This window comes from Vicugna pacos, chromosome 15 (genome assembly GCF_048564905.1).
Source record: "Vicugna pacos chromosome 15, VicPac4, whole genome shotgun sequence".
Taxonomy (NCBI): Eukaryota; Metazoa; Chordata; class Mammalia; order Artiodactyla; family Camelidae; genus Vicugna; species Vicugna pacos.
Window position 1 is genome coordinate 26,466,732 of NC_133001.1, and position 144,179 is coordinate 26,610,910.

A 144,179-nucleotide genomic window follows, 5' to 3' on the forward strand; every position below is an offset into this window, starting at 1 on the left:
TAAAGGTATATTTGTCATAGAAGGTATGTAGAACACATTTATTTAATTATTTAATGTATTCATTTTTAGCTTGATTTATAATTTTTAATGATTTAGACCTAATGTATGTACCCCCCCAGTCCTTCCTGGGTACTAAAAATGTTAGGGGCAAGCATGTTCTCAAAATTTCCATTTCATTCTTAATTTTAACAGCTAAGACTTTTTGGATGGAGATAACTAGAATACTGCCTTTATTCAACTTATAATTGTCCTCCCCATTTATTTTAGAAAAACATTGTACGATTATGCTGGACTTGACAAATAGGGCTCAGATATCTCTGAACATTTTACCCAAGACAGGAACCATGTGTGTTCATGGCTGTGTTGACACTCTGCCCCTCTCCACAGATCAGTGAGCTAAACAGTCATCATCTCTTTAGCAAGAATAGATGAGATCAAGTTACAGTCCTTTCAGGGAAGAACTTAGGGGTGGTCTAAGATAACTGGTCATCCATATCAAGGATATTCTTTAGAGCATTCTGTATATAACCCCAGCCTCTTGTTCAGTACAAATATTAGGCTTTAGAACAATTTGTGTAGAGAGAAAGGTTAAGACTCCCTTCTTATATATGATGGAGACATTCCTATTTCCTTTGCATCTAATCCTCAAACTAGAAAATGTAAAATTATCTGGTCAACAGTTAGTCCATACAACCAACAATTAGTTTGCTTTGTCTAAACTATTCATATACTCCTACCCCCAAAGTCCTTGGTATGCTTGGATTAACTGTGTGATAGCTCCCATCTCCATATGCAGCAGCACTGACTCTCGAAAAAACTTTCTCCAGTAAAGTACACTTACAACACATCTCTCCAAGTCTAAGACACTTTTGCTTGTAGGATTGACCAAAAATGTAGTAACCACTTTTTTAGGAAAAAGAGAAGAAAACTATAAAATTAATTCCAATTTCAGAAATATTGAAATGAGGGAGCATGTCTTAGAATTGAGAATACACTGAAATAGGATTTTTTTAAAGTACACTTTAGAATAAAGAAAGTTATTATGATTCTTATGGGAGGCCGAGGGGAGCAATGGGAGGCTGAGGGGAGTGATGGGAGTCAGAGAAAGGTGTACGCGTGGGTCATTATGTAGAAACAACATGGTGACCCTCAGCTCTGGTCATAAAGGCATAGCATGAGAGCATGAGGACCTAGCAGGAACAACACCAAGAGTGGGGAAAGAGACTTGAGAGCACTCATTGTGGGTCATGGTCATAAAGACACATTACATCAGGAAACTTGCCTATGGCTGGCTCTGCTTCCAAATAATCCTAAATAACCACAAAACAACAGAAAGTTATTAAGGTGAGCCCTCACTTCTGTAACTTCATTCCTTTAGCTTATTGTCAAAATCTAACCACCAGGCAACACACAGGACCTTTCACTTAGCCTTCTTGAGAAACAGGGCTGAATGTTCTACCTCCTGGAACATTTAAAATTATATTTAATCTCATTTTAGTGGAATGTTAAAATATTTTTAAATCTATGTATTAAGAAATGCAAAATGTTTTGAGACTAAATACCAGAGGGTATAGTCATTAGGTGTTACTGTGTTTACCCAATAATTGGCCCCTTTCCTATAATAGATGAATCTCTGTTTCAGAATGGAAAAATAAATTAAACAGAAAACAAATTCCCTACATAAAGGTCATATGAGCTCTTTGTAACCAGAAATGAGGTATTACAGTATGTTTACTGAGCACCTGGTATTTAGTTCAGGTGGCTTACTTCACTCTGTAAATGCCAATAACTAGCGTTTGTAAGTGTGAAATATTATAATGGTCACTTTCATGTAATAATCGCATCCTGATTCTCTAACTGGAAAAACAACATAAAATTGTGAACACTATATGACTAAATAGGGAAAATAAATATTCTTTAACAGTTTGGGACTAGAAACAGTGTTTGAAGATAGAGAAAAGAAAGGGAAAGAGGCATTCTGGACCTTCTAGGCAATTTTGATTCTGTCTTCAGCACCCCCAAAATCTAGGAGAGTACAAACTACTACAAAACATCTTTAACATGTCTCTGTCTTCCTCATTCTCAACTCCTTCTTTCTAGGTAGAGAACATTTTGGTTTTTATATATTCTATTTCTTAAGCCCTGGGTAAGAGGATGTCAGATGGTAACCAAAGGAATTACCTCCTTCATGTATAGAGCTTCTGTTATGTGTCAGGAAAAAGGTGCTGGGTGTCCTGGAACCAAAGACGACTAAGGTAGAGTCCCTGATCTTTAGAAGCTTTCATGTGATGAGGAGGAGAGCAATCAGGGATTGAGACCAGGCAAGTAAACAAATTGTTAGGCTAGTGGGTATTGATTATAGGTAGGGAGTACCAAGCACAATTACTTAAATCAGCCTGTGGTGTGTGTCTTGGGGGTGGGAAGTAGGACAGCATTAGTGTACTGGAATTTAAAGTCTCAGCCAAAGAGCAGGAATTAGCCAGAGGAAGTGCAGCAAAGGAATATGAAAGATCCTTTTTGGTAAAAAGCATAGAAATATAATTGGCAGAAATTGGTAGGTTATTTGATGGGGGTTGGATCAAAAAGAGAAGGAAGAATCTCATGAGGTGGACAGGTAGACACTGCAAAGGTATAGGCACAGCATTCAAAATCGAGTTTCAGCCAGATTTTTCTTCTGTCATCTCTGCTTTGGGTAATACCTCCTTCTCTTGTTAATTGGTCCCTTTGTCATAACCCAGGTCACGGCTTCTAATCTGGCTCCAGTAAAGAAAAGGTCAATAGCTAATGTTACCCTTCTGGCTTTGGCACTTTGGCAAATCACCATCTTTCTAGTTTCTCCCCTGCTCTCCATACCTGACATTTTTTCCCAGGTAAGCCCCTTCATTCACTGCATTTTGCTGTTTGTTTGGCTGGTATTCCAGATGCCTAACACCCTGTTAAATTAAACTTAGTTTTATACGTATTGATCTTCCTTTGCTAGAAAGAATACACTTACTCAAAAGAAGAGTTCTCTTAGTTTTTGCTTTTGCAATGATTTTTAAAGAAATAGCCAAGAGCCAAGGGCTGAGAGCCAAGAAAGCCAATAATAAAGATAATAGCTACAAAAGTGAACTTTTGTTGGTTGTCTGCTCAGTGTCTTAGCCTTGCCTTCTCTCCTCCACAGTACCTTAATTTTCATTTGAGGAATCCACTCATCCCCATGCAGCCCTTGTGCTTCCAGGGAAACTGACCCTTTCCCTGTTTAGTTAGTTCAAGCCAACCATCCCATTCCACCTTGCCATGCACAGCTTTTGGATTTAAGTGGTGAATATAAGCATACTTGCTGGACTGCTGGAAGTCATTCTCTCTAGATATGGATGAGGGAACACGTACTTTGGGGAGCTGTTGGCAGCCATCTTGTGATCATGAGAATTGCTGGTTTTAAGGATAAAGCTGCCATTGCAGAAGACAGAGAAAGATGGAAAGATGGAAAGAATCAGAGCCCTTAGTGATATGCTGAACCTGTTCAACTGAAGACCAAGAGAAATAGTCCTTAGTGACATAAACTAACCCAAACGCCTGCCTTACCTCTGGATTTTCAATTTCACCTTTATTGTTTAAGGCAGTTTGAGTTGTGCTCTTTTTTTTACTTGCAACATAAAATATTCTATGCTATACAGTTATTATTCGTTGAGAGGCCTACTATATACCAGGCACTGAAATGGGGGTTCCACAAAGACTAATTCTTGCAATCATATTTTTTTCTTTCTTAAAAGTTGTGGTAAAATGTACATAACATAAAATTTCCCATTTTAACCATTATTAATTATATAGTTCAGTACAATGTTGTGCAACCATCTCCTCTGTCTACTTCCAATCACAACCATAGTTTGAGGTAAGCATTAATATCCTTATTTTACCAAAAAGGACACTGATCCCCAGAGAGGTGCATTACCCAAATCAGACCACCAGTTAGTGGTTTGGTCAGGATATAAACCCAAGTCTGCCTGACTGCAAAGCCCATGCTTTTTCTACTTCATTACAGTGCCAAAATAAATTATCAAACAAGGAAACAGAAAATTTTGGTCAAATAAGCAGCCCAGGGTCCATCCACAACATAGAGATTAGGATTTTGGGAGAAGCAGATCTAACAAACAGGAAACAAGGTAAGGAACAAAAAGTGATCAGAATTCAAGTCATCAAAGATAGGACACTAGAGGTTGGAGTCAAGGGGAATATGGAAAACTATTTAGGTTCAAGAAGTAGGGTTTGAAAAGGGGTTTATCAGTGGAGACTTCAAGAATATCTGATTGTATTTGTTCACTCTGCCCTGGTTTGTAGGTGAGCAATCCTTGCCCTGCCTACTTCCCAAAAGGATTCTGACCTGAAGACTAATAACAAAATATATTTTAAAATAAAAATACTCTCAATTTTATGTTAAACATTCATTACAATAAGTCACATAATAAAGTTGATTGTATCATGAGAGAGACATATCCTGTGGTGGAGCCTGGCCCTTTAAATGAGGTCTATAATGACTGAAGAGCTCTATTACTTTCTTGTTAGGACAAGATGTATTCCAAGTAGGGTTCCCCCCCTCCAAAAAAAATTATATGCTTCTATACTAAAAGCTATCCACCTTTGATGAGTATCTCTTAATTGTTTACTTTTTAACTAAAGGTTTTTAACTAGGGCTATTAGAACTCTAGAGGGTGTTTAATCTGTTGATCTGTTTGTTTTCAAAAGTCTGACTCCTTTCATTTGTGATCCTAGGTAAGTAGTAGCTTGGAGGGTTTTACTTATACAAAAAGATCAGTTCCCTAATTTTCAGTTTTCATAAGTGTAAATTTCTAGGGTCAGAGGCTGTCTTGCAATGGAGGAGGGGAAGTTATATGAATGGATTGGGTAAGACTCCCCAATGTTTTCATACCCCTCAAACCTGGACTCCACACCAAGGCCCCTTCTCCAGCTGTGTAGTTAACAAAAATAGTATCATTTTCTCAATTATTTTATATAATTCTAAGTACTGACCTTAACAATTCACTGTGCACCGAATAGAAATATGACAGGGGCAGGGGCCCCATGCAGCCAATGTCATTCGACATGTATGAGGCTTATCACCCTTCTCCCTCTAGACCAGCATTTGGGGAGTGAATGTCCATTATATGTGTAGATAGTCTGTTTGGCAATAAAGGTTTTTTTGGGGGGGGGGGAATAAAACATAGAAAACTGAATTTTTTCTCCTTTATAAAAGTTTGCTTTGTGTGTTTTTTCTAGTAGACTTTATGTTCTTTAGAGCAGTTTTGGGTTCACAGCAAAATCGAGCAAGAAATACAGATATTTCCCATTACCCCCTAACTCCACACATTTATAGCCTCCCCCATTATTACCATCCCCTAGCAAAGTGGTACGTTTGTTACAAGTGATGAACCTACACTGACACATCATTATCACTGAAAGTCCATAGTTTACATTAGGGTTTACTCTTGGTGCTGTACATTCTATGTGTTTGGACAAATGTATAATGACATGAATCCACCATTATGGTATCATTCATAGTATCACTGCCTTAAAAGTCCTCTGTGTTCTGCCTGTTCATCCTTTGCTCCTTCCCAACCCCTAACAACCATTGATCTTTTTACCATCTCCATAGTTTTACCTTTTCCAGGATGTTATATAGTTGGAACCATACAGTGTGTAGCCTTTTCATATTGGCTTCTTTCAGTTAGTAATACATACTTAAGTTTCCTCCATGTCTTTTCATATCATAGTTTGATAACTCATTTCTTTTTAGTGCTGAATTATATTCCATTACTTAGATATACCACAGTTTAGCTATGCATTCACCTACTGAACAGTATTTTGGTTGCTTCCAAGTTGTCACAATTATGACTAAAGCTGCAATGAACATCTGTGTGAAATTTTTTGTGTGGACATTAAGTTTTCAGTTCCCTTGGGAAAACACCAAGGAACATAATTGCTGGATCATATGGTAAGAGTATGTTTAGTTTGGTAAAAAACCACCAAAATGTCTTCCAGAGTAGCTGTACCATTTTGCATTCCCACTAGCAATGAATAAGAGTTCCTGTGCTCACTTCGGCAGCACATATACTAAAGTTGGAAAGATACAGAGAAGATTAGCATGGCCCCTGCACAAGGATGACATGCAAATTTTGTGAAGCATTCCATATTTTTAAGGATTTCTAAACAAAATTTTATCCTGTTTGATTTTTTTAACTCTGATCCAATGATAAAATTCCACCAATTTTCATTTTCCAGTATAGTTACTTCTTTTAGTTAAGTAGCTGGTAGTCTTTGGCTTCTACCCATTTAAATATAAATAACATAGCAAGCATTTGATAGGACTAACCTGGAATCAAGTGTGCATGAATTAGAATTAGACTCAGACTATCGAACATATTTTCCTATTCTATTACAGATGGACCTTATATGAATTAAGAAAAACTTTTCTTGTTAATAAAAACTTCCTTTAAAAAAAAAAAGAGTTCCTGTTGCTCCACATCATCACCAGCATTTGGTGTTGGCAGTGTTCTGGATTTTGGCCATTCTAATAGGTGTGTAGTGGGTCTCCTTATCTTTTCAGTTTTTACCCTTGTCCAACCTCTCCTTCCCCATCATTTCTTGCAATAGATTATCTTTTCAGAAGGAGTCATGGAATTTAAGAGCTGGGCAGTAGGTGGCACAAACTTAGCAACATTAGATACATGATGGAGGGAAAGACTGAGAAATGACTGACTCAAGTCATGTGAGAGCCCTGGGAAAGGAGCAATCTGGCACACCTTCAAACCAATTCTATTTAAATAACTGAGGGCAGAGAAAAATTCATTTTCTATTAATATAAAATGTATAGCTCTTTATGATTAAAATTTGAAGAATTTATTACATGCACTGAATATAATATTTCCACTTACCTGGAAGTGTCTTTCATTTAACATGTTTTAAACCACTTATAACTTGAACAGCAATAGTTACTCACCAAACATAGAGGTAAATTACAGCCATAAATTTTTGCTCAAAATATATTTATAACTTCTTTTTTTCCCCCTAGTTTATATGTAACAAAAATAGTTCTAACTTTTCTGAAGTTCTTATCCTTTTTTTATCTTTCTTTTGGGAATTTCTAAGCCAGACAACCTCCTGTAAGATACATTCATAGCTTTAAAATGTAGAAAATAACCCTCTATCCTTAAAAAAATAGTGTTAGAAATTTGGAGATTTCCAACCTCAAATCCTTCCCCCATCTCTTCTTCTGACTGGCTTACCTGAGGGAGTATGCACACTTGTATCTATGTCCCAGTGAGATCCCCAGAACCATTTTATTATTAAGCAGGCAAATGCCCAAATTATAGTGATGCTTGAGTTAAGGCTGAGTGGAAGCCAAGAGATGTGAGGCCTCTTGCTTTTCCAACCCCAAATCTAAGTCCTGTGACCTCCTCAAGTGTGACAGAAGAGAGAAGAGTAAGAGTGAGGATAAGAGACACATGTTCTCAAGTATTAACAGCTGAGCTTAAGTTTACCTACTTGACTAGGTGCTCCAATGAGAGCTGAGAACTGAGAAGGGAAAGTGGGAGGATGGGGCCTCCTTAGCAGAGGTAGCCCATCCTCACTCCCCTACCCCCAATCCACCTCTTGATTTGCTTACTACAGGGAGAGAATATGTGCAAAACAGCCTACTGCTCTTAAGGGTAGGAAATGAAAAAGCGGGCATTAGGGCCCATACAAAAGGAAAGTATCTTTCAGTGTCATGATCCTGACCTCTAGAGAAGTGTCCCCAAAGTCTCTGACCAGACTAGTCACTTCTTCCATATGGAACATCTAATAAGAGGGTAGACAGAAGCAGAAGCTTAGGTGGAAGTTTCCTCCTTCATGACCTCTGGCAGAAATGCAAGGAGAGATGCTGAACAACACCCCATTATTTGTTTCTCTTTAACAGGGCTTAATAATCAAACCTCTGCTCAACCAGGATTGTCCACCTAAAAGAGATTAGCAGCTCCCTCAGTTATTACCACTGTTTCTCACTGTAACTTCCTGGGACCAGTGTGATGCACAGTTAAGCTGGTCCTCCTAAGAGTTTCTGTAATGGGTCATAACAGGACATTAATCAATTTAACTTCAAGGCTGCCCTGCATCCTAGGCTAAATATTCACTCTTTAGTTAATTTCTCGTCTGAAATTATGCCTAATAATATTGCCCAAAACTGGTCAACAGGGATTACTTTTTAAAGTCCAAATAAAGCAAAAAAAAAAAAAGGCTGAAAATGGAACAATGTGAAGCCCTTCCCATTATTAAATTACCAGAGAAATTCAAGTCCAAAATGAATTCCTCTTCCTATTGTAAATTAAACTCCAAAGACCATAAAGTATAATTATTCTTCTCCCTAGTTTCCTGATCTTTTCAGTCTCTGTCAGAAGAGGGTTTGGATTCCTTCAGGAGCCACTGCACCCTGGGCCTTCTTCTATCACCATGGGTGTAGCATTTTTAGCACCATCAAATTTGAAGTAATCCACTCAAATTTCTCGCGTCCTATAAATGTAAAAAGCAAATGTGACTCCTGAAGTAACAGCATTTTGCAAACAAAATGATGTTCCTAGAACCCAGCGTATAGACCTTTGTTGCTGTTGCCTATCAGAGATTGTAGCAGGCTTAGTGTTATCTGGGAAGGGGAATAATGCACAGGGAACAAAAGATGGAGAACACCTGTTTGGTTTCCACCATGCCAGGATGCCTAGTAGAACATGTAAGTTTTCCAACTACTATATGTGAATTTAAATCCAGCTAGGATAAATTTCCCAACAAGAGATTAACTGCGACGTAGAACATAGTTGCTTTTAATAAGAGCATAGTTGACTTTCTACATAACATCTTCCTCTTTCTCCCAAAAAGGGACCCACGTTTCCTCCATCCAGCTGACCGAATCTGAAGCTACAGGGGCAAGTCTGATTAGCCTAAACGTAATCCCCTCATGATTGCCAGAGAGTAAGTCAAGAATGGGCATAGGGCCCAATTAGGTACAAAGAGACATGAAAATGTTTACAGTGGTAGCATCTGAAATGTCTAGATCACATCCAAATCTTCCTGCTTTCTCTTGGTATCCTCATGTTTTGAATACTTCTATGTCCATTTCCCTCTTGAGTTTGGTGTTTCTGGCCTGGAAGCCCAGCATTGAATTGAGCCTGATCTCTGTCAAGTAACATAGCTTCCTTTTCCATGTGTGAACACAGCATGACATATTTATAATAGGCAACTCTGCAGTCCATGCTTATAGCCTTACAGCTGATCTTCTCTGGTTATTTGTCCATCTCCAGTAGGACTCTAAGTCTTTTAAGCTTTATGACACAGCTGCTGCCACTGAATACTGCTCTAGAACCCCTTAGGTCTATTAACCTTGCTTCCAAGATTCTCTTCCCTGAAATGTCTCTTAGCTGGATTATCACTCTCAACAAATTTGTGAATCTGAAGCTTCTGTTGATGCCTGCAGAGGCCATAATCTCAGGATAATACAGGGGTCTAATATGTCCCCTGACATGTGTTCCTCTAAACCCCTCTTCTTTTAGCTTTAACATTCTCTAATCCTTGAGTAACTTGTGCTACTTCATTTATTACTTTCTGCCATTTCTTTCTCCACTCCTGTTCCACTTCTTTCGATAATTCTGTTCTTTTCAAGGAGGCCCAAGTGAGTTTTTAAATTTTAATCTGATTCTTAAATGGGTCCAGTTTTTCCACTAACACAGATAAAATTCCAGCTGCAGTCCTTTTTTTCCTTCCTCCTTTCCTTTCCTCTTTCTTTCTTTCCCTGTGCATTTGTTTCCTGACCAACTCCATAGATTCTCTCTTGAGAGGCTCCCATAGAGCCATTGTCTTGTTATACAAGAGCCATACCTTCTTCCCTACATATAATGTCTTAAAAAATCATCAAGTAAGTCCTGAAATGACACCAATGCCAACACCACCAACAATAATGGCTAATAGTTTACTGAGCCCCTACTATGCACCAGGCACTCTTCTAAGTATTTTATAGGTATTACACTACTTAATCCTCACAACAAGCCCTTGAAATGAGGACTATTATCATGCCCATTTTGCAGATGCAGAAACTGAAGAACAGAGAGGTTAAGTAACTTGCCCAAGGTCAGCCAGCCAGAAAGTGGCAGAGCCCCCTCTTGGCTTTTCACTCTTACATTTGCTCATGCTATGGTCACCTACCAGTCCTTCCATAATATAACACCCTTTTAGTGTTTGGCCTAGTCTTCTCTCAATGCTTTAAAATTGGGTATACTTTTAAAAAGCAAAAATAAAGATTTATAGTGGTCTATCACAGCTCATCCTAAATTTTGAACATAATTTCTTTTAATACAGCTATGTCTCTATTATTCCACAGGGAAGGGTATTAAAGTTAGAGTCTATAATTTTTTAAAGATAACCTCTATTATGAGTATAACTGGATTGCATGCTTACCAGGTTTTTCCACGTATACATTTAATTTAAATCCTTAGTTCCAAGTTAATTTTCACTGCCTAACTAATAAAATATTATCTGAGCATGTACTAAGGAATGAATTTTTGCAGCTTAGTGAGATAAGTCATTCATACTCTAACAAGGATATTTTAAACAGAGCTGATTATTCCTTCAGGAAAACCATATTCAGATCAAACTAATTTCCTAAATGACATAAAAGGAATGAGCAGCTTTGAGGTGTCTTATGTAACTGACTGAGTGCTGACGGCTCGGGACTAAATGATGGAATAACAGAGGAAAGGGAAGCTGAATCTTTGAAATGGTAAAAATGATCATTTAAAAATCACAGTAAATATCACCTGCCAGGTATTAAAATGATTAAAGAGCTTATTTTTTCCACACTCCTATTGTGATAGGTTTAATAAACAAATAATTTTAAGTACCCTAACCTGTTAAGCATCAGTAATTAGTTGAGAAAAACAAACACAAATGTTCTTGAAGGGAGAGCAAACCCTGAGGGAATTTAGTCCTCTGAAATTATGCTAAGTGTATACTGAAATCATTCTGGGAGACTCCTACCCCAAATAAAAATTCCCTTAAAGTTTTTCTCCTGTTTTCTCTCATACATAACTTCCATGACAGCTAATTGACAGGATTATTTGCTAACACAGGTGAACCTGGCAAAGGATAAAAACCACCTGGAATATTTTGGGTTTTCACTGTAAGAATTAAGAGTCTATGATACCTGTGAATAGGAAGGGCACCAGACTGGCAGGTATTAACTTTGCCACTAAGTATTTATGGGATTTGGTTTTGTCGCCTCACCTCTTTGAACTTCAGTTTCCCAATCTGTCAAATACAAAAATGAGAATTAAATGATGTCAAAGGCCCGTTCTAACAACTCCCAAGTTCTACAATTTTAAGTTAACATGGCTTTGAACACTTTTGCACAAAGAAGTCTCTAAAATTTAATCCTGTAAGATAAACTAAAAATATGTAGGAACCAGTGATATGGGGATAGGATATTTTTTAATATCTCCCAGTAGATAGTCCATTATTGTTAAACTAGTTTCTCTCTTGCACTTCATCAGTCACCATGGCTCCAAGAAAAGGAGCAGAGCAGATGTCATTACAAGAATGAAGAGGATATGGTACATAAGGAAATCTACTGTCACACAAGAAAGAGAAAAATCCATCTCTTACATCCCATAAGAGATGAAAGAAGAGAAGGAGACAGGAAGAAGTAATCAGACCCAGTGTGCTTACTTCCTGTGCCTTCTCAGGGTGGAAGCTAGAATTGGAGGTATATAGTTGAAGTATTCACACAGATATGGGGACGTCAAGAAAATGGGTTAGTGGTTTGCTTCCCTGGGCATGTCTGTGAGAACTCTAGGAACTCTGCTTTCAGCTTGATGGCATGTTCAACACGACACAGGCAACACTGGTAGAGGGAGGTAACTTAATAGATGAGCCTGAACCAAGTCTCCTGGCTCATCAAGGCCTACATGGGGTATTCTAGAAATTCAGAAGTTCCCACATGTCTCAATGAGAAGATAGAATGACATCGTGAGAATCAATGGACCTGCAGAGGCCTGAGGTCAGTAAAGAGGTTGCAGTGTATAGGGTAAATGGTTCAGTATGGACTTCAGTAAAGGAAACAGCATGACTTCTGAAAAGGACAGAAATGAGCAGTTTTACTTCTGAGGCTAGCAGTTCTGTTTTCAGACCATACCAGACACTTCATACTAGAAGACAACACAAGGACTGGCATACATGGCTCAGGGCCCTTCCCAGATGCCATGTCAGCCTTTCCATCCCTCAGGGCTGCTACTAGCCACTGTGTGAATTAGAAAAAGGCACTTCCTTTATCAAGACACTTTACTTCAACCTATCAGAAAACTGTCATAATATACTGGTTTTGTTAAAATAAGGCATCTTACTGCCACATGCCTGAGAATTGTCATAATAAACTTAAATCTAGGATGCTGAAGATGTGAAAGACACTCCATCTATGTATACCTTATACAGCAACCCTTTCCTCCCATAAAAATCTTGGAATGAGATGAAGGTGGGAAAATAAAATACGTAAGAGTCAGCATTTACCTATAAAGAAGATAACATGGAGACTAAACTAGAATAAAAATTACACAGGACAAGCTATGCTTTCTTTGTACATGTGAATTAATTGAGTTGTCTGCCATACCAAAATACAAACTCTTTATGCTGAAGGTTTTGTCTTTTCCTTTTTTTGGTATCTCCCGTAACACCTTATAAAGCAATGTACACACAGAAGGAACAAATAAATGCTTGCTAAATAAAAAAGTAAATCTTTAGAAAAATCAGAATTATGGATTCACTTATAATATATATAAAGCATGTAATTTTCCTTTTTCCACCTACAGTTATTTGAACCAAATCTACAATTTGACCCATTTGCACCTTGCTAACAACCAGAAAAATCTGCAGTTCTTTCATTGTTTTGTCTCCTTCCTCAAATTTCTTCTTGAAAAGGAAACTTATATCTGAGTTTCTCCATTCTCAGGACCAAACAGAGATCATCTCAAAATTACAGAATTTTTAAAAATTGAAAACAGTTTGTACCTCTTGGAGAGTGATGGAAATGTTAGCTATCTTGACTGTGGTGGTGGTTTCATTGGTGTATACATCTACCAAAAAATCATCAAATTGAACATCTGACATATGTGTAGTTTACTGTACAGAAGTCATACCACAATAAAGGTGTTTTTAAAAACTGAAAACAGGATTATGTAATCCAAACCAAATCCTTATTAAAAGGTGAGGAGACCCTGATACCTAGAAACGTAAAGTATTTTGGCTAGAGGCACATATCAAGTCAGGGACTCAAACACCCTACACAATCTGGTTCTGCCCCCCCACCTCCCGTCTCCCAAAATACACTTTCCCCCTCTAACCTCTACTTCCCTTATCATACTTTGTAACCATTTAATCATCTGTCTCAAACCTAAGACAGCAAGTGATCTAACTCAAAAGAGAAAGCAATCACCCAAAAATTTGAAAATCAGAGAATCTGTAAACTGCCAGTTTTACCATATCCATAAAATGATAAACAAAAGAGAGCGGAGAGACTTGAGAAAGGGTACTTTTTCAGCCATCACAACAACAGCTAGGGAATAAAAACCCGTTCTCCTTGGGGAGAGATTATGCTGAAGGGACCAGATATAGATACAGAAGATAATTCCCCTTGAAGTTTTTTCTTTTCCTTTGAGTTTGTGAGATCTAAAAAAAAATTTTTTTTATCGCATAAACAATCACAACCTCAATACACTTACGTCTCTCTTTTTCTCACATACTATTCCCCCAAACATTATATAGCCCACATCTTCAAAGAGTAAACTGACCAAAGGCCTGTTACATATTAACCAAAACCTTTTCAAGATTTAGATGATTCCTCTTAGACCATAATTAGGAACCGACTTCAAACTTCCGTTACCAAGCTCAAAGCTCGGTAAAGTGGATCTCCAAGGTGTGCAAATACCCTCAGTTTGACTAAAGGGCACAGAATCTCTAGCGCTCCCTGCAGCTCAGACTTTGAACCTACCTACCACACACACACACACACACACACACACACACACACACACACAAAACCCGAGTTATCGAAGATTGGCTACCTCACTCCACTTTTTTTTTCCGCTTAAAAAATCGGGTAAAGAGGGGGAAGGCTGAAACGGCGAACCGAAGGATTAAACACTACTCCCCATTACATCAGCAGCCCCCGCCCTTTCCTCCCAGCACCCCCTCTCCTAGAATCGTCGCTACGCACTAGCGCTCTCTTCGCCCACCCCCTGCTCTATTATATGCCCTGATACCTCCCCATTATCACCGGCCCTACCACACTCCCCTATCCTCCTTCCCCCTCCTTGGCGGGGGAGGGAGGAAACCCGAGAGAGGAAACAGGGCGTTGAAGGAAGGGACTTCGCGATAAGACCGGAGGCCCCATTGGCCCGGAGGTTGTATGAGCACCTCCCATTGGCTGCTTGACCTAAATCCCCGCCTCTCTTCTTCCCCGCCCATTCGCCCCTCCCCCCGCCGCCCCGCGGCCCTCCCCCGCGCCCCTGGCCAGCCCCGCGGCGGGGAGGGACCGACTGGGCGAGTGGTGGCTCCGGTGGTGTCAATGGCTCCTCCTGCCACGGAGCAGCAGCCGAAGCAGCGGCGACGGGGCTGAGGAGGAGGAGGAAAGGCTCCTTTAAGGAGGAGGAACGACGACGCCTCGTTTTCCCCCTATCTCCTCCCTTCACACTCATTTCCCCTTCGCCGAGGAGAGAAGGGGGGAGGAGAGAGAAGAGGCCGAAGAAAGAGAAAAAATTCCTCTCAGAAATCTCTTTCAGGGAGTGTGGGGGGGAGGAAGAGGGAAAAAAAGAGCCGGGCGCCCCCTGCTCCCTCCCTCCCTGCTCTCCCTCTCTTCTCCTCCTTCTCCCTTCCTCACCCGCCCGCCCACTCCCCCCGCCGCCGGAGACGCCGCTCGGGAGTCGGCGGGACCGGGGTCTGTCTCCTCAGCCGCCGACGCCGCGCTTCGCCTCGGGATCCCCAGGCGGGCGGACGCCCTTTCTTTCTTTCTCTTCGCCTTGCCCGTCTTTCTGTCTCCGTCCCCCGCGGCCGCCCCGCCCGGCGGCCTCGGCCTTCCCCGTGCGTCAGGCCCGCCCGCCTGGCCTCGCTCGGTGTCTGTCTCCGCGGGCCTTTCTCTTGACTGGGGGTCTCGCTTGCCCCTCCGCCCTTACCATCTCCCCTTCCCCTCGCCCCCTTTCTTTCCTCCCCCCTCTCCCCACCCCCTTCTCCTGCCCCGGAGCTCGCGGTGCGTGTGTGTGTGTGTCCCTCCGCCAACGCCGCCACCTCAGCCCGGCAAATGAACTCCGTCCGAGCCGCCAACCGGAGACCCAGGCGAGTGTCGCGGCCGCGCCCGGTGCAGCAACAGCAGCAGCAGCCCCCGCAGCAGCCGCCGCCGCAGCCGCCCCAGCAGCAGCCGCCGCAGCAGCAGCCTCCGCCGCCGCCGCAGCAGCAGCAGCCTCCGCCGCCACCACCGCCGCCTCCGCCGCTGCCCCAGGAGCGGAACAACGCCGGCGAGCGGGGTAAGGCCGCGCTCCGTCCCCGCCGCCCGCCGGGCTGGCCGGGACCCGCGGGGAGGGAGGCCGGGACGGGCGGGGGGCGTCCTGTGCGCCCGGGGGTGGGAGACGGAGGCTGAGCGGAGGCGGGTCCTCCGGTGCCGCAGTGTCAGCCCGGCCCGGGCCCCGACCGGCAGGAAAAGCCCCGGCTTCCCCACTCGCCCGGGCTCTCGCTCAGGCCGCGCTTTGTTTGGCTTCGGGGGCTCGGCACCCTCTCCCCACACCCAACCCTCTGGCTTCTTGGCTCGCTCGGGGACCCCGCAGGAGTCTGTTGGTGGGTAGAGGGAAAGCGAAGGGTGGGATTTCCCCCTTTTCGGCTCCCTTCCACGGTTTGGTCTCCCGTTTCCAATAGAAGGTGGGGGGAACGACTGGGAGTTATTGGGTGGTGGGGCTGGCTGGGGAACTTGTTTTCCCCCTTTTCTCTGTTAGCCTCCCCCTTCCTGTGGAGGAGGGGAGAGGGGGAATCGGAGTGGTCGGTGGTGTTGGCCGGGGAACTTGTTTCCCCCGCCTCCCCTCCCTAGTCACGGGGTAGGGGGAGCAGCGACTCCTCTCCCAACCCCACAATGTTTGCTGCGCAGTTTGGCTTTAGTTACAGAACCCCTGGGAAGTACCCGTTAAATCAAGACCTTGAAATAAATAAATATCGAATCCATCGGCCATTTCCAGCCCCCTCCCTCGCGTGCGGTGCAGTTACCCTTCCGCTCTATCGACACCCCTTCTCGCCTGTCCTCCCCTAGCATACCCCAACGCCACCGGGCTACCCTCCATCTCCTAGTGGGGTTTGAACGCTCCTTCCTTAGAATTGGCCCCTTGGGTGAGAGTGTGTGCGTGTGTGTGTGTTGTGTCCAAGGCCTAGTGAAATGTGTCAGTTGGACCCAACTGTGCAGCTCTGTCTGGTAACCACCATTGTCTAAGGGCTGAGGCTCCCGAGGGTTGGATTCTTGCTTTAGCAGAAATAATGTTCAGTTCTACTTTGACGATGTGGTTATTTTGGGAGGTTTAGGAGGTGGGGTGTTGCACCTCGGTCTCCAAACCTGACTATTCTCTTTATTAATTAGCTGCTCTCAGTGGTGGTGTAGGTCAGTACCATATTTATGTGTACGACTGTTGTTTTAAGGAGGAAGGGAATTGTTAGGAGACATTTTGCGTATTTTCGTTGGCAGATTAAGGTTAATTTTACGTGCGTTCGTTGTCACACCTCCTTTAATTAAGGGAATCAAGATTAAATGCCTTTTTAAAATTATACATTCTTTCCTTTAAAACTGTTTCATTGTTGAACAAAATACTTAAATGAAAGAGGGAGATGGTAATCTGAAAAATAGTTTAAAGGGTTTTCACTAGTTACTGTTACAGATAGTCCTTGTGAAAGCAGTTTGCTATATGTTGCTAGAAAGAATGTGATGTTTCAAGCCAGAGGTCTTGTGCAACATTATTGGTAAATGTGTTTTAATGGTTGTTTGCTACATTTACCAATTTTTTTGTAAATTAAAAATATTTGTAATTCCATCATTTCCTTTTACATGTGTATATCAGGGTTCACCTGTGTTCCATTCAAATAATATTCAGATCTCCTTTCAGAACTGGCACTATATATAATGGAGTTGACAGTTTTTTTAAAGAGAAAACAATGACACTGGATTGAAATCCTAGCATAATAAGAATTCTATTGCTAGAAGAGAGCTTTTTCAAGATGTACTCATTTGTTAATTACATTAACAGTGAATCAGATCCTTTCAGCCAAACTTATTTTAGTTTCATTTTTAAGTGTTTATTCTGAATCTCCTTTTCACTATTTATATGTAATTTCAAACTTAGTTGAAGTACTTATATCTTGGTCACTTTTCTTCATTTTCTTCATTTGTTTGAAATTATTAGCTAGTAAAGTCTATTTCCTTTTGCAGTAAAGTGGCTTAGCTGTTGGCAGTCACATGCCAGAGTGTCATTTTTCTTTTCATTGATATCCATAAACTGACTAAGATGTTCATGAATCAGAATTTCAGTATGTACCCAACCAAATGGTAAATCGAGTTCACTGTAGAATTGTTGCTTTGCTGCTGCTAGTAGAAACTGTTCTGGAGATTCTGTGTTGGCACAGAGGGGAAAAGAGCTTGCTGATTAGCCTTCAGGGAAAATGCTATGGGTCTTTTAGAGGGCAAATAAATGGCCTCAAAATGAATAAAACATTAAGATGAATTGAAAGGCTAAAATAAAGATTTTGCTAGCTTTATGTTTAAAAATGTCATTTTTTGAGAATTGGCGTTTTGATTACATTTTAAAATGTACAGTTCACGTAATGATTCAGAAGTTAACTAAGAAGAGTACTTTTTATTTTAAAGGTTTTGTGGAGTATGCAAAGTGTCACTATTTCTGGCTTGAATAGGGAAGGTTTTGTTGTTTGTTTGAAAATATGCTGCGTTTTATCATTCTGACAAGGTAATTAAGGAACTACAGCTAACGTGTGCGCACGTGTTTTACTTTTCACTAACTCTTAATGGATAGGTAACTCTTGCGTTAGTCTTGGATAGAGTTACATAATACTGGATCAGAAAACTTTCCAAGTAAGGAATTGAAGTGAGACTCACTGTTTTAAGACAATTTAAGTAAATTCATATAAAATTACTTATTCATTTCATATAAAGTTGGACTTTTGGCTTTTTAGTGGTAATAAAATAGTTACAGGATACTATTTTTTTCTAAGTAGAAATTCTGTCAGAACTGGTTTTTTGTAGCTGCTTTGCCCACAGGTTAGTCTAAAAACTTCCTTGACACCTCTTTTAAAAAAATGTTTGAATGTTTGTAATGGTCAATGTTTGAAGAAAAAAACCCAACCTTATAGAATGAAATCTTAGGACTTTTCAATGCCTTTCTTAGGGGAGACATTTTCTTAGACCCCACATTGGGAAATTATCAGCCTGGGTAGTTCGTGGAATGCTGTCTTCCCTCCTGTTATCTGAAAAGATCCACTGTCTAAAGATGGAATACAAATCATTAGCCTCTTTAGGTTTTTAACATAAATTCCTGAGTTTAGGATATCACATACCACTTTAAGCTAGTAAGAAATAATTTGTGTTCCACATAGGGACACTTTGATAATATATTCTAGAGTCGATGAAATTGAAAGTAGTGTGAGGTGGGATTTTTTAAATAATGTTTATGTTTTCTTTTAAAATCATAAAAGTTTAGCATTTGCAACTTGTTCTGCTGAACTTATCTTGAAATCTATTTGGTAGTCTTTTTCTAGAAGTATGTATGAGGAAATCTTACAAGTCTGCAGAAGTACTATGTATTCTGATCATTTTTAAGTTTTTAGTTGTTAAAAGTGATTACTTTGAATAGGTATTAAATGCACGTGACTTAAAATGCAAGTCCCTTTCCTACACCTGCCCTCAGCTACCAAATTCTCCTACCTGGAGTCAATCTATTGATTGATTATTATATCTATTATTAGTTTCTCATTTATTATGTTTTAATAAAAGAGGAAGCTTGAGTTCTGAAAACAGCCTTGAAATGGAAGTTCTGAAAAATAGGTGTAATATTCAAGTTATTGGAAAACATAAGATTGAAGTTCTGAAATTTTAACTGTGATTATAGTTCAAGAAATTTAATGAATAAAATACAGTAATGAATTTTGATGTTAATTTCTAATCTGAAATAATCGTATAGAGATCATATAGAATAAAAGTGTAATCAGTCTCTTTAATCCCATATTTTGGGATTAAAATCTCACCTATGATCCTGGAATTACAGGGGATTTTGTTTTTTGAGTGAACTTGTTAAAAAGAATTCAGTACATACAGAATTACATAAAATATTTTTAATGGAGGTACATATTTATTACATGCAGCAACCAGGAAACTCTTTAGTGTTCTAGTTATGCATGCTAATTACACTTTCTGTAGGGTTTTTCTAGCCCATAATACTTTACCTTCAAGTTCTTCTTACTGTTTACAGAATAAGGAACTTCTGCAGCCTTTCTAGATAGAAGAGTTCTGGGTAAGGAACATGATTTTTCCTCTTTTAGTAATTAAGTAATGTGGGTCAGTACTCTCCCATCTTGTGACTAAACCTTAAAAATATTTACATCCCATGAGAAGAGAGATGCCACTCAACTAACTGTGTGTGTGTGTGTAGCCTGTTTTCTCAATGCTTAGGAATTATTTGAGGGATAGAAATGGGATAGTGACAATGCTGATGTTAGAGTTCTGCTGATGAGACCTGAGGGTTGTCCCTATACTGCTTGTCTCTTTCTTTACTGAAAATTCTGGCAAACCCAAGGAAAGGTCAGACAGCTTGGAGACCTACCAGGTAAGGCAAAAACCACCAGTAGATCCTGACCTGTTAGTGAGGATCCCCGAATTTAAATTTGGCAGAATTCAAGGCTAGTGAGTATTTTCTTAGTTTTTTTTGTATTTTTTTAACTTTGAAAATAAACTATAGTAATGAGTTATTTCAACTTGTAGTCTCTTATTGTTCCCCCCCCCCTTATTCCTAACAAGTTACTCTTATTTTGTGTCTATCTTGTCCCACTGATCTCTGAAGGGTTGTCTGTTTTAGACTTTCCATTTTTCAAATTTATCATCCCTTAGACTTTCATTCTTGTCTTCCAGAGAACTCTGGTTAGTATGTAAGATTGTTAGCAAGGCACCCCCAAATTGCAGTTGTCACTCTCTGAAAATAAAATTACGAAGAAGCAGGTCACTCTCTCTCGCCTTCTGAGACAGCCTCCACTCTGTCTATGGAGTGTACATCTCTCTAAATAAATCTGCTTTTACTTAAAAAAAATTGTGAAGAACCAAAATATAAGGGGTGAGACAGCTGGGAGTAGTGTGATGGTAAGAGCTCAGTTAGAGCTGGCTAGACCTGGGTTGTAGTCCAAGCTACACCCCTAACAAGCTGTTTTGACATGGGGCAAGTAGTGTAACCTCTTCAAGCCTTACTTTATTATCTTTAAATTGAGAGTGGTTAACACTTGCCTTATAATAATTGTAAAGAGATAGTAAAATATCTAGCATATGGTAGATGCTCATTAAATATCAGTTCTTCTAAATATTGAAAAAAATAGTATGGAATGGAATCAGCCATTTATAAAACTAAACCTAAGAGATAAAATATGTATGAGTCGTTAAAGAGTTCCTGGTATACCCCAAAATGCAGTCTAGATGACATGGTGTAACCTCAGAGAAACTGATTTGTGGTTATAAATCACTAATCTTATACTTAATGAATTATAATATTCTTTGAAAAGAGAATAAGAAAACAGAAGAAATGGGTATTTGGAATAACAGTAAACATTGACTCTGTTTCTTCTTATGTACTAGAGCCTGTGCCAGGCACTTTTTTATATATACTATTCCTCTTAGCAGTTCTGTATGGTGGCCATTACACAGCAGTGAATATGCATAGTAAATAGCAGAGAAGAATTTCAGAATTGATTTATGTCACCTAGCCTTTCTATAAACAAGGGGAGATACTGAAATACATTTGGCACGGTATCTCCATCACTTTCAAAGAAAGGAATAACCTAGGCCGTGCAGCACATCTGTCCCCTGTCCTATCCCATCTATCCTGTTGGAGGCTGACACAGTAGTCTGATGCCAATGATTGTTAAATTATTTAGTTTCACATTTTCTAAGTAACTTTTTGATCATAATTTCACCTCATATAGATTTGTCTCCAAATGAGATTGCACTGATTGGCCTGCATGTTTTTCCAGCTTGTTGATGAGATCACTAAGCACTCATTGTACAAAGAAGGGTAGATTTCCCTTGAATTACTCATAAGTTATGAATAAAGGGTGTTAAGTCATTTTTTAGCTCATCATTATAGACTGGACTATTTCAAGAAAGAAAAAATGTGAGTTAAATTAGACTTCAGTGGTAATTTTGACAGGTTTGTAGACTATCTTTTTTTCACCCTAGCTTGGTTTCTACATGCATGGGGTTTTTATGTATGTTTGGTTGACATAAGAAATGTGCTTAAACTTAATCCTTAGAAAATAGGGAAATGAAACTAGCTAACTTCCTTTGCATAATTTATCTTAGTTGAAGGCAGATCTCGAAAATATTTACTTTACTTTGAAAATGAATGCATTGTGTATCTCTTTTATCTTAAAACACCCCAAATAAGATAGCATAATTAAAAGCAAATGTAAGTTGTATATGTTAGTTGCTTGTTCTCTCAATTTTAGAAAATCCAATTGTCAAATGTTCTGCCCTTCTAACACATGGAAAATTGTATGATTATGTTCAAAAAAGAAAAAATTATTAAGTCCTGTTCTTTCAACTGGTGGCTTATAAAAACAAGGTATACTTTCACATCTCATTAGAGATGAGGTAGCATTCATCTTTTTTATGAAGACAGCCTATTTCTCTATTTTCTCAAAGCTTAGAAATTATTTGAGTGATAGACATGGAGAAGAACATGTGCTTTTAAATCATTTTTCTGGTAACAGTGATAATCTTAGTTTCATTTTTTTCCCCTAGTGTACATTCAACACAGTGTACAGTGCTGAGTTGTGTCAGAATCTTTGCTGAAAGTTTGTGTGGAATTAACTGGCTACTTACATGAGTTCAGCTTTTGACATTAGTTTCTTTAGTACCATGTATCGATTACTGACCTGAATCAGTTTAGCTTTTGCTGGTTTGCTGACTCTACTTGGGTTTAGATAATGAGAATTCTTTTTGCACTCAAGTATTGATTTTGTGCCTTGCATTCATAATATGTAACCTTGTGTGTGTGTGTGTGTGTGTATAAGAACACAAGGCTCTGTGAGACTCTCCAATACTTAGGAGGTAGGGAGTGGGGAAAAGGAAAGGCCTATTTACCTGTTGTATTTTGAGGGTTTATATATATATGTATATATATGTATGTTATTTTATTGATCATACCTTTTTGGAAAAAGAAAACATACCAGGCTTTAAGGAAAACTAGAAGTGAGTAGAATTTAACCACGAAAGGTAGGAGTCATTCAAGTTTGTATCATGGCACAGAAGATCAAAAAAGACTTGTTTGAGAGAAATGGGGTTGGATGAAGACACTATTTTGAAATCTAATATTTTTGGCAAATTGATCATATGGTAAAGGAAATTGTGGAATCACTCATTTTCCTTCTTTATATAGAAGAAATTGCTTTACAGCTATATATTAAAAGTAGACACAGAACTGTGAATCACTATGTTGTACACCTGAAACATATAATATTGTACATCAGCTATACCTCAGTTTAAAAAAAGTAGACACAGAACTAATTTACAGTTGTTTGCGAATGACTGATAATCCTTTGAAATGCATTTGCAGTTTTAAGAAACTGATTATCAAATTTTGGTGTTTTAGGCCCAGTAAAGGCGATAGAGAAGTAAGCAATTTGGGTAGGGGGTGCTCCCTCAGAGGTAAAATGAGCACATCAGAGGAGGGAAAGAATGGAAGATTTTTGCAGGAATCACTTACCTTAGATATTTGTTTTTCATAGTCTTCTGAACATAAAATTTTTCTTAAAGTTTTACTTTTTTTCTCCCCCAAAAGAATAATTTTGAGTTGAAGATGGGTTTGGAGAGAAGGAAAAGAACTTAAACAGGTACATGTGGCAGTGTGCATGGGTCATTTAAATTAGCAATGGTCCACAGGGAACTACATTCAATATCTTGTAATAGCCTTTAATGAAAAAGAATATGAAAATGAATATGCATGACTAGGACATTGTGCTGTACACCAGAATTTGACACATTGTAACTGCCTATACTTCAATTTAAAAAAGTTGTTGGGCAATAAACAAGAGAAAAGATTCTCAACATTAAAAAAAATTAGCAATAGTCATTTGAATTCTAAACAATCTATATATAACTGTTTATATGTGTATGTACTATATATATACATACTGTTTGAATTGTAGAAATTTTTATTAGTTATTTTTAACTTAAGATTTTGGTGGAAGTATACAAGTATATAAATCATTGATAACACAGCTTGATGACTTTTCACAAAGTGAACATTATCTAGGGAATCAGTAATAGCTAGATCAAGAAAAAAAAATGCTACCAACATCTCAGAAGTACCTCCTGCCCCCCACCAGTGCCTTCCTAGTCACTACACCCAACCCTTTCTTCCTAACTGCTTGGATTAGTTTTACCTGTTTTTGAACTTTATGTAAATGTAGTCATCCAGTATGTATTCCTATGTGTCTCACTTAGTTTGCTTAATATTTGTATGTGAGTTTCATCCATGTTGTTGCTTGTAGCAATAGTTTGTTCATACTTGTTGCTGTATGATATTACATTGTATGAATAGAGTTGCTTTTGTATTTGGCGCCCAGGAATAGTGCTTCTGTGAACATTTTATATTTATCTTTATGAACACATGTACATCTTCCCTATAACATATACCTCAACATATACCATTGCTTATCTTTTAAAGGCAAAACTTCCATTTACTTTACAAGAAATGGAAGATAAAGCAGCTTTGAGACAGGTATGAATATGGCTTCCTATATGTTGTTAAAACAATTGATGATTTTATTTCAGATGTTAGTGTTTTCCTTAAGTCCTTTGGTACATCTGCTCTTGTTTGTATCCTTTAACAGTCTAGTTTTAGTCAGAAAGTTTGCCCATCAACTTAATATTCTTTTATTTTCCTCGAAGATCATAGGTTGAGTTATTTTGAGGAGAGGGGGAAATATTTTTTATATTTAGGAATTAAAAAAAAAAACTACTGTGGACCTTAATGTGTGATTCTGAGTCTTCATTCTAAAAACTTGTTTCTTTTTGCTACTGCGTAAATATTTTTGTCTCTTCATTTCAGTTTGGAACCTGTTTCTTACTACTTTTATGCTTACCCTTTTAACTCCTGTGAAAATATTTTGCTGTTATTTGGTCGGTTGTTTCATTTTGTTTCTTGTTTTTCTGCATAGCTTGATTATCCTCTATTTTTCTTTCGGCTTATTTCTAAATTATAAAACTTTCACAGAAAAATTGGGGCCCATTTTGCTCTCAGTTGTTTTTTGCAGTCCTTGACCAGACCTGTTTGTTCCTGACATTTAGGAAGAATGTGTAAAAGTGCTTCTGCCAGCATCATTGATAAGTTTTTCCTGAGGTGAAAGCTCATGCTCAAGTGCTAGTGATTTATAAGCTTGTACTCCCTATGATACAAGTATCCCCTGAGAATGACAGATGGGCTCTGTTCTTAAGGAACTGCTTGCTTGAAACTGATGATATAGTAGCCTTAGATACCAAAGGAGTAAGATTTCATTATTTCATGTCTGCTCTTTCAGCACTTACCAGCCCAGTGTTAGTGCTAACAGTTGTTCTTTCTTGTCTAAAATAAGCAGTGTGGAAAGGACTGTCATCTTCCTTTCCATTTTATTTTATTTTATTTTATTTAAAAAAAGTTTTTTTACACATAGCCACATTTAGTAAATGTTACTCATTAGGTTTAGGAATAAGGAACCTGATTTTTCAAAGTGACTTTTTTCTTTTTTTCTGGAGTGGTTTCTTAATCTCATTTCTAAATTGGGAGATTTTAAATAAGGTAACTTCTGAGGTGCTCTAAAACTTCCTGTATCTTTTGAGTTACCAGTATAAATCAGTGAGGTCTGAATTAGGATACAGTTCTTGCCTTGATGGAACTAATAGTTGAGCTAGAGACTAAATTTAAATAACATCTGAGATCAAGATGACTTGCAAATAAGCATGTTGGTATTGTTTTCATTGTCTTCTGGTGTATATTTTTAAGAATAAATATGTATATATATTTCTGAAGTTTTGTTTGTAATCTTAGACTGTTTGCAAGACCATAGACTCTCAGAGTTTTCTATGAAAGTGCTATTAAGATGAAGATTTCTTATAACCCCCCTACTCTCTGATAAATGTTCTACCCTTTAATCATTCACTAAATTACCTTTATGCCACACTTAGTAGTTGCAGCCCAAATATTAAACTAAGTTATAGCATTTTTATGTAAATGATTAAGAAGGAAACATGTGCCTGGTGAAGAAAATTCCCCTAGAGTTGGGGTCATTCATCTTGTTTTTGTTATTTGTCTTTCTTCCTTATAGTCATTGTTTTGCCCTTATATCCAGAGACTGAGGGTAGGTTAAAGTTAGATTATATGTTGGTAGAATTTAAGCTCAATTGCGAAAGTAAAAGAACACTTTCAGGTTCTTCGTAGTATCTGTAATCCCACATACCTAGTAGTTGTAATTTTCAGGGTACCATTATGGAATTTTCTGATTCTGACTTAGTATCTTTACTAAGGAACCTGTTCTCTATTTCTGAGTCATTTGATTTGAGAACCTCTTAGCTGAAATCTATAACACTGAAAAACTGAGCTGGGAGATCTGAATGTAGTGAGTTGTCCAGGGTCTGTAAAGTTAAGTCTGGTTTTAGAGGACTAGAAAAATGTCACAAACACACAACATATACACAGTGAAACTGGGAATATGGACTCTTGATTTTGTGAAATATCTAAAAATTTTTGGTAAAATATTAGCAGTAGTGTATTAGGATGGTGGAGATGAGATGATTTTTTAAATTCTTATTTCTTTGTCAAAAACAATATATGGAATCTGAAAGGAGGGAGATTTGTATTTTTTAAAAGAATTTAATAGTTGTGATTGTGGTGTGAACTCATTCTACTTGGTTTGATGACATAGTCCCACATGGGTCATTTTACATGTGAATAAAAGCTTAAAATTTTACATTTTTCAATGCTGTAAGTGTATTTTAAGTGCTTATTAATTTACGGACATTTTTAGTTTTTGTATTCACTCTAACTTTAAGGTAATAATTGGCTATATATATTGTTCATAGGAAATGAGGATAACTGATGATTGGAAAGTCAGAATTCAGAATTAAAAACAAAATTTGATAATTGGGGCTTTGAGTGAGTGATTCTGTCTTCCCAGGATAAGTTTGTGACTGTAGATTTTGATAGTAAATACATAGAGATAATATTTTAATTACATGCCTGGCTAAATGATAGAACATGGAAATTTAGTGTGTAAACAAACTGGATAAGTAGAAAAAGAAGATTTATTATTGGTCACAATAGGTGGCTACTTCTGTACCCTAGTGGTATGAATTCATGTCTATTGGCTAATTTAAAAAAATTTTTTTTAATGGAGGTACTGGGGATTGATGGAACCCAGGACCCTGTACGTGCTACCACTGAGCTATATACGTCACCCCCTCTTGGCCAGTTTTATACAGGGAATATTTTTTTTTTTTCATGAAACTGGAGCTGGTGTTAGTTCTGAAGAAATTAATGGCTATCAATTTATTAAGTTTAAACAGATTGCTAAGGGAAATTGTTTCATCATTATCATTTCAAAAAAACCAAAAAACAAGGCCACATGCCTCCCTTTCAAAGATACTATATTCTAAGAAGTTTTGGATTGTGGAACCTAATGTGTTTTGGGGTAAGTTAGAACCTGGCAGTGACTTTCAAAATATATGGGCCTTTGAAGGTTAAATTTAGTTATTAGGTTTGAAATTAATTCATCCGACATTCACCTGACTAGTCTTCTGATTATCTTACAGACTCTTTATACACCTAAATGAGGAGAAAACAAGCATTTTCTTCTGTCAAAATATCCTAAACCTTCTTTGAAAGACTTCATTGAGCTGTTTGGTGTTTTGTTATGTTTTAAAAGCTGGGGCTACTAGGTTTTCCCTTCTGAGTGAGACCGCAGTGTCTGTGGAGTGTGTCTCCAAGTAAACGTGCTTTCACTTTAAAAAAAAAAAAAAAAAAGTAGGGGCTGCTAATATGGTTTAGGGCAAATCAGTCATTAAATGTAGATTATAGATAATAAACAAACATAGTATGAAGAGCTGATTACAAATGTATTTAAAGTTTTTTCCTGAAATAGTGACTTTTGGTAGCTGAGGAGGAAACAAGAGGGACAGAGCCAGATTAATTAAATAAATCTTTTTATTTTATGAAGCAGTCATACTGATGCTGTGACAGTTGGGGGAACTTTTTTTAAGTTTATTGTATGGAAGCTACAACTTATAAAAATAGTGCTAAATACTTGCAAATAGATACTTAAATGGTTATTTCTGTTTCCCTTCACTTTCCTTTGCTGGGCTCAAATTTCTTCATATAATCATTAATTTAAGTGACAGAGCATATTAACTTTATAGGTAATTTTTGAAAAATGGGATGGTGTTAAGTATTTGAAAAACCAAAAATAGAAATCAAATTACTTTGAATAATCTGTTAAAGAAAAACAAACAAATGAGCTTTAATCTTTGTAGGAATAACAACCGAAAAATGAGCAGTAGCTGAGAAATGTCTAGCCAGAACTAAGTATAGCAGAAAATGATTTGGCCTATAGTTGAATGAATCATCCTAAAGTATGTGTGCGCACAGGGGCGCACATGTGAACACGTGATATTTTATCATAACAATAAGACTTGTAAAATGTTGGAATGGTTGAGAAAGTATCTAGAAAAACTTAAGTATTATTCTAAAGAGGGACAAGCCAAAAGGTGGATTGAGAATTACTTTCACATGGTTGAAAGTAATTCTTAAAAATGTTGCTCAGTTATTTTTCTGTATGTTCAGAAGATAGCTAGACTTTAATTTAAATTAGACTAATGATCTATACTGGTATAAATAACATCTTACTAAAGGAGATTATATACTTTCCTTTTTTGGTGGCAGCTATTAGATATTTTTGTTATTTTAGAGATGATAAAGTAGAAATTATAGAATGTTGGAAATAGAACCATAGTCCCAATTCTTGAGGTTTATTCACTTTTCCAAGTTGGAATTGTAACCCAAGTTTCCTGACTCCCAGTCAATGATAATGGTGTCATCTGTTCTTGTTTGGGAATTTTATTATCATTCTGTTCATTTTTCAGTCTAGTCATTTGTTGAACCTATTGATCTGATAAATGTCTTTGTAATTCCTTAGTTGAACTAAACAAAATTAAATTTTTTAGAATACTTCTCTTATTCAGTAACTTAAAAAGAATGTGTAAATAAAATTATAGTTTGTTTCTTATTGATTAACTTTTTTGGTTTTGTTTTAGCTGTGACTGGTTGGGAAAAACAATTATATTATTCAGTGTGAGGTAGACCATGGTTGATGATAGAGTCATGTGATGATTCCTAGTGTAACTGATTTCACATTTGTAAAAACTGGTTAATGCTTTTGAAGAGGTAGAGCAGTTTTTTTCCCACTGTGCATTCAAGTGACCCATTTATGATACTGGTGGTATTTCAGATCAATAAGAAAATGACTTACTATTTAATAAATGATACTGAGACTATTGATTATTCATTTTGAAAAACATTCATTTAATTTTTTACTTTGTTCAATAATAAAAAGTATGCTCCAAATGATTAAAGAGCTCAACATTTTAAAAAAATTTTATATTTTTTTATTTTAGTAAGAACATCTGAGATGAGACCTCCTCTTTTCACAAATTTTAAGTGTACAAAACAGTGTAATTAACTATGGACAAGATGTTATACATCAGATCTCAAAAACTTATTCATCTTTTGTAACTGAGACTTTATATCCGTTGAATAGCGACTCCGGTTCCCCTTCCCCTAACCCTCACCCTTGGCAGCCACTATTTTACTTTCTCCTGTGCGTTTGACTATGTTAGATACTTTATATGAGTGGAATCATGTAGTATTTGTCCTTCTGTGATAGGCTTATTTCACTTAGCATAATGTCCTTCAAGTAAGAAGAGCTCAGTGTTTTTTAAGTCATAAAAGAATAAGAAGAAAATACTTTTTTCGTAAACAAGGCCAACAAAATCTGAAAGTCATTGAAGAAACATCAAGAAATTGACTATACAAAGTAAATTGAAAGTTCTATGCAAGAAAGGTGCTAAAAACAAAATTAGGGCAAATGAAAGACTGGAAGAAAAAATTTACACCTTTTCTAACATGCAAATAATTATTACATGTCTTCATGAAAAAATTTCTGGAGATCAAAAAATACCTTCCATCCCATTCCCCTCCTTCCTTTCAGTCTTCTCAGAAACAGCCACTATCATTAATATGGTACAAATCTGTTCATTTCTTTTTGTTGTTGTTAGCAAAGATGGTTTTATTTTTTGTGTTTTTTTTATTTTTCAGTTTTATTAGGTAGAATTGTTAGTTTGCACATATACAATATACTGCACATATTTTTTAAAATTTACATATATGTACTGTTCATTGTTTCTAAGAACAGTTTAGAGCTCTAGCTTTTTAACCTTATGTAGTTATCAAAGGAATAAAGCCAGCCACAAAGTAAGAATCAACAGAATGCAGTAATCCAGTCATAAAGAACAGTCAAATATGCTTACACATATTCAAGAAAAAAGTCATCTCAGTTATAAATAATAAGTAGTTCATTTGTGTCTTTTTTTTTTTTAAGATCCCACATGTAAGTGATATCAAATGGCAGTTTTCTTTCTCTTTCTGGCCCATTTCACTTAGAATGACGATCTCTAGGTCCATCCATGTTGCTGCAAATGGCATTGTTTTATTTTTTATGGCTGAGTAGTATTCCACTGTATGTATATATATATATATATACACCACATCTTCTTTATCCAGTCATCTGTTGATGGATATTTCGGTTGTTTCCATGTCTTGGCTACTGTAAATAGTGTTGCTATGAATATTGGGGTACATGTGTCTTTTTGAATTATATTTTTCTCCAGGTATATGCCCAGGAGTGGGATTATTGGATCACATGTTTAAGTCCATAGTGGCTGCACCAATTTATATTCCCACCAACAGTGTAGTAGGGTTCCCCTTTCTCCACACCCTCTTCAGCATTTATCATTTGTAGACTTTTTAAAATTCATTGTTTTAATAGAAATGCCAATTTCTATTCTACTTCTTTTATAAAAGTAAAAAAGTGTAACAAAATGATGGAGGGAACATACCAAGATAAAATTATTAAATTGCAAGATGTAATTACCGGTTTAAATCTGAGACCTTCAATCTTGGTAATTAAAAAAGAAGAAGAAATCCTTGTTTTGTAAACCTGTGTCTATCTGTTGTGGTTACTTTGAGTAAAGATAGGTAAAATTCAAAAAGTAAGGAAATCACAATATAGCTGTTAGCCTTCTTAAATTTTTGGTAGATGCTTCATAAAAAAGTATTTTTTTCCCTCACATGATTAGGAAGACTCTGTTGGATTGTAAGGTCCTCATACTCCCAACTACTAGGGTTTTTGGAAAGTTCTTTTTTGGAATCTAATACTGTGTTTTAGATATCTTAATACATGTCTAATAAATTATAGCATTACATGTAATGCTGTAATTTTTTCTTTTTTGCACATACACATTATATTATATGTAAATACATATATACAGTATACTGTACCTAATTTTTAGTTTACATACATGTACCAATTATTGTTTCTAAGAACAGATTAGATCTTTAGCTTTTTATTTATTTTTTTTTAACTTTTTTTTGAGGGGGTGGGGAGGGGAGTTAATTAGGTTTGTTTATTTATTTATTCATTCATTCATTCATTTATATGGAGGCACTGGGGAATGAACCCAGGACCTTGTACGTGCTAAGCATGGCACTCTACTACTGAGCTATTCCCTCACCCCAGATCTTTAGCTTTTTAAACTTACATAGTTATCAAAGGAATAAAGCCAACTACAAAGTAAGAATCAACAGAAGTGGTAATACAATCATAAAGGACAGTCAGATGTGCTTACACGTATTCAAGAAATCAAAATAATAATTAATTTGTGTCATTATTATTATTTTTTAGATTCCTCATATAAATGATGTCATATGGCATTCTTCTTTCTCTTTCCAGCCCACTTCACTTAGAATGACAATCTTCATTCAGTTCCATATGTATTGCTGCAAAATGGCATTATTTTATTTTTTTAATGGCTGAGTAGTGTTCCATTGTATATATGTACCACATCTTTGTTATCCAGTCTTCTGTTGATGGGCAGTTGGGTTGTTTCTATGTCTTAGCTATCATAAATAGTGCTGCTGTGAACACTGGGGTGTGTGTGTCTTTTTGAATTTTATTTTTCTCTGGATATATGCCCAGGAGTGGGATTGCTGGATCACATGGTATCATTTGTAGACTTTTTAATCATAGCCATTCTGACTGGTGTGAGATGATATCTCATTGTAGTTTTGATTTGCATTTCTCTGATAATTAGCGAAATTGAGCATTTTTCATGTGCCTATTGGCCATTTGTATGTCTTCATTGGAGAATTGCTTGTTTAGGTCTCCTGCCCATTTTTGGATTGAGTTGGGTTTTTTTGATATTAAGGTAAATGAGCTGTTTGTGTATTTTGGAAATTAGTCCTTTGTTGGTCGTATCTTTTGCAAATATTTTCTCCTATTCTGTAGGTTGTCTTTTCATTTTATTGATGGTATCCTTAGCTGTGCAAAAGCTTTTATGTTCATTCCTCTTTAAAAATACTTTTTACATATATGTGTGCATCTATAAACTTTCAGTTTGTGAGGTGTTACATTTGTTGCTGTGGGAAAGTAAGCTTGTTTGCAAGATATTTATGGGTCAGTAGGGTAAACAGAAACATGAAATATTCTCTCAAAAGATACTTAATGTGTAAATGCCAAATGGAATGGTATCCATCATGAGTGCCTGGAATTCTAGATATTTTTAAATAATTGCTAAGTGAATTAATAAATACAGAAGTATATGAATCTTAAATGGAAAGTCAGTTCTTTTTTCTTCCCCTCTCCTTCTACTCCCCAGAGGTGAATTTTAATTGTGTGTGTGTTTGTGTTTACTTTTGAATTTATTCAATGCATGTGTATATAAATACGCATACTTTTTGACTTAAAAGAAACCACACTGTGTATTAATTTGTAAAGTAAGTTTTTTTTTTTTTACTTAAATATATCCAGGGCATTTTTTAAAATAACAATATAAAATGTTATTTCATTCTTTCATAGTTGAATAGTTCATTATATGAATGTACCACAATTTGCATTAAATGTACCTCTGTTAATTAATATTTAGGTTCTTTTTTTTTTTTTTTACTATTGTAGGATTGCCGTGAACATCTTTATACAATTGTCTTTCCATATATGTCACAATTCCAGTAGTTTCATAAAAGTGAGTTGTGAGTCAAAGGGTTATTTGCATTTTTTCTTGCAGTTTTATTGAGATAATTGATATATAGCACTGTACACATTTTTTTAGCACTTCTTCAGAATGATTGTATTACTCATTTGCATTGACAAAGGAAATTGAAAAGAAGCCACATTCTTTATATAATATAAATCCTTTGCCCTAAATATTCTATTGCTTTCAATTGTCTTCGTACATAATTATTCAAAATGAATCTTCTTGTGAGATACATTCCTTTATTGGTTTGATATGTTCTTCCTTTAATACCCCTGATTCATCATAGTTATTTTCCTTTTTTTTAAATTTTTATTAACATTTTTTATTGATTTATAATCATTTTACAATGTTGTGTCAGATTCCAGTGTTCAGCACAATTTTTCAGTCATTCATGGACATATACACACTCATTGTCACATTTTTTTCTCTGTGAGTTATCATAACATTTTGTGTATATTTCCCTGTGAGCACTGTATACATTTAAGATGTAAAGCATAAAGATTTGACTTACGTACACCATGAAATGATTATCACAGTAAGTTTAGTGAACATCCATCATCTCATATAGATACAAAATTAAAGAAATAGGAAAAAAATAGTTTTCCTTGTGATGAGAACTCTTAGGATTTACTCTTAATAACTTTCATATGTAACATACAGCAGTTACATTTATCAAGTTGTACATTACTTCCCAAGTGCTTGTTTATTTTATAACTGAAAGTTTGTACCTTTTGACTGCCTTCATCCAGCCCCACACCTCCCACCTCTGGTAACCCCAAGTCTGATCTCTTTTTCTATGAGTTTGTTTGCTTGTTTCTTGTTTTTGAGATATAATTGACCTACAACATTGTGTAGTTTCTGTTACCGAATTTGTTTTTAAAAAGAAATCCCATCATTAACATATGAGATTAAATGTTACTGAATGAATGAATACATGAAATACTTAAGAGTAGAACGGAAGCTAGTCTGAGGGCTAAAATGGTTTGGAAATAATTCTCAGAGAAAGTGGATACTTTAACTAGATCTTGAAAAGTGAGTATGTCACAGAGGAAAGGGGCCAAAGTATTCTTAGTAAGAGGAAGTGGGCCAGACAAGGGGCATGGAAGAGTTACCAGGACAGAAATTTTTACTCTGTCATTGTACTCTGTTCATCTCAGTTCAGTTTATGTTGGTGCTTCTTTTCCAGAAAGGAAATTAAAGTGGAGTTAGGCAGTCTCCTGTCCTCAAGGCTTTACTATACCACCTGTGGATTAATCTAAATCCTCTAGCCTAGAATTCAAAGTCTTTGAAACTTTGACTGCCTGTTTTTCTTTTATATGGTTCTTTATTTGGCAGATTCATCTACATATTGTTCTTTTTTATTATTATTATTGAATTATGGTCAATTGACAGTGTTAATTTCTGGTGTACAGCACAGTGATTCATTTATACATATATATATCCCTTTTCATATTCTTTTTCATGATAGGCCATTACAAGGTATTGAATATAATTCCCTATGCTATGCAGTAGGACTTTGTTGTTTATTTTATATACAGTAGTTAGTACCTACAAATTTGGAACTCCCAATTTATCCCTCCCTACCCTCTTTCTTCCCTGGTAGCCATAAGTTTGTTTTCTATGTTTGTGAGTCTGTCTCTGTTTTGTAAGTAAGTTTATATGTGTCCTTTTTTTTGTTTGTTTCCACATGTAAGTGATATCATATGATATTTTTCTCTTTCTGGCTTAACTTAACTTAGTATGACAATCTCCATGTCCATCCATGTTGCTGCGAATGGCATTGTTTTATTCTTTTTTAATGGTTTATTAATTTTTCATTCTCTTTTAGTGGTATTCCATTGTGAGAGAGAGAGAGGGTGAGTGTGTGTGTGTGTATACACACACCACAATTTCTTTATCCAGTCTTCTATTACTTTAGATTTAGGTTGCTTCATGTCTTGGCTATTGTAAATATTGGTGCTGCCATGAGCATTAGGGTACATGTATCTTTTCAAATTAAAGTTTCCTCCAGGTATATGCCCAGGAGTGGGATTGGTAGATCATGGGGTAAGTCTATTTTTAGTTTTTTAAGGAATATCCTTACTATTTTCCGTAATGGCTGCACCAAACTACATTCCTACCAACAGTGTAGGAGGGTTCCCTTTTCTCCACACCCTCTCCAGCATTTATCATTCATGGACTTTTGAATGATGGCCAGTCTGACTAGTGTTAGGTGGTACCTCATTGTAGTTTTGATTTGCATTTCTCTGATAATTAGCAAAATTGAGCATTGTTTTATGTGCCAATTGGCCATTTGTATGTCTTCATTGGAGAAATGTTTGTTTAGGTCTTCTGCCCATTTTTGGATTGGATTGTTTTTTTTTGTTGTTGTTATTGAGTTGTATGAGCTGTCTGTATATTCTGGAAATTAAGCCCTTATCAGTCTCATTGTTTGCAAATATTTTCTCCCATTCCATAGTTTGTTTTTTTGTTTTATTTATGGTGTTACATACTGTTCTTGAATGAACCATACACACTGCTAATCCATACGCGCGCACACACAGAGTTATAAAATTTTGATCTCAGTGGTTGCTTGACCTAAGTGATCACTTCCTTCTGTGCCCTTATGCCTTTTTGGTAGCTACTCATATCCCAATGTCAGGTGCTTGCTGTCATTTACAGTTGTTGGTAGGTCTATTTATGCTTAATTTGTGAAAGATTATCAGTAAATATTTGATAATATTTTATGTAGTGATCTTATCTTGTTCGACGCCCTGAATGTTTTGTTTATAATACTGTTTGGCAACAAAGTTTCTGAAAACTCACAAGAATGTATTTTTCTTATTAATAGATATATCAGTGAATGGACTTGTAATAAACAATAGAAATTATGTATAATTTATATATTAAGCCTGTAAAAAGAAAAAATTTTTTAAAGTACTTAAGTGCCAATTAGCTATCTTGATATCCATGGGAAAACAACACAAGGAAATTTTATAATAATTATTATAATCACTATTTAGTTGTTTTAATATTAATAGCCATCAGTGATCACTCTGTTCTAGATAGACAGTAAATACTGGCTTTATTCTTACAATAACTCCCATCATGGATAATGTACCCATTTTACATACAAGGAAACAAGTTTAGGGAATTTAACTCACAAGAGCTAGTAAATGGCAACCACAGGATTAGAAACCATGTGTTTCTGCTTAAAACAGCTAGAATTAAGTTTGAATTACTATATTATGCTATGTCAATAATTATTATCTCCAATGTATAACTTAAAAAAATACGTATTTCTAGGAAATATTTGTTATATGAAAATGATCACTAATTGCACTGTAGTTATCTGCTTTTTAGCAAGCAGGAAGTAATGACTAGTCAATTATGCATTTCTGAAGAAAATTCTGGAAATTCAGAAAAGCATAGTGAAAAATTGAAAACTAGCAACAAACTAGAGAAAACTTAATACATTTATTTCATTTGGTATAAATACAACAGAAATATATGTAATATATGTAAATATATGTAACATGTAAAATATACATAATATTTTCATTGGAATTATACTCTCTATATAATTTTGTATTCTCCCTAACATATCATTGTTTTCCGGCTGTAACTATATATATACATATGTGTATATATTCTTTGAAAATGTCTCTCAGTGGCTGCATAATATATTTTATGTATGTAGTTAAGTTTATTTTATCATTCTCTTGTTAGGCAGGTTAACTCTAACTTTTCTCTATTATAAGTTATACTGTAAGGAGAAATTATCAGGATGGATCCTGTAAGTTCCAGTATTGAAACTCCCCATAAATCTATCTATTTAATGATAGATTAAATATGGACACACAGTTAATACTCAGACTTTTGGCATGATTATAGCTGCATAACTTTGGATCTTTCTTATCTAGAAGTTATAAAAAATCAAAAGTAAGCAGGGAAAAATAAGAAAAATGCCTCAACTTCCACTTTCAGTGAAATGAAAGACATAACATGTAGACTCCAGATTATATTTAAAGGCTGTCAAAAGCATCTGACAAGGGGCAGAAGCTGTGAGCTTAGATATACTTATTGAAGGTTGAGTTTCACATTGAAGTTTAAAAGCTAATTCTCTTGTTTGTAATGACAAGGTTGGTGACAGAAATACCTGGTTTGATTTAGAAAAGAAGAAAAGGTAGGGATACATTCCCACAGAGCCATATGTACGGGAACCAGCTTTTGTCTCTATTCTCTCAAACATCAAAAGAGGGAGAGTCTTTGGACTGTGAAGTCTGTCCTTCCTTCACTCCACACTTCCTCTCCCCACCCCCACCTCTGGAACCTATATAAATAACTGGTTTAGGAAAAATTCAACTTATTTTATGATGAAAAATATGAAGGAGACTGACACAGTGGCAGAACTTTCCAAGACACAAAGGACACTCATTAGAAAAATGTTGATGCAATGCAGATGAAAATTGTTGTCCACCATTTTACTGCTTCTTAAGAGTTGGAAAAACTTTAAAAAACTCTCCTACAAAAGAACATGAAGCAGAAATGCAGAAACCCGGAAAAGACAAGTCAACAGGACTTGATTAAATGTGAGATAAGCTTTTAGAAAATGACAGAAAAGGAAATAGATCTAACACACTTAAAATTGAAACCCCTATATAAGAAAACCAAAACAGTGCAACAGAACAAATTGCTGTAGGTACAATTAAAACCTAACTAAACTGAAATTTACTTGTTGAAAGGGCACCTGTGCCAGGGAAAACTGACCAGAATGGTCATAAAGATGAACAGATTCCTTTGGGCAGCCAACCACCCTCCTTATCCCCCCTATGAAGTTGTTTATAAGGGGTTGATATTAGACTGGCTTCAGATTTGTCTACAACATTCAGTACCAAAAGATGGTACGGCAACGTTTACAAGATAAGGAAGTAAAGCAGGAACCAAAGATTTCATATCCAGTCATGCCATTCTTCAAGTATAAAAGGTACAAACAGAACTCAGGGAATACTGTTTACATGAGCCCTTCTTGAAGAAACTGCTGAAGCAATAAACTTTAGCCAACCAAGAGACATCTGAGGAAAGGATTGGTTGTAACCATTGAATATATACATGGATTTTATAACCCTAAAGAGTAAAACAAATGTGGAGATCATGACAATACATAATGTTACATACCATGATGGTATAAAAATGATAAAAACTAATAAAATTTGAGAGAAGGAAGCTTATAGGTTACCTCATTGTAATTACTGGTAGTTAAAAAGATTTTTAAAGATCAGAAAGCAAGTAATAGAAGTATAAACATAATTAACACTTCAAAGGGAGCCCTAAGTATATACTATTGATCGAATTAGGTAAGGGGAAGAAGAGAGAACATGTTCATTTTAGCATTGTTCATATTAAGGAACTAATAGGTATTACCTTGAAAAAAAAAAATAGAAATCTAGTGGCATTCTAAGTCATAATTCTATGAGTTACCACTAGAGCAAAAATATAAACTTTATGAAATATTGAAAGAATACAAATCTATCCAAAAGAAAACATCATTTGTTGAAAGAATATTCATATACAAACACATGTAACAAAACATGGCAGTACTAAGACCAAACATATCTTTCATATAAAAAAAAATAGGTAGACTTACCTTTAAAAGAAAAAGATTTTCAAATTAAATTCAAGACAGAATGAATTCTGTGGCTTATACAAGGTATATAGCTACAAGAAAATGATTGTGAACGCTTAACATTTTAAAAGATGGGCATAATGAGAAGAATTTAGGGGAGTCATGGTCTTAAGATACAAGGTGGATTTCATACTAAAAAGCAATAGGTTAAGAGTACGAGTTCTTAAAGAGTTCAGTGAAAGTTTAGTAGCTGCGAATATGTGTATATCAACTAAAATAGCAACCTAAGTTAAGCAGAAATTACAAAAAAAAATGAGGAAGAGTAGAAAGTCAGTAGTGGGAAATATTTACTTGAAAGACACAAAACAAGCCTTGAACAAATGAAAAGACACACCCTGTTTTCCAGTGGAAGAATAAGATGGTAGTAATTCTCACTGAGGTAATTTAAAAATTAATTTTTAAAACTAGACATGCAGATTCCAAAGTTAATAAGGAAAATTAAGCAAGAATAGTCAGGAAAACTGAAAAAAATAAAGAGGGCTGAGGGAGAACTCACCTTTACGAAAATTAAGATACAAAGATAAAGTAAGCAAAACATCATCGTACCAGCCAACAAACACACATGAGTCAGTGGAACAGAATAGGAAATCCAGAAATAGTTTCAAATGCATGTAATAATATAATAAAGGTAGCATCTCAGGTCCGTGGAGAAAGGTCAGCTGCTCAGTTAACTGGAAACAGCTGGATAGCCTTATGAAAGACGTTGGATCTGTGTTTCAGACTTACACGAAATGGATCAGTGAAAAATAAAGCCATGAAAGTAACAGAAGAGAACATTAAAGAAGTCTTTTTATAATTTTGATGTGGGGAAGAAGACCTTTTAAATTGACCCCAGAACTCATAAAATAATGGATAAGTTTTACTGCATTGAAAAAGTAGCCTCTGAATGGATAAAGCAAATATAATATATACATACAATGGAATACTATTCGGCCTTGGGGGAAATAAAGGGAATCCTGTCATATGCTACAATACGGATAAACCTTGAAGACATTATGCTAGGTGAAATAAGCCAGTCACAAAAAGACAAAAAATGCATAATTCTACTTACATGAGGTATCTAAAGTAGTCAAACTCTTAGAAAGGAGAATAGTGATTCCAGGGCCTAGGGGGAGAAGGAAAAGGAGAGTTGTTCAGTGAGCATAGAGTTTAAGTTTTGCAAGATGAAGAGTTCTAGGGATCTGTTGCACAACAGTGTGCATACAATTAACACTCTTATACTATACATTTTAAAAGCCATATATATATGGCTTTGTGAACACTGCTTAGGGGTAGGGCTTGTATACATTGCACATCCACAGTGGTGGAAGGAAACAATGAAAGCCTCCTAGATCTGGGCCAACTTGCCCATGATTTAGTGACTGGATCTCCAGAAAGAGCCATCTGCAGCAATTAACAAACCTCATTCTGGGGTAGGAGGCTTGGGTGAGAGGTGACAGCAAATGAAAAATTGTTAAAGTGAGGTAAGCGCAATTAAACTTCAGTTCCTTTCCTACATCTTGTATAGCTAGGTATTTGCCTCTTCATCATGAAGGCAAAAACCTGTTAATGGGAAAAAAAAATACACCAGATACAGATAAAAGTGGGGCCTTCAAATCTGAAATGGTGATTAAATGAAAAGTCTGCATATGAAAAGTTGAAAATCTCTGTCTCAGTGCTCATTGACTCCTTGATTTATAGATTTATGCCCTTCTGAGAAGAGGTTAGAAGAGTGCTCTCTGGGAAAACTAAACTGTGTAAAACTATAGACTTAACCAGTACTGACACTGAAACTTATGTTCCTGCTTTATTACTCTGCAGCAGTGGTTCTTAGGTTTTTTGGTTTGAGGACTCCCCAAAAGTCTTTTTCAGATGTGGAGTATAGCTATTTACTGTATTATAAATTAAAACAAAAATTTAAGATAATTCTTTTAAAAGCAATAATAAACCCATTATATGTTATCATAATATACTTGTATGAAAAGTAACTATTTTCCAAAATATAGTAACATAGCATTTTCACATTTTTGCAAATCTGATGTCCAGCTCAATAAAAAATCAGCTGGATTTTAATATCTGCTTCTGCATTTGATCAGATGTGATGCCCCATGTCAGGTGTGTAGCCTCTGCAGAACACTGTGTACTTGTGAGAAAATGGGAGTGAAAAAGGCATATAATGTCTTAATATTAATAATGAAGATAGTTTTTGACTTTTAAGACCCCCTGAAAGTCATTGCTTGATGACTCTCAAGAATTCTTAGACCACACTTTGAGAACAGCTGCTTTACACTGAACTCACCAGTCATAACTCCACACAGAATTTCTCAACAGCATTTGATGCCTTACTCTGATACATGAATAGACAGCTGGAGATTACCAAACAATTGAGGAAAACCTGTAACATGAAAGATGGAAGCCAAAGCAGAAAGTTGGAAACAAGTGACTTTGACTTGGAAGAAGAAAAAATGGTACAGGGAAGAAGAAAAGTTGAAAGACAGTTTAAAGCTTAAGAAGGCTAAAAGAAGCTATTCTATTTGTGAAACCAGAGCTAGAAGTTATAAATAAGGAACATCATAGAGCAAAAATGAGCTCTAAATTTAAAATATCAGAGCAGATAGGAAATGTGAAAGATGTAATTATAAAATAATAGAAGGAAATGTTGACAGATTTTGTTTGTAACAGGATTAGGGAAGGACTTTGTGTACAAAATTTTAAAAGCACATTGCATTAGTCAAAAAGTGGAGTGAATTCGTTTACATTAAGGTTAAAGAGTTCTGTATATTGAAGGGACGTTTATGATAGGATGGGAGAAGATATTTGTAAAATATAAAACTAGCAAGGATCTCACAGCTAGAAGATTAAAGGAACTCCTAAAAATCAAAAGGAAAAAGACATCCACCCTAATACAAAAGTACACTTTCTAGCCTCTCTCGCTCCCTCGTCTTCAGAGACAGCCTGCACTCTCTCTATGGAATGTGTATCTACTTTTACTTTAACCTGAGCACTCAACCCCCATACCTCGTGGCCTTTCTCTTGCCTTCTGAAACAGCCTGCACTCTATGTAGTATATATCTCTCTAGGTAAATCTACCGTTACTCAAAAAAAAAAAAAAAAAGCACATTCTAAAGAGGCAACTTATAGAAGGAGGAACCCCAAAGCTTATAAACCTATAAAGAGATAATCAAAATCTTTAGTTGTCAGAAAATGTAAATTAAAACAAATGAGATATGACTTTATACCTATTAATTTGAACAAAACAAAAAAATAGTGCATTAGTTGATCTATTTCTTCGTAATAGATTATCCTCCAAATTTAGCACCTTAAAAACAACAAACATTAGCTCACAGATGCTGAGGATCAGGGATCTGGTAGCAGCAAAGCTGAGTGGTTCTAGCTCGACATCTCTTGTAAGGCTGCAGCCAGAGCTGCAGTCATTTGAAAATTTGACTGGGGCTGGAATATCTGCTTCCAAGATGGAACAGTCACACAGCTGTTGATAGGAAGACTCATTTCCTTACTAGTTGTTGGCAGAAGGTCTTAGTTCTCCACTATATGGACCTATCCACAGGGCCGCTTGAGTGGATCCATAAGACTCCTTGGTCTTAGTGACATGGTGTTATGGACTGAATGTTGTGTTCCCTCTCCTACCCAAAGTTTATATGTTGAAAGTTTATGTGTTCAAATCTAGTCCCCAGTGTGATGGTATTTGGAGGTAGAGCCTTTTTGGGAGATGGTTAGCTAACAAGAGTGGAACCCTCATAAATGGGATTTTAGTGCACTTATAAAAGGCCAGAGAGTTCACTTTTTCCACTGTGTAAGAATATGATGAGAAAGTCAGTAATCTACAACCCAAAAATGTCCTCACCAGAGCCCAAACGTGCTGATATTATGATCTTGGACTCCCAGCCTACAGAACTGTGAAAAATAAATTTGTTGTTAATAAGGTGCTCGGTTTATAGTATTTTGTTATAGCACCGTGAGCTAAGACACATGGCATCTGGCCTTCCCCAGAGCAAGTGATCCAAGAGGGAGCAAACAGGAAGCCACTCTGCCTTTTATGATCTATCCTCCCAAATTACATACTTTCTATTCATTAGAGGCAAGTCACTTAGTCCAGCTACACTTAGGAGGAGGAGAAAAGTTTCACTCATGAAAGAAGAAATTTATAAACTTTCTAAAACTATTACACTGGATAATGACAAGTGTCTTAATAAGAGTGTAGACTTTGCAGCCATTCTGGAGCTCAGTCTTTCAGTACTTAGATTAAAAATATGAATGCCTTATGACCCAGTAATTTTGCTTCTAAACATATATCTAAAGGTATTTGTAAGAGCTTCATAGGGGATATGTACATGGATGTTGATTGCAACATTATTTGTAGCAGCAGGAATTAGAGTCTATCTAGGTATCTCACATTACCATCTAAGTATAGATAAGTAAAATTTGTGAATACACATTGTATTAGGTTCCTAGGACTGCCATAACCAAGTACTCAGTACTACAAACTGGGTGGCTTAAAACAATAAATTCATTCTGTCATAGTTCTGGAGGCCAGAAGTCCAAAATCAAGATGTAAACAGGGCCATGCTCTCTCTCAAACTTTGGGTAGAATCCTTCCTTGCCCATTCGTAGATTATGGTGGTGGCTCTTAATTCTTGGCACTCCTTGGCTTGCAGGTACATCACTCCAGTCTTTGCCTCTCTTATCACATGGCATTCTCCCTGTATGTCTTCACATGGTATTTTCCTCTTCTTATAAGGACACCAGTCATACTGGATTAGGGCCTATCCTATTGACCTCATCTTGACTTGATTATATCTACAAAGACTCTATTTCCAAATATGGTCACATTTACAGGTACCAGAGGTTAGAACTTTAACATATCTTTAAAGGATACAGTTCAACCCATACATGCACTATTATATAGCAGTCAGTAGCAATTGATTAAATGTACACATGCACATGGAAAATATAAGAAACAGAATGAGGAGATAGAAACAATAACATTTACATAAATGAAAAGAGTCTTATGTGTGTTCATCAGTGCTCTGCAGAGAAATAAAACCAATAGGGTGGAGAGAGAGATTTAAAGACTTCAAGGAATAGTCTTACATGATTATGGAAATCAAAATCTGCAAGGTCATCTGGCAAGGTAGAGATCAAGGAGAGCTAATGGTACAGTTCCAGTCTGAAGCCCAGCAGCCAGATGTAGGAGAGCAGATGGTGTAGATGAAGTCCAGAGACAGTGTGCTGGAGGATTCCCTCTTACTTGGGGATGCTGTTCTTTTTGTTCTAATCAAACCTTCAGTTGATTGGATGAAGCCCACCTACTTTATGGAGGACAGTCTGCTTACTCAGAGTTAGTGATTTAATGTTAATGTTGTCCGAAACACTCTCCAAGTTGACACTTAAAATTAACCTTTACAAGTCCCTCTCTTGTCAAACTGACTCCTATAGACATCTCCTTAAACCAGATTGTCTCCAAGTAAAGACAATAACAAGGTCATACTTCCACCTCACATAATACAGCTATTTTGTGTACAACCAAAAACACACTAACCCTTTCCCCAGAAGAGGATGCAGATGCTTTGGATTATGTTTACTCTTTCTCCTTAATATCCCATAACTGAAATACTGTGATGTTATTTTTATATATACTGTATATAATAAAGTTATTAGTCTTATATTAAATGATAAAGGGATAAGAGGAAATATGTTCACTTTATATACACACACAAGTATATTCATAAAAAATAAGGAAGAAATGCTCATTACAGTTACAGGCCTCATTTCTGCAACTGGTCGTATGGTCATAGCTGGTATTCATAACTACGTTTGTCCTATTGTGTATTACCTTTGCCTTCAGCAAGAAACTCAGCTAGCCATAGTTGTTTACCTGGTGTGGTGACCCAAAACCTTCATTCCTGAAGGATCTGGGCCAGTAGTAGTCCTGCTTGAATTGGATTGTTGTAGTTTTCCATTGATTTTAATGACAGGGTATAGTAATGCTAAGAGTGCCCCTGGGGATCTCTTGTATTCCAGACATACTCTTCTTTACCTCCATTGTGGAGTAGCTGTCTAGTCTCTCCTTGATCCAATCATCATAATATAACATAACTCCCTTCTTGGCCTGTTAGTTCAGAACTATGAAGAGTCCAAAATGTCCAGGTGGCAGTTTTAACATCCAATTCAGTGGAATCATTGTTATGTCTCCTTATGGAAGCATTTCTTCCTTTGGAACTAAGATCTCTAGGGCAGTAAGAGCATGAGGTCATGGGGGAAAGGAAGCAAAAATTTTCCTAGTGGGTCACTAGGGATAATAGTGGGTGTTGCTGCTTCTATTTCTACACCTTGATTCCTGGATCTTTGAATCCTAGTTATGGAAGAAATTCCACTTTATATTGGATGCCGATTCAGAGCATATTATAGAGCTTTCTGGAGAACCTTGCCCAAACCATGCAAGGTAACCTCTTGGAGAGTGATGGAAATGTTAGTTATCTTGATTGTGGTAGTGGTTTCATTGGTGTATACATCCATCAAAATTCATCAAAGTGTACATCTGAAATATGTATAGTTTACAGAAACCATACCATAATAAAGTTGTTGTGTTTTTTTTTTTTAAGGAAGGTATTGCCACCTAAGCTGGTGCTATAGTTGAGTATTCAAATGGGCCCTTTTATCATTCTGTCAAGCCAGCTACTTCAGGATCATAGGGCACTTGGTAAGATCAGTGAATTCCATGAGCATGGGCCCATTGCTGCATTTCATTTTTGTTAAGTAAATTCCCTTGATCAGAAGCAATGCTGTGTGCCATACCACGAGGGTGGATAAGGCATACTGTAAGTCCATAGATGGTAGTTTTAGCAGAAGCATTGCATCCAATGAAGGCAAATCCATATCCAGAGTAAGTATATTCTAGTAAGAACAAATGCTGCCCTTCCGTGATAAAAGTGGGTCCTATAGAATCAACCTGCAACCAGGCTGATCACCCTAGGAAGCAGTGCCATCTAGGACACTCAGTGTTTGTCTTTGCTGCTGGCAGTTTGAGCGCTTAGCATGCCTATAGCCAGGCTGACCTTGTGAGTAGAAGTCCATGTTGCTGAGCCCATGCATAACCTCCATCCTTGCCACCGAGATCACTTTGTTCATGAGCCCACTGGACTGAGACATTGGTGGCTGGGAAAAGAGTCTAATATCCACAGAATGGGTCATCCTATCCACTTCATTACTCAAATCCAACTCTGTGTAGGGCCACCCTTTGGTAGGCATTGCCATAGGACACATATATCTTTACATTTTTCACTCATTCAGAGAGGCCTATCCACATACCTCTTTCCCAGTCTTCCCTGTCACCATCTTTCCAACTGTGATCTTTCCAAGTCCTTGAACATCTAGTCAAACAATTGACCACAGCCTACAAATTGGTTTATAATCACATGTCTGGCAATTTCTTCTTCCAAGCGAAATTAACAGCCTGGTACACTGCTTGAAGTTCTGCCCACGGGGAGGATTTCTCTTCACCACTTCCCTTTAGGAATATCCCAGAAAGAGGCTGAAGTGCTACAGCTGACCCCTTTTCAGGTGGTGCCTATATATCATGCAGAACCATCTGTAAGCCAGGCCTGAGTTTTCTCTTCCTCTATAGCTGATTGTAGGGACTCTGAATGAGGCTGTACAGGTACAGTCTGAGAGAGAGGATAGTGTGGCAGGGGTAGGGGCCATGGACATTTGGGCCACATCCTCATGTAACTTACTTGTACCTTCAGGACATTCTTGGGACCCTCTTTTTTGTACCACTTCCATTTGTTGATGGAGTGCTGCCATGCGCACCCAACTTTACGGCTTGGTGGGTCAGATAACACCTAGTTTATGATGAGCAGCAGCTTAGGTTGCATGGTAACCGGATGACCCATGGTTGAGCATGTAGTCTCTGCTAAAGCCCAGCAGCAGGCCAAGAGCTATTTTCTTAAAAGGAGAATAGTTAGGTGCAGAGGATGACTGGGCTTCGCTCCGAATCCTAAGAGCCTGTGGTGCAGTTCCAAACAGCATCCCTGTCTGCCACTGATATGGCCCATGTCAGAGCAACTTACAAGGCAGCTTGGATCTATTGCAGAGCCTTCTCTTGTTCTGGGCCCCACTGAAAGTTAGCAGCTTTTTGGGTCACTCAGTAAATGGGCGAGAATAACACACCCAAGTGAGGAATATGTTGCCTCCAAAATCCAGAGAGGCGCACCAGGTATTGTGTCTCTAGGCACTGGGCTTTTTTGGTTTCTGATTGTTTTAACTGTAGGATGGACCAGATGCAACCAGTTATCTTTCGCCTTAGAAGGCATATCTCAACATGCCCCACATCACAACCTGTAGAAATTTCACTGATGTTAAATTCCCCTGAATTCCTGTTTGATTTATTTTTCCACTTCCTGGTACATAAATGTCTTACCAATAAGTCTAAAGTAGTTGTTTCTTCCTGCTCACTAGATCCAGTTAGTGTAATATCACCAGTGTAGTGGATCAATGTGATATCTTGTGGAAGGGAAAAATGATCAAGATCCCTCATCACACCATGTATACAAACTAATCCTTGTTTTGCAGTAGAGATTGATTGTTAAACATTTTAGAATAGTTGCCTTTGTATAAGAAGAGGAATGAAAATAGATAATAAGGATAAAATAAGTACAAAAAGAACTTAAAATATGCAAATAACATTGTTAAAGTCAATGAAGTCTCAGAAACTAGAATCAAAAGATCAAAAATATGCAATATGGGTAAGAAAAGAAGAGAACTGTCAGTCTGGGAAACCCAACTCAAATACCAGGAGTTTCAGGGGAAAAAAAATTTGAGAGGAAGTAATTCAAGGAAATATTTCAAGAAAATTTCTCAAAAATAACAAGAATTTGCAGGTGGAAAGGGCCCACCATGCATTCATGACAATGAATGATAAAAGGCCCACATTAGGTATTTCACAGTGAAATTTCAGGACATCCAGAGATAAAGGGAAAAATCTAAAAGCGTCTGAAGAGAGGAGAGAGTCACATACCAAAGATCTTGAGTCAGAATATCATTGAACTCAGAAACAAATCTGAAAGACACCTGAGCATCATGTTTTCACATTTATGATGAAAAATGATGTCTACTTTAGAATTCATTAGTTAGGCATACTATCAGTCAATTGTGAAGTAGAATAAAGTAATACCCTTGAAATGTATGAAGAAAAATATAAAGCCTAAATGTATAGAAAAATGAAAAAGTTCACAGTCAAAAATAACCATGCTTCACAAACTTAGTAAGGATATAGAAGATTAAACAGTACAGTTGACAAGCTTGATTTAAAAGTTATATAACCCTGTATACATATATAAACATACACACACATGTAGAGCATATACATTATTTTTAAGCATAAAGATTTCAGTGACAAAAGCTGAATTTGTATTACATCACAGTGGAAATTTCATCAGACTTCATGAAATGAATGTTATTTAGAACATACTCTTGGACTTCAGTTTAATTGAGAAGTCAGCAACAGTAATGAGTTTAAAATTATATTTAAACAACTTTTGAACAGCAACAATAATAAATTTTAAAAATTACGTTTGAAAGTTGAATTAGCTTATGAGATAAGAGAAAATCACATTAGAAATTACAAAATATTTAGAACTCTGACAGAGAAATACCACATGTCAGAACTTGTAGGTTGCAACTAATGTGAATGGACATTCCTTTGCTTAAATTTTTTAAGACTGAATATGAAGTAGAAATTAATGAAAAGGCAAATAATGAGATCAATATATATAGACCAATAGACAAACTTCTAACATGAAGAATTAAAGGAAAAAGATACAAATAAGCAATATTAAGACAAAAAAGAATATGACCACAGATGGAATAAGAATTTTAAGAATCCTTAGTAGTAACATAATACCTTTGTATGGTGACAGACAGTAACTAGACTTATCATTGTGATCATTTTGTTATGTATAGAAATATTGAATCACTGTGTTGCACAGCAGGAACTAACATATTGTTGTAGGTTAGTTATACTTAAAAACTTACAGAAAAAGAGATCAAATTTATGATTACAAGAGGCAGGGGTTGGGGAAGGGGGAAATTGAATGAAGGTGTTCACAAGGTACAAACTTCTAATTATAAGGTAAATAAATACTAGGGATGTAGTGTACAACTTGATTAATGTGATTAAAACTGCTGTATGTTATATATGAAATTTGTTAAGAGAATAAATCCTAAAAAAAAATTATCAAGAATCTCATAAGGAAAAAAAATTTCCTTTTATTTTGTATCTGTGTGAGATGTTGGATGCTCACTAAACTTATTGGGGTGATCATTTCATAATATATGTAAGTCAGATCATTATGCTCTACACCTTAAATCTATACAGTACTGTGTATCAATTATATCTCAATTTTAAAAAAGAATTTTAAGAATCATAAGATAATTGATTGCTTTATTCATGAGTGCTTTATGTAAAACTTGAATCTTAGATGACAGTTTTAGAAAAATATAATTTGCCAAAATTAACCTTAGAAAAAAACTAACACTAATAAATTAATCACCAATAAATGCTAAATAGGAAACCACAAATACCCTTTTACCAACTCCTCCACCATAAAGTACACTGAACCCCCAAATTTTATAGTTACAGAGAAGAGAAAAAGAAGACTTTTCCATTTTACAAGACTGTCATTCAACAAATATTTCCAGAGCATCTGTGCTATATACAAAAATATTTGATACCCAAAGCAACTTATGACAGTACAAGAAAAAGTATTACTTAATCTTATAAATAGGAATGCAAAAATCTTAAAACATTAGCAAATTAAACCCAACTTAGTATTAACAGAAGAATACATCACAGTCAAGTGGGGTTAATCCCAGAAATCCAAAGTTAGTTTATTAGCAGAAAACCTTATAATGTAACCTGTCACTTCTAACAAATTAGAAGAGAAAAAAATATTTAATATATTCATTGATCAGATGTTGAGCATCCACCACCTACCAGGAACTAGGCATTATTAATGGTGTGTATCAGTGTACAAACCAGAGTCCTGTTTTCATGGGGTTTACAGTCTAGTGTAAGGCAAATGATAAATAATATTAGATTATGTAATAAGTGCTATGAAGAAATATAAGTATCAGATAAATCGGGGAAATACCAGATAAATAGTGATAATTTTTACTAATAATCATTCACACATTAAACGTAAACCAAGTCTCCTCTTTCCATCTCTGTTCTACTTCAATCTCTTTGGCATTTACTTTTCCCTAAGCACAATTTGAAGACCTCTACTGTAAAATAATTAGATAATTAAGTAAATACTCCTGTACAGAAAATATGGTGACAGCTGCTGAAAATGACTTATTGGCCAGCAAGGTCTATCTTATAATAACTCTCTCTTTATTAGTTGAAGTTTCTAAGTTTGAAATTCCTGTCTAGGGAATGATATACATGTATGGAATATAAACATATTTACATTTTAATATATATTTATAATCTAATAAACTATATAATTATACATGTAATGTAATTATACGTTTTATGTTTCTTAATAAAAACTTGACAAAGACCGTCCATATATATATAATTTTTTTCACATAGAACAGTTTTACTTTTATCTCTCATAGGATTAAAGGGAAAAAATAAGCTATTTCCCTAGCTTATTAATTAAGTATTATAGCACAGTGTCTTTAGCATAGTTTTAAAGTTGTGTTAAGCATAAGTCTGGGAGTTAAGTTTAATTTGAACATAGTGCTAAATGAAGCAGAAGTCATATAAATTAATTTCACAGAAAGACCTACTCTTAATCTCAGATAAGCAGTCTCACAAATGCCTCCCTATCAGTCTTTATTAGATGAACTGTAGAAAATCTCTAGCTTTATAAAAATGTTTTATATACTCCCAAAACAACCCTAAGGTATATTAGAGTTCTATAATTTAGCACTGTATTTGAAGGACAACAGTTATTTCAGAAAAATCTGAACTATTTAATTGGACTTTGGGAGATCTTCTTGGATATGTCTGTTGGTTTTCTTTGTTTAATCCCTACAAAAGAACTAAACTCTCATGCCTTGACTTCATTAAAATACTACTTTAACTGAGCTTCTGCTAAAAGTGCTTCTTAAAGTAACTTTTATATTTATGTATTTTAAAAACTTAAAAAGCAGAATTATATAAAGTATTTTAGGTCTCTTCTGTCAGACCCCTAGTTTACCTCAAGATCCCCCCTCCCACTATAAATGTATTTATTTATTTTAAGTTGCCTAAGACAACAATCAAGAATTGGGTAGCTTCCAAAAAGATGTGTGCACAAAAGGTCTTTCACTTTGCCTAGCCCAAAGGTTTCAGACTTGCAGCCAGCAGACTGATCTGGTCAATAGAATGTCTTATTTGTTCTGCACAGTGTTCCTAAAAAATAAATTCAGTTGGTTTCCAACATTTTAAATGTGAGATTTCACATAGTCTTGATTCCTGGGTCTGTTAACATTTCAAATCATCTGATACCACTTGGCATGAATTCCAGCATGGCAACAGTTGGTCAGGGTTTAGCACTGGGTAAGAATTGCATGAGTCATAAACTCTCCAGTTCCCTGTATCCCACACCATTTAGTTTTACTTCAGTCACTTTCTTAATTGTAACCTTTGTGAGCATTTAAGTATATGACCATTGCTACCTTATTGATTCCTTGCAGTCTTTTTAAAATTTTTGTTTCTAATTGTAGCATGGGAAAGTAATTAAGCTAAATTTAAAAAAAATTTTTTTAAAACTTGAATTTGGGCTAGCATTGCCATCTCTTTCCTGAAACTGTACTATATATCATCAGGAGAATATGTGTATGTGTATATCTGTATCTGTCTGTAGAGGTACATATGCATAGATAATACATATTTATTCTTCATTAACTTTCTCAAAGCATTTTTGATGTTGATTGTCCTGGAGTCTGTTTCTATAGGAAGAATGTTGGTGAATTCAGTGACGTTTGTTTAAGGTCCTAATTTTTTTAAGTGATGATATAACTATTAGAATTAATGGTTTCTCAACTCTCTATCACTAAAAAAAACCCATTTTTTAACCTTTTTCTGTGTCATTAAGCTAGGCACTTGGGATAGTCATTTATACTGCTTACTAGATATTTTTGGCTTTGTGCCATCTGGCATTTTCTGATCCCTCTGTCACTAAGCCTTGTGAACAATTCTAGCCAAAGAATTGTGATTGGAAATGAGTATGTCACTTTCAGACAAATCATTTGTCAATATGAGACCTTCCAGAGCTCTTTCTTTCTCCTGCTGCTACTAGCAGAGAATGACTGTTCCATAAGTCTGAGTTCCAGAGGAGAACAATTAATACAGAGCAGAGCTCTTCACCAACCAGTGATAGACATGTAAAGTGAGTGAGAAATAAATTGTTGCTGTTTTAAGCTAGAGATTTTTGGAGTTGTTCATTACTGCAGGTTTTAACCAAGCTTATCTGATACTACACTAACAATAAAGTGAAGAAAGACTGATGTAATTAACTGATCAGTTAAAGCAGTTAATTAAAGGCAGCTATATTAAACAAAATCTGCATCATGCAAGCTATTAGAAGATTATTCTTAATCTTTACGATAATTTTTTATTTATAAATTGTGTCATCAAAGACCTTAATTCTTAGAAATTACAACTCTGAGAGTACACACAAAAGCTATGTCAGAGATCATAGAACATTTTGCAGAGTGAATACCATGTTTTATACATAAAAATAGAAGATGGTCATTAAGGCTTATCGTAGAGAATCCTGCTTTCTATCAGTGGTGTGTGTGTGTTTTCTCAAGAGTAGTATGGACCTGAAAGTTTTTAAACAACCTTACTAGATAGATTATAGATATTTGTGACGTAACATAATTTTGTGAAGTAATTTTAGAGCTGGAAGAACCCTTAGATATCATGTATTACAACACCCTTATTTTATAGATGTTTATGTTATGAAAGATGAAATAAAGAACATGATTGAATAACCTACTTTGTACATTATTTTTGGTTTTAAAATAGCAATTTGATTTCCCTTTCCCAGCTAATAATTTTCTTAGCTCTTTTTGCTGACATTTGTTTTTCTCTTGCTTCCTCATTTTCCCCCTTCTTCATTATATTTAATCCCCACAATAATTCTAAGAAGTAGATATTTTTCTCCTATTTTACAGTTGTGGAGACAGGCTTAGTGAGGCAAAGTAATCTGCCCAAGACCTTATAGCTAAATAACAGAGCTAAGATTTGAACAAATTCTGTTGATTCTGATTGCCCATGTTGTTTCCACCTGTGTCTTCTATGTCTTTAAGATTCTTACACAAATGTAGAGAATGTTTTTACTTTGTGTGATTATTAAAATTAGATCTGTCAGAATGACAGGAAGCCCAAAGCAATAGTTGTTTTAAAAAGATAGAAGTTTATTCCTCTCTGTTGTGATAATAGTCTAGAGGTATGCATCTAAGATTGGTATGAAGTCTCCACCATGACATTAGGGACCTGGGCTCCTACTTTATTACTCCACTATCCTTAAACACATGAGTTTATGGTTCAAAATATCTGCTTATGTTACAACATTCTACCTAGCAGTAAACAGAAAGAATAAAGAATGACCCTCTTCCTTTCCTTTAGAACCTATCCCTGAAGTCATATATGCCACTTCTCCTGTTATCCCATTGGCCAAAACCTAGTCAGTTGGTCAGCTCAGGGAGGCTGAGAAATGTGGGCTGTATTCTAGATGGTCATGTGCTCAGACAGAAATCTGGGGTCTGTCACAGAAGAAATAAATAGATTTGGAGTAATAGCAATTTCTGTCACTGTGATGTAATCAGTTTTGTTTGAAATTGTTTATTTGTAGGTACTTATTGAACACTTATGTACCATGTACTGTGGCGTATAAATATATACAATAGAAAATTGTATTAATTCTTGTGTTCATTTATAGGTTAGAAAAATTTTACTCTAAATTGGTTAAAATAAAGAGTACCCAGGTGTTCTGTTTGTATGTACGAAAGAAAAGTCTGAAAGCATTTGCTTAATATTTTACTTTAAAATATTATTGGCATAATAAATGAGAAAAGAGCATCTTTGTCTCATGTACCAGAGTATGATTAATAATGTATATGGATTCATTTAGGGATGTAAAAAGCAGAATTAAATTTCAAGGCTTTGCCTCTTTTATTTTTCACTTCCACTATTTGTTGGTCAAAATACCTACTTGATATACATGTCATTTCCCTAATGAATATGAGTTAGTGATTTACCTAACTTCTTATAAGAACTTTTTACTCATCTTGACTGAAGACCCTACTGCTTATATATAACATAATTTATTAAATCTAGGTACTTACTGAATATTTATGTTACTACTGACTTTATGAATTGTTCAAAGATAGTTTCTATCTCTGTCATTATCTTTGTGTGATTTCTCATGAAGTAACATCAGTACCTAAAATTTTTTTTTATATTTAATGAATAGGTACATTTATTGAAGTTGGATTTGACTTAGCTATCCTAGTTATAGTAGTGGTCTTATAAACTGAAGATCAGCACAGCCTTTGTAAACACAACCAAATTACCAACTTTTAAATTTAAGTAAATGTAAAATTCTAGCAAATATGCTGTAAATTGGTTACCATTTGTTCAAAATAGCAAGTAAAACCGTGAATCCAGCTTTTCATTTATCTTTATGCTCTAGTGAAAGATGCTGTATTTCTTCAAAGTCAACCAATACCTTTGAACATATTTGTACCACAACCCCAAAATACTAGGTCTAAAGAAAACTGTGTGAAACTTGAAATAATGTTATAACTTTTACTTAGCTACTTCATTAATTAGGATCTGTTTATAGACCATTTGTTTTAAACAGTTTATTAAACTAATGCCATTATGATTTGATTATAGGCTTCACTTAAGTTTTCTGTAACTGGATTATTTCAGAGATGTGTAAATGAATTCTGTTCTCTATTAGCCTTATAGCAGAACACTTCTATAAGGTCAACTATGTAGTGATTATTCTTGACAAACATATTTGAATAAAATTATTTGATAATAGCTCAGTAGCTTTCCTATGATACCAACAGATCTATAGCATTTTAACTTGAGACAGTTTCATTTTGAGATAATTTAACAACAGTATTTTGGTTTTATTTTTCTGTACTGAAACAGGTTTGGAGGCAAGAGTGAAAACGTAAAGCTAATGTAAGTCTTTGGACTGATTATTTTAGATTTGTTATAATTATTAAACAGAATTGATATGCTTGGTGCTATGATCATCTCTGTTGAAGGAGGATCTAAAGAAATAATTATACATACGTGCATATTTTGAGATTTGTACATAATTTTTATGATGAAGTTTACCCCATAGATTAGGTTTTTATTCTTATTTTTCCCTTTTCTTCCCAGTTCTTCACACCACTGTACTTTAATTCCTTTTGAATTTCAGATGGTTACTTCTCTAGTCCAATGGCACTAACAGTGGAGCTTTTTCAAAATTCAAGGTACTTTTGGATGTGAGTAACTTAAATCTGACTCAAACTGTCTTAAATAATAAGAAAACTTATCTTACATGACAGGAAGTTTTGTTTCAAGTTAGTTTCCCTCAAGACCTAGGGTGGCTGCCTACCACAATAATGCCACAACATTTATCCTTGTTAGTAACTACTAGGAGAAAAGAAAGAAGGACCTCTTTTACTCAGAAGTCAAAAAAGCAAACTGTTTCTAGTGTCTCACTGGGCCAAATTAACTCAGGCCTGTACTCATCCTTGAAGAGAATGAAATTACCATAAATAGCTATATTCTTGTGTGGTGGAATAGATATTATGAAGTCAATCGCAGTGTCTCCCTCGTAAGTAAAGTGTGAATATATACATTTTTGCAAGTTCTACAGATGATTCAGTGCACAGCTAAGTTTGAGCACTGCTGTACTTTCCAGTTCAAAAAATAATAGAAAAGGGGGATAAAAGCTTGTTTTCCCCATTTTTCGTGGAGCAAAGGACGGTTTGGTAACTTCTTGATTTCTGCTGAAGAGGCTTAAGTTTTGGTTAGCCTTGGCTAAGGCTCAAAGGTAAAATAATTGTTAAAGATAAGGATTGAAAATTATATTCATAATTGTCATTTAAATGTATTAATCAATCAAGTAAAATATAGCCAGTTTCTAACACAGTGGCTGTTAGAGATCTTATTGCTGTGTACTGTCTGGCAAAGGAGTTAGCCACTCAGAACACAATGATAAAAAGAAGCATTTTAACTATTTGAAGTAAAGCTATCCAGCAATCTCATTTATCTCAGACAACACTAAAAAGCAGAAGCAATAAAGACTTCTGAGTAGCATAACATAGTTATAAAGCTCATGGACTTTGTTCTTGGATAAGTCTCCTAAACTCCTATAATAGTGTCTGTTTACCCTTTTTAAAAATAGGTATGTTTAGCAAGCTACTTCTTTGGTCTATCAGAGAAAAGAGGAGTCTGTAGTTAGTCTCAGGAACACCTAAAAGAAATAACATCTAACATGACAGAAAGGGAGAAAAAAATCTATAAACTGCAGGAGTAACACAAGAAACCCAACAGTTTAGGACACCTTATTTTAAAAATAGCTTTGTGGTGATCATTTTGTAATATATAGAAGTACTGAATCACTATGTTGTGCGTCAAGAACTAACATAGTGTTGTAGGTCAATTATACGTCAACAAACAAACTCATAGAAAAAGAGATCACATTTGTGGTTTTCAGAGGCAGGGGTTAGGGGTAGAGGGACTAGATGAAGGTGGTCAAAAGGTACAAATTTCCAGTTGTAAGATAAATAAGTATTAGGGATATAATGTACAATATGATTAATATAATTAACACTGCTTCGCATTATATATGAAACCTGTTAAGAGTAAATCCTAAGAGTTCTCATCACAAGGAAGAAATTTTTTTCTTTTTCTTTTATTTTGTATCTGTGTGAGATGATGGATATTCACTAAACTTATTGGAGTGGTCATTTCATGGTTATGTAAGTCAAATCATTATGCTTTACACCTTAAACATATACTGTGCTATATGTTAATTATAATTCAGTAAAACTGAAAGAAAAGAAATGCATTGTACTGGTGGGTGGGTCTTCCAGGGTCTCATCATATTACAAAGTGGTAGACTTATTTCGTGATCCTAATGATTATCTTATAAAAATCAAATTGTTATATTATTGTAAGATACTATTTAAAGGTAAAATAAGGTAATTTACTTTAGAAATATTTTCAGTCAAAATGATTGAAATTAAAATTCTGTTTTGGTACTTGAAGGGTTTTTAAGCCCTCCAGACATTCTTAAAAAGTAGCTATAGATAAGAAAGAGGAAAACAAAGCTTTAGCTATTTGTACACAAGAGATTGGTCCAGAATCTCTCTTGGAGGTCTTATATATTTATGAATTTGTGAAAATATACTATTTTTCTCTGTGAATCATTCAGCGACTATTACTTTTAAGTCTTGCCAAGATGTCCTCCCTCTCCCTTCACCCTAGTCAGTACAAACACCCCCAAAGACTAAACTAGTTTAGTCTTAATGTAACCCAGACGTCATAAAAGTGAACTATTGATGATGACAGTTGTTCCCCAAATCGTCCATTTATTTTTTATTTTTTACATTTAAATATTTTGAACTCTGGGTGATCTTGAGATCAGTGGATATATTTTATTCTGGTCATGCTCCCCCTTATACGTCTTAGAATCAGAAAGGAAATACATTTCTGTGAAGAGTAGCCTTAAATTACTTATATTGTTGATCAGTTCTGTTAATGCCATTAATTAAGAGTTTATTATGGAAATTTTTCTATGACTCTCTTTAGTTTTGTAGATATTAGTATTTTTTCTGGACTAGTAACTCCTTTGTAAGAAAAAAAGCTGTATTGTGTCAGGTTTTTGCCTTTGATGCAACCTTGTGTTTTTCCATATGTATTCATGCTCTAGGACATTGTTATTAACATCAATCTGTGGCCATATCACATGAAAACCTGGATGATTTGTAATTTTTTTTAACTCTTCAGTTCTAAATGAAGAGTTTTTAATCATTTATGTGATTAAAGGAAGGCCCCAAGGAAGGCAGTTGTGGAAAAAAATAATATTTTGGCGCCATCTGCTGTTCTTTAGTGTGATATTTCATCTTCTTCAGTAAAACTTGTAGATAGATTCGAATATATGTATTTTTTCTAGTTGCCCACAAAAAGCACAAAAATAATGGAGATTTTTCTTTTAATCTGCTAGAGCTGCCTATATTTCCAGCTGCCAAGACTGTCTTATAATTTTGGTGTTAAGAAATAGACTTGTCTTAAAAATGTTCCTGTACTCTTACCTCTGCCACTTTTGCATATTCGTTCAGTGCCTCTGGAGTACCTGAAGATTTCGTTCTCTAGCACCCTATGTCTTCCCATTGAAAGCTCCTGAGTAACACAGGTTTACTGGTCTCCTTACTTACCTTTGCTTTTTTTATATATCCCTTTTCCTTTCTGAACATCTTGTTTTTCAAGTTTAGTTGTCTGCCCATGTCTTATCCTCAAGCCTGATCTCTGTTCATTCTGTGAAATCTTCCTCCTGAGTAACACAGGTTTACTGGTCTCCTTACTTACCTTTGCTTTTTTTATATATCCCTTTTCCTTTCTGAACATCTTGTTTTTCAAGTTTAGTTGTCTGCCCATGTCTTATCCTCAAGCCTGATCTCTGTTCATTCTGTGAAATCTTCCCCTATGATTCTGAACTACATTTACTTTTATTTTTATTGCTTGTCTATAGTTTGTTTTATGAAAATCATTTGCACTACAGAGATAACATTTTATATTCATAGTCTCTAATTGCCTCATGTGATATGGTGGTGTTCTGGTGCAGCAAGTACACACACACACACACACACACGCACACACAGAATTTTGCTCATTGATTGCCACGTGTCTTTTCTCTCTAAACAAATGGCATGTTCTTTGTTGACTGGGACAATTTATATGCTGATTTTGTAATCTTTAGATAACAAATCTGCCTGCACAATTAGGTATGAAGACTTGGAAATGTGATGCCTTAATTAAGAAAATTGTGTACAGAGTAAAGATAGATGGATCCTAAGCAGTGAACTTTGAGTAAAGTAGATGAATTTTTGTGCATGAATAGCATAAGATCTTTTTTGGCTGCTCAAAGCTTATCCTGCTTTGTCGCTATCAGATTTAAACATTGCCTCTTGATTTCTGCTGTGATGGTTTACTTACACATTCCCTCCACTCACCTCATCAATGTAACTTATTTTTCCCTTAATTTTTTCCTATCAGAGGCACTGGGGATTAAGCCTAGGGCCTTGTGCACACCAAGCATGTGCTCTACCACTGAGCTATAACCCTAACCATCCTCCCACTATATAACTTTAAACAACATACTTTAAGCTTAATTTTATTTTTCCTCAATTATGAATAATATCGGTAGACTCCCTCCTTTGTAAGATGAAAATACTCATGGCTCTACATTTTCATTATCAAGGTTGATAATGTATTTATCATATTGTTAATGAAGTATTTTTGTTAATTTGTATGTAGGTTGATTCTAGACGTTGAAAAGTAGTAACAGTGGTCATCTTATTATACTTATGGAGATGTTTTTCCTGTAGAGCCAGGTATATGCTAGATTCCATTTCTTTCTCCACTACCTGAAATATTTCTGAGCCACTCAAAAGAATCATTCTTAACTGTTCTGATGGATTCTTTTTTATATTTCACCTGTTGCCTTTATCATGTCCAGGTTTTTCTCAGTTCCCCACTATCTAACCTATTATTTCCCCCTTTTTCCAGGAAATTTCATTTCTGTAACCCTTCAGAGCCCTGGTCCAATCTATACTAGTTTCTTTGGGCGTTCTTCACACTCTTTGTCTTGAAATATCTTCCGCTTGTTGCTTTTCTGTGATGACTTCATTAATTACTGCATCCCAAGTTTTCCCCTTTGTGGGTTTACTCCCTAGTTTTGTTAAAATATGTCCTCAAGTAACTTCTTAAGAAAGGTTACATAGGAGAAAAACTTTAAGTCTCTGCATGTCTGGAAATTTCTTTATTCTACCTTCAGTCTTACTTGGTAGCTTGAGAAGAAGACTTGATTTCGTTTTATTGATCTGCAATAAATGCCATTGTTTTCAGATCCACATATCATTATCACTGTTGTCCTTTGTTTTCTACTTGCATTTTCAGAGTTCAAGACTTCTCTGAGGTTTTGAGAGAACTTGACATCTCTCTCTTCTGTTGTAGCCTCTCACATGCTTTAGAGGCAGTAGCTTCCTCTACTTTGCTTCACTAGTCAACACTCCTCTATTTTTGTGTCTTCTGGTAATCCATTGAAATCTCTTGTGTACAGATCACTTCATCTGGTTCTCTTTGTTGTAAGGATTTATATCTTTTTTTATTTCCTTACTAATAATGTTAAGGAGTCTTGGCGATAAAATGAATCTACCTATTCTGTCATTTTCCCATAGGTTTTTTTTTTAAGTTTAAATTTGAAATATACTTAGGGATCTAATGTTTTAAGTTACTTTCTAATAATTATAGTGACTTCACTGTACCAAAAAGTGATCCCTGATTTTATGTTGTTTTATGGGTAGCAGTAGTATGTATATTTGTAGCTTTCCAGTAGATAATGGCAAAAACATTAGTGGGAAAGAGTGACTGAGCCCATAATAATGTTTTGAGACTTTTTTGGTTTTTTGTAGTCTTAACTACCACCACCCTAATCTAGGGCTTCCTGGTTTGTTGCCATTATTGAAGCAATCTTTTTATTGTGCTTTATTGCTATTTAATCCACCTCTTAACAAAAGGTTTAAAATTCTACAACACTAGTTGAAAATTTTCCATGTTTTTTCTTAACAAAATAAAGACCAAACCCTTTACTTTGGCCTTCAAGGACTTTTCTTTGTTTGGCCCCAGTAGTTCTCAAATTATGATCTCTTGCCCAGCAGCAGCATTCCTGGGAGCTTGTTAGCAATGTAAATTATTACTCCCCTGCCTGCTTTATGATTCAGAGACCCTGGGGGTAGAGTTCAGCAAGGTGTTTTAATAAAAGACCACCACATGATTCTGATGCTAAAGTTTGAGGACTGCTGGTCTAGTTAATCTCTCTCATTCTGCATGCAAAAAAATTGAGACAGAAAGGTTAATTGGCTTGTCCAAACTCATTCAACTAGGTAGAGTTCTGTTTCTAATACTCTGTTCTTTATTTGACTTTACAAATTTTGACTTTGCAAAGTTCCAGTCAGAAAGCAATCCAAGATGGGAAAGTTTAGAAAGGCTTTATAGAGAATGTGGGACTTGACAGAACACTGAACTATAAACTATGTAAACAGAGAGAAAAGAGATGGATATTGTGAGCAAGAAGACTATGGTGTAATACGACATTATACCTTCCAAGTCCATCCATGTTGTTGCAAATGGCAGGATTTCATTCTTTTTTATAACTGTGTAGTATTCCATAGTGTGTGTCTCATGTCTTTTTTATCCATTCATCTGTTGATGGACACTTAGGTTGCTTCCATATCTTGGCAGTTGTGAACATTTTTATAATTAGAAAAAATGTGACACATACTTTGAATTGTTTAACCTCTCTGTGTCTAGTCTTCTCATCTATTAAATGGGAATAATAATATGTTCCTCTTAGAGTTTATGTAAGGATTCAATGAGTTAATACATATATAAAGCACTGAAAACAGTAGTGCCTGTACATGGAATTTTTCAGTGTTAGATACATGAGTTAGTAGTAGTACTGTTATTTACTGTCCATTCACTATCATCATCATCATCGTCATCATCATCATCTGTATGTAATTTGGATGTCCAAATTACTTTTTGTGAAAATAAATTAAAACATTGTGCTTGGAGTCCATTGGGCTAAAAAAAAAAAAAAACTATTTTGCCACCACTTACTAACTTTCTAGCTTTCAACATTTCACTGAACCTTAATGGGCCTCAGGTGCCCCATCAGTAAAACAGGCCAATAATGTCTTTCTTTTCAGCTAATCTCTTGATCTGTAAAACATTACTGAAAATTATGCAGTCCCAGAAATTCTGGTATAACTATGGAACTGTGAAAGAAAGAAAACTGATGACACTCAGCCTCTTGGTCCATTTTCCTTCTTTCAGTAAAGTGGTTTGCTGTGTGAATTTATGACAAAGGTTGAGCATTTAATACTTGTAAGAATACTTGTAAGCATTTAATACTTGTAAGAAACTTGTAAGACTTATTCTTGTTTTGATCTTCCTACTTCACTCTCCTGGTCTTGACTAGTCCTTCTCTAGAAAACTAAACTAAAGGCATTTCTAAAATTTTGTAAATTTCATGTGAAAATAAAACGCAGGACAGGCTAAATTGTTTCCTTTCAAGCTGTGTGCATGTGGTAATTTGTGTGTCCTATGTTACATTTTACTAACACCTCATGTATATTTGTAGCAACACTTACTATATTGCTTCAGTTATTTGTTTACATATCTAGCTTTCCTAATAGTTCAAGTCCCTCAGTGGTTGATTTTTATATTCATAGTGACTAGCAAATAGAGGAAAATTAACAACTTTTAATCAGTGACTTACATGAATCTTAGGTTAGCCTAGAATTAGGTTTTTCTTAATTGTCGATTTGAGACCATGGTCATTCTGATCTTGAATTAATGATGCTTGTAATACTCTGGTCATATCAGCTTCTACTTTGTATATAATGCCACCTTTGAACCACATTTTCCAATTGAACTTAAAATACTTCTTTTATGAAAGTTATTAACTTAAAAATAATTTTTCTTGTTTGATAAAATAGAAAAGAATGGTTCTATTTTACAAATTTTGACACTTTAGGAAATATTGGAAATTCAGAACTAGAGATATAAAATATGAGAATAGAAGAAAGAATTTTAAAATGTTCCATTTTGTGGTGAGGCTATTCTATACCCCTTTCCCTGAAAGCAGTGGGAGAAATGTCTTAGGAGAACAGAATGTGATATGTTACAGGGAAGAATGAAAATAAAGCTAATAAGCTCTTCCTAAAGGATGTTAGTCCTTGAAGTTACTAGTTATCAGTTGATTTTCTTTTATTTTTTATCAAGCTGGAGTTATGAATTCTCATCAATACTGGGACCCATAAATACTGTTATGTATAGTATTGATAATTTTGAAATTAATAGATGATGATCCACTTTACATTATATGGCTGTTTCTCAAGAGTTGGATGACATACCTGCCATGAAACATCAGTACTGTACCATAAGTAAATACTGATAGATAATTTATACTTTCCAACTCTCCACTCCTACCTACTATAGTTTATTTTCAGAGTGACAAAATTCTCTAATTCTCTATCTCCAACCCAAATCACTCACCAGAGCCTGAGATCAATATATTTAGTTTTGTTGAGTCTCCACTTATGTGTCCCACAGATATCTCAAAACTAAAAATCCAAACCTGAACTCACCTTTTCCTTTTTACTCTGCATCCCTGTCTCACCTAAAAAAGTCCCTGTCTTATTAAATGTACATGGTACCAGCATCCATTCAGTTGCCCAAATCATTATTATTCCTGGCACCATCCTCTTCTACACCCCACCAATTCAGTCACCAAGCTTTATGAATTTACCTTGTGAATATATCTAAAATCTATTCAGGTCTTTTATGTTTGTTACCATAGTTCAAGCCATGTTCATCTCTCAGTTATATTACTCCATAATTCCCTGATTGGTCTCTTCCATCCAGTGCCATCCATTTCCAATAGTTTATACATTGTTCAGGTAATCTGCCTAAACAGATCAGAGCATGTCACTGTTCTGTTTAAAACCCTTCAGTGGCTATCCTTGGCCATCAAGATAAAATCTAAATTCTTTAAAGTGTTTGTAGCATCCTTCATAATCTGGTCCCTGCTACATGATACAGCCAATATGGAGCAACTTGCAGTTCCTTGAGACTGCTGGAGGGTGAGCACTTTCAGGTCTTTGCACACACTATTCCCTTCTGCTTAACTAACCGCCATTAGTTATCGTCTCAGCTTGGACAGTCTGCAAGAAACCTTCACTAATAACCCCATCATCTAAAATTGGATTTGATATTTGTGTGTGTTCCCATAGTACCTTGTGCTTATCCCTGTTACAGCATATGACACACTGTATTATCATTGCCTGTCTAGTTATTAGTTATGTCTCTAAGCTCCTGGAGGGCAAATGTAGTACTGTTTGGTTGTTCTGCTTCACGTGTACCTCACACAGTACGTGACACATTCATTTCAGCAAATACATGTGAAACATACTTTATGTCAGGCAGTTTAGAATGAAGTGGTCTAAATTTCTTCTGTTGAAATGAAGCCTTGTTTGAGTTTTCAGTAATTCTTTATAATATCAAAGATGTAGCTTCTAAAGATTATTACTCAGTGGTCAAATATATTTTCTTTGACTAGTCATATGTAATCTCTACAGTTCATGTTATGGTGAAAATTTAGAATTATGTATGTGTGTGTGGATGTGTGTATAAGTAATAACTGAATATATAAATAGAAGTATAGAACAGTATCCTGAATAGTTAAATTATTTAGTTTGTAACTGTATATAAAATGCAATTAGAAATATCTGATAATAGCAAGCCAAACTTTTAAAGAGCAGTTTTTTATAATTTTACTTCTGGACTCCCTACCTTTAAATTTTTGAGTAAATTTTTTAGGTAAAATATTTAAGTTTTAAGTATTTAAATGAAAATGTATTTAAAATGAATTTTGTCTTGATTTCAGCTTATTCACAGATTTTTTTTTTAGTAGTTGGAAAAAAGCTGTGGTAGTTCCCAACTGTGTTAGAAACAGTTGTCAAGTGTGGTTCTTTACACTGTGAGACTAGGAGCTGTTTCTAAACACACAGTTACTAGCGCAGATTTGCCTAAGTTTCCAGTCTGATCTGTGGCTATGGGTAAGTAACGTGAAACACATACAATATTTGTGGGGGAAAACTTCTGGAAATTAAATTCCATCAACTACCATTTAACTTTAGGTTAGTTTTTAAACCTAAAGTGTATAGACTTTAAACCCCAGCCAATCAATAGTACAGTTTTTTGTAAATCTTTAAGATAGTTATAAAGGTATGTAAAAAAAATCAAAATATTCTGCTGAAGGTATATAGACTTAAGCCTCTTTATGTTGACATTAATTCTAATATAAACTCTTAGTGCTGTTTAATATCAAAGATTTCAAAGATGATTTTTTAGTTAAAAAGCATGCTTCTTCTCTAGAAGTCTTTACTTCTCCCCGTGGGTCCTTTTGATGGTGGAAGCTCTGGAGACTCTAGTATATGTACACAGGATTTGTAGTAAAATCTAAGGATTACAGAATCAGTTTTGATGTTATATTCGTGTGTGTATAGCATCCCTTTAAATTGCATAATACTTTTTTAAGAGGACTGATAAGAACTTAATAAAGATGTGTATATGTATGTGTGTACTGTCCAATTAGGGTAGCCACTTGTCATACAACTGTTGAGCATTTGACGTATGACTTGTCTGAATTTGAGGCATGCTGTGTTAAAAATGAAAGGCTTTAATATGAGAAAAAAGAATGTAAAATATTTTATATTTTATAATACAATCATTTTATATTGATTACATGTTGAGATGAAAATTTTAGATTAAAATTGTATTAAGGTTAATTTTGCTGATACTTTTTAATATAGCTGCTAGAAAATTTATGGTTACATATATGGATGACAGTCTGTTTCTATTGAACATTTCTAGTCAATAACATTTTTTTCTAACTGGAAATTAATTTTCTATGTTATTGTTGAAATTGAACATTTTTGGTATTGAGTTATTTTATTATTATTCTTAGATTACAGCTTGACATCTGAATATTGGTAGTCTAATATTAGATGTAAAAGTTATAAAGTTAAGTTTTTAACAAAATATTATTTTGAGACTTTGTTGTTAGAACAGTACCATAACTAGTCCTTCCTGATTTCTTGGTTCTTGGATTGGAGGCAGTTTGGCAGCCTCCAAATCCCATTCACTTTATTCATTGTTTCATTTATTTAACAAACTTTTTTTGTTTGCTTCATATGTGCCAAATATGTCTTGTGGACTAGATCATAATGTCAGGAGGAAACAAAAAATAATGAATGTGCATGTAAGTGAGTTCACAGAGTTGGAGGTAGGAAGAAGGGAAGCAGTTCCTTTTTGGATTTTTTTTTTTTTTTTCTGTATAGTGGTATGTGAGGTCATCTTAGCCCACCACTAGCGGTGGTTTCTGGGAAAAATTCCTTGACTGAGTAAAATTAAAGAGTTCTCCATAGATGAATATCAGCATTTATTTAGTAGTTGTTGGGCACTGAGCTGAACATGGAGGGAAATATAACAAAGGAGCCTTGCTTTCAGAGCTTATAATTTTGTTAGGAAAATATGGCATACAACAAAAAGTAAATACAAATAAGACAGCTATGATATGGTAAAGAATATAGTACTACAGGGGTACACTATATGAAATATAGAATATATGGTATATATTACAGTACATATGGTAGACTATATGGTATATATTACAATACTATAGCGGTACCTCTTCAAAAGATGAAGAGAATACTAGTGACTAGAGATTTTTCTTGTCTCTTGGTTGGTTGGTTGAAGCTTTTCTCCTTTTGCTTCTTATTTACAATAATGGCCAAGTGATCTTTTTAGAATGACCTCTTTGTAAAATACTTTCTTGCACCATACGTGATTCTCAGAACAGTCAGTGGTAATTTATGAGAGCTGTATAGAAAGTTAGCACAGCACAAGTAAGAGTTCAGCACAGTTATTTTAGAACTGAGCTTTGCTTTAAAACAGGACAGTGTTTATGAATGGAAAGTTGGGGTTATTATGGTATTACATAATTGAAATCATGTAGCTTCATGTATATATTTGTTGTGAACTTCAGGTTGCAGCTGACTTAACCAGCACCTGTTGTTTCCTGTTACTACCTCTGAATTCCTTACTTTTCATTCCTTAATATTTGCTGTGTTGATGGTGGTGAGAAGGAAAGATGGATTCCAGGGTGGTGTCTGGGTGGGTATCTATAATAATAAGGTCTATAGATATTAAAGAGGAGTGGGGTGGGAGAGGGGTTGTATAGGTTGGAAAGTTTGAGAATGTCCTTTTGAGTATAGTAGAAACTGACTACTAACTACGTGATAAACCAAGCTGATAGAGATATTACCCCACACAACAAACATATAGAAATGTAACACAAACCAAGAGCAAAACTGTAAATGCATAGCTAAACTCGAAGGAAGGAAAAAAAGAGAAGGAAATTCGCAGGTGCCAGGTATGAGAGAAATCAAATCAAAACCTTATGTGGGAACTGATGTTGCTGGGTGTAATAGCACAGGGGTTTTTTTGGTCCTGGATGTATGTCCTAAGAGATCTGTGGTGGAATTTTAGTGTGCATATGAGGAATGGAGGTGTTGCCTCAGCCTTTTCAAAATACAGCTAGCACTGAGACCCACACATGCAGCCTAGAACCTGAAACACCTTCCCTAATTGTACATAGATTTCTTAAAGTGCCCAATGATAGAACAGTTTAAACAGGAATATAAAATGTGTGTGAAATGATCAAAGGGATTAAAAAAAAAAAGAAAATGAAGGATGATGAAGTAACAGGCCAATATGAAAAAGAAACAATAAGACTCAAAAAAGAAAACTAAATCACCTTTCAGAAATTAAAAATATAGTCATGGAAATTGGCTTTAGGTGGGTTAAATAGCACATTAGACATACTCTTGCTTTGCCTGAAAAGGAAAGAAAATACAACAAATGGTTAAGAAGAACTAAATCTAAAATATAGATAGTGACCCAAGAGCAAAAAGTTGAACAATGCTAGGCTGATAAAAGAAAAAACAAAAAGCTCTTAGGAAAAATATCAGGCAAAAATAGATTTTAAGGGCAATAACATTATTAAGGATAAAGAGAGCCATTGCATAATGATGGAAAAGGAATAATTCATTAGTAAGAAATAATAATCTTGAGCCTTTGTGTCCAAATAACATCTCAAAGTATTTAAAGCAAAAATTTACATACTAAAAATGGACTACCTACAGACAGTGGGAAATTTTAGCACATTTCCTTCAAAAGCCGGTAAGTCATACCACTGCTACTACTACCCCCAGCAAAACATAAAGGCATAGAATATTTGAACAACACAATTAAAACAATTGGTGTTTTAGATGTTTAAACTTTACTCTCAAAAAATAGAATGTAGATGTTCCTTTCAAGCATACATGAAACATTTATAGAAATTAATCACATATTAAACTATGATGGATGGCTCCATAAATACCCAGGCTGTATTTTCTGATTACAGTGTTGTATATAGAAAACCTACTGGACTTTCCAAGTTTCATTTGAAAGTGATGTTAATGGAATAATATTTAAATGAAATAATAATAGGTAAAACATTTATTGAACACAGTGTGAGCCAAGCTTATTGCTGATCGTTGTGAATGTTTTTTTGTTTCTTTCAGCAGCCTAGTGAATTATAAGATAACATTACCATCTTTAATAGATGAGAAAATTTAGTCTTAAAAATGTTAATGTGCCTACGATCTGCAGTTGGAAAAAAACCATGTTTTTAGTGTTATACCTCTCCACCTTTTAAACAATCTCCCACCTTTTAAAAACACCTTTATTATCACAAAATTTAACCAGATAAACTCACATAAAACAAATATTTAGTTTATTGAATTATTATTAAAGTTGATATTGTAATACCAAATAGGTCAAGAAGCAGAACTTTGCCAGCCACTACAAAAGCCTTTTATGGCCGCATTCTGATCATAGCCCTCTTCCTTCCCCAGAAAATGATAATCGTTTTCTGGCTTTTTTCTTTAAAAATTTAATACTGTAGTGTACATTCTTAAACAGTATGCTTTAGTTTTGCTAATTTTTTCCCCCACTTTTCCTTGTGCAATGTATCTGTTGAAGAAAGTTGTATAGTTTGATCTTTTAGAGTTTCTAATAATTTTAATCAAATTGAGATTTGATGGTTTTGGCAAACTTTTGTAGGTAGGGTTGTGTTCTTTAATCAGGAGGTATGTAATATCTGGTGGTCTTTCTTTTTGTGGTATTAGAACTATTAATACTCAATGGTCAAATTCATTAACTCTTCAGAGATTGCAAATTTTTATTATTTCTAATATTATTATTTTTTCATTTATTGCTGGAATGTTTCTGTAAAGAAGCTTCCCCTCATATAATACTTGGTTACCTGGTGGTTCAGTTTATATAAGAGAGGAAGAGTAAATGTTTTATTTCCTGTTACATACCAGTTTTCAAAATGATTGGTTAATTTTCACTAGCATCTTTCACTAGTAACCTTTCCCCTCCCTTTTTAAAAGTATCATTATAAACTCACAAATTGAAATATATTTCTCTCAGTTCATTTTAGTTATTCTTACTGATATTCAAATTGTCCCATCTTTGGCCAGTGGGAGCTTCTTCACATTGGCTTCCTTCATCATGGAGTTTATATTTTAGTAAATAATATGCATATAGAAGTGTGTGGATATATATATACATCCTTAAAACACACACATATACCAAACACGTTCTGTATATTTTGGGTTTTGTACTTACTGTATATTGGAGATAGTTCCTTATCTGTTCTATATAGAACTGCTTTATATTTTGGAATGCCCACATCAATAGTATAGCTATACCATAGTTCATTTAACAAATCCTTATTGATGAACATTTTGATTGTTACCCAGCTGTATTATAAACAGTACTGGAATGAATATCTTGGACTTAGTGTTTTGCCAGTGTTTGTGAATAGCTGCAGAATCAGTTCCCAGCAATGGAATCACTATGTAATGATAGCTATTGCCAGATTGCTCTCCGTAGAGCAATTAAGAACTGTTGTTTTTTTTTCCCTCATGTTATCCTTTGGTATATAATACTAGTATGTGATAAAACTTTTTGATGTTGGATAATCTGCTACATTAAAAAACTCATTATAGTTTTTATTAGCATTTCATTTGTAGTTCCTAAATTCTGTTTGTGTCCTTGGCCCAATTTTCTATTGAATGATTAGTCTTTTCCATACTAATTTATGGCATTCGGATAAGGAAGATAAGGAAGCTTGAACAGTCCAAACTTAGGAAAGTTTAGAAGTACTGTACAAAGAATGGTTTTTCCCCCCTAAACCCTTCAAGAATAAGTTCCTAGCCTTTGTCCTGTCACCTCCTTATACTTTAGTGTGTATTTCCTGCAAACTAAGATGTTCTCCTAAATAACCACACTACACCTATTAAAATCAAAAAGTTAACGTTGAAACATTAATGTCTTCTAATCTTTAAACGACTCCCACCCATTTAAGTTTCACTACTTGTTGTAGTAGCAACATTGTAGCAAAAGGATCCAGTTCAGAACCACACATTGCATTTAGCTGCCCTGTCTTTTCAGTATCCTTCAATCCCAGTGTCCTGCAGTCTGGAACAGTTCCTCAGGCTTTCCTTGATTTTCATGACTTTCACAATTTGAAGATTATTCAGAACAAATGATAATAAATTCAGATTTGTTCTGATGTTTCCTCATATAGTTTTAAGTTATGTATCTTTGTCAGGAATATCATAGAAGTGATGCTGTGATCCTATATGCTATCAGGTGGCATACAGTTTCAGTTTGTCCTATTTATGATGATGTTCACTTTGATACTTGATAAGACAGTGTCTGATTGGCAGCTCTGTTATAGAGTTACTGTTTTTCCCTGTCTACTTAATAAGTATTTGAGGGGGAGAGTATTTTAAACATCCCATTTATTATCATACTTTCAATTTATTTATTCATTTATATATAGTAGTATGAATTTATGGGTTGTTGTCTATTCAGTGGGTTATAATCCCTGTACTGTGGTTATAAATTTTAATGCTTCAACATAATTTTGCTAGTGGGTGACCATTCAGGCTGACTTTGATGTTCTTTTGACATGTCCTCATCATTTTTTAAGCACTTCCTTGTTTCTGCTGCAAGATAATTCCAGACTCATCTTGTATTTCCTCCAACCTGGAATCAGCCATTTCTCCAAGGAGCCCTTATTCCTTTTATAGAAAATTATTCAGAAGCCAAGATCTGAATGCTAGTCATGCTCATTGCTATTGGAGTGGCATTGCTTCCAGGCTCTTGTCAGTGAGCAGAGCTGGGGAGTATATGCATGTACATCCACACGTTTCCAAACATTTACATCTGTATTTATTTCTCAATCTGTCTGTCTATTAAAAACAATGAGTTCACGTTGATCCTTCCAATTCCAGTCTAACACCATGTTCTAGCTTTCTCTTTATATTTCAACTCTCTTCTCTGACAGAAACCTGGCTTCCATTACTTATTTAATTATTTGATCAATTCCTCTTTTGTTTGTTACCATGCTTCCAGTTCCACCATCCTGTCTCCTTTACAGTGCCCTTCTCTCCCTTCTCTGGCTCTGACTTTCCATTCCAAGCCACCCTTCCCCCAAGTGGGCTTCCTTCTTACCCTCCTTGAGCTCCAGTACCCTGTGCCAGACCACCCTCTGCATGGATGCCCTTTTTATCCTACTTAGTATCTGATACCCTGTACTGAACTGTCCCTCTCCATTGACACCCTTCTCACCTCACCTGGTTTCTAACCATGTGCTACTCACTTGTACTCACTCATCAAGTGAACATCCTCCTCACTTTTAAAAAAATACCTTCCAAGTTTTGTGTCATACTTTAAAAGAGCTTCTCCACTTTAACATTATAAAAAATAGCTTTCTTTTTCTTCTACTGATTTTATGTATTTATTTTGTATTTAAATATATGGTCTATTTTGGAATTCATTTTGAAGTAAGTGAAGTAGAAATCCAGTACTTCTTTCAAATGATTATCCAGTTGGATAGAATTTTACATAAAAACTATTATCTCTACCCCCCCCCCCAGATTTTTTTTATAAAGTTTTTTAAAAGTTTACTGCGTCCATAGAGCCTTTTCTTAAAAATGGGTGTCATTTTTGTATTGTTTTTGTTTATAACAGATGATGATGTACCTGCAGATATGGTTGCAGAAGAATCAGGTCCTGGTGCACAAAATAGTCCATACCAACTTCGCAGAAAAACTCTTCTGCCGAAAAGAACAGCGTGTCCTACAAAGAGCAGCATGGAGGTAAGTTAAATACACATAAGTTAAGTTAAATATAAGTAAGTTTATTTTTGATGTGTATTGAAGGAATTGTTAGGAAACAAAAAGGGAACTGTCATCATTTTTTAAAAGTAATGATTATGATAAAAATATTTATTACTTAACTAGTTATCATTTTATTTTTGAAGGGTGCTTCAACTTCAACTACAGAAAACTTTTTTGGTCATCGTGCAAAACGTGCAAGAGTCTCTGGAAAATCACAAGATCTATCAGGTATTTCTATGGGAAAACTAAGGAATGGGCAAATAATTTTTTTTTAATTTTGTTTGATACTGAAAAATTAAATGTAGTTTTATGTGTACATTTGAGATTAAGAAAGTAATTATTACAGAATAAACATGAGAACCCTGACCTCCTCCCTCTTTGACTTCAATTGTTTAATAAAAATCTTTTTTGTATACTTATATAATCAGTTTCTGAAATGGTACATACTCGCTAAAATAAAGAATGCTGTTAAGTCAAGATAAAAGAAGATAAATGTGTGTTATCTATGAAAGCAAAATGCTTATAAAATGATTATCATCAAAAAATAAAAGCTACTCATTAGATAAAGTGAAACTTGTACTGTTTAAATAATGAGAAAGCCTTTACTAGCCTGAAAAAATAGGTTGTTTATATTCTGTTAATTTCTTTATAGCAGCACCTGCTGAACAGTATCTTCAGGAGAAACTGCCAGATGAAGTGGTTCTAAAAATCTTCTCCTACTTGCTGGAACAGGATCTTTGTAGAGCAGCTTGTGTATGTAAACGCTTCAGTGAGCTTGCTAATGATCCAATTTTATGGTAAGTGAAACTTTATTTCTTATATTGAGATATATTACTTGCTGCCCAAAATGCTAAAGATGATAGGAAAGTTGGAGTGTGAGTTGGTGGTTACAATTGAATAGTCAGAACAAAATTAGAATGTTTAAATTCTGAGTTACCTGTTTATCACAAATGTGGGTTGTTGGTCTAAGCAATATTTATAAAACAAGGACGTAATTTTTCTGCTATGTGTCAGTTAAAAGCAACTTAGCAGTTACAAGAAATGTTTTTCATTAGATTGCTTTTTAGAAACAGAACTAAGTCTAATTTAAAATAGCTAACTAATTAAATCTGATAGTTTAGTAAGAATGTATATTTTGTATATCGCTTTCAGAAAATAGTTTTGACAGTTGTATTCATGAGCCTTAAAATATGCATGCCCTTTGACCCAGCAGTTCCACTGCTGAAAAACTGTTTACCCTATGTACAAATTTTTCATACTAGCATTGTTAATAGTGGGGGGAAATTAGAAATAATCTAAATTCTAGCAATAAGGGAATGAACTAAAAGTAAATAATGTAATGTTTACCTAGAAAGTTGTGATATAGTCATTAACAGTGACTTCTACAGTGTTTTTAATAACAAGGAAAAAAGCTATGTTATAAAAAGTTAAAAAGAGCAGAAAACAAAATTTTATATGTTATATAACCACAACTGTATCAATGAAACTGTACATAAAAAAGAGTGGAAAGGAAATACAATAAACTGTTAATAGTGAATATATATTGAAAGTGTAGGTTAAATCTCTTTATACTTTTCTGTATTTTACAGCAGCTATATGTGTCACTTCTATGATGCTAAAAATAAGGTACACTTAAGGAAAATTATATCTGTGCTAGAAAGGAAAAAGAATGAAGAGCAGAAGAAACATTTTGCTTTGTATAGGAAGTGATAATAGTTACTACCACTTCATTTCTAAGATTTGATGGTTCTTACTAGGATGTAAATGAAACATCATTATTTTGCATCAGTACTGAAAATAATCCTTTTAAATTATAAATATATGAGGCTTTTACAGTAAGGATGGCTTTTTTCCCACTCCTGACTAGTCAGTCAGATTTTATAGAATTCATACTTCTTATTCTTTAGGGTGGAGTATATTTTATATGTAGTCACATTGTTTTAGCCAAAAATTATATTTTTACACATAAAATTCTGCTTTTTTATATTTTTATAAGTTTTTGAGGCCTCAAATAATTCTTATAGTGGTTTAAAGGACATTTCATGAAGAAATCTTTAATTCCTTTTCCTTTCAGGAAACGATTATACATGGAAGTATTTGAATATACCCGCCCTATGATGCATCCTGAACCTGGCAAATTCTACCAGATTAATCCAGAAGAATATGAACATCCAAATCCCTGGAAAGAGAGTTTCCAGCAGTTGGTATGAAGTATAAATGGAAAATATTGATTTATATTACTTATATTTAAAATAAAAGTTAATTTTTAAAAATCTTATTTAAACTCAAGAATAGGTTTCAAACCGATGGACATTTATCAAAAGATTAAACAATTCTTTTCACTACTGACATACTGATTAATAGTTTAAACAGTGGCAGTAAGTATCAGTAGCCTATGAGTAGTTATTTAAAGTTTCACATTTGGCTTCAGTTTCATATGTTCCTTTACAAGTGGTTCCCAACTTGGGGGTGATTTTGCTCCACGGCGGATGTTTGGCAATGTCTGGAGGCATTTTTCATTATCACAGCTAGAGAAGAAACTGCTACTGGTACTTAATGGGTAGAGACCAGGGATTCTGCTGAACACCCTACAATGCACAGAGTAGCCCCAACAACAAATAATTGTCTGTCCCCAAATCTCAGTAGTACTCAGATTAAGAAACCTTGTTCTTCCACTTAACTGGATATTACTGAGTCATAAGCTGTTCTAGATTTACATTACAGAGTACAACAGAAAATTAGACTAACTGATACTTGTTTTTGATTATTAATAAAAATATTCATACAGTACTAGTTTAATTTAGACTATAGTGTTTATATTAGTAGTCAATATTTGTTGTTGGTTTTTTGTTTTTTTGTTTTTGATATTTTAGTATAAAGGTGCACATGTAAAGCCAGGATTTGCTGAACATTTCTACAGTAACCCTGCAAGATATAAAGGAAGAGAAAATATGCTGGTATGTTTGATTTGTATTTTTTTAAGATTTAAAATGATGATCTTTCAGTTCTGTACTGACTTCTTGTTGTTGTTTGTTTTAGTATTATGATACAATTGAAGATGCCCTTGGTGGGGTACAAGAAGCTCATTTTGATGGACTTATCTTTGTTCATTCTGGAATATATACTGATGAATGGATATATATTGAATCTCCAATCACCATGATTGGTGCAGGTATTTTGAAATGTATTGTCATTAGAATTTTAACATTTTACTTACATGATGGATTTTTTAAACGCTGTTGACTTAAAATCCAGAGGAACCTTGTAATACCTTAATTGTAGGGGAAAAAATAGTAAATAAATATGTATATTTTGTATGATGGAAATGAAAACTTTAGAGTTCAGAAATTATAAATGTACCTATTTCTTTTTCTGGACGTGTGTATTTCTTGATGTCAGTACTTTGTTCAGCTGCTTAATCTGTTCATTAAGGAGAACATACTTGTTCAGTTTATCTTTTATTGGAAAATACAGATGCTAATATTTTTATTGGTTTTTATTGAAACAGATGTACCTTTTAAATACTTCTTTGTACTGTTTCAAAGCTATTTTTATGGTCAAGTTTCTGAGAATAAATGTAATGAAATATCTGTTGAGTACTAATCAGTTATTTTAAGATTTATGCTACCCCTGATTTTTTAAGAATACAGTAGTACACAGACCATTTTAAGATAGCTAATAATTGTTACTTGTTAATGAAATGCGCATTTACTGCCCTTTCTGCTTCCCTCTCCCATTTCCACCTTAAAGAATAAAGTGGAGGAGAGTATAGAAAAATTTTGCCTAATGATTTTCATTACTTTCCAAATCAAGACCAGTACTGGAAATAAATTTAAATAAAGAAGTTTATCTCTTTCTCTCCCTACTCATCTCTTCCTTCTTTCTTCTCCCTGACCCTCATTTTCTGGTGCTACTGGTGGTGATTTGGTTTCCGTAAGAAACCCATTTCTTACTATGCCATTGCATTTGATACTAAATACTATTTGTAGTTCAGTCTTTTTAGGAGTATTTTTATATGTGGATTTGAGTATAATAGTACTCAAATAATACCATGTTAAACATGACTGCCTATAGTAAAGGCCAATAAAAAACATAGTTATCTATCTGATAAAATGAATATTAGTATTGTCTACTCAGTGCTAATGTTCTTTAAAATTTCCCTCTCCAAAAAAATACTCAACTTAAAAACAATAAAAAGGGTTCTGCTGAGTTACTAGTTTTATGCCAGAGTATTTTTACTGATTCAAAAAGTAATTTTTTTGTTTCCATTTTATCTGTCTGATAAAGGTAATATACTTTAAAATATTTTCTTCACAGCACCTGGAAAAGTAGCAGACAAAGTTATAATTGAAAACACTAGAGATTCAACCTTTGTTTTTATGGAAGGTTCCGAGGATGCTTATGTTGGATATATGACGATAAGGGTAGGAAATTTTTAATTTTTATGTATGTATGTCAAAATTAAGAAGGAAGTGGTTGTTTATTTTAAACAAAATTTCCACTTTTTAGTTTAACCCTGATGACAAGTCTGCTCAACACCACAATGCACACCACTGCTTAGAGATTACAGTAAATTGTAGCCCTATTATTGATCACTGTATCATCCGAAGTACATGTACAGGTTAGTGTTTCCTTTATGTTTTATTATAAAATGTGTGACTGTGTTGCCCAATAGGTTTTTAAATAAATTATTCTTCTTACAGTTGGCTCTGCAGTATGTGTTAGTGGTCAGGGAGCATGTCCCACTATCAAGCACTGTAACATCAGTGACTGTGAAAATGTTGGACTTTATATAACAGATCATGCACAGGTATTTTTTAATTTTGTGGGGTTTTTTTCTTTTCTTTTCTTTCCTTTTAGCTCTACTAATGTTTACTTCTGGTTAATTGTTGTAGGGAATATATGAAGATAATGAAATTTCCAATAATGCTTTAGCTGGGATTTGGGTTAAAAATCATGGAAATCCAATTATTAGACGGAATCATATTCATCATGGACGTGACGTTGGTGTGTTCACATTTGATCATGGCATGGTAAGAACATTTATTCTTAAAGAAAAACTGACCTCAAATCAGTTAAATTTCAAATAGGTTTCAGCATTTTTTTTATCACCAGACTATCTGAATTGAAGAGTGTAAGTTTAAAAGAAGATTTCAGCATATTTTAAAATCAATATGCAATGTTAATTCTATAAATTCATGAACCTAACATTTAAAATATACATGTAGAAAAGATAGAGTCCTTAGGGAATTGATGTGATCTTTGAGGGGAGTAAGGTCTAATCCAGTAGTTCTCAAATGTAAGTGTTCATAGAAATCACCCCGAACAATAAATTAGAATTTTTAAGGATGGGGCCTAGGACATGCATTTTTGATAAGCACCATAAATGAGTTTAATGCAGGTTTTTTTGGAGACTACACTTTGAGAAATATTTTCATCATTATTTGACTTCCATTTTATTCCTTTTGAAATTTTTTTTAACAGGCAGAACTTGAATAAGAAATACAGTGTGATGATAATATGTCAGTTTTAAAACTGTTTTGCAGCAATTAATTAAGCATCTTTATGGATGATATGTTTCAGATACTACTGTATCATTTTATACAGTTTCTAGAGACATGACTTTTTGAGCTCTTAGACCACTATTTCAAAATAATGTTCTTGGGTGCCTTGAATATTCTTTTCATTTAATATCTAATTTTCATTGAAGTAATTTTTAAGTCCTAGTACAGTATTGGCAACAGTTTTTTTTTTTTTTGAAAATGGGAGATGAGGTGTTGTCATGGTGACAAATAAGGGTATGGTGAAGTTTTGTTGCTATTATGTGGTATTAATCAAGCAACTTACAAATGCAATTAGTGAAGGAAATTTTTTACTTTCTTTGTGCCTAAAACCCTAATGCCAGACTCTTTTAAAACTGAACCTAGACCATGAGGAGTACCCTTTTATGAACTTCTGATTATACCTAAATAGTTTCAGAACATCTAGTTTGTTATATTCCTGGGGTAGCTGTAACCTGAGAAAAGCACTTCACTTATAACTTAGGCTTTAGTTTGGGCTTGTAGATAAGAAAGCACAGTGGAGATGACCAGTTACTTTTCTCCAGCTAGAATAAAGAAATTGGTATTTCTTTGCAAATTGTGGCTTTTTTCCCAAGGAGTGAGAAGAGGGTGGTAGGGTATGGGAATTCGGGAGTCCAGGCAAACGTATGGAGGTTGTAAAAACCTTGAGAATCTGCTCTTCCTTAGAGGCCTGTACTGGCTATAAATCTTAAATGGAACTCTAAATGGTACTTTTATAAAGGAAGTATACTATGCTAGTATTTCTTTTTCTGTGCTGCCTTTAGACTTTGCCCCACAGTTTCATACAATTCAGGTATCATATTTATGCCTGCCTCTAGTTTCATTCATAAATGAGGTACCAAAATTATTTTAACCTGAGTAAGTTTTCTCATTTTTAAAAGGCCTAATGCTGATGGTCACTTGCTAAAATTCATCATTATAATTTACTCATCACACAGCCCTGATAATTTATTTTTTATAGATTTGGGTTTATAAATTTTATAACTTTTTAAAAACAAATCTTAGGCAATCCTATGGCTAGATATTCTATTAAGGATTAAAGAGATTTGTAAGGTGTTATAAATATATAAGGGAAGAATGAAAATAAAGCATATCTTGGGCCTGTCATCTGTTTTAATATTATGATACAATCCTTTAAAATCCTTTGGTTGAATATTCTTCCATTCCAAGTATTCTTTGTGTTGCCAGCCCATGATTGGTAGGATGATATCACTAAGGTTAAACTTTTAAAAATTTTGACTTTGTTTTTAATAAAACTTCAGAGAACATCAGAATAAACATTTAAACTAGTTTCTGTACTCTTCTGTCTTTAAATATATTCTCATTTATTGTTGGTTCTCTGAAATTGTCTTACCTTTACCTTACTGTGACATAGTTAGAATTTAAACTAATTCCTATATTTGTAAGCATGAAATCATAAAAAATTTTTTTTCTAAGAAATTAATGTTTTTGTAAAAATACTACATGCCCAGTACAAAAGAACACCTCTGAGGATTTCAAAGGGTATGATTCTAGAGTTTGTCATTGTTAACTGCATGTTTAAACTTTAGAATACAGAATGAATTCCCCCAGTGAAAAATGAGGAAATAAACATACTTTATATTTCAACCCATCTCTGCTCCATTATTTGTATTCTTATTTTTCTTTTGTAAAGGTTTGTAACATTTACATTCCTATAGTTATTGATCTGTATTTATATGTATTTACCTTCAGTCTTTTTATCACAGTTTCTCCATTTCTGAATTTTTTAAATTTTGATTCATTCTTGGCATGGCTTGAGTTTTGTCATCTAGCCATTTTGTATTAGTTTGTTTTTAAAAGAAAGGTTTACAGGTATTGTAGCTTGAATTTTTGCCACTCAAGAATGCCTACCCATTTACCTTTTAACTTGGCTGAGTATATAATATTTGTAGAATTGAATGTGTCTCAGAAGTCTGGGATCATTCTGGTTTTTTGGTTTTTTGTTGTTTTTTTTTTTCTTTTCTGGTGGAGATTTGCTTCTCTACTCTAGTACCCATTTGTGGGTTTTTGTTGTTGTGTTGTTTTACCACTTTTCTGTTTCATATGTTCTTCAGAAACTTGGCTGTCTTCTCAATTACTTTTATTGCTGTGTATTGGTTTGTTCTTTTCCTTTAAATTTTGTGTGATTTCCTCAAATCTGTGTCTTTATACTATGTCTTCATAGTTTTGTCTCTTTTTCTGTTTTATTTCCAGTGTGGTTTTTATCTCTGATTTTTTAAATGTATTTTTGTTTTATGGAATCCATCTTACATACATAAACTTACAGAGAATATAGTATAATGCATTCCCATGCACCCATTCTCCACCTTCACAGACTTTCAATTCAGGGCCAGTTTTATTTTGTCTCTACCCCCTCATGCACTGCTTATTCTTTTTACTCTCAATTATTCTGAAGCAAATCCCAGACATCATCATGATCTTACCTGTAAGTATTTCAACACGTAACTTTCTTTAAAAGATGGGATTCCTTCTTTTTCTTTTACATAACCACAATACCAATCTCACTCCTAAAAATAATTTTTCTATCAGTGTTTACAATTCCCCAGTTGTTTGTTTTTTGGTTTTTTTAATATTCAATCTATTACAGGGTATTATTTTCATAAAATAATAGTAAAGTATCATAACAATGCTATGTTGTTTCGAAGTTTTTGAGATATTTATTCTAAGTTTATGAATTCAACTCGTGATAGATTGCAAATGACAGCTTCTCTATGTTGAAATATGACTGTCTTCTTTCATTTCACTTTACTTTGGATAGTCTCCCTTAAATAGGAATTAAAAGTTCTGGATGCTAGAAATTGCACATTAGTGTGTTTTCTTCTTCAGATTTACTTCTCGTGCCTAAGTTATTTCTACAAAAATATTACTGTGGGGGTTTTTCCTTCCTCTCCTGTGTTCCATTCATGACGATAGATCTCATCACTTTAGGAGAAGATAATTGGCTAGGCTTATTAGAGCAGTTACTTGGGGAAGCGTACCTTGCTGAAGATGTAAGTTACCATTTGGTAGTTCTCAGCACCTTATTCTTTCTTATCCAGATATCGTAGTATTTGGCAAGTGTTTGGTAGGTTATAGTTCAGAGTTGTAGAAGTTTATTTCATTGAAGGTAGCATATTTTTTTTCTCTCTACTTTTCATTTTTTTAAAAATTATGTGGGGAGTTTTAAGAGAAACTCTTGAATCCCTTTTACTCTGTTGAATGTAATAAAGACTGTTTCACTTCAAAAAAATTTTAAATGAAAAAACAACTTCATTTTTTATTTTATTTTTGTTTTTAACTTGATAAAATGATAATTTTCAAGGATTTTTAGTAATGTTTATGGCACAGATTTAGAAATACTTACGCTGAGAAGTTAACAAGCTCTTATTTTAAAACATAGAAGAAGCTCTTAGCAATGTGGTATCTTCTGGTAGGGAAATAAATCATTTTGTAATATGGGATAATCCAGTAAAATGTTTGTGCCTTTGGAATCATATGTATGTTGGAGCTTTCATGGTTTGCATCTTAAATTGAGGCAAAGTAGGATTCTGTATTAGACCGTTTTTCATTAAAGGTATTTCTTAACAAAACAGATGCATTTCATTAAAATGTATTTTAAAGCAAAATTACAGTAACTGAATCCTTTAATACATAATAATAGATAGGTTTTCTTGTGATATTATAAAACTAAGTCAATCAATGGTTGCCCTTTCTGAATGTAATCGCAATTGTAGCAATGTAAGAGGCTTCTGGTTTTAAGAGCATGAAGAAAAAAATTTTCTTTTCAAAAAAATGTTGCTACCTTCTTTTCTTGAAAGTTGCCTTAAAACAAAAAATACAGATTACAACTCCCATCTTTGATGGAACTAGGGGACCATCTTTAATCTAAATTATAGTATAGTAAATGACCATGTGTCAGTGACCATGGCAACCAGTCCAGATTAAGGCAGGTTATAAAACCTGTTTATATTCAGGATGATCAATTGGTAAACTTGATGTGAATTTAAATATATTAAGAAGTGATTTAAACAAATGGTAGCAAGTTTAGGATAGAATTATCATTAGAGATCTAAGCAAAGGAGAAAAACAAGATAATTAGTATAACTTCAGGGAAAATTAAAACTTGTACAGCAAAGAATGTGTAGTCATACTTCATGGCTGAGCTCTAAATAGCACACTAACCAAAACTGTGATGTAACTACATTGGAAGGATACAATGTGTTTATGTATGATGGAGGATCAAAAGATAGGAGAGCTAAAGCTCATGTTCCATAATAGGAAGTTAGGAGATTATACCTAAAACTGAAAACTCGGGATAAAGCTGTACATGTTTTTACTTAAAAATATGGAGGTAAGTCAAAACAATTAGCTAAATAATTGAAAATGGGGGCCTCTGGATAAGGAAGAATGAAAAGAAAGGGGCTGTTTGCCTTCATAAACTTGTGGATCTAGTTAACTCTCTTAACTATGCAAAATCAAAACCTAAAGAAGAACAGAGAAAAAGCATCCCTACATTTGAAAAATGTTTAGTCAATATACTGTAGCAAAGTATACTTGCAATACTATAGGTTTAACTAGTACAGCCAGGACATCACAGTGGCGTGTTTTTGGAATCTTCATGGAAGCCCAATAAATAGCACACCTTTTCCTGTCATATTCTGAACAAATTAAGAAATAAAATCTATGCCATGAAATAACATGAAGAGGCTGAAGTATCAGCTTCAATACTCTTAAAGATTAAGTTGGAAGATACAGCTTAGGATGAGAACCAAATGGATCTGTTCAACTGAACAGCGCAAATTAGATAGGATTACCCACTTAGTCAAGGCAGTGTTCATGGAGTTGTAACAGAAGACATGCTCCACAAGGGCAGCTCATTTCCACGAGGAGAAGGGTGAAGCTGAATTGAGCATACTCAATTTATTTCCCAAGTTTACCATTCAGATGTGTCATTCAACTCCTGGCAGAGAGAAACTAATTGAGATCCCTGCTCAGTGATGGAAACATCAGAAATGTTGAACTGTTACAATCTGATGTTAAGTTCTTTTAGTCTAGCCTCTTGTAAAATTTTTGTTTCTTTGATGCTCAGTTTTGCCTTAATAGTCTGTATGTACACCTGTTGTACATCCATTTTTATTTAGTATAAAATCAAAGAAGAAAAGACTTTTTAATATTTTAAGATACTGTTTTTGATGCAACCCCTCAATTTCTTTTTTAAAGAATTAGATTGTAATCTGTATGTTAACAGGTAAATTGTAGGTGATTTGCACTTTATTTGTGGGAAATGAAACCTGAAAACTACTTCTAAGTGTTGTTCTCAGATCCATTTTCTTTAAAGAGTTAAATATGTAGTGTATTAGAATACTCAGAATTACATCATTTATCAAATCCTGCTTGATTGCTTGCCATGTATAAAGTCTCCTACAGATGCTCCAGAAGTTAGTATAGTCCTATCTCTGCAGGAGCTTATGATCAGGTAAAAATGGGTATGACAAATACAGTACGAGTCAGTAGATGAAGTAGCATAAGAAAATATTTAGTGCTAAAAGGAATTTAAAGAGAGGAGAACACATTCAGTTTTTGAAGGGAGATGGACAAGGAGGGTGAAATAGCTTTTAGAAATGCCATCTTATAAATATCTCATTTTTCAAAATACTCAGTCTGATTGAGTCTTAGGACTTAGGATTTCAGTATTACAGTAATTTTTATTCTCATAGAAAATAAGTAAAATACATGCATTATAGAAATTTAAGAAATTTAGAGAAGTATAAAGGATACAGTAAGCATCCATAATACCATACTAGTCAGTTAATCACACCCTCATATTATTTGATCCTTCAAGTTGTTTTTTTCCCCAGGTAAAATTAAGATCATACTGAATGTATACTATCTTGAAGTACATACTATTCTTTTCATTTAACATGATAGCATGTATAACATGAACGGAAGTCTTCAACAACACTTTATTTAGTTAGTTCCCTATTTGGAGTTAAGATGAATTATTTTGAATTATTTTAAATGTCTTTTTCTGTATATGTCCTTAAGTCAACTTTTTAGAAGTTGATTTCTTGGAACATTTTTAAGGCTATGAGGGTTTCTTTTCTTTGGTACTTAAATAAATCTTTTGCTCAAAGGAGATACACACAGACACACACACACACTGGATAATGGTATTTGTTTGCATTTATTGAATAGATCTTGCCCTAGTTTTCATTCCTGGCTTGAATATACTCACACTATTTAGAGGATTTGTAGTCCTATTTCACTAAAACATTTAATCGTTTGAAATTTAGTGTATGTCTATTTTTCATTTTTAACTCTTGAACCTTTCTAATACTTAATTTTGAGATAGACATTAAAAAGACTGTAACGTCATTTCTTTTTGCAAAATGGCCTTACCTACAGGTTTAATTTTTGTATTTCCCAGGGTTACTTTGAAAGTTGCAACATACACAGAAACAGGATAGCAGGCTTTGAAGTAAAAGCCTACGCTAACCCCACAGTGGTTCGATGTGAAATTCATCATGGACAGACTGGAGGAATATATGTTCATGAAAAAGGAAGAGGACAATTCATAGAGAATAAAATCTATGCAAACAACTTTGCAGGTGTATGGATTACCTCAAATAGTGACCCAACAATAAGGTATTTGTATATAAATTATGGATGGAAATTAATTTTTCTGTTTTTTGTTATAAGAAAAGTTAAGATACTTAGCTTTAACTCAGTATTTTTCCTAGACAACAGAGTACTATAAAATAGATTTTCCTAGCAAAGTCTATGCATCTGAATGAGCCTGGCTATTGCATTTACTTTGGGGTGTTCTATTTGTTTATTAGTGATCTAAGCCATGCAAGGTATTTTTTATGAGAAATTGCAAATACTCTGATTTTTCATTTTAAATTCATCAAACTGCATTATAGATGAGTAAGTAGGTCTGCAATCTTCTCTTGAAATCTGAATGACCTTGTCTTTTCATTTTTTTCCTGAGAGTCAGCAGATAGAGTAACTCAGGAGACTAATTATCTCAAAGATTATTGGACAGAGAGAACAAGAATAACAAAAAGTCAAAACTTTAAGCTGTCACTTTTCTTTAACAGTTCCTACCATTCCCTTTAGCCACAGTAAGGAAACAAACAGACCCAGTCTCAAAGGCATTGGCTGAGACTGTCCATCAGAGCTATTATAGTTTAATCAAAGACCCTGAATTATTTTTGTCAAATTTTTTTTCACTGGCTTTATGAAAGTAGATTATGTGATTTCCATCTTATTAGTATGAAACAAATGTTTATAATTCAGCTTAAAAAAAGTTATTTTAAATGTGTTAGCTCTTTTGAGGGAAATTTTTAAGAACGCTATTTTGTTTCAAATACTACGTGGCTTTTCCAAAGCTTTAGGTTTTAGTAAGAACTGGAAGGAAAATAATCTAGTCTGAGTCCCTCATTTCATAGATTAGGAAACTGAGGTCCATTGAAGTCAAATAATTTGCTAATGTCACATAAACATGAGTGGTCTTACAATTAATTATATAAAACAAGCAAGCTTTTCTGAATATATGATTTTTTGTTTTCTTTACATAATTATAGGGGGAATTCTATATTTAATGGAAATCAAGGAGGAGTTTACATCTTTGGTGATGGACGAGGCCTTATTGAAGGAAATGACATTTATGGTAAGCATGTGGTTTTGTTCTATCAAATTTTAGAGCTTGATCTGTCTTCCTGACATTAGCAAATGGATTTTTAAATTATCCGAGTAGGAGGAATTGATCTAGTTTCTTTAAATTCTCAATAAAGATTATTCTGTGATACTTATTCACATAACAAACATTTACTGAGTACCTACTATGTACTAGGCACCATGGTACATACCAGAGATGAAAATAAAACTAAGACCTCAGTCTCAGGAAATATCAACAGTTCCCTTAGATTCACTCCATTGTTTACCAATTAATAAATTATTTCTGTGGTAGTTTAATATACTTTAGTACTAACTAGAAAGGGAAAATAATTATTCCTCATTAAAACTTTTGAGGTATTAATCAAGCAAACAATTATCAGGTGTCTGTGTGCTAGACTGATATGTCCCCACGCTTCCTCTTTTGCTAACACTTACCTGGATAATATTTAAAGCTTAGTGCCAGGCACGGTTCTGAGCACCTTACCTGAGTTAAGTCATATAATGTTTGTAGCAACGCTGTGAAGTAGACACTATTAAATATCCCCACTTACTGATCAGGAAACAAAGGTACAAAGAGGTTAAGTAACTTACTCAAAGTCACACAGAAAGTAAGTAGAATTCCTGGGATTCAGAACTTGACAGCCCGGCTCCAGAGTCTCTGCTCGTAACCGCTGTGCCTATACTGCCTACAATCCTTCTGCGTCTTTTTACACTCCTGGTTCCCTTAGTTTTGTCTTGTAATGCTCATGAACCATAAGTATCTTTCTGAATATGATGTACTTCACAGAATTGTACTCTTACTATGGTTCAGTTAGGCTCTGTATGTTGATGTTATAACTTTTATTTTTAAATAGGCAATGCATTAGCAGGAATTCAGATTAGGACAAACAGTTGTCCAATTGTTCGACATAACAAAATTCATGATGGCCAGCATGGTGGGATTTATGTGGTAAGTTAATGAATACAGTTCTAGAATCTCATGCATCAAAATCAGGGGAGAAAACTGGGAGAGGGCAGAATTATGTCTGCCTTTAGATAGACCATATTCGTAAGCATCTTACAAAATTTAAAAACCTATGTATTAGTCCTGTGTCTTCTGTCACCATGGTATCTGAAACTGTTACACAAGTAAGAAAATGTAGGAAATTTCAGAAAGGTCCTTGTGCAGTCAATGCCAAATGTGACTCTAATTTTTAGTCATAGTTCTAGAAATGTTCATGTCTTAAATCTTCTAAAAATAAAAATTTTAGTAACTTGAACCTCATTTTGAAGTGATTTCACCAGTGATAAGTTGAAATAACTATTAACTTACTAAATGAGATCTTTCAGTTATATGTCTTAGAATGAAGTAAGGTTTTTTGTTAAAGAAAATTGAATGTTAACTACCCTTAAGTATAACAGATTTAAAAGTACAAAACCACATAAAGAATGTTATCATTACCTCCTTATCCAGATAAAAAAATGAAAATTGAGGGGTTTTTGTTATAACTGTCTTAAAAGGGGGAAACACACTATAAACTACTTGGCTTATACCAGATACATATTGTAATCAGTGTAACTTTTATTTAGCATGAGAAAGGACAAGGCGTAATAGAAGAGAATGAAGTTTATAGTAATACTCTGGCTGGGGTCTGGGTGACAACTGGCAGCACTCCAGTTCTGAGAAGAAACAGGATACACAGTGGCAAGCAGGTAAGATTATGTTGGACTCATACTTGTATGGGAAATACATTGTTTTACAGTTTTTTTAATTTGAAAAAAATTTTTTTTAATTTTAGGTTGGTGTTTATTTTTATGACAATGGACATGGAGTGCTAGAGGACAATGATATCTATAATCATATGTATTCAGGGGTTCAGATAAGGTAAATGTTTTCATGTTTGGCTTTCTTTGAGGGGTTGTGAGTATGTGGGGTAAATGGAAAAAATTTCCTGGTTATTTAATGCTCAATCTTTATTCTTCCTTTTGTATATATATTCACACTCTGTCACATTCTTGGCTTAAATTATCAGAATATAACTTTTCTTAGACTGAGGACAGCAGCCAGTGGCACATATGCCGTAAGAGCTCATTTCCATTTTTCTGTCATCCACAATGACAGGCATAACAGCTGTCAGTGTATGCCATCATACTTGGACAGTGGAAGGCTGTATAAAAATATTTGTGAGCTATACCTGGCTTATTAAATGGGAGCTGTTTTTATGCTTCTTTATGCTATTTCTGCAAAATTAACAGTTTTTACACCCTTTTTTCCTGTATTTTAACAGTTTTTGGAACTGTAGTAGCTCCTGATTCAACCTTTTATTTTAAATGAGGGGAGTATATAATATAATGAGTTATTTTACCTAACCCCCTCAATTTACTTTACATATTAGTAGACTCTGTAGTAATAATATAATCTATAGCTAAGTATGTTCTGGGGGAAATAGAATTAAGCAAAATTAAACGAATTTCTTTATTGACAGACTTCTCAGAGCATCTTGAAGTGCTCTTATATAGTTAATTCTTACTGTGATTAATGTGGATTTTTCCACTATTACCTAACATGGGATATGGGTGTAGAAGCAACTGAAGTGGCATTATTTTCTATTTTACCTATAGGACTGGAAGCAACCCCAAAATTAGACGCAATAAAATCTGGGGAGGACAGAATGGTGGAATTCTAGTTTATAATTCTGGTATGTTTAATCTTTCATTTTTTTCTTAGTGCTAGTAGTATTTAGAAATATACTTTCTAAATAACATAACCTAAATTTTTGCATTTACAGGTCTAGGCTGTATAGAAGACAATGAAATATTTGACAATGCAATGGCTGGAGTCTGGATTAAGACAGATAGTAATCCTACACTAAGAAGAAATAAAATCCATGATGGACGAGATGGTGGCATCTGTATATTTAATGGGGGTCGAGGTATTGTTAATTTTGCATTAGTAAAAAAACCTCAGTTTTCCATTATCCTTCCGTATCTTTAATGATCAGTGACATTGCCAATTAATGGAAGTTATAAATGAGAGAATCTCAGCCTTTTTCGTTATCAAATCTTGAGATGGTTTAGGAGATTAGTGCCTAGAATTCAAGGAGACAGATGTTTATGGAATTTTACTTTTCCTTTTGTAGCCACCTTGAGTGTGCCACTTGTTAGTAGGCTTTTTTTAAGGTAGCAGAATTTGTTTGCACTCTCTCTCTAGACCTTTTATTAATTCAGAAAACTGACATGATTATAATAAACTTCAAAGTCAAGATATAAAGCTAGGTGTGAAAAATTAATTGGTCTTTAAATATATAAAAAAGGCCAGAGTAAACAGGCATTGCTTTGTACCTGTTTACAACTGTGTATTTTGGAGAGTGGAGAATGGAATTAATGAAGCCAGAATGTGCTGTTTGGTATCCATAAAGGTCAGATAACTTTGCATTGAGGCAAAACTTCATAGTCCCTGCTCCTTGCAAATGCATATTATTCATCGAGAGAGACTGGGAGAGAATGTCAAATGCATATTATCACCATTCCTGAAATATCAGTAATCCAACATTGTACATATCTTATATAGATTAGCTAGTTGTCACTCTAACATACCAAGATTTAATCAACAAAATTTACTGTTGCCACCAGGCAGTAATGATTCCATTAATGACATAGACTCTCAAGGAGTTTCTAATCTAAAATTGAGTGACATGTCTCTGATAGGATTCTTTATAAGATATAATGAAGAAATACAGTACAGAATGGCTTTATTTATAAGATGTTGGGAAAGGTTCATGGAGTAAGATCACTCTTGAACTGTCTTGAAAAATGAGTATTTACTGGTAAATTGGAGTAGCAGGGGTCATAGGCCATTCCAGATGTAGAAAGTATAGTGATTTCACTCTTTCATTTGTACGTACTTACTAATTTGAACACTTCTGACCAACCACTATGATACAGATGGTAAAGATAAGCTGGTGAATAAAATATAAACATCCAGAAAGTTTACAGTCTAATGGAGTAGCACATTGTAAGCAAAAGATCTCAAGGAAACAGAAACTGGAAGTGATTTAGTATAAAGGAAGAGGACAGAAAGTTGAGGCCAGAAAGGGGACAAGACCCAAATCATAAGAGGCTGTTTGTATATGCAGTATAATGAAAAGGTTTCGTATATATGCAGTACAGTTTAGACAGATGTTAGCAATAGAACTTGAGGTTATAATGGACATATGCAAGATTAGAGACAGGGACTTGGAATAGTCTTTTTCTAGGGGAAAAGGAATTTAGAGGTCAGTACTGTGAAATACTACAGATGGGTCAAATGTCTACAGAAATAAAAATGTTTCATGTCTTCAGGTAGCAGAGAAACACTAGTACACAACTAATTGTAATTCACTGTACATAAGTAGGTTTTATAGGAGTAATATTAGCTAATACTTATTTAGCACTGTGTACTTTTATGTGTATTAACTCATCTAATCTTCATAATAACCCTGTGTGGTAGCTGCTATAATGCCCATTTTACAGATAAAGAAACTGATACAAAGAGAAGGTAAGTAATTTGCCCAGAGTTTCTAAGTGGTGGAGTCAGTATTTGAAGGCCTTAAGTTTGATTCCTTAACCCACTCTTAAGAGAAAATTAATAATTAATTTGATGGAGGGAAACTGAAAACCTCCCAGAGGCAGTGACATTAAGAAGAAAGTGTGCAGGACTTATGCAAAGAAGAAATAATATAAACCAAAGGCATCAGGGATAAAAATGTGTAGCATATTCAGAGCATAGATAATGTAGTGAGACAAAGGAGTAGAGTGGGGGAGTATTTTGAAAGGCTGTAAATAGCAATTTTAAACTTTATTCTGAAAGTACTTTCCACACATCCAGATAAGGGATATTACAGAGTTGTAGGAAACTGGGGAAAATAACAGCAGCAGAATAGGGACTGGAGTTAAGGAAATTGATCAGTAAATGCTGGCAATAGCCAGAAATAATCAGGGCTTGAACTTAAAACATGGAGAGCTTTAATGGTCCTAAAAATATTTCCAAGGAATTAATTCACCAGTGTTCAGTGAGAATCAACTTTGGGCCAGGGAATGCAATGGTGAGTAAACTAGACATGGTCTGTGCAACCATGGAACTTCTACTTTATTGGTTAGAATGGTTACCTGCCATTTTTAGCAACTTCTGGTTAAATCCTACTTTAAGTATTTGTGAATTACTAATAAACTTTCTTTTCATTTGAGAAATTAATCCTGTGAATTTTACAATGCAGTTAATAAGAAACTAAAAGAAAATCTAAATACCACCAAAAAGACTTTAAAAATGTTCTGTGCATTAGCCTTAATCTGGGGAAATATTTTATTTTATAGGTCTCCTTGAAGAAAATGATATTTTCAGGAATGCTCAAGCAGGTGTTCTCATCAGCACTAATAGTCATCCAGTCTTGAGGAAAAACAGAATATTCGATGGATTTGCTGCAGGTGTGTATTTTATTTTGCTACCTGTAGCCTGTTTTCTGTACATTAAGTTGTTTGACTCTTGGTGTTAGTTCTTTTGCTTAATGGCTAAAGGTGTACAAAATGTGCTGCAAAAGTGGTTGAATGCCTGTTAACAGTCACTTAAGAAAACACCTAATCCAAGTTCTGGATTCTTCCACTCTAAGCTAAACTTACATTGTTCTTGCAGATCAGTACTAATTCTCATCCTTAGTTGGATAGAATAAATACAGGCTAGTACTGCCACTAGGAATAAATTCAGATAAACCTAAGACCTCTGGTCTCAGAGAATTTTTTTTTTTTTAAGATCTTGGTAAGTGAAATCCCAGTATTGTGCATATTTCAACTTTTTGCCAGTGAAGACGACTACTTTTAATTATTCCAGATAATCATCTAGCTCCTATCTAAACATTTTTCTGAGCCGTCTTCTATTTGGTTCGCAAAGAAATCTTAAAATAATGTCAGTACTAAATTAAAAGTAAATTGTGAACTGTATCATTCCTTCCTTTAGCAAGAATAATGGATTATCAACGGTGGAAGTTAATGTTACTGTAAATGATTCAAATAAACATTTGCATTTTATTCTTTCAATGTTAGTTAATATATTTCTTATATAAAAGAACTAGTTTACTACATTTGTTGTATTTCAGGTTTCTTTTAAGAAACTATAAAGTGATGCATTTGCTGTTTGTAAATTTTGCTTCAGGTATTGAAATTACAAATCATGCAACTGCAACACTAGAAGGCAATCAGATTTTTAACAACCGGTTTGGAGGCTTATTTTTAGCATCTGGTGTTAATGTGACAATGAAAGGTACGTTGGAGTCTGTTCTGCCTATAAACACACTATGCCATGAAAAGATGATAATCAGAAGCCATTGTTACTAACTGAATTCTGTCACTCAGTAACAGCCAACAACTCGAGAACTGTTTTGAAAGAGTTTCCACTTCTTCTGAATAGTTGGGAGTATCTTGCACAAGGGAAAAACCTATCTTTATTCTAAGCTTCATTGGTTAGCCTTTTTAAAAGCTCTTAAAAAGTAACTCTTCTGTTAGAATAATCACTCTGTTTGGTATTTTGTCTTTACACTTAGAATTTTACTTTTCTTGTTACAGATAACAAAATAATGAACAATCAAGATGCCATAGAAAAGGCTGTTAGTAGAGGCCAGTGTTTATATAAAATATCAAGTTACACCAGCTATCCCATGCATGATTTCTACAGGTATTATTTCTAAATTATTTGAGTCTTGAAAAGGGGGAGATGGTGATTTCTAAACTGACAAGACCTCATTTTTAGATTCCTTTAAATGAATGAGCTAAGACAGTAAATTGGGTATTTGCTAGTGGAAAGTGAAAATAAATGAAAATTTTATTAATTGCCCACTTTGAGTACTGTTACCAGTCTACTTTTGAGGATGCTGTTTGGGACCACGAAATACGAGACAGTGTAATACTGTAGTAGCTACTTACATTGCTGAAAATGTGGAACATTTATATTGTTCTAAGAGCTTCAAAGTAAAGCTATTATTAAAGTGTTCATTTATCCCAGTCACCGTGAGTGGGTTTTGACTCCCCTCTCCCCCATATTGATTCAGTGAAGACTCGACAGGTGCTTGTTTTCCTTGGAAGACAAAAATAGAAAATTTGCATATTCCATTAAAGTACCTTTTCAGAATTAATCTGGAGTAGAACCACAAAAATTTGGGTTTTGGTCCTTTCCTTGTAAGCCAAAGGTCATAGGGTAATATATAAACAAACTGTAATATTTAGTAAGTAGCATGTTTGAGGAAAGTAATGTAAGCTTTTGCTTTTTTAGATGTCACACTTGTAACACCACAGATCGAAATGCCATATGTGTGAACTGCATTAAGAAGTGCCATCAGGGACATGATGTAGAATTTATTAGACATGATAGGTATGTATGTAGCACACTTGCTTGCTGTATTACCCAACTATTTTCCCCTCACTTTCCTAATTTTTGGGTTTTCATTTCGCTTTAGGTTTTTCTGTGACTGTGGTGCTGGAACACTGTCTAATCCTTGTACATTAGCTGGTGAGCCTACACATGATACAGATACACTATATGACTCTGCTCCACCTATAGAATCTAATACATTGCAGCACAACTGAATTCCTTCCCTAAAGAAAAAGTCCTGCCATTCTAACATCATAACTTAAAACATTTTTTTTGGAAGATTTAAATATGTGCCCATGCTACAGGAAGAGACTGTATTAAAAATGGATACACAAGGTCAGTTGACACTATGAAGCTCAAGCTACCAAAAAGAAAGTGGCAATATATTGACTCAGGATCTCAAAGCTGGGTGTTTTAGCATTACTGTGTAAAAGACTTTTGAAGGGACAGAAGCGAAGAAAATAAGCTGCAATTTTGTACAGATACCAACTTCTGAAAAAAAGCTGGTGTTTTTACAGCTAGCATTGAATGCAGGCCGGCTTGCAGCAGTACTCTTCAACAGACAAGCAGCTTTGTTGCTGCCTTTATGGACGTGGGTACCAATTGCTTTTGTAATATGGTAAAAATGTGAGCTAGCACTTCTGCGTTTCTTTTGATTTTTTTTAACATGTATTCAGATTGAGAAATATGATTTTAATGCTTTAATCTCATGTAGTTTGTTTTTAATTTCAAGCAAAATCTTATTGTACTTGAATGTGCCCTGTTTTGTTAGCACACCTAGACTTGCTGTAACTGTACTCATGTCCCAGTATGTACGTTCTTTCTATGAAAGAGAAAACACTAATCTTAAATTATATCCAGCAATGTTTCTGGTATCCTTTAAGAAAAGTTAAGACTATTATTTCCTTCCCTTCCCTGTGCAGCATTCAAAACCACCCCTAGAAAAGTGAGTGTTTTAATGAGACTTCCTAGGAAGGGATGCACTGTAAAACAAAAGTATTCTTGTAACTCAGTTTTGTGAAAGGTAAAAAACTACTATGTTTTAAAAGTACTTTAGAAAGTCTCTTCAAAACAGTCCTGTATTTGACCTCTGTTCATAGTTTTTTTTTGAACAGTTTAGACAAACTGCTGGAAATTAACACAATTTCCTGCATTAAGCTGAGACAAGTATATATACAGCCCTATACAGTTTCATAGCTCCCCCCCATTTATGTGTATTGGTGACAGTGGGTATAAACAGCCTGAAAGTGTATGCATGTACCATAACATCTAGACTTAATATATTGTGGAGTATTCAATAACCATTATGTAGAAGGTAGGTAAGAATTAAAAGGGTTTAATTTCCTAGAAAGAAAATGGAAAAATGGTCATTTTTAAAAAATAAAGTTTATTAGATCATAATGTTGTGTGAATTTACCACCTTTGTCAAAAGTCAACTCAAAAGCTTCCAATGTAGTCTCTCTATAAGTCCTCAATCAAAGTCAGCAACTTACGGACAGTTCCAGCAGCTACAGTCGACCTTTCACTACTAGCCAGACAAACTTCCCTTAAAAATTAAAAAAAAAAAAAAAAAGTTTTAGTTTACATTTTCCACATCGCGTTACCCAGCTCCCTTTACTGTTTTAGCAAGGTCAGCTAAATGGTAAAATCATATGCAATTATAATTACCGAAATAATCGCAGTGACTGAGTCATCTTCTCAAATTCTCTTGCTTTTCTATGTCCCTTTCGAATAACCTCCTCTGGAAGGTTAGCAAGCCTTGCTGCATTAAAGCCGTAGCTTTTAGGACAAGCTCCTTTAATGAATTTATAGAGAAAGGTAATAGTTTCCTGGCTGGGATCTTCACATTCATTTTCTACCATGCATGCCTACAAAAGAAAAAAATAATTACATTCACATACTAGCAATGGCAGACCCATTCAAAAACCTATTCAACTTTTGAATAAACAATTTGCACATACCATGTGTCCTAGGCGCACTGCAACATTTTGAGAATAGTCTTCAACTAATGAATGGTAGTGGGTAGAAAACAGTGTACGACACTTTATATTCTCAGCAAGTTCCTTAACAACTGCATTCGCTATGGCTGTCCCATCAAATGTTGCAGTACCTCTTCCTAGGACAGTAAAATATACGTAAACTATGTATTAGACAATCTGCCTTATTACATTCCAAGAAGGATGTGCCTCACAAAGGAATGGAAAAAAAAAAACCACTAACATTAGTTTGTACATCCAAAAGCATTCTGTAAGCAGGCCCTATTTAGCTAAAACAGTGCCTAGCAGCCCTTGGAGTTTTAAAGAATATGATCCAAGTACCACTGCGCTTCAGAAACTTTCACTGTGCTTCAGAAACTTCCTTTTAGTTCTCTTTAAATAGCCTCATTATCCAATAAATATTTTCATTATCCCTACATTGTAACATTTTCCCCTACATTATAACATTTTCATAGGATTAATTTCTTAATTTTCTCCAACTATGGGGTCTATAGACAAAGGTGAGTATATTCATGTTCTTAAGAGATGTCCCTCAGACCATTTTCCAGAAAAATAATTGTGTGTTTTAATTTTAATGTCTTACCTAATTCATCCACAAGCACCAGAGAATGTGCTGTTGCATGTGTAAGTATACTGGCAGTTTCACTCAATTCAACAAAAAATGTACTTTCACCTTAAAAAAAAAAATCACAAATGAGTGGTCATTTTAAGAACCCTATTATAACAGTATATTCACCTTTCAGGTCATATCATTTGATTCTATTATGAACTACCCAGTGGTATGAAAGATACTAAAGGTACTAATCTCATTAAGAGATTATTACTTCAGTATGTTAATAATTGCATAATGCTTTTAAATGCCTGAAAGCATTCTGCTTTGCGTAACACCAGAGGGAGAGAAATGAAACATCAAATTTAAAGGCACTTAAATTTAGAAATGAAATTTAGAAAATGACTTAAAATATAGAAATGAATTGTCAAATAATAAAGCCTTAGGTGGGGGGAAAAAAACACCTCACCTGACATTATTCTGTCTGAGGCACCGAGTCTAGTAAACACTCTATCGATTGGTGTGAGCCTACAAACTTCAGCTGGTACATAACAACCCATCTGGGCCATTACAGCTAACAGGCCAGCCTGTGAATGAGGGAGGAAAAGGTCTTTTATGACTGGTATTAAAGAACAGAGAGATCCAGAAGACAGATAGTAAGTCAAGCTAATAAATACTAACTAGGAGAAGTCCAAGCACTCTGAAAAAAAATCTTCACAACCTACATAGGAAAAGGCCTAACTGACCTTAAAACCTTAGTGCTAACCCACTACTCTACAGGGCTGAATCTCAACCCTGGCTATACAGTACAATCACTTGGGATTTGCCTTAAAACTACTGATGCCTCCAGAACAAGCTAATTGATTTCAGAGGATGAACACACCCCCACCCCAATTCACAGGCACTTTTTTGTTGCACTCTCTAGATGATTTTGCTTTTAAAATGAAAAGGAGGCTGAAAACCACCTCACTACACTATTGCCTCCCTCTAGTTAGCAAATTTGTACAGAAGTATATAATACAGTGCAGTAGAGCCAAGGGGATCAGCAGACATCTTCTGTCAAGAGCCCAATGTCTGTCAACACATTTTTTCCCCTACAACCCTCTAAAAATCATGTTTAGTTCAGTAGCTGGCCAACCTCTGGCATAAAGGTTAGACAAATATATTTATCTTCCTTAAAAAGAGTTCCTAGCAGTTAACTAGGCCATAAATTGTATTTACTTTCTTATCTGAGTAAGTCTGCAGTGGTTCATGTAGGTCTTCCTAGAAATGGATCTTAATTAAGGACAAACATAGTATTTGCATAATCTTCATTCATTATGAATACATCTAACCTTCAGAGGAGATGAATTCAAAGTCAAAGAGCTCTTAAAATATCATGGCCCAAAACCACCTTCACCTTCCTAATGTATACTTCCCTTAACATCAAATATTTGACCAGTGAGATGAATACAATTCTCAGTTCTGTAACTCCAGGAGTTTCCCTTTGCTTCCGAAGAGATCAGTGACTGAATTCTATCATGTGCTACTTGGAAAAGGATGGCTTACAAACGTAATTCACTCAAAGTGTTACAGATGACTTGGTGTAACAAAACTTTTAAGTTTACTTTACCTGTCTCATGAGTGTAGACTTGCCCCCCATATTTGGTCCAGTAACAAGCACACAATAAGCTTGGCCATTTTCCTCCTCTTCTTCCTTACAGCCTATTAGAATGTCATTAGGAATAAAGTCATCACCAAAAAAAGTCTTTGTAATGCAGGGATGACGTGATCCTTTAAGGTCTAGGAAGGGAGGAGTATCTTCTTCTGGCAGCAGAATTACTGGACGACACATAGGACCATCACCCCCTTGACTGTAGTTAGCCAGGCACAGTAAGACATCTGTTAAAGAAAGGGAAAAAGTGAGGAGTCATCATTTTTGAGGTTTCTTTGTTAAGCACAAAGACCCAACTTTTATAAAGTCTTCCAAAAATGCAGTGGAGGTGATTGTATTCTACCTTCTTGCTCTTTAGACATGGCAGCTTTTTTCTAACAGTAGGCGCTCTGGTAACATTGTTCTAACAAAATGCTTTGTTAATGGATTCATTAGCTGAAAATGAGTCACCAGCTTACATGTTTTACATGTCTTCATTATAGTATTTGCACTGAAATGAGGCATAGCTTTCAATTTCAGCCCAAGAATCCCCTCAAAGTAGGTTTCAGTCCCCTAACATGTGGACCAGAGGAAGGCCAAAGGGAAGCCAAAAGATCCAACAGAGATGCAAACCTACTGATCTTTCTTGATATAGTCCTGGAGCGAACAGAAACTAAGCTTCTATTCTTAGAAGCAGAATGTTCTGACAACAGGCACAATCTCAAAAGGAAAATATATTCAACTTTGAACACCTATACTTAGAGAAGATTTTAAGTTTATCCACCCAATTATTTGAAGCTATATTGGCCTCAGGAATAAATGGGGCACACTCAAACACAGAACAGGATGCCATTCTATTCCGGAGAGTTATGTGGAGGCTAAAATAGTTTTGTCATAAATTTGGGTAAACTATGGTTGCTATATTCTTAAAACACAAAACAACCCAAAACTGTAAAACAAGCAAAAGCTCCAAATTAGCTGGCCAGGAAGTTTTTTTTCCCCCCCAAGGAATTTAAAGCTGAAAAGGTTACCTAATTACAAATACATAAATCAGGACTCTTAGAAATCAACTGCAGAAAAGAAAATGTGACAACTTTGGCTAAGAGAAAAAAGGAAGAGTAAAATCTTTTGAAATATGCATGTAGAGAGAGTCACTGAAATAAAAAATGCAAAGATATATGTAAGTAAAAACTATAAGTGTTAAGTCAAGGGATAGCTTTAAATTAGTGTAACAAAAAATAGAAGCTCAAAAACAGCATTTATCGAACACTAAAAATTCAACTGAAATTTGACCAAAATATATACCTGTTACTTGAGTTTAGAGATACGTCAGTGTGAACTCTCCAATGGACTTAAGTCTCAATATGCAATTAGGAAACAGAACATTACTAACCAAAGCTTTAGGGACAAGCCTGTCAAGGATGCCTTACCCAACACTGCGATGCACTCTACAGCAGCCTGCCAGTCCTTGTAGTTTTTATCAAAGTTATAGAATAGTCGCCGCATGCAGTCCTTCAAAGATACGTCTCTCCGTTCTTCAGCATTTATCAGACTAGCCAACTTCTTCTCAATTGTTTTGGTCCAGTATCGTTTACAGCCCTTCTTTGTGGATTTCAACTCATATTCTTCTGGCAAATTACGGGTGATGAAATTCTCTGGAATTTCCAACTGGTAACGATTCCTACCAATTCCCCAGTAGACTATGGTTCTACAGCCAATTCGACTGCGCTGTTTCTCCAAGTATTCCAAGAGGCTCTGTTCATTTTCTCTTATGTCAGCAAGAGCTTGGTCGTAATCTGGGTCAAATCCTGCTTTGGGAGTAATCAATCCAGTCTTTCGAGCCTTTTCATGGTCAAAGGCTGTATCCCATCGGTTCAGTTCTACAGTCAAATCAGGAAAGCGGCCTTCAGGAGTTTTTGTCTGCAGAGTGATGATCTGCTTGAGGATTTTAGACTTAAAGTCATCAACAACTTCTTCCATAATCTCCACAATTTTACATATTACTTTGAATCCTTCCAGAGCAGAAAGAAAATCAATAATCTTTTTTTTACTGTATGTGGTTTCTTCATACATTATAGCCCTGCTATCAGGGTGGTTCTGGCTCTTCAGGGGAGACCCAACATTATGAATTTTACTCAGTAGTCTCTCAAGGTCTGGAAGCTTCTTTAGAAGGTCTGCAACCTCAGAGGTTTTGTCAGGCACTATCATTAGGTCTTCTATGGCATCTAGACGATCATTGATAGCGTAAGGGTTACAGAGTGGGGCACAAAGCCATTGTTTTAGGAGCCGCTTACCAAAAGGAGTATGGCAAGTATCAATCTTCTCTAGTAGGGTCCCTTCAGTAGAACCATTTGTTCCGTTCAGAAAAATCTCCAAGTTGTTTAATGTCACAGCATCTAGCACCATACGTTGATTGGCTTTAGCAAAGAAAGCACCAGGTCTTGTAGCACTGACCATGTCAGAATCCAAGGGGACATATTCTTCAAAATTAGCCATTGATAAAAGCTCCTGATCAATAAGGCATTTTTTGAGGTAGAAGACACAGCCACCGAGAGCAGAGAGGGCCAATTCACTCTTCTCTCCTGGTGTCAACCCAATAGAATCAGACTCTGAGGTCATGGCTTTAAGCACCTGGGGTAACATGACCCCACTGCCCTCATTTAAGTTGTCTGTAAAATACCCTTCTTCAACGAGAGTTCTCAAAGTTTTGGCTGCATCCCAAAACTGGGAGCCTGGCATCAGACTTTCCTGAAGAGAAGAAGATAACGAACCTTTCAGAATCATCTTAGTTTCCGTTGAGAGATTTCCTTTCTCAAACAAGACTTGTACTGGTGGATAGTGTGCTACGAGAGTCCTAAACCTGGAACAATGGCGGTCATCTGAAAACTGACCTATGAAGAACTTTCCAAGTGAAGTATCAACAAAGCATACACCATACACTCTCGTGTGGCCAGAAGAATCCTCCTCTTTTTCTTTGAGGCTAAGAAGATACTTACTGTAGTTCTCAGAGGGGTCACCTTCTAGCACACTGTAAGTCTGTGTACCCTTGGTAATGACCCTACAGATCTCTCTCCTCACCACTCTATCATACTTAGATATATGTGCCATCTTTCGGCATCGTGCCTCCATCATTTCTGGGGTCTCAGTCTGTTCCACTCGTGCTACTTTATAGCCCTTCTGGACCAGGGAATCTGAGTATCGGCCAAATGCAATTTCAGGGAAACCAGAATGGGCCCAGTTGCCTTTCATGAATACCAGCCCCAATTCATTGACTCCAGTAAGGGCATCCATGTGGTACAGCTCATAAAACTTCCCCACCTTATAAAATATGACAAGATCAAAGTTCTGGGACTTAATCTGCCACCATTTCCTCATCCCAGGAGTACAGGAATTAAGGAAATCCTCAGGCACATAGAGTGTGGATGCATCAAAATCAGGGTGATCAGGTCGCCTCCTGTGCACATCTCTCCTCTTTTCCTCCTTAAGCCACTCTAAAGTTTCATGATACCAGACAGTGGGGCGACTACTGTCATCACATCCTCCACTAATGTGGGTTTGGGATTCAGAATTCTGAGGGGCAGAGAAAGCACTCAAAGTACTCTTGGTTTCTGAGGAAATACCAGTTGCTCGTTTGGTGGCTGAGGGCATTTCTTTCCTTGAAGTTTTCCTTTTGAGGGAGCCATTTCCAGTTATCATTCTCTTCCGCTTTGGAGCAACTTTGACAGGGCTGTCCAAGCCTTCACTGTCACTATCCCCCACTCCACTGCTGATTTCATCACTGCTTCCTTCCTCCTTAGCATCCGGCTTGAATTCCACGTCAGAGCCACCAATGTCACTCTCGGAGTCTGATATGACCCTTCGTTTTTTTATCTGGCGGCTACTTCGCCTGGATCCTTGCACCTTAGGCTGCACTTCCTCTTCACTCTCAATTTCATTTTCTTCTTCGCTCTTATCTGATGCGTAAGTTGCACCTGCCTGGCAGGCAAAGAAACAGTATTTAAAAGCAAAGCAAAATGTGGAAAATGACAATATTGCTGTGGAATGTCTCTCAGTATGCTGCAACTTCATATACCAAAAGAACCTACCTCCAGAAATTAGAAACTATTCAATTTGTTTCATGTAACATTAAAACAAGCATCACACTACAGGAGTAAGTGATTCTGTCATGGGAGTTCTATCCTATAAAATACTGAGCACATCATCAGCATGACCCATACATCACAAGCACCCATACATGATGTCCTCATCAAGAGTCGTAACTGGAAATAAACAACTTTCAATCTTCTATTATCTTTCTTCCAGGGCCACCTCTCCTCTTAGTTGATCACGTTATGAAGTTTACCATTTTATAAATTCTTTAGTGTAAGAAAGCAGTAAGCAATCTATACTGGTTCTAGTCCTTGCTCTTCCCACAAACCAGTTGAATCTTCCTGGGAAAGGCATATGCACTTATCATGGACCTCCCTCATATGTAAAACAGTATGGGGCTAAGTGATTTCTGTAGTTACTATCCAGGTCTAAACCACTGATTAATATTATCATTTCTGGTCTCAATCTCAAAAATAAGGTTAAAAACTTTCATTTCTCTTAAAATACTCATTATATTAACTTGCTTATTGCCTAACTTATCTATAATAGAATAAAACATAAAAATCAATCTTAGTTATAGATGAATCTCTTCTAAGCATATATCTATCATTAAATTAGAGAATGATTTTTTTTTGTATTTTTTTTTATTGAAGTACAGCCAGTTTATAATGTTGTGTACATTTCTGATAGATTTTTCTTTTTAATTTTTTGGGGGGAGCGGTATTTATCTGTGTATTTATTACTTTTGGTGGAGGTACTGGGGACTGAACCCAGGACCTCGTGTATGCCAGACATGCACTCTACCACTGAGCTAAACCCTCACCAGTGTGTGTTTTAAAATGTATCATTTATTTGTTCATTTCCTTAACAGGATTTAATTAACTCAAATAGTGACCATTAATATTTGAAACCAATGCTGTATGTCAAGGTTATTCAACCTCTATTCTTACCAATCCAAAATACAACAAAAAGCATTAGAGCATAAAACTGGATAAATTTCCTGACCACACCGTCATATAGAAAGAAGCTTACTATCAGACACCATGACCAATTTTATCACCATGTCCTTACTGTCCCTAGCTCTCTATGCTGGTTACCAAAATGGTACTACCTCTTTTAGCATGTGTCTTCCAATAGGCTTGAGAACTTAAGTAAAAAGGGGTGCTAGATTACTTAGAATCTCAGCTGTCTAACTTGACCTACAGTCCAGGGGTGTACAGAAGTATGTGTGTTGTAAGTACTAAATATATATACATGTAAATATATATAAAACAAGAAAATACCACTAATACACCCCTCCCCCTTTTCCATCACTCTCCTAACAGAAGTTAACAGTTGTATGCAATGTCCCACCTCCATCTCTTCTTCCTCCTCTGGTTCTGAGGGCTCATCACAGACTGCCAATTCAAGCCTCTTAATCTTGTCTTTATTCAAGGCTTCATCTGCACGTTGCATTGCTCTGAGTATTTCAGGCTTTGCACTGTAAAAATGACCTCCTTTCTGGGCTTCCTTTGACTTTGAACCTAAAACATATATATATATTTATTTATTTGTAAATAAGAACTCTTGGCTGGATATTTGGCTCAATGTACAATACTTGCCCTTGTTCTTTAGAATGACAACAATCAGGTATTAATTTTTAACGTCCCAATATTTTTGATTGATATAGACAGATCAATTAGTCTCATGATGACCTGGGACTACGGACCCTAAATACCTAGGCATACCTATTTAGGTAAGACATGAAATGTAAGGGGGAGTCTGAGACCCTTTAAAAAAAAAAATTACTTCAGGAAGACAAAGACTACACTGTCAGTTAAATGAAGCAATATTAAAGTTTGTTCCCTAGGCAGTTAGATATGATATATTTAAAAAACAAAACAAACAAAAAAACCCACCCTACTGTAAGGAACCCTATATTCTGGGAGGTTAACCCAGTTCAGACTTTATTTAATGAGTTAAATTTTTTCAAAACAGTTGCATCAAAATGTCTTGCTCTGCTTCAAAGTAAAACTCTTCCTTTATTCATTTCATTCCAAATAGCTAGACAACTCTATCCACTGAGCAAAAGGTTAGATGTAGAAGATCTAATGTAGAACAAGTCTAATGGTACAGAATTGTTTTAGTTCTTTTCCAAGACGCATAACTAGGAATGTCTATTTTCTTCTGCCTGAATTTAACTGTAATTGGAAAACAAATATAATTTGTCTAAATTTAAAAGATCCAAACATTACATTGCTTCCTTCTTTCTGTATACTAAAGCTGATGAGACACTCTAAATTTCCATAGGATTAGAAATTTTCATGGGATGAATAAAACAAAGCTATAACTTCTCATTTCTCTAAAGAGCTGCACCAAAGCTACAAACTGCAATAATCAAAATCATTGAGGATAGCTCTAAAATTTTCCCAAAGTATCTGTTGCAGCTGTACCACCCCTCCTCACCCCACCTGTCTACTATCATTCCCCAAAACCTCTGATGCAAACTAACTCTAAACCAGGCCCCTCCAAAGGCCTACTGTTTTTTCATCCATGCCTCTTTGCTGATTTATTCACATATATGTATTACAACAATTTGGAAGTTTAAAGGGCAAAGGACAGTACAATATGCACAGGGGTTAGTTCCTAAAATAATTACAACAAATATGTAAACTTTTCTGATCTCTTTTTAAGGTCATCTTGCCACAGGTTTGTTTAGGATCTCAAAATTAGTCCTGGAAAAAGATTCCATCATCTGGTCCAACTCTCTCACTTTATATATATGCAAGCAAAATCAGAAAACAAATTACTTTGTTTATCCAAGGTTATACAGCATATTAGTGACGAAGACAGAACCAAATTTCCTTATTCTCTTTCCATCCTGCATGTCAGATTTCCACGTAGACTTAACTTTTCTTCAGTGTACCCTCCCTGCCCTGCAGGATGAGGAGCAACATGATTCCCAGAGGTTTCTGGGAAACTGACCGCTATTCTGATCTCAAAATACTGAGTTCAACAATATCCTAGCCTGCGGAGTCTGAAGATAATGGAGAAAGACTTGCACATGCTCAAGGTTACAGGCACTGCAGACTGCAATCACACTGTGCGTGCACTGTACAATTCAAGGGACTGACAGGGTGCACCCAGTCCAAGTGAAGCTATATATGCAGGACCGCTAATGTCTATGATAAATAAAGCTGAGCCTGGGAAGAGAAAGTTAAGTTTCCACAAGTCTGATGTGAAACTCAACTCAGATGTACTCATAGGTGAGGATTTTGAAGGTAGCATGCACCTCTATCTGTCCCACAGAGTATCACTGATCAGTATATGCTATGCATCCTGACTGCACTGTCTTTCTGTTGGATCCTTTAAGATGCTGTTCAATTTATTCATGTCTGAATTTAGCACTTTGGTCCAAATCACAAGATTAAATCATTAGGTCATCCCCCCCCCTTAAGGCTATGATATTGCTGTAAGTCACTCAAAGAAAAGAAATAAAAATTCCACTTCACACAACAAACTGGCTGAAAACCAACTGCATCTTATTCTTTCCCCATGCTAGAAGCTTCCACTACACCACTCCTGCAATTTATTGGAATGAAATACACTTAATTTCACTGTATGGGAGACACTAATACTTGTACTAATGTGTATGTGTGTGCTCACTCACATATACAATCTGCAGAGTGGCTCTCTTACCTGTATATGGCCTTAATAATCTTCTGCTAACCCAGCCCCTCGTTGGGCTGTCATCAAAAAACTGTACATGAATGCGGGCGGACTTTCCTTTCTCACGGATGAATGTTCCATCAAAAGGGTGGTTGTAAACCAGGCAAGGCCACCAGGGGTAACCCTCCATCTTGGCCCAAACCAAATCACCTGGTGAGAAGTCACAAGAACTGCTGCCAAAAAGAAATACATAATTTGGTTAATATTTGGTTAAGCTACATTAAAGGCAATTACCTACAAATCAGCAATTCTAAAGAAGGTATCTTTAAGATTACTTTGAAGCTTTCTGGCACTTATATTCAGGCACAGAAACTCTAGAATTAATGATTTTTTAAAACCAGATTTTCAAGTCATTTTTAAAGACAAGCAAATACCACAACGCTTATTAAGACAAACACAAATATAATGAATCCTGGTATTAACGTTGGAAACTATCTCAGAATCAAGCAAAGTTTAAAAACTGGCAGAATTCTGACAGAATACTGACAACAGGAAAAAGGCATACTCATTGTACATGCACTCCAAATTACAAGTAACACCTGTCCTACAATATGGTGTATATACATGAGAAACAGGATCTGACCCAAAGCATTAATAAAATACCAAGCATACCAACTATGTAAATTTGCTGATTACCTCATTAGACTTTGCTTGGAATCGGTTTCCAGTTAAGCTCCAATGTATTCCAAATATTCCAAAAGCTAACTAGCCCATTATTACTCTCAACTTGTCCCTAAAAATCCAGTTTTATGGAAAAACTTAAGTCAAGAGATAATTGCCTAAAATGACCAAAATAGTGAGTACATCATGCCTACAGAATCAACAGGAGATTCAATCTCCACAAAAACAGATTTAGCCCTGACAGTTTCCTGAGAAAGGGAGAGAAAGGGGAGGGCGGAGGAGTATCCAGCTAGCAGACTAGAAGAGTCCCTCAGCAATGATAAGGCCACAACTGATAAACCCTGCTCAAGCACTGTACAGCAAGGTTTTCTAAGCCTGCGTAAGTTTTCACTGAATACCTGCAAAAGTAAAATAAGTACATTACAAAAAAGGAGTATTTTAGACACTTTGGAATAGTCGATTGAGGCCACTTTCATCAGACCTAATCATAAAATTAAAGTATTCCTTTCTTCAAAATGTGAGTATCAGGGAAATAATTGTGAACATGGGAACTCCTATGCCAGAAAGAATAGGAGCAAGACTTCAGCTGGTGCTTATGTCAAAGGACTTTATGGTACGTACATTTTTCTTTCAATTTACAAGGTCTATCATGACCTGCACAACTTTATTATTGCCGTCAAACTCACCACAAGGGTCATCTTCAAACAGGAAGTTGGGTCTGCACAATTCAGACTTATCATTAAGTGCTTCCTCCTCACTAACATATCCATTAACAGGAGACATCCTTATCTCTGTGTGGAATTGTCAAGCAGGCCTTCCCTTAACTTAGCCAGGCAGCCACTTAACCACAAAGTCTCTCACACTGGTATCAGAAAAATCACATGATTTCTTTGTACCTAAGTACCTGAGAGTACCCTAAAGCTGTACCCTTTTCTTTTGCTAAATGAGGGAAATAACCTTCGTCTACATTGAGACACTTTCAGTTCTGAGTCTGAACTCTGACAGTAACTTTTAGAAGATTGGCCAGGGAGCAAATAACATGTTATGTCAATGAACATGTTACCCCATAGGAAGCATATTTCTGGCTGTAGAGTCTTCAGACATCAGGCTACAAACTGTGTGTTGAACAAGGCACATTTTTCTGAAGGGGAAACAAGTAGGGATACCCATCAGTCAAGACTGGCTGCCCTTCATCCCTTAAGAGATGGATTTTGGTGTGTACATAGTGAAGCCTTAACCCATCACTGGCTAGTTTGAGGCAGTTCCTCCCCAAGATGAGCCCTGAAACTGACCAATATGGAGTGAGGGTTACAAAGTGTTCTTGGTTTGTGAAAGTGAAGATGACTTTCTTGCCTGTGTGAACTAAGGGTAAGGACAAAAATGGCTAAACTCAACACTAGCTATTTCATTATATAGACGTCTACAAAGGCTACAAATTCTCTAGAATGAAGTTAGTGCATCAGAGGCTTTGACAAATGAACATCTTGGTGGTAACATCTGAAGTTCAAGGGAGCAGGATGCCTTGAACATAATGGAATTCTATTTTGCCTGGTATGAAGCAACAAAGCACTTGCGGGTATCTCAGTTGTCTTGGGGGCTGCCAGAGAAACTAAACACCTAGATCAAAATTCCAATCAAAATTCCTGAGCAAAAAATGTGATAGCCACACCTGCCTCCTGAAAGTTCCTTTCTATCCTAAAGAATAACTCAGGTTTCCAAATGAGACCCAAGACATGTGGGGGAAAAAATGTACTATGTAATGGTACTATTTTAACAAGTAAGTTAATCATCCTAGTTTTTATCCCAAAGGAAATAACTTGAGCTTTCTAAGATTACTGTTACTTTAAAACTGTCATTGGTACAAATGTAGTACAAATTGTAGAACACTGTAAAATGGTGTTCAAAGGTCTCAAAATGATTAGAATAGATTCCTTTCCAAACAACCAATTTAAAAATTTAATGTCTTTATATTTATTTGAAAAACAAATGTACATCCTCACTAGAGAAATATATAAAAAGCTAATTACAATCACTATCAGTTTTGAAATACACTCCTTATCTGTAAAGCTAAAATGTTATTATAAACTGAATTGTTTAAAAAATTTTGCTTCCTCCAAAAGTAAAAGGCTTTAAAAAAGTTTAAAACCTTTTAAAGTTAACTTTAAAAATTATGGCCCAGGGGAACTTTATTCAACACCTTGTAACAGCCTAATGAAAAAGACTATGAAAACGAATATATATTATTTACATACATATAAATGAATGAATCATACGCTGTACACTAGAAATTAACACAACATTGTAAACCAACTATACTTAAAAAAAAGAAAAGAAAAGGAAAGGACAACACAACTAGTTCCCACAGAGAGGATTGTTTTGTCTCACATCTCAGCCAAAAAAGCCCTGTGACTTGAATGGTCCTAAATGTGGAAGTTACAGAAGAACTGATCTGTCCTTTCAAACATAGGTGCCTTGAAGCTGTTTCTTCACAGAGCAAGAGGGAGGGCAGAACATTCTTAAAGACTTAAGCAAAGACAATGCTGGCCCTTCTATGACCTAGAAACTGTGACAACCAAGGACCTGGATTGAGAGGACAGCAATGAATAACAAAGTTGTTCTACTCAAAAAAAAAAAAAAAAGGAAAGGAAAAGAGAAGAAAAATTCTGGCCCAGGAAATAGTGATTTCCAGTCAAAAAGAGAATTAAACAGGTAATAAAATGTATGGTGTAATAAAACTAAACATTTTAAACATTTCTCACTTAAAATTTTTCTTCACTTAATGCTAACAAAAAATTTAAGAAACTTCGTGTGCAAACTAATTCTTACCGGTAATTTAAAATTTGTATCTCTGGTAATTGTGCAGTTTCCACAGAATGCCAAAATAAAAGGAACATATATTTTAATCCATGCAAATATTCAGATTTTTACCAACCTTAAATACTGTATTAAAGATATGTAACTGTAATGTAAGCATGGGCTCACAGCTGGAATGTGCTGTAATTCGAATATCTGCAATCTTTTATACACTGGTCCTTGTAAGAACCAGGAGATCTTACAAAATCACATAGATGCATACAACTGGCTCTACTTAAAACTTTATTTAAACAGTCGGATACTAATTTTACTGCATATTAATATTTGGCTGCATTTTCTGATAACTTTAACATCTTCCTCTTCTACCTAGGACCGTGTTTTAAGTATTAACGAGGATCATCGAGCCCTATGCAATGTAAATCCAATTTGAAAATACCTGGGCCAAAAAGTTACTTTACTTCTAGGTTATTTGCAACGTAAAATCCATTGGGTCCTCCGAAAGCCCAAGCTGAAATGCCAAAATATTGGAATTATCTTATGATATACTGTATAAATAAGATTCAACTATGGTCTTACAAGTGTTCTTAAAACAGTATCTTCAGTGTTTTATATTCCTGGGATTTTAAAGACAATGAGAAAAGAAAGGAAAAGCTGATGGTTCCGAAAAACAAATATAAAAAATGAGTTAATAAAGCTAAATGTGTATTTGATATATTGATAACTTTTCCTTTAAAAATCACATTATTTTGCTCTTTCTTAAGCCCATAACCTTGATGTCAATTACTGGTTGTGCCTCAGATATTTATAAGCAACATTTTTGGCTGTATACTTTTTAAGAAAGAATCAGTAGATACCAAAGTACTGCTAGAATCTGCTTCCATAAACAATAAAAGATACTGGATTTATCTAACAAAAACTTGTTTATATAAACATTGAGTCCTCCCAAATGTGAAAATGCTCTCAAACTAAGTTTAGAAACCAAACTATCAGTGTTTGTACCTACGTCTCAAGGTAAATGATTAGAGAAGAATTTCCCTACTTTCAAATAACTAAATACAGTACTGAGAAAAGAGAAGTAATCAGAGCAATTAATTCCAAGGGCTCCCATCATACCTACCCAGCTACCTGTACCTCTGCCCATATGCCTGGCTTTCTTTCCTTCAGCTTAGGTAACTATGGCACCCATCACTTATGCACTAAGTCTAAGGTGACCATATAAATTATCATCCAAACTGGCCTCTAATAATATTTCCTAAATATTATTAGAAAAGTCTGTAAGAAACTTAAAAAAAAAGACAAAACAGTGTTCTTTGGAGACCAGCTTAAGAAGCAGGGAGAATTGACAGTGGTCCTCAGAACAGAAGAATTTTCAAAATTTCTGAGGTAATGTTAAAAAGTCATAAAAGAGGGGGAGGGTATAGCTCAGTGGTAGAGCGAGTGTTTAGCATGCATAATAAGGTCCTGGGTTCAATCCCCAGTACCTCCATTAAAAATAAACAAACAAACCTAATCACCACCACCACCACACACATACAAAGAAAAAAAGTCATAAAAGCCAGCTTAAAAAAGGCTCCCAGTGACCAAATTATGACATGTTCAGCCTCATTTAATACCAGTTTTAATTATACTGATTAAATCAACTTAGGTCTGTAGCTCCACGGTACTTGTTAAAAGCTTGAATTCTTTTCTTACAATAACTATATTAGCTGTGATATTTAGAGAAATATATTACTATAGATTTAACTGTATAAAAAATATCAGGAAAGGCACCTACAGCTAGGGCAGACAGTTACTTTTAACTAAAGGCTCTTAGGGAAAAAAAACCCATCAAGGTCTGAAATACTGCTCCTTGTCTGCAAATGAGTATAAGGCACATACTTAAAAATTTTTACTGTCCTCATTTCTCATAATCAACAATTATCATTGAAATGAGATTGTGAAAAATAAAAAAGCTAAGATTTGCTTTGAAAAGCCAGATTTAAGTGTTCAGAAGCCTTGCTCACAGCTCTTTCCATCATGAGGCCATAATTATTAAGACTAATAAACTACAAAAAAAATTAAGTATTGAGAAGGCCCAGGGCACACAGACATACATCTCATAGCCATTTACTCAAACTGACATCACCTCAACTCCTTCCTCTCTCTCATCAACCCAGGTAGAAAAAGACTTGCATCCCACCTAACTGACAAAGAACTGGGGTGGGGGGGAGGCAAAAAATACTTTAACACTTGAGCACAAGAGGAGACTAAAGGACAAATGAACATTAAAAGATGCTCAACTTCTTTTAAAGCTTTCAACTGACCCTCAGAAAAGATCCAAGTATCTTTTCTACGGACAATTTGTAGGACCTTTCTCTTCCTGAACCAGCTTCCTAAAACACCCTCACCTCCACGTTAGCCTAACTCCTATCTGTTCTCTAGTCTCAGCCTAGAGAGCTGAAAGCCCACCCCAATCCATACAGACTCCTTCCTCCCCACAAAGCACACGGAGCTCATCCACTCTGCTCTTGCTCTAAAACTGCCTTTTCACTTGTCTTGTTCACTATTACATCCAGGATCCACAATGCCTAATACTGCGACTGCCAGAGTAGGTACAGTAACATTAGCTGAATGAAGACCAAATCTATATACTGGATGAAGTTTGTTTATAAGTCTAGTCTCAAATGCCCATCTTTCTTAAACACTGTAAACAGTCTCCATAGCAGGAGGTCAAGTGTAAAAAATGTTATGGTTTTACAAGTCTCCTAAATTCAGACCTCAAAAGACAATAGCAATATGCTATTCAATACATAAAGCACAACCATACAATGAATACTTCTGTCTATTTAGAATGGATACAGGAATAATCAAATTCATGTTCAAGTAAACATAACACATCGTGCATCTCACCATGAAAAACAGTCTGTTACGGAGGATGCACAAGTACGAAAGGAAAAATATTTTTCCCTCTACCCTTCTGAGTTTTTGGCTGAGAGCCCCTGTAATAAAAGACAGATTAACAAGAGAAAGATAAATAAAAGTTTATTAACATATATACCTCCCGTACACAAGGGAAATACCAAGGAAAACTGAGTAACCGCCAGAGATGGCCCAAGTAGCCACCTTAAATATGGTCTGCAGCTAAAGACAAAAGAAAGATGGGGGAGGAGGCAAGGACAGATAAGGGAGGCTACCAGGAAAACAAAAAACAAGTGTAAGGTTGTTATGCAGATTTAAGTCAGTGCCGTCTCCATTATTAAAGTTTCTCCTGATTTAGTCATCCTTCTCTTCCTAGTACAGAGACACCCTTACAAATGGAGATTTCCTTTTTAAATTTAAATTACCCTTAGAGAAGAACTACGTCTACAGTTTTCAGAGCTTCTCCTGCGTCCGCTGTTCTCAAAAATAATCAGCTCTAAATAATCTATATGCCAGAAGCAAATTCTGGGGTGCCATATCCTGCTACTTTTCACACAACTACATCGTTAGACTGCCTGAAAGAGTCGCTTAAAGGAGGGTAACACTAATTACACTTGGACTTTGAAAAATCCGTAGGACACGCAAAACGCTGGACGTTCGAGATCAACTACTCAGAACCAAGAACCAACTCTCCGATCTTGAACAAGTTCTTCAGTTTTTCGGCAACTATTTCTTCATCCTTTCAGATGACTACCATTACACTTTATGCCTAATACAACACTTGGGATACAGTGAGTGCGAGCTTTTCAAAATGTCGCCCGCTGCTCCGACAAAGGGCAGCTAAGCCCTGGAACAGCACCGAACAGTCGAGAAAGCGAGGAGGGCACCTCCGGACAGGCTGCCCCATAATCGTGTCCATACACCCCGCCCAGAGTCAGATCAAGTCCTTTAGATGCCCACTCTCAATCCCAAAAAACTACGGTACCCCATTCTCTCCTGGAATTGTCAACAAAAGATGCACTACTTCTTAAATTAACATTTTCTTCAACTCGACACAATACTTCCACGTGTGTCAAAATTAACATAGCTTCTAAATTTTCCATCTATTTTGGTGCATATACTGTATACCTAAGGGATAACCCAGCTAAAACCCAGAACTTTCTGCTTCCCCGCCCCTGCAATCCTCACTCGGGCCAATCAAGCCTCTAGGTCCCGGAGTTGACACCCCCCCCCCACCGCCGCGCGCGCGCTCTAAACTCGGGGTCCACCCACCAGCACCCACCTCCCTCACAGCCCACACACCAGGCAGAGGGCCTACCGCCCTCATAGGGCCTAGGCGTCCAAGGCTCTTATCGAACGTGTTCCCCGAACGACTACTGGACCTCCAACTCACTATCCCAGCTCTGAAGGCGTAACTTCCTCCGAAAATCCGATGCGCCCCTATAGCCTGCAGGTTGCAGGCGTTCATCCTCCCGGAAGGCATTCCTCCATCCCCATCCCCCTCCACGGGCTGGTACTACCCCCTCCCTCGCGCCCAGGGGGCGCACCCCACAGAGCAGGCGGAACTCCTTTCTCGGCATGCCCCACCCCCCCGAGGCTCCATCTCCCGCTTCTCCTCCCCACCCCGAACTCCGAACACCTTCCACGCCTCCTCCACCACCACCCAGCCCCCCACCTGGCGGACCGCGTCTCCTCCTCCACCTCCAAACTAAGCGCGTCCAGCTGCCCTCCAACCCTTCTTCCTGCACAGCCTAATTCCTCCTACTGTTTACAAACTGCACCCCCAATGCCACAAACTCAGTCCCTGTACTCTTTCAAGCCAACTGTACAGCCCCACCTCCTCCAAGCCCAGGGCCTGGCGGTGCACCCTCCAACCCCCTGAGGCGACCTCCCTGCGCCTCCTTCACCCCCGCTACCTGGCGGGGGCCGCAGGCGCTGCCGACCTCCGCAGCCCTCCGTTGAGGTTCCTTGCCTCGGACCGCGACGCGGAGCCCGCCAAGGGCCCGGGCCCTGGCGCGGCCTCACTCCAGGCCGCATCCCCGCCTGGGGAAGGGGAGGCCCCGGTGGCAGCGGCGGCGGCGCCGCCTTCACTTGAGGCCCTGACTGGGGCTTTGTTGGCATTATTCAGCGCTGGAGACTTAGGGAAGAAGCTGTACAGCGTGCTCTGTCGCGACATAATGACGGTCGCCGAGACCCAACTGCTCTGTCGGACCGAGCTGCTAAACGCAGCCACAGCATCTACCGCGCGGCGCCTGCTGGCGGGAAATCTGGGGGGAGGCGCGCTCCGCGGGAGGAACACGGACTCAGGCGGCCAATCGGCGGGCGCCTGGGCGTGCGCGGGCGGCGTGCGTCCGGCCCCGCCCCCTCGGGGCGCCAGGCGGCGTCGGGAGGGGAGGGGCTGGTACTCCACGCGCAGCTGCCTGAGATCCGGAGGGAGCGGGGGGATGGTCAGGACTGGAACACCTGGGCCCGAAGCCGGGGGTTGGGTGCTACGAGGCTACCCACCTCGGAAAGGCGTTCTTCTTTGGAGGGAACTTGGTGGGTAGGGGGTCACGGGGTCTGAGATCACGCCGGGGTCAGTGTGTGCCGAGTGCGCGCACAGTGTAGGCTTCAGTGGCCGCGGTGTGAGAGGAGAACCAAAGGGCCGCCGAAAGTGTCCCTTGGGGAGAAACGCCTTCTAGCGCGTGCAAGAAAAACCCTGCCGTTAGAGTGCTTCCGCCTAGGAACCGGGGCGGGGCGGGGGTTGCGGGGGGAGAAATTCAGACATAAATCAGCAGATAGAAGTCTGTTCACGTTGTATTTTCAAAGCGTTACACGTAGTAGGCTCTTGATAAATACTTTACAAAATGAATGCTAAGTGGCAGGCCCTTAATTAGTTTATGATAAAAACAAAAAAACCTTGCCATCTACAAAGCTTTCCTCTGCCGGAGGAATCCTTTTACACAGATTAATTAAATCCAGTCATTTTATATACATTAACTAATTAAGCCCTTGTAATAACCTGAGGTAAGTGCTTGAGGTTCACTGTTCCTTATCTGAGCCTCTTGGGCCAGGTGTGTCTCAGAATGCATGATTTTTCAGATTTTAGGAAAGTCACAAGTTGTGAATAAAAAGTTCTATTCTCCAACTGCAAGAAAAAAGTTGGAAGATTGACAGGTCTTTGGCCCTAATCCCAGACTGTAAATAAGTAACTATGGAATCCAGAATCCCAGAAATCAGCCCCAATTAGCAATAGCTGTGCTTTGTTACAAACGTGTAAGTTCAGCTCTTTGCTTTGTTCAGGAGGCTGTGTTCTGCCACACGGTTCCCCTTTGCTAGGCAAGTAATAAAATCAACTTTGTTTCAGTAGTATTTGAAATAATACTATTTCCTCCATGAATGGGAATAATAATACATGACAACCCCAGAAAGTCTGGGGCAACATCCTGAAATCTAACGTATTTCTTCAGCACAACATACGGTTACTCACATTAAATGGGATAAATATAGATTATAAATAGCCTCAGGTCAGCTTAGGTCAAAATTTGCTGCCAAAGGAGTTTGCCACAAAACCTTTGTTTTTCAGATTTTTTTGGATTTCAGAATTGCAAGTAAGGGATTGTTGACCTATATTACATCTCCATTTTATGGCTGAAGAAAATGAGGCACAGATGGGTCAAGTAACTTGCCCAACACCAAACAACTAGAAAAGGGTGGAGTAGGGATTTAAATCCTGGTGTTTCTGGAGTCCTGTGTTATTAATAGAAATGCTACATTGCCTTCAATTTAACTCCATTTTATTTAATTCAGTTCTCACAACCTTATACTAGGTTGAACTATGTGAAATTGCCAATATTTAACCTTTTGTTGCAGTACAAAATTTCTATTTGGTTCAACTTGATATGATATTAATATTCTTGTTTTACAAGGAGGAAATGGAGAGTCAGGGGAAATGAGCCAGTTGTAGGACAGAGGCTAAGAACCAGTGCTTGGGGTAAATTGATACCTGGGCTCTGACTCTGGCCCACCAGCCAGGTAACTAAACAATTTTAATCTCTGAACCTGTTTCCTCATCTTTCATGAGAAAGATAATAACTCTGGGACAAATTTTGGAGGCCACAGGTGCCTCCCAGAAACTTCATTAAGAGTGAAATAAGAAGTTACACATCTTAGAATCATCAAGCACACAATCCTTTGGTAGGTGAAATCACCCAGCCTTCTCCAGAAGGCACATACTGCATGTAGAAATAATTGAAGAACACCCAACAAAGAACAACACGAAGCTACTTATTCAGAGCTTCCTACCACCACTTGTGTCTGGCAGAGACTCAGAGGTGGGCAGAGGAGTAGGAAAGGGCTCATGAAAAAAGAAAGGCTTCGGGTGTGCTATGATTAGAGGTAACTGGCATGGGGAAGCTGGAGGTGGGCTAAGTAGAAGGAGAGCTTATGTGATTGGTTTGGGGGGGCCTATTTAGCTTTCTCTGATTGGTCCTGAGTTGGAAGTAGGTCGGAAAAAATAGAGGCTGACCAGCCATTGACCAAGTCCTGACAGTTCTAGGGGAATGGTTGCAGAGGTCTTTGTTTTCTGGACTGGTTGCTGCAGAGGTTGTGATTGGCTTCACTCTGAAGCAGCCAGCTCAGGAAGTCAACCGTAGCTGCAGCAACCGGTCCAGGCAGCCAAACAACCACCCCTAAAGCAATGCCTTCAAGTCTGCCAAATGCAAATAATGGTGGCTGACTCCCTCACTGTAGCAAGCTCTGAGTAAATAGCCTTTAGTTATTCTCACTTGGGTGGTCTTAACTATTTCCACGTGTCTGAGAGCAGAGCCTTCTAAGCAGAGGTCAACAGCCCCTAAGGGAAGAGAAAACACCTTGAATCTGGGGACAGCAAGGTGGCCCAAATAGTTGGAGGAGTATGAACAGGGGGGAACAGTAGGACATGAGGTCAGGGAAGAAAGGAAAAGGCAGTTCATCCAAGCCTTTATAGGACTTTTGGCTTTGACTCTGACCTGGGGAGCCACTGCAGGTTTTGAGTAGACAGATGACCTGATCTGACACTATGCTATGTTGAGAATAGACTGTAGTTAATAAACACTAACCTAACTGAGTTATGTTGTTCTCTAAAGAAGACAGGGTTTGCAAATAGGGAGCATAAAGTCTAGAGGGGGAAACCCAGAAGAGCAGGAATCAGTGGTATTTATATCCAAAATTCTGGACACATTTACTCTGTGTAACATGACTCATGACTCATGAGTAGGGGAGGGTGAAATAACCCTCAAGAGTTAACTGTGTGCCCTGCACCTGTGCTCGCCTGTCATGTGACACCTCCTTCAACTGAGTTCTTACTTTGTGCCAAGCACTGATGTTGGCACAGCAGATACAGCCATGAATCAGACACATCCAGAGGAGACGGCAATTGCTGTAGGAGAGCAAAATTTTTCACCCCAAGATGTGTCTCACTGATATGAGGATTAATTTAGACTGATTATTTTTAAGAAACAGAAGACTTGGGAAGTTCTTCTTGTTACCTCCCCTTCAACTACCTAAAAGAATTTAGAATAAGGAGCTATTACTGGAGTAGAGCTATCACCAGAGGTGTCTGCAAAGAATATGGGCTAGGTGAAGTGGGGGAAACTCAGCAGGGCCCAGAGATCAGAGTCCACTCTGTGTCCCATGCTCTATATGGCCCAGCAAACGTCTACCTTTTAATCTCCACTTGAAATGCCTTCCTCCCCTTTGAAGTCCCAAAACACTACCCTCAACATCCTCTTTTGTCTTGAGCTGAACATGGTGTTAAAGATGAGGATTTCTGCCATTTTGGCGAGTTACTCAGTTTTCCTGGGTCTCTCCCATGTATACATGTTATTAAACTTTTGTTGAATTTTCTCCTGTGAATCTTACGTCAGTTTAATTCTTAAACTAGCCAGAACTTAGAAGGGTAGAGGAAAATTTCTTCCTCCCTAACACTGCCAAAACAACAAGCAGTTTCAGTGTGCCAGTCCCAGTGGGCCCATAGATTATGTTAGGTCACTTTGATAGGGATTTAGGCTAGTACCATGATTCCCAAACTGGGCACCAAGGCACTCCAGGGAACAAGAGTGAATTCACAGGGACCTCATGGGGTACTTTTAAATCTTAAGGGAAATTCAGCAACATCTGTCGGACACTGCACAAAACTACTCACTTCAGGTAGTTCACAGTTTCTACATGAAATCGTGCTACATAGCTTTTAATGATATCACTGGGGAAGGAAAAAATATTTCCTCTACCCCTCTTAGGTTCAGTTTTGGACAGCTGCAAATTGAACTGACAAAAGAGATTAGCGAAAGAAAGAGTTTACTTTTGCATGCAGTGCGGAGACTTGCAGAAGTGCTCAGTGGTGAGTAATTCACAGGGGTGGTCAGAATCGGGGACTTATGTGTCTAACTTAGTGGGGGAAAGATTGGGAAAAGAGAAGGCTACTCTAGGGAGGACAAATAGGTTTCTTTAGGAAAAACAAGTGGGTTTTTAGGAGAACAAATAGACAAGAAACTTGTGATAATGGTCTATGCAGGTATCAGTGGTCTTTCTGAAGAGGGGATTGATGACAGCCTCGTCTCAGAAGTTGCTGCCTTTAGTCAGACAAAGGAAACTCCGAGAAGGCTTGTTTCTGCATCTGTTGAATCTCAAATGTCTTCAGCTTAAAATAATCTTTATAAAAACTCTGGGGTCCTGAGTGGGTCCCCACAACATTATGTCTTTGTGAAACTGAGTTCTTGGTGTTTGCTGTGATAAAAAGCAAGGACCTGAGAAAAATTAATGTGGAATGAGGGTGATGGTGTCCAAACCTGATTTTCAAGCTTGCAAAGTTGTACAGTGCCCAACCAGCACACACACCTCAATGTTATCTATGTATGGGCTATTTACGAATGAAGTAAATACTATTTTTCTTTTAACTTATATGCATTTTTTCTAAACAGCTACTAAATTATTAGGACATGAATGCTCATTAAGTTTCATGGACTTAAAACTTAATAAATGGAACTGTTAAGTATTTCTTTTGGCCTCGGGGGCTTGGTGCAGAAAGTCCTGAGACATTTGGAGCAACAGAGGTTTAGTTTTACCAGCCTCTGGCCTAGTGGTTAAGGGCTCTGTACGCAAACTTCACATGCTCATATCCAGCAAGGATCTCATTCAGATTTGATGGAGAAATCAAAACTTCACAGATAAACAAAAGCTAAAAGAATTCAGCACCACCAAGTCAGCCTTACAACAAATGTTAAACTTCTCTAGTCATCAAACCATAAAAAAAGAGAACAGAAAGAAGAGAGAGAAAAGACCTACAAAAGATTGCTTTGGCAGTTAGGCATCTTTTATGGTTCTATATAAATTTTGGAATTGTTTGTTCTAGTTCTGTGAAAAATGTCATATGAGTATATTGACAGGGGTTGCCTTGGATCTGTAGATTGCTTTGGGTAGTATGACAATTTTGATAAGGTTGATTCTTCCAATCCAAGAACACAAGATATCTTTCTATTTCTTTGTATCATCTCCAATTTTCTTCATCAGTGTTTTACAATTTTCAGAGTATAGGTAATCTCCTTGGTTAAGTTTATTTCTAGGTATTTTATTGTTTTTGATGCAATGCAAATACTTATGCCAGTTATAAAATTCTGGCTTTGAAGTGAAAAAAAAAAGTGAATGAAGGGCTGCAAATAGCAAAGTATCTTTTTATGGGTGAGTTGTATTCCATTACATATATATGCTGCATCTTCTTCATCCATTCATTGACTGATGCGCACTTAGGATGCCTCTGTATCTCGGCAATTATAAATAATGTTGCTGTTAATAGCAGGGTGTATGTATCTTTTTGAAGTAATGTTTTTGTTTTTCTCGGATATATGCCCAGAAATGGAATTGCTGGGTCATATGGTGGTTCTATTTTTAGGTTTTTGACAAAACTTCGTATTGTTTTCCCTAGTGGCTGCACCAATTTACATTCTAACCAACAGTGTACAAGGGTTCCCTTTTCTCCACATCCTTGCCAACTTTTGTTATTTGTGTTCTTTTTGATAATGGTCATTCTGACTGGTGTGAGACGGTGTCTCATTGTGATTTTGATTTGCATTTCCCTGATATTAGTGATGAGCAACTGTTCATGTTCCTCTTGGCCATCTGCATTTCCTTTTTTGGAAAAATGTCTGTTCAGTTCTTCGGCCCACATTTTAAATGGGTTGTTTGGTTGCTTGCTTTTTAATTGAAGTACAGTTGATTGAAAATGTTGTATTAATTTCTGATGTACAGCATAGATGGACTTGGAGGGCTAAGTGAAATAAGTCAGACAGAGAAAGACAAATATTGTAAGATATCACTAACATGTGGAATCTAAAAAAAAATGTAACTAACTAGTGAATATAAAAGAAAAGGAGGAGACTCACAAAAGTAGAGAAGGAACTAGTGGTTACCGGTGGGGGGGGGGGAGCAAGATGGAGGTGGAGGATTAAGAGGTACAAACCATCAGGTATAAAATAAGCTACAAGGATGTATTATTGTACAAAGTGGGGAATATAGCCAATATTTTATAACTATAAATGGAGTATAACCTTTAAAAATTTGTGAATCACTATATTGTATACCTATAACATATAATATTGTTCATCAACTATATGTCAATTAAAAAATATATTGTAAAATAAATAAATACATTTTTAAACGGTTAAAAAAAAACAAACCACCTCATGTGTTCAAATCCCAGCTGAGCTACTTACTGACTGCATGACTTTGTTGGGCAAATTATTTAACTGCTCCCCCTGCCTTAGTTTCTTCACCTGTAAATTGGGAATGATGACAACAGGACCTGCTTCATAGGGTCGTGGTGAGGACTGGGTGGAATCATCGTAAAGCTCTCCACCCAGGGCCTGCTCCCCGTACATACCAGTTAATGGGACAGCATTATATAAAGAAAGCTCTGAGGGTTTTCCAGAAGAATGCAATGCTCTGTCTTCCTGCTCCGCCCACCCCAGGAGTAGGCTGACTGAACAATCTTTGCCTTTGTCTTTGACCTTGGGAGATAAAGTCAAGTCTAGAAAAAAGAAGGGAGGGTTTTCTGAGGGTCCTGTCCTAGCCCAATCAGCCCTTGATCACCAGGGACAAGCCTGTAGTCTGACAAAGCCAGGTTTTGGGGGCCAGTTGCACAGAAGGAGACTCCATAGCACATGAAGAGCCATGGGCCCAAGAAAGGAAACAAAAGAAAACCTACAGTTGTGTGCTTTGAGGGAGGGTGGATTTAGGAGAAATTTACTCAAGGCCATGTTTGAATAGGCTCAAAGCAAAGCAGTGTGTAAAGTCAAATCTAGACTGAAAGGTGGACCCACAGTGCCATTTTTTTGGAAACTGAAATTAAGATAGATGTGGAATGGTGTGTCTAAAAATCTCTTTTATCTAATGTGGTACACCTGGGTTGTAAATTGAAGTTGCTTCTGTGTGTCAGAGTGAATTAGAAGCTCCAGGTAAGAGTAGGGTGTTTTATTCCTGCTGACAAAATTTCAGACAGCAAAGTTTCTGATGGTCTCTGATGTTGGAGGACAGGACTTCTCAGTGAGGAAGAACGCAGGAGTCCTCTTGCAACTTTGTCGCTGCAGTTCGGCCTTGGGAGAAAGTGTTTTCTGTTCAACTTTTTAACTGGCTTTATCTTTGTTATCCCCGCAGGAGGAATGGCAGGGCATATTTTAAACGTCTGATTCCTTGCTAAATTTTACTTTCTCAATCTTGAGAAATAAGAGGAACTTTGTGGCAGCCAGGCAGAAGGAGACAATACAGGCTGTCCTTAGGGAGCAAGGGGTCAGAAATCAAAGGCGCCTGTGTAGTCCTTACAGCTCCCAGGTGTGGTGGAGGCTGAGTGACCGGCTAGGGGAGGACAGGGCCTAGACTACCCGGAGAGAGGAGAAACTGGCCCGAGGCCTTGCACAGCCTGGATTGCTCCCCTCCCCAACCCCTAGCATTCTTCTTTCTTGGAAATTTCCCAGTTATCTCAGACCACAAAGAGGGAGGGCTGGCACAGGCATTTCTTTGGTTCCCAGAGCCATCTTAGGTAGAATTGCCTGGTACTTTTCTAATTACTAGAGCCACCATTTTGAGCTGAGCATGACACAGGAAGGCAGGGGGCAGTGCACAACCATTAAAAGAATGACATAGTCATTGAGGATACAACAAAACTGGTTAGAACTGACTAGGCCCCAGATAGTGGAAGATTCCACTTCTAGTAGGCTGTGAACATCAGTATATGCTCCTTGTAATACATTAACATGACAAATGACAAGCCCACAGGTGCCAGGACAATTCTGAAGCTGACCGTAAAAGCCAAAAGTGGGTGGTGGCCCAAATTCTGGAAATCCCTACCCCTTCCCCAAAATAGTTGTAATAGTCCTCCCACTTGTTAGCCTATGAAATTACCCAGCCCATAAAAACTAGCAACTCGATACCTCGGGGGCCCTCTCACCTGAGACAGCCCACATTTTGTCTATGGAGTGTGTATCGCCCTGAATAAGTGTACCTTCACTCTGTTTCAGCTTGCTCTTGAATTTTTTCCTATGGGAAGCCAAGGACCCTCACTTGAAGGACCATCCAAGGAAATCTCCTGAACCTAGGATGTGACCATTCTCTCGCTGCCCTCCTTCTCCGTAACAAATATGGTCTCAACTTCTGATCTCCAACGTCTTGCCCCAGTCTCCCTTCCCAGCTGACTGCCATTCCTACCCTCTGCCTTCACTCTTCTGGGATCATCCCTTCCCTGAAGCCACACAGACCTGGTTTCAATCCTGGCAAATTTACATACAAATGGTGGCAACCTGGGTAAATTACTTGCACTGGAGCCTTGGTCTCTCAATCTGATAAATGGAGATCAACTAATATCCACCTAATAGGGTTATTGGGAGGATGGAATGAGATGAAGTAAAGTCCATTACCAAGCATATAATGGGTGCCTATAAATATAAGACCCTTCCCTCTCATGTGCTGTTTCTGCCCCCTGCAAATGCTCTTGCTCACTTTTCCTTGGTCAATCCCAATCCAAGAAGTTTTTGCCAGCTCAGTGGAAGTCCCTACCTGGCCAAGTCTCTCCTCTGAACACACCATCCCCTGACCAAGTAGTTACAGTTTCAAAGAATGGCCTCTGGAGGTGGCAGACACTGCGCTTTGGTTGAGAGCTGTGGCCTCACCAGCTATGGCATGCATTTGGTCCTGTGACACATCTCAGATTGTCATTTGCCATTCCATGCCAAAGAATGATGGAACTAGATAAATCCTGTTGGGACTTACTAGGAACCGCAGAGTTGATACAAAGATTATTTGAAGCTGAAAACATTTGAGATTCAACAGATGCAGATAGAAGCCTTCTCAGAGCATCTCTCTCATCTACTAAAAGCAGAAACTGCTAAGGAATGAGGACTGCCATAAACTCCCTCCTTGGGGCAGGTCTGTTCCCAGGAGAAAGATGAAGGGGAAATGTACCATATATCCCCTCTCCTGGTAAGTTTTATGTCCCTGAAGACAGAAAGACCACTGGCACCTACATAAATAAACATTATCACAAACTTTCTTATCTCATTTTTGCTCTTCTAAAAGCGCATTTGTCTTTCCGAAAGAAATCTACCTGTTCTTCACACAGGAGCTTTTCCTACCTCTCCCTTATCCCTATGTAGGGCGGAAAGTTTTCCTTCTATTCTTCTAGGTTTCTTTGGCTGGTCTAGTAATTAAATTGATACAAGAAAGATTAATAGGCGAAAAACAAACAAAAATGTTCAACAAAATGTACACCTCCTGTACATATGGGAGAAACCCAGGAAAACTGAGTAACTCTCTGAAGTAGCCAAAGCCATCACTTTATATACCATCTTCAGCTAAAGACAAAAGAAGAATGGGGCTGAGGGAGGTCATCAGACCAAAGCACAGTAAAGGAAGGAAAGGTTGTTATGCAGATTTAAATATATGCCTTCTTCTGGGGGCATGGTCATCCCCTTCTTCCTGGTACGAGGAGAGAGACATCCTTACAAATAAAGATTTCCCTTGTAAATGTAAATGTTTCTTACAAAAGGATAACTTCTATTCAGTTTTCTAAGCTTCTTTTGTGCCCAGGTATGTGGTCTATCCCAGAGACTGTTCCATGAGCACTTGAAAAGAATGTATGTTCTGTTTTTGGGGGGATGTAATTGTCCTAAAAATATCAATCAAGTGCAACTGTTCTATTCTGTCATTTAGTATCTCCATTGCCTTATTGATTTTCTGTGTGGAAAACCTGCCCAGTGATATCAGTGGGATGTTAAATTCTCCTACTATTATTGTATTCCCAGCAATTTCTCCCTTTATGTCTGTTAGTATTTGTTTTATATATTTAAGTCCTCCTATATTGGGTGCATATATGTCAATGACTATAATACTCATCTTGTACTGCTCCTTTCATCTTTATATAATGTTCTTCTTTATGGCCTTTGTTTAAAGTCTATTTTGTCTGATATGAGTATTGCTACTCCCACTTTCTTGTCATTTCCATTTGTATGAAATATCATTTTCCACACTCTCACGTTCAATACATGTGTGTCCTTCACACTAAAGTGGGTCTCTTGTAGGCAGCATATTGTTGGCTTTTGTTTTATTATCCAATCTGCCACTCTATGCCTTTGGATTGAAGCATTTAGTCCATTGACATTTATAGTAATTATTGATAGATGTCTGTTTATTGGCATTTTGAACTTTGTTTTCCAGTTGATTCAGTATTTCTTCTTTCTTTCTTTTCCTTTTTGTTTTTCTTTTTGTGGTTTGATAATTTTCTTTTGTATTAGCTTGGTTTCTTTTTGTTTTGTTTTGTTTTGTTTTTTTGTGACTCTATTGTATGATTTTGATTTGTGGTTACCCTATTTTTAAGTATGTTAACCCATTGCTACATCTATTTGCTTTAGATTGGTTGTCATGTAGGTGCAAACACATCCTAAAAAGAAAGGGGAAAAAAAAAAGGAGAAAAAAAAGGAGCGAGAAAAAAATCTATGTTTTCTTGCTCCTTTCTCCCACCTTTTATGATTTTGATGTCCTTTTTTTTATCTTCATGTTTATTCTCTTGCAATTCATTATACTTATCACATTTCCAATTATGATTTTCTTGTTTCTATAGCTTCCTGCTTCTTTTCCATTCAGAGTAGACCTTTCAAAATTTCTTTTAAGATAGGTTTAGTATTAGCTGAATTCTTTTAGTTTTCACTTTTCTGTGAAATTCTTTATCTGTAGGATGACTATTTTTAAGAAAGCAGCAGACATAGGAAAAGCTCAGAAGCAATCCCTTTTATAATTGCATCCAAAAAAATAAAATACTTAAGAATAAATCTGACCAAGGAGATAAAAGACTTACATGTGGAGAGCTACAAAACATTGACTAAGGAAATTAAAGATGATATAAAGAAATGGAAAGATACCCCATGTTCTTGGACTGAAAGAATCAATATTGTTAAAATGGCCATACTACCCAAAGCAAACTACAGATATAATTTGAGCCTTATCAAATTACCCAGGCCATTTTTCACAGAACTAAAACAAATAATCCTAAAATTTATGTGGAATTATGAAAGACCCAGAATTGCCAAAGCAATACTGAGGAAAAAGAATGAAGCTGGAGGAATAACCCTCCCAGACTTCAGACAATACTGCAGAGCTACAGTAATCAAAACAGCATGGTATTGGCACAAAAACAGACATATGGATCAATGGAACAGAATAAACAGCCCACAAATAAACCCATAAATTTTGGTCAATTAATCTCCGAGGAGGCAAGAACATACAATGGAGTAAAGACAGTCTTTTCAGCAAATAGTGTTGGGAAAACTGGACAGTTGCATGTAAATTGATGAAGTTGGAATACTCTTTCACACCACACACAAAAATAAACTAAAAATGGTTTAAAGACTTAGACATAAGACAAGACACTATAAACCTCTTAGAAGAAAACATAGGCAAAACATTATCTGACATAAGGCTCAGCAATGTTCTCCTAGGGTAGTCGACCAAGGCAATAAAAATAAAAGCAAAAATAAATAACTGGGACTAGTTATATAAATAACTAGTTAAACTTACAAGATTTTGCACAACAAAAGAAACCATAAGCCAAAAAAAAAAAAAATAGCCAAGGGAATGGGAGAAAATATTTGTAAACAATGAGACTGACAAGGGCTTAATTTCCAGAATACATAAACAGCTCATACAACTTAATAAGAAAAAAACAAACAACCTAATCCAAAAATGGACAGAAGACCTAAACAAGCAGTTCTCCAGTGAAGACATACAAATGGCCAATTGGCACATAAAACAATGCTCAATATTGCTAATTATCAGAGAAATGCAAATCAAAACTACAACAAGGTAACACCTCACACCAGTCAGAATGGCCATCGTTCAAAAGCTCACAAATGATAAATGCTGGAGTGGGTGTGGAGAAAAGGGAACACTCCTCTGCTGCTGGTGGGAATGTAGTTTGGTGCAGCCATTATGGAAAACAATATGGAGATTCCGCAAAAGACTAAAAATAGACTTACCATATGATCCAAAAATCCCACTCCCAGGCATATATCCAGAGGAAACCTTAATTCAAAGAGATACATGCACCTCAATGTTCATAGAAGCACTATTTACAATAGCCAAGACATGAGAACAAACTAAATGTCCATCGACAAATGACTAGATGAAGAAATCATGGTATATTTATATGACGGAATACTACTCAGCCATAAAAAAGAATAAAATAATGCCAGTTGCAGCAACATGGATGGACCTAGAGATCATCATTCTAAGTGAAGTAAGCCAGAAAGAGAAAGAAAAATACCATATATCACTTATATGTGGAATCTAAAAAAAAAAAAAAGACAAAAGAACTTATTTACTAAACAGAAACAGACTCACAGACATAGAAAACAAACTTATGGTTACTGGGGTAGAGGAAAGAGGGTGGAAAGGGATAAACTGGGATTTCAAGATTTGCAGGTACTAATTATAAATTATATATAAAATTAATTAAGTATATATAAAATAGATAAACAACAAGTTCATACTGTATAGCACAGGGAACTATATTCAATATCTTGTGGTAACTTATGGTGAAAAGGAGTATGAAAATGAATATATGTATGTATATATATGACTGAACTATTTTGCTGTACACCAGAAATTGACACAACATTGTAAACTGACGATACTTCAATAAAAATATATATACAAAAAAATAAGCATCCTAAAATAATCAGTATGCCAAAGAGGAACATTTTGGGGTGGTATATTTTGCTTCCTTTTACCTCCTAGATATTATTGAAAAAGAAACAACAGGCCCAAAGTGAAGTCATTTGTGCCAAGCCCCACATTGGTGTAGAGAAACAAAATTTGCCATCTCAAAATGTCTCTTTGGTATGCAGATTATTTTGAGCTGGAAACAATCAAGGCCTAAAAAACTCAGGAAGAAACTTTGACCTTCCCCCCTAACTGCCTAAGAAAATTTTAGATAGAGGGTCTGTTCCTAGAATAGAGCTCTCACCAGAGATGTCTGCAAAGGATGTCGGCTAAGTGTGGTGGTGATGGGGAAACTCAGCAGGGCCTAGAGATCAGAGTCCATTGTGTTACACTGTCTCTATATAGCCCAGCAAACTTTTATTCACCAAATATTGGTTTTTCCATCTCCATGTCAATTGTCTTCTTCCCCTTTAAAGTCCCAAACTACTTCCCTCAACACCCTCTTTTGTCTTTAGCTGAAGATGGTATTTAAGGTGAGAGTTTCAGCCATTTTGGTGAGTTACTAATTTTTCCCGGGTCTCTCCCATGTATACATGTTATTAAACTTTGATTGATTGTCTCCTGTTAATCTGTATCACGTCAATTGAATTCTTAGACAGCCAAAAGAACCTAGAAGGGTAGAGGAGTACATCTCCCCCTCTGACAACAGTAAACCAAGTCTTAACACTGTAAAGAAAAACATGTTGCCTGCCATTTCAGCTCTACAAGGACCAAGCCGTTAATTAGCCACTGCAGTCACCCACAGACAGTATGCCTGAGGGGAATTCAGGATGGGGGTGGGGAGGGAGGGGAAGCATTCTGTGCTTTGGATATAACAGCCCCTAGATAGTTAAGATGCATATCAAAGGAAAGATTTCAATGACTCCAGATTCTTGCATCTTCCATGCGTAGAAGCACTCAAGTCATTAACTTGAGATGTCTGCTCTTTGTGACTAGCAGTAATCTTTTTATGCTTGACTACAAGTTTTACCTAGCCAAAAAAAAAAAAAAAAAAAGTTCATATATATTCTGGCTCCTCCCTTACCTCTTTGGAATAGATTCTCAGAGCTATCTGAGGGGCTGTCTCCAGAGGTATTGTCCTCAGTAAGACACTGAATAAACTCAACTCACAGCTCTTGACACTGTGTTGTTTTTTTTTTTTTAAGTCAGCAGTTTTGGCAACCATGAAAGCACACAGAGCAGACTTCTCTCCTTTGCCTGAATTCTGTGAGGATCTGGAGCTTGGTAGTATCAGGACCCTTTGTGCTCATCTGCCTCCTCTGTGAGTCCAGACAAATTTGGGTGAGTCTCTCCTGGCACCTGATCTCTCACACTTGGTTGAAAATCTTGAGTTTATTCAAAGCTTGTTAAACTCCTTGCCATGAGGAGTAGGTTATTCTTGAACTTAGGTTCAAGAAGAGGTGCCTATACTTGCTCAGTTGAAAGACAGTAAGGTTATTCCCAGTTTGGAAACCCTGAGGTGATTTTACTCAGCTGTAAGATACTAAGAACGCTTGGGCTGGGTAATAGGTAGGAAGTTGACTGGACATCTTTCCTCAATTTGCTAACTTAACAGAATTTATTGGGGTAAAAGTGAAGACATTACATGAGAGCTCTGTTATGAAGAAAAGGGACAAGACTCCTCCCAGTCAGCTATGACTTTCTTGGGCAACTGAGAAATTTATGGGCGAGGTGGAGGCTGAGTCTTCATATTGTGCTCATTAATTAAAAACTTGTCCATCTGGGGAGCACGTATAAGAGTTGGCCACTCAGTGCTCTGAACACCCATGGTGGTTTTAGACTGCCAGAGAGAGAAATCAAGACACGTAAAAACTGGAAGGACTCTAAGGTGGCACCTAGAGGAGTTAAGCTTACAAGCAGCACATTGTCCCACCACACAGTCTCATTAGTAAATTTATCTCTGACAAATTCAACTTTCAAATGAGAAATAGAATTTCTCAAACAGAAAAATGACGGGTATCAGAAAGCCAGCCTCCAACTAACACCCCAGCCAGATTTTGCACTAATGGAATTACACTTGCATTTACTGACTTAATTGGAAACTAAGGAAATCTTGCCCTAAAAATGGCCAAGACGGGGATCTTTTGACTATTCAAAACTGGTTTTTTGCATGCCCAGTTAAAGAAAGCCAGCTTGATATAACATCTTTTCAGAATTCTGACCTTAAAGGAACATAAGCCCTTCTAGGAGGAATTTGCATTTCTTTCCCCGTGTCTTTGATATGTAAATACTCTATCTGCTCTTCTTAGACATTTTGTTCTGTATTTTACGTGCATAGTCTCCACCACCTGCAAGGTACACATATGGTGTACATTTGACAGCCAGTCAAATAGACAAGGATGTCTCTCTACCTCCTGGTACAGGGACAGTATCTTTCACATGGGAGATGTATTTCCTATTTTTAGGGAGAGAGGGGGGAAATTCAGTTTTCTTCTCGTACAGGCTATTTTTTAAGTAAATTGAATTCAAAATAATCAATATACTACTTTAGCATATTTAGGGGCAGCCTGCCCTGAGCCCCAACAGTGGGGTAATGCCTGATTCATGAATCATTAAATAAAGCCAATAAGATCTTTCAATTTATTCAGTTAAATTTTGTTTTTCAACAAAATATAAGTCTCAAATCCTAACCACCCCTTCGAGTTACTCACTGAACACTCCCACGTGTATACATGATGTATGCATAAATAAACTTTTTTTTTTTCCTAGTTGGTCTTTTATCACTTTTATTTGCAGGCCCCATTTACTGAACATAAGACAGTGGAGGGAAAGTTTTTCCTCCTGACAAAGATTCTCTCCTTGACCCAACTCTTGTCAGGTTCCTCTGAACTCTTTTCTCAACGAGGCCCTGACTTTTGGGCTTCCTGTTCATCTCTGCATTGTCCGGTTTTAGCAAGATTCCTGCTGAGCCACTTTACTGAAACTCCCTCACTGTTGGTCTGATCACCATTGATATCTTTTCACTCTGGCATGCCAGATGTGTTAGATCACTTTAGCAAAGAATTACCCTACCTTTTAGTAATTTTCTATCCCCTGACCCACCATCTTACTCCTTAGCTATAAATTCCCACTCTTCCTTATTATATTCTGAATTAAACATGATTTCCCTTCCCTACGACAAAACCCCACTGCAATGGTCCCTCTTGAACAAAGTCTGCCTTGTCATCTTTGACAAGTGTCATGAATGATTCTTTTTCTTTAATTCTTATTTTTCATTGAAGTGAGGTGATTTACAACGCTAGTTTCAGGTGTACAGCAAAGCCATTCAGTTATACATATGCATTTATATTTCTTTTTAGATTCTTTTCATTACAAGAAATTGAATATAGTTCCCTGCTTTATATAGTTAAGTCCTTATTTTTTGTCTATTTTATATATATAGTAATATGACTTTGTTAATCCCAAACTCCTAATTTTTCCCTCTCCTCCAAATGATTCTTTCTTTAAAATCTCCCCTTTCCCCCAGCTCTTATCTAGGCCAGCCTCTCATTATATACAAGGAGAAATTGAAGATAATCAGCTAACATGAGAGGGATTAAGAGTTTGGACTCTGGGACCCAGATTTACCACCTCATCAGCCATGCCACCTCAGACAAGATAATTAGCCTATATTTAACAGAGGCACATCTATAACCTGGGGCAAATAACAGTATCCATCTCACTGGGTTGTTGTGAAAAATAAATGAGTTAATAGCCATAAAGTGTTCAGAACTGTCCAGCAGAGTAAGTACTACGTTGTAGTTATTGTTACTATTTTTTAAAGGTATTTGCCTGAGGACACTCAGTTACTGAGGAGAAGTGAAATGAACACACTTTCCTGTCCCTGTGCTAAACAATACTAGGATCAAGAAAAATTATTTAGTTGCTTGCTCCAGGAAGTATCTGTTCCTGAAAGATAAGATTGTAAACTAACTAAATAGATGACTTATCAAGACTGAAAGCTGGTTCTCCAAGATTCTTTCAAGACCCTTGCCTCCAGGACCCACCAGCCTATTAAGTCATAAATTCTGCCCCCACCCAACCAGTTTCCTCCTGTGCAAGACCCACCCTCAAAAGACTTCTTTCTGGAAGCCTAGTTCCAAATATCCAACTGCCTGGTTGTTCCACAGGCATCTCACTCACTCACAAAACTCTTTTTTTGGGGGGTCCCCCCTCCCCCCCAAAAGTAACTAGGTTTGTTTGTTTGTTTACTTAACGAAAGTACTGGGGATTGAATCCAGGACCTCCTGGATGCTAAGCACTGCACTCCACCACTGAGTTATACCCTCCGCCGTCAAAGCTGAACTCTTGATCCCTCCTCCTAACCTGTCCTCTGCCTCTCATAGGTACACCTCTCTGTTCAGCCAGTAACTCAAGCCAGAAACCTTGATACCTCCTCCTCTCTGCATCCAAAGCCTCAGCAAATTCTGCCAGCTCCACTCCAAACACAGCACAAAAGTGCCCCCTCTCATCTTGCAAGTATACCTAGTATCTACTGTCAAGGAGGAAGAAAACTCTTCTCCACCCTTCTAGATCCTTCTAGCTGGTCTATTAAAACAACATCAGATAGATTAAGAGGATAAAAATCAAATTTAATTTTGTACATACAGGAACCCCACATACATGAGAGGGTCAAAGAAATGTCAAATGAAGGCTACAAGCCATCCTGAGCTGAGAGATGGGATAGGGGCTGGGGCTTCCAGTGACAGGAGGGTCATTCAGAGGACAGTAAGAAGAAGAGTAATTTTCTGGTAATTAGATGTTTGCCTTGCCATATAGATAGGGCCACTTACATAAAATTTATCGCTGGTAATTCATTTTCTGGGGGAAAAAACCCCAATGTAAATGCTTCTAGGTAGTTAAGGGAGGGGCAGAAATTTCTCAGACACACAGGGTCTCGATTGCCTTTAGCTCAAAATAATCCTCATGTGAAAGTGACACATGTTGGGGGAGGCTCGTTCTGAAACCCTATACCTCCTCCTAACTTGTCTCCCCACCTCTGCTGTTATCTCCCTAACATTCATTCATCTTCCCTGCAACAGTCAGAGGGAACTTTTAAAAAGACAAATCAGATCATGTTGTCACTTCCCCCTACTAGAACTTTCTCTTGAATTCCCATCACGCCTGGTGTACAATCCAAACTCTATACCACTGTTCCTGCCTCTTCTCCAATCTTATTTTATGCCATCGTTTTCCTTGCTCAGCCATCTCAGAATATCTGCATGGGCTGTCCCCTCTATCTGGTCCTTGCATTCCTGGCTCCTTGTCATCCTTCAGGTCTTCAGCAGTCTTAAGTAGGTCCCACTGGCTATTCTCATCCACAGCACCAATCCTAAATATATTTATCTATTTGTTTATGTATGGCTTGTCTTCTCCACTGTACTTCAAGCTCTAAAGGCTTGTTCACCACTATAGAGTGAACACCCAGAACAATGCCTGTGTATATTTAGCCCTTGTGGCAAGTTGATTGCATTAATGGCCTCCTTTCTTCCTATATTTTTGTAGGCCCCTCCCACTTTGTCTCTGGGCCCACGGTGTGACTTGCTTTGGCCAATAAAATGTTAGCAAACGTGACTGTAAGCAGAGGCTTGAAAAGCACATGTACATTTCCAGTTGTTCTCCTGCCCAATTGGGCTTGTTCATTTTTGGGTCCTGCCATTGCCCTGAGAATATTCCCTGCTATTCTGTTGAAGGTCTGTGAGAAGATGTAGAGAAGACCTAATTCAGCCTAGCTGAGGCCGTTCTCAGCCAGCTGACCCTTAGATGTGCACAGAGTCAGCCAAGATCAGCAGAGACACCCACCTGACCCTTAACTGACTGCAGATTCAGAATTAAGCCACCTGAGACCAGGAAAATCAAAACTCCAACCTACAGACTCATGAGCAACAATAAATTATTATTTAAGCTCACTATTTTTTTGTATAGTTTATCATACAGCATTATTGAGATAACATAACTGCTACAGCACTCAGTAAGTATTTGTTGGCTAGATGAGTCTGAGTATATTTTAGACACTAGAGCAGGGCGGGGAATATGGCAGGAGATATGAGAGATTCCTCTGGACTCAAGGGACTTCCCTTTCAGCACATCCCATGTAGGGGGCTTTCTGTGATATTCAGTCAGCGCTACTCCTCTTTCTGGTTATGAAGGAAGCTAGGTGTTAGTGGGAATGTTCCAGAAAGGAGGTTCCCAGGGCTAGGGTGAGGCCTGAAGACACTGCCTATATTAGTGTCCTAGTGCTACACAACAAATTACTACACACTTAGCAGTTTAAGACAACACCAATTTATGACCTCCTGGTTTCTGTGAGGAGTCTGGACACAGGTTCACTGTGTCCTCTGGGCAGGACCTTACCAGCCTAAAATCAAGGCATCAGCTGGGGCTATAATCTCACCTGTGACTTTCTGAGTCCTCTTCCAAGCTCAGTGACGCCTTAAGGGCCAAATACACTGACAAAGAAAGGTCAGTGGGGTCCAGAGGGAGGAGGGGCCTCTGGGGATACACCCCCCACCAAGGATTCTCAGAGGAAAGGGCCGCAAGAGGATTTCCTTAGGACCTGGGTAGGAGGCCCTGTGTGACTGTTGGTGCCTAGGCCTGTTTCTTCAACAGCCTGAGAAAGCAGGGTGACCTTCAGCACTTGACATATCCTGGTACAGGTTACGGCACAGCAAACATTGGGACAAACAGGGGGGACAGGTGGAGCCTGTACAGCACCAAAGTGTTCTACTGAAAAGCAGATTTACACAAAGGCAATTCACGGGACTCACTGGGGAAATGGACTTCTGATGCTGGTTTTAACAATGACCTCCCTTCCATGGCTGCCCTCAGTTTAGATTTGACTCCCCACACGTTGGAGTGGGCGGAGGGGCCAGGAGGCCCTGTAGGGGACAGAGGGTAGGGAGGCACGGATTTTAGCAGTCCTTCCTATGGTCTTCGGAATTTTAGGGGCTTAAGGACCTTTTTATAAATCAGCCACTTGGGGGCAACAGAGTGGCTGACCCAGTGTGGGAATAGACCTCCAGTCCAGCTGAATGGTTGGAAAACCTCCTAGGTGGCTCTAAGTCTGGCTTCCTTCCCCACAGTCCCTGGGCGGACGTCAGCTCTTGGTGGAGGTCAGAACTAAGAACAGTTCCTGTTCCCAGCACAGGAGCCGGGCTGGCAGTGACTGCAGGGTACCGCGCGGCCACCAGGGGTCACTCCTCGCCAGGCGCTCAAACCAGAGACGGAGCGGCTGGGCTTTCTTTACACCCCACCTCCTCTCTGGCCAGTGCTCCCAGGGCTGCCGGGCCTGTTCCCCATCAAACAGTTCAGAGGCCAGCACCCCAATACCCCTTGCGTTCATCCTGTAGATGGGAGAAGGGGTACTGAAGTGGAGTTACCAGGTGAAATACACGATGCATAATTAAATCTGAATTTCAGATAAACAGCTAATACTTTTTGAGTATGAATATGGCCCACACAGTAGTATTGCTAAATCTGCCAATTTGGTGTCAGACCCCCTGCATTCAGATTCCAATCTCACCATTCATTGAGTGAGAGGAGCAATTTTCTAAGCACTTTTCTAAGCCTCAATTTCCTTATCTATAAAAATAGGTAGTGACACTTTATGGGGATAAATGAAGTCTATTGCGTTCAGGTAAGGGCTCAATAAACCTTAGCATGTTTTCTTTTCATTCCTTAAAAGCTACTGATTCTTGACTTTAGAGAGGTCATATCTTCTAGCTAAAAGCTGACCATGAACAGGAGATTGCAAGAGGCTGAAGTCAGGAGAGTAGTCGAAGCTAGAGGCTCAGACTAGAGCCTAAGGGTGAGAACAGAAACCATCTGCAAGCAGCTGGCTGACAGTCTACACTAACATGACGTTGCTCTTTCATTGTCTTTATCAACCTGACTTTACCATGACAGGAAAGTCTTTCCAAGGATGATAAAAGTTGCAAATATTTATTATTCATTCCACCAACTTCCTGAAAGACTTACTGAAATCTGTTTACCCCCAGGAGACATTTGGCAATGCAGGGAGATATCTTTGGGCGGAGGGCTATTGGCATATAGCCAGGGATTCTGTTAAGTATTCTACAATGCGCCAATCGACCACAAAGAATTAGTCAGACCAAAATGTCAAAAGTGCCAAGGTTGGGAATCTGTGACTTAAATGAACATCAGGCTGTTTAATCCTCAATAATAATGTGAAGTAATAATAATGTGTTCAATTAATAATGTGAAATTAATTAGACCAGGAGGCAAATTAGGTTGAGGTGGTCTACGGAAGCAAACCAAAAATCTAAGCCTGTAAATGCCTCAATGTTAACAGATTGAAACCTAAGGACAACCAATCACAGCCAACTAGGTTTTAAGATATAGCCAATGAATAAATTCCTTACTTTGCTTCTGTTTTTTTTTTTTTTTCCCCTATAAAAGTTTGCCTCTGGCTCCCATCAGTGCAGTGCTTGTAGCCACTCTGGTTTGATGCTGCCTGATTTGAATGAATTTTGCTCAAATAAGTTTTTAAATTTTTTAAATGTTTCATTTTATCTTTTAACAGTTCAAAAACATCGGAAGACAGTACTCCCCAAGACTCTTCAAAGATCTTTGCCTCCAACCCTTGCCTTGCTGTGTCCATTGTTGGGCTGCATCCCACAGGCCTGCAAGCCCTGTACTAGCTCAGCCTCAAGAGCAAAGAAAGAGCCTGGAGTCAGTGACAGAGACATCATTGTTTTGATAGGGAGATCTTACATGTCTGAAGCAAGGCTTTGGAGTGACACCCCACTGTGTGCGGTGGACTGCGGGCAGGGCACAGTGGTAGTCTTCCTCCCTACGGAGAGGGGGAGGTTACCAGTTATAGGGGGAATTGACCTCAGGTTGGCTCATCAGTTGTCAGGGTAACCAGCAGAGGCATGTCTCTCACTGCCCCTTTGATAAACTATCACAGTAGAAACAGTTCTGATCTAAAGATTAGATCACCAGCTGGGGCCAGGGGCAAGGCCATAGGCATTTACTGATGGGGCTCTAGGATTAAGAGGGAAGGTTGGTTACGTGAGTAGGGTGTAGGTGAAGCAGGTACTGGGTGAGCAGGGGATGTACAGAGAGCAAGAGAACAGCCATCTTGGGTGGCCTGATGGCCTGATCATACATCCATCAATCCTAAACTATTACAATATGGTCCTCCCTGAATTCTAGTCAAGTCTTGGCATTGAAATACCCACCTTCAACCAGCCTTTACCCTCCCTCCTCTAGGATGTTCCTACGACTGGTTTGGCCTCACCATGGTGAGAATAATTGGTCTTAAAGATCATTTTGACAACCATTGCAAGGAGCCAGTGCCCCACAGGTGCCTTTCCTGCATCACCTGGTTGTAGGGTCTGCTGCCTACAAGTCTTCATTCCTGTGTGGGAGAGTGAGGAGGACGGGGAGCGAGCCCCAGGCCTCCGGGAATGGGCCCAGCCCCACAGAATGGGCACGAGCCTTCGTCACAGCCTCTCTGCCCATGTGTTCAGACTGTGCAGCTCCACGAAGATCCAGACCACAAAACAGGAGACGTGGGTCCTATCTCTGACTTTCCAGGTAGCGCACTGGGAGATCCCTGGCAGGCCTCTCAGCCCATGCCCACAGATGAGGATCCCCACATGGATGGGATACAAACTGCAGGGCACTCTGGAGATTACAGAGGCAAGAAATGGCCCCCACCATTCGCCCAGTGAGTTCCAACTCCTTGGCCTGGATCATTTAAAAACAATTGAAAAATAGAGAAAAGAAAGGAAGAAGTAAAAAAGAGGAAACACCCTGTTAACTTTTGGTCTGTTTCCTCCTAGCTTTTCACTTATGCATATAATCTATGATCATATGCATATAGCCTATGTATGAAGTTATATCTTATTTTTTTCACTTATAATGAGGATACTTCCTCGTGATAATAAAATCTCCTTGGAAAACCGAGCTTAAAGGCATCAAAATATTGCACCAACTAGATATAACCTAGTGTTTATTTACAAATTCTATGACTAGACAACTGTTTTCACTTTTTCACGATTGTAAATTATACTGCCATTAATTATTAGGTAAATGCAAATCAAAACCACAATGAGGGGGGTGGGAAGGGATAAACCGGGAGTTCAAGATTTGCAAACACTAACTAATATATATGAAATAGATAAACAACAAGTTCATACTATATACCACAGGGAACTAGACTCAATATCTTGTAGTAACTTATGGTGAAAAAGAATACGAAAATGAATATATGTATGTTCATGTATGATTGAAGCATTATGCTGTACACCAGATATTGACACAACATTGTAAACTGACTATACTTCAATTAAAAATATATATATATACAAAACCACAATGAGGTATCACCTCACACTGTTCAGACTGGCCATCGTCAAAAAATCTACAAATAATAAATGCTGGAGAGGGTGTGGAGAAAAGGGAACCCTCCTACACTGTTGGTGGGAATATAAGTTGGTACAACCACTATGGAAAATAGTATAGAGGTTCCTTAAAAATATATATTTTTAAAAAGCTACCATATGATCCAGCAATCCCACTCCTGTGCATATATCCGGAAAAGACGAAAACTCTTATTTGAAAAGATACATGCTCCCCAATGTTCACAGCAGCACTATTTACAACAGCCATGACATGGAAGCAACTTAAATGTCCATTGGCAGATGAGTGGGTAAAGAAAGTGTGGGGTGTGTGTGTGCGTGTATAAGAGAATATTACTCAGCTATAAAAAAGAATGAAATAATGCCATTTACTGCAACATGGATGGACCTAGAAACTATCATACTAAGTGAAGTAAGTCAGACAGAGAAAGACAAATATCATATGATATCACTTATATGCAGAATCTAAAAAAAATGATACAAATGAACTTACTTATAAAACAGAAATAAACTCATTGACATAGGAGGCAAACTTACGGTTACTGGGGGGAAAGAGTTGGGGGGAGGGATAAATTAGGAGTTTGGGATTAACAGAGACACACTACTATATATAAAATAGATAAGCAACAAGGACCTACTAGCACAGGGAACTATATTCAGTATCTTGTAATAACTTCTAATGGAAAATAATCTGAAAAAAAACTGAATCACTTTGCTGTACAGCTGAAACTAACACAAGATTGTAAGTCAACTATACTTCAATTAAAAAAAAACTTTAAAAAATACTGCAATGAACATCTTTGAGCATAAAGCCCACTTTCCCCTACCTCTAGTTATTGGTATTTGGTCAAGTCCATCAGGAAATGGTTTGCTCCTGGAGAACACTGTGAGTTATTCATTTTGTACACTTTTTACCTAAGTGCTTGATCCTGAGCTTGGCACACAGCAGGTGCAAACCTGGGTGACTCCCTGCGTGATGGTGACCAGGACTCTGCGGCAACTCCCCATCCTCCTCGTCCCTGTGTGACCTTTGCTTCCATTTGGCTGCCACAGGCCATCTGATCCCATTCCTGGGAGACTGGTTTGACTCACATCACCTCCCCACAGTTTTAACCTTGTATAGAGACTGCCGGGCCAGATCATTAGTGCTTGATTCCGGCTGGACCCTGAAGTCACCTGGGGAGCTTTCAGGAAAGAAGGCTCTGGCTCTCTGGGGAGTATATACAACTGGCCCGGGGGTGGGGCCCAAGCTCAATACTTTTTAAAAAATTCAGTGAGTGATTATAAGAGCAGCCACAGTTGAGAACCCCTGAGTTAAATGGTCCTTGAGGTCCCTTCCAGTTCTCATGATCTCTGAGCTTTGACTGGGTCAGGTTAATGAGGTAGGGATACTATCATATCGCTCTGGGAAAACAGAGTATATAATAATTATTTCCAGGACTATATAGTTAAATTCTCAGACCTCAAAGAAAAAAAAATTATAAAGATTATTTCCCCATCTTCTGGAAATATCCTGCCTCCCCACACCTCTCCAGTTAATGGTCCTGCAAGGACTCTGGGCTAGCCCATGCTTTGATTATTTCCATTTCACAGGTAAGAATAGGAAAAATCCCAAAGACAACTAAGGGTCTGGCTGTTGACAGAATCTGTAGTAGGGAGCCCAGTGTTTTTAACAATTCTATTCAGTAGCCATCTTCTGTGGAGGAGAAATTTCTGGAAGGTGGGGATGGGTGGGAAGCTTGCAAGTTTAAAAGGAGTATTTGGCGGCCTTGTGTATCCCAAAAATTAATGCTCAGCATGTCAGGTTGGGAAGCAGGGAAAGAGAAAGAGAGAGGCTCCCCTGATGCCTGGAGCAGTCTTTCCTGCGGCAGAACATCAGCCACACTCCCTGTAATTCTGACGGTGTTCAGGACACGCTACTCCAAAATATGGCACCTTAGCACAGTGAATATTTTAAGAAATATTTGAAGGAATTTGACAAACAGCAATTGTGGGAGGGACTCTCTGACCTTCCCGTGAAGCAAGTCATAAAGCCCTCATGTGAGAAGTGCTCTCCCTGTAAAGGAGCATCCTTATCTCCAAAGATGGGGGATGACTGGGAGGAATCTGAACAAACAGACCTGCTAAGTGTCCTCCAGCTTAATACACTTAGCCCCTACCCTAGCACCAAAATGTTCTGATTTGACAGCTTCTTTGAGTCATTTCCTTATGAGAGTTCCAGAGCTCTCCTGTCATATAAAACTTACATTCAATAAGTTTATGTGCCTTTCTCCTGTTTATCTGTCTTTTGTTCCAGGGACCCAGCGAAGAACCTAGAAGGGTAATTTTTTTTTTCTCCTCCTTGCCAATCCCAACACGACCACTTTGATTCTGGAAGGTTTTACTTGTGTCTTTAATCGTGGGTCGGCCTGAAAGCGGTCTCATGCTCCCATCGTGGTGTTTCAGAGCCGTAGGCAGCTAGCAGTTGAGTCAGTAGCAGGGATTAGGAGTCAGCTGGTGGGGAGCACAAGCGGGGGACGCAGCTGTTTAGAAGGCGGCCGGAGGGGAGCAGGCTGTGGCAGGAGGCCATTCAGCGGAGGGCCACCTCCAGAGAGAGAGATGGTCAAGTGAATTAGCAAATGAGTTTTTCTAACAGCTCATTCTCTGATTCAGTAGTGAAATATTGCCTGGCTGTACTAGAATCACCTTTAGGGACTTGTAAGTCACCCCCAAAGAGATTACAGTGATTTCCCCAGAGAACCCCATGACTTAATGGCAGCTCCATAAGGAATGAAAAAGAAAACCCTGCCATGTTGGAGAAAATAATTATTTCCTCCTGCTAGTAGACAGATACGGGGCATTGTAGAGGCAGAGCAACTGGAAATGTAGTCTACAGGAGAATGGAAAATTACCATGGGCTTCCAGTCTGGGGTTGCTGCCTGACTCACTGGGTTCCTGAGAAAGTCAGAGAAGGAGGGCCAGCACCCCCTGCCCTGGTCCTGACTTGCTCTCCTGCCCCCATCTCCAACTTGAGATAAAACACAAACTTCTGTTCTGCTTACGGTTCCCAAATCCTTCCTTTTAAAGAATCTTGGCTACAAGAGACTGAGGTGAAGCACATTTTTTCTCGCATTTAAAACATTAGCCCAAATTTCAAACTTTTAACTGTGGTGGACTGAATAGCCTCACTTTCACACTTAGATGTGTTTTTATATGCTACCACCTTCCAGAAGAGTGAGGCGTTTGCTTCCTGCTTCATAAAGGAAATGAAATGGGTTAAACAAGAAATCTGTCCCTTTCGGAAATAAAACCCTCCTTGGTTGTTGCAAAGATGATTTGTATGTCTTCTAAATAGCAGGGAACGCTTGCCGAAACTAAACCCACAGACGTCTCGACAGCTTTATTTGTTCACTCTATTTTGGGCTCCATTATTGAAGCAATCTCTGTTGGCAGACATTGTTCTACCAATAATTTTTTCAGTGGTTAAATTTTTTTTCTTCTCTTTAATGCAGTTGAACTGAGCACATCCCTCTCAGGATAATCAGGAGTGGGGCGGGGTGGGTGGGCAAGAGGGGGATGTTATGTTCCTAACTGGATTTTGTCTTAATCCAAAATATCCTAGAGATTCAGGGATTACTCTTCACCAACATTTTAAGCATAACCAGGTTTCAACAAAGGTTTGGGATCTGAGGGACACAGAAAACTTCCCAAGGGCCCTACTGTCATTCCTTAATTCCACTGGGAGCCTCCTCTCTGAATTAAAGCAGTTTTGCAGAACTATATCCTAAGGGCTTATTAAGGATTGGAGCTTGTGTTAGGTGATTTTGAGGAGTGTTCCAAGAAGCAGGGCATTGCTCTGAATTGAATAGTATCAGAAAGTGGAGGTTATTCTATCATTGGGAACCTTAGTATTTCTTACCTAGAAGACAGGGGGCATGAAGTGAGACCACAGCTGTAATCGCTAGAAAGGCAGCGGTCACTCGTATTAGACAAGTAGGAGGGATGTTTGGTCATTTTTGTGGTTTGGACAGTGTTCTTATTTGGTCTACATTCAGACATGATAATAGTCCACATTATTGTCGGGGAGGGGGACATTACCCCCTTCTCCCCTTCTTGAGTTCTTGTGACTGGACTAATAATAAAATTGACATAAGACAGATTAGCAGGAGACAAAGAAACACATTAAAATTCATCTGTGTGGACGTTTCATAGAAATGGGACCTAAGAAGTGGCCAAAGCAGGCAGCTTTTATACTTTTTAGACAAAGAAACAATAAAGTTGTAAGGAATTGACAGGATGAACAAACTTAAGTTTGGGGTTCTTAATTAGCGAAGGATCTAAACAGAGTTAGGGCTTGGGTAGTAAGTTAAAGAAGTGACAAGGCTTGTTGATACAAGGCTTCTTGGCTCTAAATCCCTCTCTCTCTAGATAAGGGTGTCCTTCCACCACCACATGCAGGGAAGGCACCTTTCACCTGAGAGGTTTATTTCCTGCTTCTAGGAAGACAGAGAGGAGGGTCAGGATCTCCCTCTTACATTGGCTGTTTCTTAAATAACTAATTCAAAATAATCAGTGTGCCACTGAGGCACATTTGGGGTGGTCTGCCCTGAGCCTCAACACTGTCATGCTCTGATTCGGCTTCCAAAGTGATCTCATTGAGTGCTGATGGTGTGTGGGAGCCTTCCTGTTCAACAGCGGAACGCCGCAGCCCAGCTCCAGGTGCCTCGCCAGCTCCCAGCTCTCAGGGACTCCGAGGGGCTGCTTTTCTCTTTCTTGTTGTTCTTGCCGTTAATAATGCAGTACTGTTAGTGTTCAGGTTCATTTCTTCGTTTAGACAACCAAAGGGATAGACCCTGAAACAGTTAAGTGCTGACAGACGAGGAAGCCCATGCACTTAACCTGTAGGAAGGTCTGGGAGACATTAGGGCAGGGTGGAAACAGCCTCTGTGCCTTAAATGGCCCCAGTCATGACATCGCTGTGTAGCCATTGGCGAACATGGTTCTAGCTTTGAATTAAACAGGAAACGTTAAATGATACCCAGTGACTTTCTTTAAAGAAGGTGGTGAAAAAGCAATCCATTTCAGAACTAGGATGGTAAAAATCATTAAAATATTTAGGAAAAAAGTGTTCTGCATTGGAGTAGATATAGCCCCCAGCCTTTAGTGATCCCATTGCACTGGGAGAGGTAAGAATACCTCTGGGGGATCCCTGGCAGATCAGAGACCCTGGGACTTGACTCTCACGCAACTCCTGGTCCCCTGGAGGAAGTAGATTCTGCTGTTGAGGGGTCTCTGATGGAATCCTATGGATCAAGTCCCTGCCCCTGGGAGATGCCAGGCTGATGGAGGAAGAATGGAACCAGTCCAGTAAGAGAGGCACGGGCCTCGCCTGCCGGCAGTCATGGGGATCATGACAGGGCTTGGCCTTCAGCCTCAGGGACACAGTAGGCAGAGCTCAGCTCAGCCTTTTACTAGCAGCCAAGTCATATGGCTCACAAAGCAGATTTTCTATAAACGTCATAATGAGAGAGAACAGCTAAAGTGAAACAACAAATACTATCTGTATATCGAATAGGAGGAGAGCCAGGGCAATGTCATGAGCTGGCTTTTAAGTGGCTTACAAGCCTGAGAAATGTCCTTGGAAGAAAAATCAGTAATTCAGCAGTTGTGGGATGTTAGTGGGAGTGTGGAGAGAAGGAGGAAAGATGGAGATAAATAAAGAGAAAGCAAGAGCCAACACTTATCAAGGGTTTACCATGTGCCAGGTACAGTTTTCTTTTCCATGTGTTATCGCAGTCCTCATAAAAATCCTATAAAATAGGTATTTGCCATTTTCTTCATCTTACAGAAGAGGAAACGGCGGCACAGGGATGTCAAGTAACTTTCCCAAGTTCTAGTAGGAACTGGAGTTAGGATTTGAGTCCGAACATTCTGGTTCCAGAGTCTTGCACTAACCCTTATAAATCATGAACAGTGGTGTGGATCCTGATCAGGCAACCCCTGCAAGCGTATGGGCTCCTCAGAGAAAAGTGGAGTCTCTAAGCTGATTCTAAAATTTATATGGAAAGGCAAAAGAACTAGCCTAGCCAAAACAATGTTGGAAAAGAACAGCGGTGGAGAACACACTACCTGATTTCTAGATTTACCATAAGCTGCAGTCGTCAAGATAGTGCGGTAGAGGAGAGAGACATATATCAGTGCGACAGAATAGAGTCCAGGAATAGGTCCGTGTATATTTGATCAATTGATCTTTGGCAAAGATGCAGGGATAATTCAATGGAGAAAGGCTTTTCAAGGAATGGTGTTGGAATAACTAGATATCCACATGCAAAAAAAAAAAAAAAAAGAACCTCTATTTATACTCCATACCCTATAAAGAATGAACTCAGATCATAGATACAAATGTCAAAATTCTAAAACCTATAGAATAAAACATTGTGGCTTTGGCTTAGGCTGAGATTTCTTAGATATGACACTAAAAGCATAAAAGCAAAAATTAACAACTTGGGTTTCTTCAAAACTAAGAACTTCTGCTATCCAAAAGACACTTAAAAAATGAAAAGACAAGCCACAAACTAGAAGAGAATGTTTGCAAAACATATATCTGATAAAGGACTTGAATCCAGAATATATAAAGAACCCACAAAACTCAATAATAAAAAAAAAATAGAGGAGGCTTTTCCACCAACAGCACTCCCAACACCCAGGGCCACAGGGAGGGCAGGGGGGAGGGCCCCAGATATCAGTCAGCCAGCTCTTGTCTCCTCCTCCCAGAGGCCTGAAAGAAGGAGCTGAAAGACCTGGCTTCCTGCATGGCCACCCTCACCAAGGAGAGTGAGCTGAAGAACAAGGGGCAGAAGGAGGAGCCGCGGCAGGAGCAGGGGCCAAAGTGCTCGGCAGACACTGGGAGGCTGATCCCTGCTTCCCCCCGGGTGGCCCGCAGCCACTCCCAAGAGGGCCTAAAAACCAATGTTTTGAGCAGAGATGGAAGAGTCCAGACATTAATTCATCTTGCAGGATCAGGAGTTGCTGATCCTGGAGCTCCCTTCTCAAATCCTGCAAAGAGACTCCTTGAATGCTATCCAGTTCTGGCTACTCTACGCTCCCCTAAAGGAGAAAGACATGGCATTAAGGACTCCTGCAGACAGCGGTGGTGGAGTGCCTTCCCCAGCCCCTCGTCTCCATCCCCGCAGAAAAACTCCTGAACCAGCTCTAGGAAGTTCAAGAACCACCTTAAGAGAAGCAACAGCTACCCTACAGCTAATCCCCGGAGAAGATGAAGAAACCACCTCCATCAAAAAGGGAAAAACCAGAGAACAGTGGGAAAGCACAAGTTCTCCGCATGCCCTCAAGCCAGAACCCAGAAGAGAAGACATCAAAGCCAAAGGCAGAGGGCTGAGGGGTTCATGCCACTTTTCCCCTCTTGCTCAAGAGGAGCCCCTGAGTTCAGAGATTCATCCCCCACCTCCTCAACAGCAATACCTGTTTTCCTATCACATGGAGCCTATTAAAATACTGTCTCCCCCTTAAGAGGACAGTTCTGCTCTCAAAAAAAAAAAAAAATCAACCCAGCATTAAAAAAAAATGGGTAAAATATTTGAACAGACAATTCCCTCAAGATGATATATAGGTTGTAAAAAAGCACATGCAAAAATGTTCAACGTAATTTGTCATTAGGGAAATGCAAACTTAAACCACAATGAGATCCACTACACACTTATTAGAATGGTTAAAATAAAAAACCTAACAAACCCAAGTTCCGGCGAGGATGTGAAGTGACTGGAGTGCTCTTACGTTGCTAGTAGAAATACAAAATGATACTGTCTCTTCAGAAGACGGTTTGGCAGTTTTTTGTATAAAATTAAACATTTACTATTCAACCTAAAAAACCCACTCCTAGGTATTTACCCAAGAGAACTGAAAATCTGTTAATAGTAGCTTTATTCATAATTGTCAAAAACTAGAAATGACCCAAATGTCCCTGAAGTAAAGCATGATTAATAAAAAGTGCATCCAGACAATGAAATTCAGCAATAAAAAGGAATGAACTCTTGGTGTACAGGACAGCATGGATGTATCTCAGTTGCCCTGAGCTTAAGTGAAGGAAGCCAG

The 144,179-nt window shown here is 37.0% G+C and overlaps 2 protein-coding genes, 1 non-coding gene and 1 pseudogene across 7 annotated transcripts; 3 read left to right on the forward strand and 1 right to left on the reverse strand.

The window, feature by feature from the left end:
• Positions 1-6,066: 6,066 nt before the first annotated feature.
• LOC116284899 (U6 spliceosomal RNA) lies at positions 6,067-6,174 on the forward strand. The gene has a single exon (XR_004194555.2). It is a non-coding gene; the product is annotated as a U6 spliceosomal RNA (small nuclear RNA).
• Positions 6,175-14,545: 8,371 nt separating this feature from the next.
• On the forward strand, positions 14,546-93,536 carry FBXO11 (F-box protein 11). The gene is made up of 23 exons (XM_072937769.1): positions 14,546-15,563; positions 71,350-71,477; positions 71,642-71,726; positions 72,151-72,295; positions 73,573-73,702; positions 74,372-74,455; positions 74,538-74,670; positions 75,816-75,922; positions 76,008-76,119; positions 76,202-76,308; positions 76,394-76,531; positions 83,508-83,725; positions 84,667-84,752; positions 85,615-85,709; positions 86,330-86,452; positions 86,539-86,624; positions 87,362-87,438; positions 87,529-87,672; positions 90,092-90,202; positions 90,924-91,031; positions 91,334-91,442; positions 92,037-92,135; positions 92,221-93,536. The coding sequence occupies exons 1-23, from the start codon at positions 15,341-15,343 to the stop codon at positions 92,348-92,350; spliced, it is 2,778 nt and encodes a 925-aa protein (XP_072793870.1). The 5' UTR covers positions 14,546-15,340; the 3' UTR covers positions 92,351-93,536.
• On the reverse strand, positions 93,503-112,699 carry MSH6 (mutS homolog 6). 5 transcript variants are annotated; one of them, XM_072937768.1, is made up of 10 exons: positions 112,385-112,699; positions 104,083-104,282; positions 101,758-101,927; positions 97,746-100,290; positions 96,295-96,563; positions 95,152-95,269; positions 94,716-94,805; positions 94,097-94,251; positions 93,804-94,003; positions 93,503-93,681 (listed from the first exon to the last, which is right to left on the reverse strand). In XM_072937768.1, the coding sequence occupies exons 1-10, from the start codon at positions 112,564-112,566 to the stop codon at positions 93,597-93,599; spliced, it is 4,014 nt and encodes a 1,337-aa protein (XP_072793869.1). In that variant the 5' UTR covers positions 112,567-112,699; the 3' UTR covers positions 93,503-93,596. The 5 variants fall into 5 exon arrangements, with proteins under 5 accessions (XP_072793869.1, XP_072793865.1, XP_015105183.2 ...); XM_072937764.1 differs by having other exon boundaries at positions 112,362-112,699; XM_015249697.2 differs by having other exon boundaries at positions 104,083-104,285; positions 112,362-112,699.
• Positions 112,700-142,849: 30,150 nt separating this feature from the next.
• On the forward strand, positions 142,850-143,466 carry LOC102530161 (protein TBATA pseudogene; annotated as a pseudogene).
• Positions 143,467-144,179: the final 713 nt, after the last annotated feature.

Bases quoted from the DNA above. Each gene is read 5' to 3' on its own strand.
- MSH6 (XM_015249697.2), bottom strand. From the start codon at position 112,621: ATGTCGCGACAGAGCACGCTGTACAGCTTCTTCCCTAAGTCTCCAGCG. The intron at 101,928-104,082 runs GTAAGAGAGCCA...TATATGTTTTAG, and splicing joins ATTATTAAGGCCATATACAG to GTTCAAAGTCAAAGGAAGCC. The intron at 94,004-94,096 runs GTATGTGCAAAT...TTTCTTTTGTAG, and splicing joins CAGTGCGCCTAGGACACATG to GCATGCATGGTAGAAAATGA.
- FBXO11 (XM_072937769.1), top strand. From the start codon at position 15,341: ATGAACTCCGTCCGAGCCGCCAACCGGAGACCCAGGCGAGTGTCGCGG. The intron at 72,296-73,572 runs GTAAGTGAAACT...TTTTCCTTTCAG, and splicing joins GCTAATGATCCAATTTTATG to GAAACGATTATACATGGAAG. The intron at 87,439-87,528 runs GTATGTTTAATC...TTGCATTTACAG, and splicing joins AATTCTAGTTTATAATTCTG to GTCTAGGCTGTATAGAAGAC.